The sequence below is a fragment of the Muscardinus avellanarius genome (genome assembly GCF_963383645.1).
Source record: "Muscardinus avellanarius genome assembly, chromosome: 1".
Taxonomy (NCBI): Eukaryota; Metazoa; Chordata; class Mammalia; order Rodentia; family Gliridae; genus Muscardinus; species Muscardinus avellanarius.
Window position 1 is genome coordinate 219858114 of NC_137786.1, and position 144179 is coordinate 220002292.

Genomic DNA, 144179 nt, shown 5'->3' on the forward strand with positions numbered 1-144179 from the left:
CTGTTCTCTTTCAAGGTTTTAAGCCCGGAGAAGGGAAACGAGGGGATGCCTGTGAAGGGGACAGTGGGGGCCCCTTTGTCATGAAGGTGAGCTTTTCCAAAGGCCAGGGGCTGCTGGGTAGGTCTTCTGGGGGGAAGAGGGTGGGCAAGGAGGGAAACCAGTGCTGAGAAACAGTTGCCTGGCAGGGTAATACTGCCACTACCTTGGACTTGACTCTATTGGCAATCCCAACTTTCTTTCTCAGAGCACCTTTAACGACCGTTGGTATCAAATGGGCATCGTCTCCTGGGGTGAAGGCTGTGACCGAGATGGAAAATATGGATTCTACACACACGTGTTCCGCCTGAAGAAGTGGATACAGAAGATTATCGAGCGGTTTGGATAGGGGCTACTCACATTCTGGGCCCCTTAATGCAATATTCCAGAAACCAGTCCAGTGAAAGAATTATTTTTGTGCATTATTTCTAAAACAAAAGCATTCCCAAATAAAAAATGTCAACGAGCTCTCTGCATGCTCCCAGTGCGGTTCCTGGGCAGTTCTCTGGTTCAGGAACAACGAGCACTATTGCTGGATAAACTGGACTTCAAAAAACCCACCGTATCTAGAGCAGGGCCAGCTGAGGGGAGAGGCAGGTTGACTTATTTAAAACACTCCACATCTAGGGCTTCAATGGGTTATCCTGATAATTCTCATGAAAGGTGGGTAGGTAGGTAGGTAGGTACTGCCCTCACATGAAGCAGCTGAGTAAACAGATATTGGAGAAGTATTTGTATTGTCCACCCAGGTACGTGCCCAGGTATGACAGTCAAAGGAGGCCTGGGCTTTTGGCTGCTGTACTGTAAACAGCTTGTCCTAGGACCAGAGGAGGTGGAAGTAGTTATGTCTTTCTCTTCACCTCAGATTTTAATAAGACCCTACATCCTACCTTGTGTCATTAAAGGTAGATGTAAGCCCCAAGAGACTCAGTATTTAAAAATGCCTTCATCTCAGAGTTCTATGGGGAGCAGTGGCAAGGAGCACAGGCCCCTCGCATGACTGGCCCCAATGTTAGAAGTAACCACGGTCAAGTCACTGGACTTCCCTGAGCCTTTCTTCGTATTTGAAAAGATGTGTTTAGAAGCTGGGCTTGGTGGCACGCCCTTGTAATCCCAGCACTTGGGAGGCTGAGACAGGAGGACCGCACAGGTTCGAAGCCAGCCTCAGCTACTTAGACTCTGTTTTCAAATAAAGTATAAAATAGGTCTGGGAGTATAGCCTGGAGGTAGAAAGCACCTGAGTTCCACTCCCAATACCATACACACACACACACACACACACACACACACACACACACACACACCAAAAAAAAAAAAAGATGTGTTAATAACACCAGACTAATGCCGGGTGTGGTGGCGCACACTTGTAATCCCCGCGCTTGGGAGGTGGAGACAGGAGGTTTGCGCAGGTTCGAAGCCAGCCTTGCTGGCTTAAAGGTAGACCCGTTTCCAAAAAAAAAAAAAAGTATAAAATAGGTCTGGGGAGGGGTTTCCAGGAACTCCAGTACCACCAAAAAACCCCCCAAAAAACCAAAACCCCCCACAAAAACCCCCCCAAAACAAAAAACAAACTAACAAAAAACCCCACAAAACTACGAAGATTCAAGTACACACAGTGTACTGGCCTGGTGCTGGTGGAGCTCTCCATAGCCACTGCTGCCTGCATCCCACTGCTGGTGGCAACTGGACTGGATAGACGTCTGGACTGGTGTGTTCAAAGTTCCTCTGCTGCTTACTTCCTCCCTCCTCTGGCCCCCACAAATAGCCCATCAGGGTTGTTGCTTCCTAGAATTCTCCTCACACGGGCTAACACATTATAGCAATTTGTTTTTCCAGGAAGTAAGGTCTAAGGGGTATTTAGGTGGATTTGCCAAGGGTTTGGTGAAATTTAAAAATCTTGAATCATAGGACTTGTATTTTATTGGTAGTGGGGATTGAACCACTCTACCTCCAGGCTGCATCTCCAGGCCTTGTTTTTTGTTTTGCAATAGGGACTTGCTAAATTGCTGAGACTGGTCTCAATCCCGCCATCTTCCTGTCCCAGCCTCTGAAGTACTGGGATCACAGGCATATTTATTTTTTCGGTACTGGGGGTGGAACCCAGGGGCATTCTCTCTGAGCTACCCCCCCCAGTCCTATTTTTTTTGAAACAGGGTCTTGCTGAATTACGAAGGGCCTCACTAAATAGCCGAGGCTGTCCGTGAACCAGCGATTCTCTGGTCTCCACCTCCCAAATGCTGGTATTACAAGCGTGCGCCACCACGCCCGGCTACCAGAGGGCTTTAAAGATGCCCTTTCAGAGCATATCCTTTGAGGACACTGTTGGCAGAGGTCCCTGTGTGGGATGAAGCATGGCTGACTTACTGTGGCCCTTCCCCGTACCTCCACCAAGTTCCGAGGAACACAGCGCTCTGGCACTATTCCTACTAGAGACTCAGGAAGCACCACAGCCAAGGACATATGTGCCAGCTCTTTGCATTGAGACTAGCTGGGGGACTGTGTTGAAAGGACTGAATGTCTGTCTGTCCTGGGTATAGGACAGGGGAGTAGAACACGGACGCCACATGGTTACCATTCTTGGCCTAGGATCTTCAACTAACATACATGATGAAAGCGGGAAGGAACCTAAGGTAGTCATCTTTAGCCTTCTCCCCTCATTCGTTTTCCTTCATATCTTAATACACAAGAGAACAGATTTAGGACAGTGTCCCTTGCCCTCATTATTTGGTTCTGGATGATTAGAAAGCAGGGTAAACTGGGTGTAGTGGTGCATGCCTGGAATTTTAGCTACTGCGGGCTGATGCAGGAGGATGAAGAGTTCAGGGTCATACCTGGGCATGATAATGAGAACTATCTCAAACGACAACAGCAACAAGAAAGCAGGGAAGCCAGGTGCAGTGGCTCATGCCTATAATCCCAGTACTTGGAAGGCTGAGACAGGAGGATTGTAGGTTCGAAGCCAGCCTTGGCAACTTAGCGAGGCTTCCACAACCCAGGGACCCCATTTCCAAATGAAAACAGTAAAATAGGGCTGAGGTATAGCTGGTTTAGTCCCCAGCACACGTGTGCACGCACGCTCACTCTCTCTCTCTCCCTCTCTCCCGCCCCCCCCTCTCAGAGGAAGTGAGCTTCCTATATTTTTTCTTTTTTTTTTTTTGTGGTACTGGGAATTGAACCCAGGGGCATACCTCCAAGCTACACCCCCAGCCTTTTTATTTTTTGTTTTGAAATAGGGTCTTGCTAGGTTGCTGATAGTATCACTATGTTGCTGAGGCTAACCTCAAACCTTGATCCTCCTGTCTCAGCCTCCCAAGTACTAGGATTACAGGCATGCACTACCATGCCCAGTGAACTTCATATATTTTTACCACCCAGAGCTTTAACCAGACCAAGGGGGAGGTGATTAAGAATTAACTGTAATACCCAGACTTCCTTGTAAATAAAGACACACACATCTCACAGACTGCTTCACTCCAATATTGCTGTTAGTGTTGTAAGCACTGGTAATTTCAAATTAGTTGTGCCAATTCTGAACTCAAGCAGACCCACTTTTCAAATATGTCTTTCTACCACAGCAAAGAACTCCAACTTCCCTGCTGTGAATACTTTCCCACTCCTGTGTTTCTCCTGTAAGGGAGAAAACCAAAATTAATTTCAGGCAGCCTAGGGGCCACCTGAAAATGATGACTGTAGCCAATGATTCATGTGATGGAAAGCCACAGGAGATTCATTTTCCAAAGGCCTCACGTTTTGAACATCAGGCGGGTAGGAGGTGGGCTAAAAGAGAAAGTTGCTTTGAGCTTTATGATGGCCTTAAGTTTCCCTTAAGTCCAGAATCTCTTAGTTCTGAAGTTTTTCTATGGAGGGAGGTCCTGTAGAATCTATTTCTCAGTTCATATTTTGGCCTTCACCCAGATCAAGCGTGAAACAACTGTTAGTTTGGACCAAGAGACTCAGATAACCAGCAGGAAATGACGAAGCGCTCCTCAATTCCAAATGAACCCAGATCCAGTGTGGGCTGCGAGCTACTGTAGCCCAGCCAAGGCCTGGGCACAATTTCACGCGCATTTGGGCAGCAAAGTGGTAGGATGCCTAAGAGCCCCTTGGAACCACTGAGATGACTGGAGGGACGCCAACAAAACGCTAAGCAGGGAAGGACGAGACCCCCTGCTCCCCTAGGAGCTGCACGTGAGAGCAGGTGTGGACAGTGGACAGCTCCCAGTACCTGAGCTCCACAGGCAGCACTGAGCCTTCCTCGAACTGGCTATAGACTCAGCTGGTCCCAACACCAGTTACAGGAAAGAACTGCCCTGCACTCCCAGATATGGAACATCTTGGGAAACAGGTATAGTTAATGCAAACTTTATTTATAAAAGACTCTTAAATTAGTTGTCTCATGCCATGCATTCATACAGAATACAGTGACCCTTCAGGGCTACAGGGAGAAGAGCTCACAAACTCAAAACTATTAAAGAGTTTCTAATAGTTAAAAGCTAGGAAAGATTAGGACAATTTTACAAATGAGCAATTAAAAATAAAGAAAAAGGATATGGAAACTAGTCTGAGCTGAGGCGGACAGCTGTTTACAAGTCTGTACACTAACCTAATCCACAGACAGTCTTCTAGTGGCGAGTGCTGATGGAGAGAAGCAGAGTATGTACAAGACTTGCGCTACAACTGCTCCTGTCCTCCGGTCCACGGTCTGATACATACAACCAGTTTGTGTACACTAGGCCTGCCGAGGCCACTTCACACTATGAGGACTTCTAGTTTAGTAAACTAAAGCTGCAAGGTGCTGGGGGACAGGCAGCTTCATTTGCGACTGCTTTTTATTCTCTCCAGTCTCTTTTTCAAGTCGTCGATGTTAGTTGAGGAGGAGGAGGAGGAGGTCAAGGTTCCTGCGGAGTGGGTCTGGTGAGAATCCAGGTCTGAATGCTGGTGCTGCTCCCGGGACTCCCGAAGCTGGGAGAGCTTGCTGTGGAGCATGTCTGTGGAAGAGGCCACCGGAGGGACTGCTGGCTTGGAGAGCAGGGAGGTCAGTGGAGGCCGGTCATCCTGCTGTTGAGAGAAGACGAGACAGTCTCAGGTCAGGGGGAGCAGGCCAAGATGCAGTTCTGAAACCGTGTGCCGCGAGGCTGAGCCCCGGCTCTTCCGCCAGCCTACACCTGACCTGCTTGTCACTGCCCTCCTTGACCTGTACAGAAGGGAAGGAGAAGTACCTTTGTGTTGTCCAGACCACATCGCTGTCTGAGGATTTTTAGCCTTTCCAAGTAGACAGATGGTCCCACCTCTTCTCCATTTGTGTTACCTATGGAGGACACTGTGCTTGTGGGGGTGGGCACACATGTGACCTCCATCTGAGGGGAGATGCCTAGAGAGGAAGTATAGAACGAATATTCAGATAAATGCATAACCTACTTCCAGACCACTCCCCCCCCCCCCCCGATACTGGGCATTCTACCTCTGAGCTACACCCCCAGCCTTATTTTTTATTCTTTATTTTTAAACAGGGTCTCACTGAGTTGCAAAGGGTCTCCCTAAGTAGCCAAGGCTGGCCATAACCCCAGATCCTCCTGTCTCAGGCTCCCAAATGCTGGGATTAAAGAGAATTAAAAATTTCTAGGGCTGGAGGTGCAGCTCAGTGTTACAGCAGGTGGTTAGTATGTAAAAGGCCCTGATTTTATCCTCAGCACCAAAAAATTTCTGGAAGTTTGAGTACTGCCCACTATACTTTAAAAGATTAAACTGGAGTTGGTGATAAAGTGTGTCTGAAATATACAAGATAAGCTTCACGAGAACTTTAAGAATTGATATGGCCAGGCAGGTGGCGCAAACCTGTAATCCCAAATACATGGGAGTCTGAGAAATGAAGATTTCAGGTTGGAGGCCAGTGCAAGGTAACTTAGTAAGACCTTGGTTCAGAGTAAAAAAATAAAATAGGGCTGGTGCTGTAGCTCAGAGGTAGAATACCTTTGGGTTCAATCCCCAGTGCCACAAAAAACAAAACAAAAAACAAAACCTAATTTAGCCCAGTGTGGCAGCACATGCCTGTGATTCCAGTGCTTGGGAGGCAACTTAGTGAGACCCTTTTTCAAAATAAAAGCAAAATACGGCTAGAGTATAGCTCAGACGTAGAATGCCTCTGATTTCAATCCTTGGTGCCACAAAATAAATGAACGAATAAATAAATAAATAAATAGTGCATATTTGCAGTCCCAGTACTTGGGATTATAGTACAGGAGGACCTCAGGTTTGAGGAGTTTCAGCAAGTTAGTGAGACTCTAAACCAAGTGAGACCCTGTTTCAAAAAAAAAAAAAAAAAAAAAAAAAAAAAAAAAAAAAAAAACAAATTGCTGGGAGGAGGACACCCCGGGTCCAATCTCCAATACCAAACAAACCTGACCTGGAGCTAAGGTGGCTCAGTGATGGGGCAATTACGTGTTTAGCATGCGCAGGACCTATGCTCAGTCCTGAGCACAGAAAACCGACAAACACAACTCTAACCTGATTTTAATAAAGATGTATTACTTTGGCAAAAGATAAAGTAGTAGGAGGAAAAACTGTCTTATGGTAAAGAGAAAAGTAAAACAGGTCACTCTGGGGAAGAAGGAATTTTTTTTTTTTTGGTGGCACTGAGGGTGGAACCCAGGGGCTTTTCTACCTCCGGGCTATACTCCCAGACTTATTTTATATTTTACTTTGGAAACAGGGTCTCACTAAGTTGCTGAGAGCCTCACTCAGTAGCTGAGGCTGGTTTTGAATCTGTGTGATCCTCCTGTCTCAGCCTCCCAAGTTCTGGGATTACAAGCATGTGCCACGTGCCTGGCTTAGAAGGAATCTTTAATGTAAAAATGAGGAGAAAAAAACTTGGTTTTTTAGTCCTGGGAATTGAACCCAGGAATGTTCTACCTCTGAGCTATATGCTCCCCACCCCCCGTCTCTTTTGCTACTTTTGCTGAGGCTGGTCTTAAACCTGCCATCCTCCTATCTCAATGTCCCAAGTACTGACATGATGGGTGGGCACCACTGTGCCCAGTTTACAAGAGGAATTTTGCACTTGGGTCTGTCCTTCCTGGGTTTAAGCCCGTGACAGGTATTTTCCATAGCTGAAATCTAAGCCTTCCTTTTGTCTCTACATCCTGTGAGCAGGTAATTCTGAGAGTGGCCTTTTCCTGTGGGAGCACTAACATTTTTTTTGTGGTACTGGGGATAGAACCCAGGGGCCTTCTACTTCTGGGCTACACTTCCAGACTATTTTATATTGTATTTGGAAACAGGGTCTCACTATGTAGCTAAGGCTGGCTTCGAACCTGTGCGATTCTCCTGTCTCAGCCTCCCGAGTACTGGAATTACGAGCATGCATCGCCATGTCCATCTCAACACTAATATTTTAGATTAAATTTATTTATTTATTTTTTGGTGGTACTGGGGTTCCTGGAAGCCCTTCTACCTCCGGGCTACACTCCCAGACCTAACCTATTTTTACATTTTTATTTGGAAACAGGATCTCCTAAACCAGCGCATGTGGCTGGCTTCGAACCTGTGCGATCCTCCTGTCTCTGCCTCCCAAGTGTGGGGATTACAAGCATGGGCCACCACGCCTGGCTTAGATTAAATTTAGAATATAAATTAATTTATACCATACAACAAGTATCAACTGAGTATCTACTATGTGCCAGGCAACAAAGCAGATATGCAGATATGAATCCTCCCTCTGTGTTTTAAAAATTCTAGCAGAAGCCGGGCGAGGTGGGGCATGCTTGTAATCCCCGCACTTGGGAGGCAGAGACAGGAGGATCGCGCAGGTTTGAAGCCAGGCGCATGCGCTGGCATAGGAGACCCTGTTTCCAAATAGAAAAATGTAAAAATAGGTCTGGGAGCCCGGAGATAGAAGGGCTTCCAGGAACCCCAGTACCACCAAAAAAAAAAAAAAAAAAAAAAAAAAAAAAAAAAAATCTAGCAGAAGCCAGGTGTGGTGGTGCATGCTTGTAATCTCAACATTTGGGAGGCTGAGATAGGAAGATCATGGTTCGTTGACAGCCTGAGCTACTAATGAGACCCTGTTTCCAAATAAAGACTAAAAAATAGGGCTGGTGGTATAGCTTGGAGGTAGACTGTCCCTGGGTTCTATCCCCAGTACAGGGGGGAAAAAAAATCTAACAGAGAGAGACGGACATTAAACAATCAACATAATAGATCATATGTTATGTTAGAGGTGGTAAGTGCTGTGGTGCTGGGTGGGATTGAACCCAGGAGCATTCTACCTTTGAGCTACATCCCAGGCCTATTCATTCATTCATTCTTTCTTTGCTCTACTGGGAATGAACCCAGGGGCATTCTACTTTCAAGCTACACCCCAGTCTGATTTTTTATTCTTTATTTTTTGGAACAGAGTCTCACTAAGTTGCAAAGGGCTGAGGCTGGCTGTGAACCTGCGATCCTCCTCCTCCCAAATATTGGGATTACAAGCATGCAACACCACACCTGGTTCATCCACATTTTTATCGTCTTGGGGGAATGAACCCAGAAGCATTCTACCTCTAACCTCCTTTAAGTTTTTTCTTCTTCTCCAAAACGGGTCTTGCTAACTGGCTGAGAGTCTCACTGAGCTGTTGAGGCTATCCTCGAACCTACAATCCCTCCTGTCTCAGACTCCCAAGTACTGGGATTACAGCCATGTGCCACCACATGGCTAGGTTGCAAGTATTAGATAAGGTTTCACTGAGACGGTAGAACCCAAACAAAGATCTGAAAGAGGAAGGAAGCTAGGTAACAAGGCTACCTTAGAAAGAGTACTATGTACAGAAGAAATAGTGCAATTGTGCCAGGCGTGGCGGCACACATTTGTAATCCCAGCATTCGGGAGGCAGAGATGGATCACGATTTGCAGACAGCTTTAGCTACTACTTAGTGAGGCCCTTCACAACTCAATGAGACCATTTTGAACATAAAAAATAAAAAAAAAAAAAGAAATAGTGTGGTTGGGCATGATAGCAAATGCCCATAATTCGAGATAGGATGATTGCAGATTTAAGGCCAGTGTCCAGTAATTTAATGAGATCCTGTTTAAAAAAATAAAATAGGGCTGGGAGTGTAGCTCAGAGGTAGAATGCCCCTGGTTCATCAGTACCAAACATACCAAAAAGAAATGGCCAATGCAAACCAGGGTTGGTAGCACATACCTGTAATTCCATCTACTTGAGAGGCTAAAGCAGGAGGATCTCAAACTCTAGATCAGCCTGGCAATTTAGATAGACCCTGTCTCAAAATACAAAATAAACCAGGCATGGTGGCACATGCTTTTAATTTCAGTACTTGGGAGACTGAGACAAGAATATTGCAAGTTTGCAGCCAGCGTCAGTAATTTAGGATTCCCACAACTAAGTGAGATCTTGTTTCCAAATAAAAAATAAAATAGGGATGGAGGTATAGCTCAGAGGTAGAATGCCCCTGGGTTTAATCCCCAGTGCCACCAAAAAATAAAGATGAAGAAAAAGAAAAAAGATGGTGCATGCCTGTAATCCTGGTACTTGGAAGACTGGGGACAGGAGGATCTCAGGTTGGAGGTCAGCCTCAGAAATATTCAGTAACTCAGATGCTGTTTCAAATTGAAAAGTAAGAAGCCAGGCATGGTAGTATTACTAATTAGTGAGATCCTTTGCAACTCAGTGAGACCTTGTTTCAAAATAAAGAATGAAAAATATGGCTAGGAGTATAGCTTGGAGGTAGAATGCCTGAGTTCCATCCCCAGTATAGCAAATAAATAAATAAATAAATGAATGAGGGAACTTGAGACAGGAGGTTTGCAAACCCCATTTCAAAATACAAAATAAAAAAATAAGAAAGGAAGGAAGGAAGGAAGAAAGAACGAACAGCCAGTATATTGGCTGGAGTGGTAGATTGTGTGCTCACAAGGGTTCAATCTCCAGTACGGGGGTGGAGTAAGGGGGAGGAGAGCCAGTGCAAAGGTCCTGGGTAGATGCCATCTGTGTTGCTGGAGAGCTGTAGATTAGGTCCCAGAGGTTTTAGGGGGTCTGACAATGCAAGATCTCTGGGCTTTCACTGAGTGCAGACTTCTAGAGAATGTTCGAGAGGACTCATTCTAATGACATGTATGGACACAAATACTGGGAAGCAAGAGTGGAGGCAGGGATACCAGGCAGAAGGGCAGTTGCTGCTAGAGTCCAGGTGACAGAGAATGTTTTTCCTCCCAAGGTGACAGAGTAAAGGTGAGGAGCAATGTGGGTGGATCCTGCGCATGATTTACAGGTGTAGCCAAAAGGATTTCTTGACAGATAGGAAGAGAACACCAAAAACTTTGGTTCTAGCCAACTAGAAGCACAAAGTTGTCAGCAACCAAATTGAGGTGAGTACCAGTGAAGTAGGTTTGGTGGGAATATGAGGAGCTTAGTTTTTGACATGTTGAGTTTACTCCTGAAGTTCTGTATGAAAACCATACCTGTAGAAGTGGGAATACGGCCTTTGCCTTCCCTCTCCATCTCAATCACCCGAAGGCCTCTTTCAACATAGCTCTGGAAGAATTGTGAGGAATTTTTCAGAAATGGTTCAATGTCAGCATCTGAATATTTCTTCTTATATTCATATAACTCTGCTAGGCCCTGGCAAACAAGAAAAGGGAAGAGGCAGGGATGGATGTTAGTGCCCCTTTCCACAAAGCAGATCCAATATGCTTCAATTCTTTCATTCTTACCTCTTTAGTGTTCTCTTTAGATCCTATCTTCTTGAAAATCTCAGCTAAGAAATCATTCACTTTAGCCTTTGATGCTTTTTCATCCTGAAAAATTGAAAGACAAAAAAGGCCTAGTTAAACTCAACTTATTAATTAGAAACCAATGGTTGGAATATGAGCGGAAAATATTTCAAAATCTGGGCCTTATTGGTATGCTCCTGCAGGTAATGAAGTGCCAGCACTGCAAAAGCTGTAGCAGAAACAATGTTCTGGCTTATGTAGCCTCTCATCTCCAGTGTCCACCTCAATGCGGACTGTCCCATTCCTCCCCAGTTAAACAGAGTGCACAGTGCATTTATGTAGTGAGCACTATCTTGGGCAGAGGCATAGAAACCTCTCTTAGAGACAAAAAAGCACATAGTTATTAGTTTATATTTAAAAATTTCAAGGTAGAAATGGTTATAGCATTCCAGCAGGAGACTAATTAAACCAATCCCTGAGTTGTCACCTTGGGCCATCAATCTCCAGGTGGGTGAGTGGTGCACGCCTATAATCCCAGTAACTGGGAAGCTGAAACAGAAGGACTGCAGGTTTGAGGCTCGCCTCAGCAACTTAGCAAGACTGCTTCAAAATAAAAAATTATAAAAAACAAAGCCAGGCATGGTGGCAAACATTTGTTATTCAGTACTTAGAAGGTTAAGACAGGAGGACTGTAAGTTTGAAGCCAGCCTCAGCAACTCAGTGAGGCTGTGTCAACTTAGCAAGACCCTGTCTCCAAATAAAAAATAAAATAGGGCTGGGGGTATAGCTCAGGTAGAACACCTTTGGATTCAATACCCAGCAACCCCCCACCCCCCTACACACACACACAAATAGGGATAGAGGTATAACTCAAAGGTAGAATGCCTCTGGGTTCAAATTCCAGTAACAACAATAACAACAACAAATCTCTAGGTGACCTACATATTAGAGCATGGCTCCTCCAGTGAAACCTCATCTATCCCCCTTGGCTGGTCTGTCTGTCTGTCTGTCTATCTATTTATTTATTTATGGGTCTGGGGATGGAACCCAGGGGAATTCGACCTCCCAGCTACACCCCCTGGCCAATTTTTTATTCTTTTTATTTTGATATCTATCCCCTTGGTTTGTTTATTTATTTATGGGTCTGGGGATGGAACCCAGGGGCATTCGACCTCCCAGCTACACCCCCTGGCCAATTTTTTATTCTTTTTATTTTGAAACAGAGCCTCACTAAGTTGCAGAGGGCCTCACTAAGTAACTGAGGCTGTTAGCAAACCGCAATCCTCCTGTCTCAGCCTCCCACACGCTGGGATTACAAGTGTGCACCACCATGCCCGGCTCATCCCCTTGATCTTTTAAAGTTGGGCTACTCACAATTCGAGATGCTCCTTTTTCTGTTTCCTTATCAGACTTGCTCCCAGTCTGGTCCATACTGTGCTTCATCATCCGGCAGAGGTGTGCCTCCAGCTCAGACTCGTTCTTGTTATCAATCATCGTGAGGTGGTCCAGGATCTTGGAGAAACAACACATTCACATGTTAGCCATGTTCTTTCCGTGATGTGCTCTCAAAGCTCCTTCAGAGACCAGCAGCTGTTCTCACTCACCTTGGGTCCTTTTAATTTGCATAAGGTGTGCAGCAGGGTCTTTAGGGTCCTTATAGGAAATTCACTTTTGCATTGCTTCAGTTTTTCTTTGGGGAAGACCTTCATGAAAATGTGGATGTCCAGAAGAATTCTGTCAAGGTTAATGCTATTGATGGTGTCGGGCAATAGTCGAACCATTCTCCAGAGACACTATTGGAAAAAAAAAAGTTAGGAGTGACCGAAGAATGGAGGTAATTTGTCACCATTCATCTTTCCCAAGCTCAGGGTTCACTTCTAAAAGATGGTCAGAGTTATAAATATGGATCATATCCTTCATATACAGCTTCTAAAACATAAATTTATAATCACTCTGACCAGGTAACCAACAAAAGTGTGACAAGTCATATATCTACTTGTTTTACCTCAACTCTTCCCTCCCACTCCTGAGATAGGGACTATCATTTGATATTGTGAAAATGTTGAATTCTGTCTAGGATTTCCTGACACCTGAAAAAAGAGTGATTTGGATTGCTTAACTAACTCTAACCCAAGGAGACAAATATATCACACCATTCAGTGCAATAATAGAATTACAATGCTATCGATGTGCTCATCTAGAGTCTTCCACGCAAGAGACTCAACTATTATAGGGCCGTATGTATGTATCTTTTTCCAAAAAAGAAAATTTTTAGCCAGGCATAGTGGTGCATGCCTATGATCCCAAGACTTGGGAGGCTAAGATTGGAAGATAACAGGTTTGAGGTCAGCTTCCAAAACTTAGGACTCTCAGCAACTTAGAAGAGACCTTGTTTGAAAATAAAAAAATAAAAAGGCCGGGAGCATAGAATGGAGGTAGAGTGGCCTTGGGTTCAATTCCCAGTACCACTTACACACATATATACACACACACACAAAATAAATAAATAAATAAATAAAGAAAGAAAGAAAGAAAGAAAGAAAGAAAGAAAATTGGAAGAAGGAAAAAACTGAAGATCAATTATGTTTTCTCAGATGTATCTTGACTTATTTGAGCTAAATTTCTCTTTTCCTACACTTTAACAAAGTGACTATATTAGAAAAAAAAAGAGATTAAGCTGTGCATTGTAGCACATGACTGTAATCCCAATACTTGGGAGGTGGAGACAGGAGGATCGAATGTTTGTGGGTACCCTTGGCTACCTATTAAGGCCCTCCAAAACTTAGTGAGATCCTGTTTCAAAATAAATAATAAAAAATAGGGGTGTGGGGTATAGCTCAGAGCAGAATGCCTCTGGGTTCAATCTGTAGTACCACAACAAACAAACAAACAAAATAAAAAATAAAAAGGGCTGCGAGTATAGGTTGAGGCAGAATGCCTCTAGGTTCAATCCTAGAACAAAAACAGAAAGAAAAAGAGGGAGGGAGGGAGGTCAGATTATTTCAACTTTACCTTCATAACAAGTTCTGAGAATTTGGGAGAACTGGCTGTTGCTAGCAGGCTGTCTTGGAGTAAAACAAGTAGTGCACTAGAAAAACAAACCAACACAATAGCATTAATAAATTTCAACTGAAGTCACTAATTAATAGTCAACTGGGACTATGTCCATCTAATAAATTGAGAGCTCAAGATCAGGAACTGTTTTCAATTACCTGTCAGTTATTAAACATAGTACTGGGGATGGAGTCCAGGGGGGTTTTTACCTCTGAGCTACACCCCCAGCCCTCTAATTATTATTATTATTTTTGTACTGGGGATGGAACCCTTCTACCTCCGGGCTACACTCCCAGACCTATTTTTTTATACTTTATTTGGAAACAAGGTCTCTTAAGCCAGTGAGGCTGGCTTCAAACCCGCGTGATCTTCCTGTCTCTGCCTCCCAAGCATGGGGATTACAAGCGTGTGCCACCATGCCTGGCTCCAGCCCTATTTTTTATTCTTTTTTTTGAAATAGGGTCTCACTGTGTTGCAGAGGGCCTCATTAAGTACCTGAGGCTGTGATCCTCCTGTCTCAGCCTCCCAAATTCTGGGATTACAAGCGCGCCACCACGCCCAGTGAAACAAACATCATTTAAGCTTTCACCACTTGATAAATGGTAAAGTTTGTCACTATTTTTCTTGTCATTGATATGTACATGTTAGAAGATATGACTTACACAAAGTCCTGTTCTAGAAAACTCAGTTTTGGCTTATTGGGTTGTTGCTAGAATACCTTTTGGTCCATGTGGAAGAGTAATAAATCAACTTCTCAGAAAAGTGATGTAGTAGCCGAACGTGGTGGCGCATGCTTGTAATCCCAGCGCTTGGGAGGCTGAGACAGGAGAATTGCACAGGTTCGAAGCCAACCTCAGCTACTTAGTGAGGCTCTCAGCAACTTAGTGAGACCCTGTTTCCAAATAAAATATAAAATAGGTCTGGGAGTATAGCCCGGAGGTAGAAAGCCTCTGGGTTCTACCTCTAGTACCACACACACACACACACACACACACACACACACACACACAAAAAAAAAAAAAAAAAAAAGAAAAGTGATGTAGTGACTTTCTGATATCTATGTATATACAAAAGAGAAGGTGTTCTAGGATCTACCACAAATATACCTCAGGATGTTGGTCTGGTCTGACTTCTCCAGAACCTTCACCACCAAGAGGTTCACAGAGCGGATCACCTGTTGTCCTTCCTCCAGATCTTCAATCCGAGAGTCCAGCATTAAGGTGATGAGGCCATGCATCAGGTCTTTCAGCACTCCAGTGGAGGCCTCCCGGGCCAGGCTCTCTATCTGAAACAGCTGCCCAGTCCCGACTGTGTCAGGTAGGTTAAAACTCAATATATGGAACAATATATGGAGTGCTGGAGATGGAACCCAGGGCATTCTACCTCCAAGCTACACTCTCAGCCCTATTTTATTCTTTATTTGGACACAGGGTCTAAGTCACACAGGGCCTCACTAAGTAGCTGAGGCTGGCCGAACATCTGTGATTCTCCTGTCTCAGCCTCCCAAGTACTGGGATTACAAGCGTGGAGCACCACATCTGGTGAAAATGAATTTTAAAATGCAAAAGATAGTTGAGCGTAGTGGTGCACGCTTGTAATCCCAGCATTTGGGAGGCGGAGACAGGAGGATACAGGTTTGCAGCCAACCTCAGCTACTTAGTGAGGCCCTCTGTAACTCAGTGAGACCCAGTTTTAAAATAAAGAATAAAAAATAGGCTGGGGGTATAGCTTGGAGGTAGAATGCCCCAGTACCAGGAAAAAAAAAAAAAAAAAAAAAAGCAAAGGAGGTTAGTAAACCGCCAAGTGCATCAACAACTAAAAGGACTCTCTCTCTCTCTCTCTCTTTTTTTTTTTTTACGATTAAGTCACTGATTAAATCAACTTTAACACATTTCAAAATAAAAAAAAACCTTAACATGGAAACACTGGAATCTTTAGTAATAGCCCAATGAAGCCTAAGGCGTCATCAATGTGTGCTTCCTTTCTATTTAATAATTTTTTTTTTATGGTAATGGGGATGGAACCCAGGGGGATCCTACATTCAAGCTACACCTTGTCCTATTTTTTATTCTTTATTTGAAACAGGGTCTCACTGAGTTGCAAAAGGCCTCACTAAGCTGAGGCTGGCTGTGAACCTCGATCCTCCTGTCTCAGCCTCCCAAATGCTAGAATTACAAGCATAAGCCACTACGCCCAGCTCATTTTAATACTATTTTTTTTTTTTTTTTTTTTTTTTGCGGGTCTGGGGATGGAACCCAGGGGCACTCGACCCCCGAGCTACACCCCCTGCCCTATTTTTTATTCTTTATAATTGAAACAGGGTCTCACTAGGTTGCAGAGGGCCTCACTAAGTAGTAGCTGAGGCTGTCCGTGAACCGCGATCCTCTGGTCTCAGCCTCCCGAATGCTGGATTACAAGTGTGTGCCACCACGCCCGGCTTTAATACTATTTTTAATATGAGCACATATATCTCTGAAAAGCCAAACAGGGCCTCCCATGCCTGATGAAGAAACTAGCAGGAAGCAGAATTCTAGGTAGCAGGTAAGCATGCCACATTAACTCTAACAAGGTAAGCTGGAGCTGTACTACAGCATCCAGCGGAAGCAGTCAGCAGTTTGCCAGATGATGTATGGAAAGTTCCAAGTGCTCTAGAACTCATCAAAACACCTGTACTGATTCTGGCCTGACTTCAAAGGGAAGCACCAGATCTGTAGAGGTGCCTTACCGAAATCATGTTGCCAATGATACAGCTATACAACTTGATAATCTCGTCCTTCTCCAACTTCTCATCAGCCATGTGGGTGTTATAGATGAGTCTTAGCTGCATGAAGGTGGCTATCAGGAACTGATCAATGTGGCCAGACATAGCTTCAGCTTTGTCTTCCTGTCTCAGGACCTCATCGATCTGAAAATAAAAATTCCAAGATGTATTTTCCAAGCTTAATTACTGAGTAGTAGAAAGACATTGTATGGGACTTCCAAGAGTAAGTATGTACGTATGTATTGCAGTACTGGGGATGGAACCCACGGACATTCTACCCCTATTTTTTAGTCATTTTAGTTTCTGAAACAGGGTTTCATTGAGTTGTGAAGGGCCTCGCTAAGTAGCTGAGGCTTGTCCACGAACCGTGATCCTCTGGTCTCTGCCTCCCAAATGCTGGGATTTTAAGTATGTGCCACCACACCCAGTCTCCAAGAATATTTATTAGCAAAGTGTTTCCAAAAATCTTATCTTGAAAAAACCCAGTAACTTTACACATAAATTAAATCATCTTTAGTGATTAAATTATTTGACATTAAGTAGCTGGGGCTGCACGCGAACTGTGATCCTTCAGTCTCAGCCTCCTAAATGTGTGTGCCACCATGCCTAGCTCAACCTCAGCAATTTAGCTAGACTCTCAGCAATTTAGTGAGACCCTGTTTCAAAATAAGTATGTTGAGGCATGGCAGGACACGCCTATAATCCCAGTTCTTGGAAGGCTGAGACAGAAAGATTGCAGGTTTGAAGTCAGCCTCAGCCCCTTAGTGAGGATCTCAGCAACTTAGAGCCTGTTTCCAATTAAAAAACAAATTAGGGCTGGGGACCATAGTCTGGAGGTAGAATACTCTTGGGTTCAATCTCTAGTCACACACACACACACACACACACACACACACACACACACACACACACACACGGCTCAATTTATTAAAAAGAGTGTTTTTTAGGTTCTTTAGATAGGGCTGATATTGATATCTCCATTTAAAAAATGAAGAAAGAGCCGGGCATGGTGGTGGATACTTGTAATTTCAGAAGTTAGGAGGCTGAGACGGGAGGATCACGGTTCGAGGACAGCCTCAGCTAATATTTAGTGAGGCCCTTTGCAACTCAGTGAAACCCTGTTTCAAAATTAAGAATAGAAATAGGGCTGGGGGTGTAGTTTGGAGGTAAAATGCTCCTGGGTTCCATCTCCAGTAACCCCCCCACCAAACACACACCAAAAAAAAAAAAAAAGAGGAAAAGAAAGAAAGAAGAGGGTTGTAATCCCAGCATTTGGAGGGCTAAAACAGAAGAATCATGGTTCATGGACAGCCTCAGCTACTTAGTGAGGTCCTTTGCAACTCAATGAAATCCTGTTTAAAAAGAAAAGGGCCGGGGATGTCGGAGGTAAAATGCCCCTGGCTTCCATCCCCAGTACTGGGGGGGTGGGGTGGGGGTGGTGGTGCAAGGTCTTGGGTTCAATTCCCAGTACTTGGGGAAAAAACTACCAGATGAGAAAAGTGAGACTTAAAAATTTCAGGGAACTCAGTCCAAACTAAAAACTTAAGTCTTTCCACATTCTGTTCTAGTGTATTTTTTCTGAGGGGTACTAGGGATTGAACTCAGGGTCTCATGCATGTTAAGCACAGAAAAATATCTTTATTATTACATATGTAAACTCCAAGCCAATGACTGATCTTCAGTAACCTTCCTTTTGAACAGGGCTATCACACTACATAACTGTGAGATTATCATTTATACACATTACAATATCAATGGTACCCAACACTAGTGTTGGGGAATCTAGGGTCCTACTTTCATTGATCTATTACTAAGTTGCTGAGGTTAGCCTCAAACCTGCCATTTTCCTATCTCAGCCTCCCAATGACAGGGATTATAGGCGTGTGTTACCATTCCCAGATGAAGAATTATATATATATAATTTTTTCCCCCCGGTACTGGGGATGGAACCCAGGGGTTCTACCTTCTAGCTACAACCACAGCCCTATTTTTTATTTTATTCTTTATTTTGAAACAGGGTCTCACTGAGTTGCAGAGGGCCTCACTAAGTAGCTGAGGCTCTCTTCAAACCATGATTCCCCTGTGTCAGCTTCCCAAACTCTGGGATTACAAACTTGTGCCACCATGCCTGGGTTTGAATAATATTTTTAGAGCTAGCAACAACCCACATATGCAGGAACCAAAACTAATTCAATCATTCTTTACTGATGAACTTTCAGTGTTTCCTTTTTGGCTATTTGTATACTATTATGTTACACAAAAATCTTTGTATAAACATTTTCACATAATGGTATAGAATATACTTTTTTTTTTCCAGTATTGGGGATAGAACCCAGGGGCAGTGTACCTCTGAGCTACAACCCCAGCCAGCCCTATTTTTTAGTCTTTTTAAAAAATTTTTGGAACAGGGTCTCATTGAGTTGGGAAGGGCCTCACAAAAGTAGCTGAGTCTATCCGCGAAACATGATCCACCGGTCTCAGCTTCCTAAATGCTGGAATTACAAGTGTGCACCACCACACCTGGCCCTATAAATACCTTTTTTTTAAACATCAATTTTATTTACTTTTATGGTGCATTATAATTACACATCATAAGTTTCTGAAAAATAGAGGCATAAATGCATATAGCAATGGTGTGTTTCCCTTGATATGCCACCCTGTTATGCCCAATACATAATATTGAAATTAGTATTGATAACTTTACATACCATAAATACTTTTTGGGCTGGGCGTGGTGGTGTACGCTTATAATCCCAGTACTTGGGAGGCAAAGACAGGAGGATCGCATGTTCCCAGCCAGCTTTAGCTACTTAGTGAGGCTCTCAGCAACCTAGTAAGACTTTGTTTCAAAATAAAGAATAAAAAAAAAAAAATAGGGCTAGGGGTATAGCTGAGTGATAGAATGCCCCTGGGACTGGAAATACAGGTGTGTGCCACAATGCCTGGCTCAAAATGATTTCTCATTCACTAATAGAATACTTATTTATTTATTGAAGCTAGGAATTGAATCCATGGTCTCATGCTTGGTAGGAAAGTACTCTACCACTGAGCTACACCCCCAATCAATGATTTTCTTTTTTTGCGGGTCTGGGGATGGAACCCAGGGGCATTCGACCTCTGAGCTACACCCCCTGCCCTATATTTCAATTCTTTATTTTGAAACAGGGTCTCACTAAGTTGCAGAGGGCCTCAGTAAGTAGTAGCTGAGGCTGTTAGCAAACCGTGATCCTCCGGTCTCAGCCTCCCAAATGCTGGGATTACAAGCATGCGCCACCATGCCTGACTCCAATCAATGATTTCTTATCCACTAGTAGATTATTTATTTATTTAGCAGAGCTGGGAACTTAACCTAGCTAGATGTGGTGGCCCACACCTGTAATCCCAATACTTGGGAGGCTGAGAAAAGAAGGTTGCAAATTCAAGGACAGCCTCAGAAAGTAGTGAGACTCTCATCAATTTTGTGGGATCCTGTTTCCAAATAAAAAATAAAATGGGGCTGAGGGTTTAATTTGATAGAATGGCACTGGGTCCATCCCCAGTACCATATACACCCCCCCCAAAAAAAAAACCCCAACAACAACAACGACAACAACAACAACAACAAAAAATACCCCAAGGCCTCATACATGCTAGACAGGTACTGTACTACTGAGTTACACTTTCAATCTGTATTTATTTTGCTTAAAGGATTATCCTAAGCAGCCAATACTTACTTAAAATTTTATTGGGTTATCAACAAAGTTTGGCCACTATATCACTTATATTTTCCATTTTAAGGTTTTAGTTAATTAGTTAATTATTTGTGGTAGCAGGGATTGAACTCAAGAGTCATTCTACCTCTGAGCTATACCCTTAGCCCTTTTTTGACTTTTTGTTTTGAAATAAAGTCCTTGAACCTGCAATTCTCCTGTCTCAGCTTCCCAGGTACTAGGATTATAGGTGTGTGCCACCATGCCTGGTATATGACTTAATTAAAAAAATGTTCAATGGAGATATGAAAAATTATCTTTGCAGCGAATGTAAAAGTCCATGTGTGAATAGGTATTAACTAAACCTAGTTTGTTTTTTTAGGTGGGCCAGGTGGTTCATACCTATCTGTAACACTAGTACTTGGAAGGCTGAGAGACAGGAGGATCACAGGTTCAAAACCAGCCTCAGCAACTTAAGAGAGGCCTTCAAGGATGTGATGAGCCAGGCATGGTGGTACATGCTTGTAATCCCAGCTTTCAGGAGGCTGAGACTGGAGGATCATGGTTGGCAGACAGCCTCAGCTACTTAGTGAGACCCTGTTTCAAAATAAAGAATAAAAAATAGGGCAGGGGGTGTAGCTCGGTGGTTGAATGTCCCTGGGTTCCAACCCCAGACACCCCCCCAAAAAATTACATAATGAGACCCTGTTTCAAAATAAAAACAAGTAAAATAAAATAGGGCTGGGGTGTAGCTCAGAGGTAGAATGTCTCTGGTTTCAATCCCTAGTACCTTCACCCAAGTATACACATCTATGTGTTTGTCAAATAAATGAAAGAGCCAGGAGTGGTGGCACACGCTTGTAATCCCAGTACTTGGGAGGCTGAGACAGGAGGATCGCAGTTCATGGACAGCCTCAACTACTTAGTGAGGTACTCTGCAACTCAGTGAGATCCTGTTTCAAAATAAAAAACAACCAGGCATGGGGGCGCATGCTTGTAATCCCTGCATTTGGGAGGCTGAGACATGAGGATCACACAGGTTCGAAGCCAGCCTTGGCTACTGAGTGAAGCTCTCAGCAACTTAGTGAGACTCTGTTTCCAAATAAAATATAAAATAGGTCTGGGAGTATAGCCTGGAGGTAGAAGGCCCCTGGGTTCCATCCCCAGTCTGTGTGTGTGTGTGTGTGTGTGTGTGTGTGTGTGTGTGTGTGTGTCTGTCTGTCTGTCTGTCACACACACACACACACACACACACACACACACACACACACACTAGGTAGGGCTGGGGGTGTAGCTCGGAGATAGAATGCCCTTGGGTTCCATCGCCAGTACCACGGGGGGGGGGGGAAGAGAATAAATGAAAGGATATCTATAGCACCAGATGACATTTTTCTAACAGGGGTTACTACATTTTTTTCTACTAATTATTACCATTATTCTTACCTCTGAACTGATAAAATTTATTTTGTGGTACTGAGGGTCTCACTAGATTAGTACTGGGATTACAGGTATATACCACTGTGATGAGCTGATAAAGTTATTTAATTTCCTTTATTTTCATCTGCTAAAATGTAATTTGTACTTTCACTTTACTTTTGTTTTGAGGTACTAGGGATGGAACCCAGGGGCATTGTACCTCTGAGCTACATCTCCAGCCCTATTTTTTAGTCCTTTTATTTTTATTTATTTATTTTTTTGGTGGTACTGGTGTTCCTGGAAGCCCTTCTACCCCTGGGCTACACTCCCAGACCTATTTTTAAATTTTCATTTGGAAACAGGGTCTCCTAAGCCAGCACGCGCGGCTGGCTTCGAACCTGCGCGATCTTCCTGTTTCTGCCTCCCAAGTGCGGGGATTACAAGTGTGCGCCTCCACGCCCAGCTTAGTCCTTTTATTTTTGAAACAGGGTCTCACTGAGTTGCAAAGGACCTCGCTTAGTAGCTGAGGCTGCTCCCGAATGGTGATCCTCCAGTCTCTGCCTCTAGAATGCTGAGGTTACAAGTGTGCGCCATTACTTTACTTTGATGCAGTTTTTTTTTTTTTTTTGTGATACTGGGATGGAACCTAGGGGCTTTCTACTTCCGGGCTATACACCCAGACCTATTTTATATTTTATTTGGAAACAGCTGCTAAGTTGCTGAAAGCCTCACTGAGTAGCTGAGGCTGGCTTCGAACCTGCACAACCTCCTGTCTCAGCCTCCTAAGTTTTGGGATTACAAGCATGTGCCACCATGCCCAGCCTTGATGCAGCTTTCAAAAGCTTTAATGTAGTAAGAATGTGTGTGTGTGTGTGTGTGTGTGTGTGTGTGTGTGTGTGTGTGTTTGTATGTATGTGGTACTGGGATTAAATCCAGCATTTTAACTCTGAACTACACTCCTAACCCTTTGTCTTATATTTTGTTTTGAAACAGGGTCTTATTTGGTTGCTGAGTCTCGCTAAGTTGCTGAGGCTGGTCTTGAACCTGTGATCCTCATGTCTCAGTCTCCCAAGTACTGGTATTAAAGGTGTGTACCACCACGTCCAATTGCAAAATTTTCTTTCTTTTTTTGTGGTACTGGGAATTGGACGCAGGGGAGTTCTACCTCTGAGCCATACCCCCAGCCCTATTTTATTTTTCAGTTTGAAAAAGTCTCACTAGGTTGTCTCGCTACACTGTTGAAGCTGTCCTCAGACCTATCCTCCTCTCTCAGCTTCCAAGTACTGGGATTACAAAGTGTGTGCCACCACACTTGGCTCAAAAATTTCCATTATGTTTTTTTGGTCTAATTTAAACTGATAAGAACAGATACTACACTTGATCTTAGCCAAAAGGCCTAGAAGCAATTTTTGTCTACTTAAAAAAAACCTTTGCCTACTGTGAATTTAAAGATGTTGTATAAATTTTGCTTCTCACGTTGAAGTCTTTAGTCCATCTGAAATATATTTTGCTGTAGGAAACAGCAAACTAATTATAGTGTTGTTCACATAGAAAATAATTAGTCCCAGCACCATCTACTGATTAATCATTTACCAAGCAACTTTTGTTGTTTCAGCGAATTAACAGGGGCTTTGTAATCACTTGATATAAATCTTCTCTCGTGTCAGTTTTTTAAAAGACTACTTCTTAGGCCCTTTAGTCTCCCATATACATTTAGAATCAGATAGTCAAATTGCAGAAAAAAAGTATTGAGATTTTGTTGAAAATGCACTGAATTTATAGAGAACTATCATCTTTTAAACCTGAATCTTGAATACAATATATTTGTATGTATCTAGAAATTCTCTAATGTCATTTAATAAAGCTTTGCAATTTTGTGTTCTTTAAGATATACCACTTGATTTATTCCTAAGTATCTAATTGTTGCTGATAATTTAATATTTTTTATGGGGATGGAATTTCTTTATTTAAAGAATGATACAAATGAAAAGAACTAAAGTGGATGTTTTGGTACAACTTAAAGGAAAGGTAAAGGAAACCACAACATGCATGCATTGCCTTGGTGACCTGGAAACCAATCCATGGCTATGGAGAAGTCAGCCTAAGGCTTAGCTTCTATCATCACTGTCTGTCCCAGAGTGTGCCTGTCAAAGAGATATTCAGCCATGATAGATCTGGGGTTTCCTATCTCGTGCAAGTTGGTTGCACGGTCACTCAGTTCCTTGGTGGTTTTCACCTACTCATTCTGGTAACACATCTTAATTAAGTAACACAAATGGGGGTGGTTTTGTCAGCAGCTTGTTTGTGCAATTTCAGTAGTAACTGATTCATTCTTTGTAAAAAGTGAAGCTGGGCATGGTGATGCATGCCTGTAATTCTAGTACTTGGGAGGCTGAGACAAGAGGGCTGCAGGTTCAAGGCCAGCCTCAGCAACTCAGTGAGACCATTTTGGTAGAGGGAGGTGGGTAGGGAGGTGGGAAGGTACTTAAGGAGAATACTCTAGAAGTTTCATTTTGCCAGGAGATTCCATTCTGTTATTTTCTTTTGTTCTTCCTCATGGTTAATGGGTCCCTTACGTGTATTGTTTCCTACTACTTAGGATTCGCTCAGGCCTGGCTTAGGACACCTTGAATAGTAGAACTCTGAGGATGGTGGGGAGATGAAGCAGAGTTTGTTCCTTAAAGATCTGTGGCATACGGGTTGGGATGTTGTCAGTCCTATGGCAAAGCACCAAAAGCAAGCATTTTGGCTTTGCCATCTCTCTCTGAAGGTCCAAAACACTTTTACACATAACAGTTTCAGACAGTGTACATACACAGGTTTTTGTTCAGGTCCCTGAAGTTCCTTGGGAGACATCAGGTCCTCCTAAGTGGCACTCATGGAAGCCACCACTGTCCTTCTTTGAGGGGATCTACAGACTAACTGAAGTTTGTCTCCAGGATTTCTGGCCTTCTGATCCTCTATCCTGCACACTGCACTACTAAACGTCAAGTTGTCCTGAGGCCCAAATGGGAAAAATGTCTTGTACAAGATAGAGATTTGTTCACACATTTCAGATATGATCTACCTAACTCAACAGCTCCTTTACTCAGAAAAAGCAGGTCACTGGATCAAAGTTGACAGAGAAAGGTAACAGGATGTATGCATTCAAGCCACTATCCCCTCAATTTTTTTCTTCCAGAAGCTAAAATTTGTTTTGGTTGTGTTCAGGATATTGAAACTAGGTAGAGCCATATGCATGCTAAGCATAAGCTCTACCACTGAGCTATTCAGTGGTATAGCGCTGGAAAACAAAACATTTTTTGTTAGTACTAGGGATTGAACCCAGGGGCATTCTACCTCTGTATTATATATCACCAGCCCTATTTTATTATTTGGAAACAAGGTCCTGCTAAGTTGTTTAGTCTTGATAAGTTGCTGAGGCTGGCTCTGAACCTGTGATCTTCCTGTCTCCAGCCCTCCAAGTATGGCTAAAAACAAAACTTGTAATAAGAGACTATCAAGCAATAGAAAAAATCTTAAGATTCCTGATTCTGCCTTTTCATTCTTAGCCATTTGTCTTCATGTGGATGTCTAAAGGCCTGCAAAAAGGTAACACAGTTGGTGGCGCATGCTTGTAATCCCAGCATTCAGGAGGGAGGCAGAGGCCGGAGGATCATGGTTTGCAGACAGCCTCAGCTACTTAGTGACGCTCTTTACAACTCAGTGAGACCTTGTTTCAAAAAATCAAAAGACCAACAACAACATCAACAACAACAAAAATAGGACAGCTACCACACACACACACACAAAGGTAACACAGGAAAAACTTATTTCTTGATGACTAATCTCTTAAGGTTGTTCTTTCCATCTTGATATATAATATAATCATCTCCCAAGGTGGTGAAGCCAGAACTGAAGGAGTTATTTGGATTCCTTTTCCCCTTACTTTTCATATCCACTTTATGATCAAATTCTGCAGACTATATGCCTCCCAAAGACACTCTGAAGCCATGTACCTTTTTCCCTCTCTACTGCTATCATCCTAGTGGCATATGACAGTACCTTTAATATGAATTTTGACCACAGCTTTCTAATAGGTCTCCTGGTATCTACCCTTGCCTTGCCTATAATCTGGTCTCTATTACAGAGTGGTGCCATAGTTTGGATTTGAAGTGTGCCCCCATATGTCCTTGTGGTAAAAGCTTGGTGTCTAGTGTGGCACCATTGGGAGGTGGTGGAACCTTACAGGAGTGGAGCCAGGTGAGTGTGGTGGCACATGCTTATAATTCTAGTACCTGGGAGGCTGAGACAGGAGGATTGCAGTTCAAGGACAGCTTCAGCAAGTAGTAAGACTCTCAACCTAGCAAGACCCTGCTTCAAAATAAAAAGTGAAAAATAGGGGTAGGGGTGTAGCTTGGTGGAAGAAAATGTCTCTTTGTTCAAACCCTAATAAAGCGCCCGCGCGCACGTGCACGCGCGCGCGCACACACACACACACACACACACACACAGTGGGGGGGGCAGTCAGCCACAGTGGTGGCATACCCCTGTAATCCAGGTACCTGGGAGGACTGCAGGTTCAAGGCCAGCCTCAGCAACTTAGTGAGAGCTTGTTTCAAAATAAAAAATAAAAAGGGCTGAGGATGTAGCTCAGGGGTAGAATGCCCCGGGTTTAATCCTTAGTATAAAAAAAGAAACAAAGGTGAGACATAAAGGGAGCTTTATTTATTTATTTATTTGGTAATGGTGAATCCAGGGGCATTTTACCCTTAAGCTATAAGACTTGCTCGCTTAATTTTTTATTTTTATTTTATTTATTAATTTTGGTATGGCAGATGGAACCCAGGGGCATTCTACCTCCAAGTGACATCCCCAGCCCTATTTTTTATTTTGAAACAGGGTCTCACTGAGTCGCAAAGGGCCTAAGTAGCTGAGGCTGTCCACAAAGATCCTCCTGTCTCAGCTTCCTAAATGCTGGGATTACAAGTGTGCACCACCATGCCCGGCTCATTTTATTGTTTATTTTGAGATAGAGTTTTACTAAATTGCTGAGGCTGGTTTCAAGTCTGCAATCCTGCTGTCTCAGCTGAGATTATAGGTGTGCATCCTGCCCAGCTGAAGAAGGTCTTAAGGTCACGGTAGGTATCCCCTGAAGAGGACAATAGGATTTCAGCCTTTAAGTTTTCTTGCTTGTGGCCATGAGATGAGCAGTTACATGCTCTTGCTAAGATGTGTTGCCCAGGCTCAAAGCAAAAAGGCCAAGTGATCAAAGAGTGAAATCTCGAGTCAAAATAACCATTTTTCTTTTTATAATTTGATTAGCTCAGGAATTTGTTATAGTGACAGGAAGCTGACTTGCACAAGTGGCTAGAATAACTTTCTCCCAAATTATAAAATGCAAACATTACAGAAAAGTTGTACATATAATAAAGAATCCTAAGTCATTTGAGAGTTAAGTTGTCATTCTGATACTTCATGATTCTCCAACTTTTTTTTTTTCTTCTTTTTTGGTGGTACCGGGGAATTGAACCCAGAGGTAGTCTACCTTCAAGCTACACCCCCAGCCTGATTTTACTTCTTACTTGGAGATAGGGTCAACTTGGTTGACTGGAGTCTCACTACTTGCTGAGGCTGTCCTTGAACCTGTGATCCTCCTGTCTCAGCCTCACAAGTACTGGGATTGCAGGTGTGCGCTACCACGCCTAGCTCATTCTCCAACATTTTACTGTGTATTTTCTTTTCTTTTTGTTGTATGTAGGGCATCACTCATGTTAGACGAGTGCTCTCTCCTCACCCCTACTATGTCTTCCTTCTTCCCTCCCTAATCTTCTCTTTCTCTCTTTCTTTTTCTTTTTGTTCTGGGGATTGAATCCAGGGGTATCTACCTCCGAGCTAGGCCCTCAGCCCTATTTTATTTATATTTTGAAACAGGGCCTAAGTTGCAGAGGCTGGCCTTGAACTGGCGATCCTCTCTTCTGTCTCAGTTTCCATCCTCTAAGTACTGGGATTACAGGCATGTGTCACCACGTTTGGCTTCTTTCTTTTGTGTAATACTGGGTATTAAACCTAGGGACATACTACCTCTGAACTGCATCCTCAAATTATTTATTTATTTATTTATTTATTTATTTATTTATTTATTTATTTATTTATTTATCGTGGTGCCAGGGATTGAACTCAGGGGCATTCTACCTCTGAGCCAAATCCCCAGCCCATTATTCTTTACTTTGAAACAGGATCTCACTAAGTTGTGGAGGGTCTAAGTAGCTGAGGCTGGCTGCAAACCTGGATCCTCCTGTCTCAGCTTCCCAATTATTGGGATTACAAACATGGGCCACCACACCCGGCTAAGCCTTTTTATTTTGAAACAGATTCTTTTATTTTTTTAGGTGCTGGGGATTGAACCCAGGGACATTTTAACTCTGAGCTACACCTCCAGCCCTATTTTATTTTTCATTTGGAAACGGGGTCTCACAAAGTTGCACAGGGCCTCACTAAGTAGCTGAGGTTGGCTGCAAACCTGTGATTCTCCTGTCTTAAACTCCTAAGTACTGGAATTATAGGTGTACACCACTATGCCTGGCTGAAACAGGGTCTTGCTAAGTTGTTACAGTTGGCCTCAAACCTTTGATTCTCCTGTCTCAGCCTCCCAAGTACTTAGTTTACAGGTTTGGGTGTACATGCCTACCTACTGTGTGTGTGTGTATATATATATTTAAATTTTCATTTTGAAACAGGGTCTCACTAGGGTAATGAGAGCCTTATGGTTTGCTGAAGCTGTTCTCAAACCTGAGATTCTCTGTCCCAGCTTCCCAAGTGCTGGGATTATAGGCGTGTGCTACCATGCCCAACTGGGAATATATTTTTTACACAAGTATATTTAATTCTAAATAGATTTAATTAGCAGCATGTTAACACTGCTAATTAACCAGCTTATGGTATATTCATCTATTTTTGTGTGTGTGGTGCTAAGGGTGGAACCCAGGGACTTTTCTACTTCCAGGCTATATTCCCAGACCTATTTTATACTTTATTTGGAAACAGGGTCTCACTAAGTTGCTGAGAGTCTCACTAAATAGCTGAGGTTGGCTTCGAACCTGTGGGATCCTCCTGTTTCAGCTTCCCAAGCACGGGATTACAAACGTGCACCACCACGCCTGGCTATTTCTTCTTTTTTTGAGGGTCTGGAGGTGGAACCCAGGGGCATTTGACCTCTGAGCTATACCCCTTGCCCCATTTTTTATTCTTTATTTTGAAACAGGGTCTCACTTAAGTTGCAGAAGGCTGCACTGAGTAGCTGAGGCTATCCACAAACCGCCATCCTCTGGTCTCAGTCTCCTAAATGTTGGGATTACGAATGTGTGCCACCATGCCCAGCTCTGTGTATTTTTTTTTTAAATTATTTTATTTGGTGGTACTGGGGTTCCTGGAAACCCTTTTATCTCTGGGATACACTCCCAGACCTTTTATTTTATTTTATTTTTATTTTTTTTTGGTGGTACTGGGGTTCGTGGAAGCCCTTCTACCTCTGGGCTACACTCCCAGACCTATTTTTTTTACATTTTTATTTTGGAAACAGGGTCTCCTAAGCCAGCGCGCGCGGCTGGCTTCGAACCTGCGCAATCCTCCTGTCTCTGCCTCCCAAGCGCGGGGATTACAAGAGTGCGCAACCACGCCCGGCCCAGACCTATTTTATTTTTATGTTTTTTGGTGGTACTGGGGGTGGAACCCAGAGGCTTTTTACTTCCAGGCTATACTCCCAGACCATTTTATATTTTATTTGGAAACAGGGTCTCACTAAGTTACTGAGCGCCTCACTAAGTAGCTGAGGCTGGCTTCGAACCTGCGCAATCCTCCTGTCTCTGCCTCCCAAGCGCGGGGATTACAAGCGTGCGCCAACACGCCCGGCATTGACCTATTTTATATTTTTATTTGGAAATAGGGTCTCTTAAGCCAGTGAGGCTGGCTTCAAACCTGTGCGATCCTCCTGTCTCTGCCTCCTAAGTGTGGGGATTACAAGCATGCGCCACCACGCCTGGCTCAGCTCTGTGTGTTTTTAAAATGAGAACAAGAATATTCTCTTTCATAATTATGATACAACCATCAAAACCAAGAAACTAGCTGGGCATGGTGGTGCATGCTTCTAATTCCAGTACTTGAGAGGCTGAGACAGGAGGATTGCAGGTTTGCGGCTAGCCTTAGCTACTTAGCGAGGCCCTCTGCAAATTAGTGAGACCCTGTTTCAAAATAGAGAATAAAAAATAGGGCTTGGGGTATAGTTCAGAGGTAGAATGCCCCTGGGTTCAACTCCCAAAACCACAAACACATACAAAAGTAGGGTTGGGGGTATAGCTGGGAGGTAAAATGACCCTGGGTCCATTTTCAGTAACACACACACACACACACACACACACACACACACACACACACACACACACACACAGTGTGGTGGCACATGCTTGTAATCACTGCACTTGGGAAGCGGAGACAGGAGGATCTCACAGGTTTGAAACCAGTCTCAGCTACTTAGTGAGGTTCTCAGCAACTTTTGGGAACTCCCTGTTTCCAAATAAAATATAAAAAATAGGTCTGGGAGTATAGCCTGGAGGTAGAAAAGCCTCTGGGTTCCACCCCCAGTACCACCAAAACCAAAAAACAAAAACAAAAACCAAAAACCAAAACACAAAAACAAAACAAGAAAACTTCTGGAAGGCTGAGACAGGAGGATTGCAGGTTCAAGGAAAGCTTCAGTAAGTAGTGAGCCTCTCATCAACCTAGTTAGACTGGGCATAGTGGTACATGTATGTAATTCCAGTATCTGGGAGGCTCATACAGGAGGATTATAAGGTTCGAGGACAGCCTCTGCAATTAGAGACTCAGCAACCTAGCAAAACCCTATTTCAAAACAAAAAGTAAAGAGTTGGCAGTGCAGCTTGAAGGAAGAATGCTCCTGAGTTCAATCTCAATACTACCAATACAAAAAATAGCTTTACATGCTGTGGTTGCTGCCTGCCTTTCAAATCAATTCTGAACTGTCTTCCTCCCTATACATTATACCTAGATAGAAACTTTCTATTGTTTCCTTGAAGATGCCAAGCTCATTCCTACATTAGGAACTTTGTGTACTAAATGTTCCCTCTGGAAATGTTCTTACCCCTTATCTGCATATCCCTATAATTGCAGTATTTGAAAGGTGAGATGGGAGGGCTGCAGGTTCGAGGACAGCCTCAGCAACTTAGTAAGACCCTCCACAACTTAGTGAGATCCTGTTTCAAAATAAAAAAAAATAGCTGGGCGTGGTGGCACACGCTTGTAATCCCCGCGCTTGGGAGGCAGAGACAGGAGGATCGCGCAGGTTCGAAGCCAGCCGCACGCGCTAGCTTAGGAGACCCTGTTTCCAAGTAAAAATGTAAAAATAGGTCTGGGAGTGTAGCCCGGAGGTAGAAGGGCTTCCAGGAACCCCAGTACCACCAAAAAAAAAAAAAAAAAAAAAAATAAAAAAAAATAAATAAAATAGAGCTAGAGGTGTAGCTCGGAGTCAGAATGCCTGTAGGTTCAATCCCTAGTAACACCCCCAATTTTTTTTTCCTGATCACTCAATCTAAGAAACTATCCAGTCAGTCCCTTATTATATCATCCCACCTCAGTAATTATGTTTATATGATAGTTATTATTATGTTTATATTATAGTTATTATTTTTTGTCACTATCCACTAGTTATTTCTCTTTTATCATGGTACTACGGCTTGAACCATGGGGTGTTCTGTCTGAGCTATATTCTTAGCCCTTTTTTATTTTGAAACAGCATCTTATTAGGTTGCTGAGAATCTTGCTAACTTGCTGAGACTGTTCATAAACCTGTGATCTTCCTGCCTCAGCCTCCTACATATTGGGATTACAGATGTGCACCACCAAGACTTGTTCACTAAAACCTTGAGTATATTCAATGAGAGCTTGTCTCTACTTGTTTACTGCTTTATCTCCAGTTTCTGGTGAATATATGAAATTATAAAAAATAAGGCTTTATTATTGCTGCATTTTCTGAAACAAGTGATAACTGAATGACCGCTATGCACTTCTTCATTATAGCCATGACTGCCAGGGTATATGTAATCCATTATTCTTATAGCTTCTACCTTCATCAATGGGATTACTATCAATGGGGCACCTCCATTACCTGTGTCAGAGCTTGGATGCTTGTATTGATGTCACCACTGGCTACTTGGGAGATAATGAAATTGATTGTGGATGCTGTATTACTGTGCATGTCATCGAAGTGTGGAGAAACAGCCCGGATCCTGGATAGTAAAGCGAAGAGAAAAATTCAATCTCTATTACAAGACATGCTACTAAGTGGAAATTATATAATTTCCCTCTAGATCCAGGTCTTAGTAAAAAACTGCTACCAGTCAGATAATAATAGGTTCTAAAAAGTTTTCACTACATACCTGCTCAGAGAGCTCTTTTTAGATATATATGCTGATGATCAAGAACTGATTGTACTTAAATGAACAAGTTGAACTTACTTGGGTTCAGGAATAAGGACTGGTTCAAAAATGTCATCCAATTTGTGCTGGACAAGTTCTGGCATTTCACACCGGACAGTACCATTGTCATTCTCAATCTCATCTAGATCCAGTTGGAATTCTCGGCGAACCATCTGGGCAGCTTCAGGATGCCCGCTCATGCTTCGGGCTTGGCTAAGGAAAGCAAAAAGAGGCTCCTGAACTATGAGAAACTTCTTGACCAAAGGGCAAGAGTAGAACTGCCAGCTGCCCCAAAGCTCCAAGACAGATGTTCAACTTCTGGTTTCAGCCCCCCTAAATGCTTTAAGTTCTTGAGTCTAAGAAAGTGCGTTATGCAATACCTCAAGCCCTATTTTATTTTGAAACAAGGTTTTGCTAAATTGCTGAGGCTGGTTGGTCTCAAATCTGTGGAGCTTCCTGTCTCAGCCTCTGGAGTACTAGAATTATAGGCTTGTGTCACCATATCCGGATATAAGTATTATCCTTAACTCATTAAAGCCAACAAACTTCTATTCCAGATGGGACAGAAAAGAAAGTATATTTATATCAACTCAAAACTCACTACCTATGGGCAAAAATATAAATATCTAGGTTAGTTGTTTTTTTCCACCAAATTAACCAGTTTAAGTTTTCCTAATAATAAGCATCATTGCATGCAGTGTTGAGTACATTTTGTACTTTGCAGGACAAGCACTCTTTAAGCATAGTCACTCTTGACAGGTCAGGGTCAGCATTTTATTTCAGAAATAGGTATGCCAAGTTTCCAAATTAAAGTTGGTTAAAATTATACTCATGACACAACCCAAAATAGAGCTGTCTTGCTTGGGCCAATTCTGGGTTGCATGCTTTTTACTTAGCCTTATCTCAAGAATAGGAACCTGAATACAGCTAAATATAACATGAGAAGAGGTGAATCAATATTTTAGTCACATGACATTAAGCTGTCATTCCTGCTAGCTACTGAATTTTAACGGAAGGCTTGATATTTATGAATACCCTCTACCCTGGTTATAAACTCTGAGCCAGTCACCCACCAGAGGGGATGAATCCATGTCAGAAGTTAGAAAGATATAAGAGCCCTGCTAATGAGAAATTAGCAGGCAGTACTTACATCCTATAAGTGCGATACATAATTCTGTCCACGGAAAAGCAGTGAAAGAAGGCACAAGACCATTTAGAAGTGGTTTTGAGACAAAGACAAAGACAATGAAGGCTGAAAGATTAAACATTTGGTTACAAGACATTTACCCAGACACTCTGTCATGCATGACAATGACTACATGAACTCAAGATTATGTTACAGGACAAGCTCTAAGCACACAAAGCTAAATCTACAAAGATGCTTTCAGACAACTCTCTCCATCCACATACTTGAGTTTGGAAGACATGTCCTCAGCTGGTCCCTTTCGAAGCATGTTGGCATTGGAGTTTATGTTCTGTGTGCGCTGAGGTTTCTCTTCCACCTGTTTCATTGGTACAGCCGAGGGCCTCTTTGCTGACCGTTTAATCCTTTCTTCAAGCATGCTCATGTCCTTTTCAGAAAGCTGTAAAAAAGGGCCCAAATGTAACTTATAAACATACTCATCTACTGAAATATGAGGAGAATCAAAAACCTAACTGGAGTCGGGAGTCATGGCACATGCCTAGTACTTGGGAGTCTGAATCAGGAGAATTGAAGGTTCAAGGCCAGCCTTAGCAATTTATTGAGCCCCTTAGCAACTTAGTGAAACCCTGTTTCAAATTAAAAAATAAAATAGGGCTGGGGGTATAGCTCAGAGGTAGACCGTCCCGGGTTAATTTCTAGTACCAAAAATTAAACAAACCCTAATTGGAAGCTAGGTGTGGTGGCATGTGCCTCTAATCCCAGTACTTGGAAGGAAGAGACAGGAGGATCACAGATCTGAGGCCAGTGTGTAGTAACTTAGTGAGAGGCTGTTTCAAAATAAAATAGGTAGCTGGGTATGGTGGCACACGCTTGTAATTCCAGCATTTGGGAGGCTGAGATGGGAGGATCATGGTTTGTGGGCAGCCTCAGCTACTATTTAGTAAGGCCCTTTGCAACTCACTGAGATCCTGTTTCAAAATAAAGAATAAAAAATAGGGCTGGGGATATAGCTTGGAGGTTGGAGGTAGAATGCCCTTGGGTTCCATCTCCAATACTGCAGGGTGAAAAAATAAAATAGGCCCAAGCATGATAGAGCATGCTTGTAATCCCAGTACTTGGAAGGCTGAGACAAGAAGATTACACAGGTTCGAAGCTAACCTCATCTTAGTGAAGCTCTCAGCAACTTGGTGAAAACCTGCTTCCAAATAAAATATAAAATAGGTCTGAGACTATAGCCTGGAGGTAGAAAGCCTCTGGGTTCCATCCCTAATAACTAACACAGACACAACACACACACACACACACACACACACACACACACACACACACACACACACACACACGGGATTGTGGGTGTAGCTCAGTGGTATAGTTCCCCTGGGTTGAATCCCCAGTATTATACACACACGTGCAAAAAAACCCAAACCAAATAATTAAGTGAAAACTGTTTTCTTTTTTGGCAGTACTGGGGATGAAACCCAGGGGCATTCTACCTTCGAGTGACATCCCCAGCCTTATTTTGTGTGCGTGCGTGCATGCGTGCGTGTGTGTGTGTATGTGTGTTTTACTGGGATTAAATCCAGGGGCACTCTACCTTGGAGTTATACCCCTAGCCTAACTTTTTATTTTATTTTAAATTTGAAAACAGGGTCTCTTAAGCCAGCGAGGCTGGCTTCGAACCTGCATGATCCTCTTGTCTCTGCCTCCCAAGTGTGGGGATTAGAAGTGTGTACCACCATGCCTGGCTTAATTTTGAAACTGAGAGTTACTGATTTACTGAGGCTGCCCTTGAACCTGTGATCCTTCTGTTTCACAGCCTCCCAAGTACTTAGATTACAAGTATAAGCCTCTATACAAGGCTAGATTGATTATTTATTTATACCTATGAGCTACATCTCCAACTCTAGTTTTTACTCTTTATTTTAAAACAGGGTCTTACTAAGTTGAGGAAGGTTTCACTAAGTACCTATAATTGTTATAGTTTAAAAGGTTGAAAATCAGCCGGGCGTGGTGGTGCACGCTTGTAATCCTCGCGCTTGGGAGGCGGAGACAGGAGGATTGTGCAGGTTCAAAGCCAGCCGCATTGGCTCAAGAGACCCGGTTTCCAAATAAAAAAGTATAAAAAAAATAGGTCTGGGAGTGTAACCTGGAGGTAGAAGGGTTGCCAGGAACCCCAGTACCACCAAAAATAAATAAATAAATAAAAATCAAGTTGGGCATGGTGACACAAACTTGTAATACCAGCATTTGGGAAGCTGAGACAGGAGGATCGCCATTTGTGTACAGTTTTAGCTACTTAGTGAGGCCCTTTGCAAATCAGTGAGACCCTGTTTCAAAATAAAGAATAATAATAAATAAAGTTAGTTGGTTACTATATGTTAGCTGCATGACAATGGGCAAGAATCTTCACTATAGGTCATCTTTAAAATTTCTACATGCTGGGCGTGGTGGCGCATGCTTGTAATCCCCGCACTTGGGAGGCGGAGATAGGAGGATCGCGTAGGTTCAAAGCCAGCCTTGCTGGCTTAACAGACCCTGTTTCCAAATAAAATATAAAATAGGTCTGGGAGTGTAGCCCGGAGGTAGAAAGGTTCCATCCCCAGTACAATAAATAAATAAATAAATAAATAAATAAATAAATAAATAAATAAATAAATAAAAATAAATTCTATCTGCTTGAGCCAGGTGTGGTGGCACACATTTGTAATCCCAGTATTTGGGAGACTGAGACAGGAGGATTGCAGGTTTGAAGCCAGTCTTAACAATTTAGAGAGGCCCTCCATAACTTAATGAGACCCTGTTTCCAAATAAAAAATAAAATGGGGCTGGGGGTTTAACTCAGAGGTAAAATGCCTCTGGGTTCAATCCCCCGTGCCATAAAAAAGAAATTTCTACCTGCTCTATCTACTTCAATTGTGGGGTAATAGGGTTTGATCAGATAAAAGGAGTAAAATATTTAAGTGCAGTATACATAAGTGGTGGTACTACAATATAAGTGGAGGGAAGAACTGAGGTTCGGCCACAGTATCGACTGGCTCAAAGGAATCAAAGGGTCAGTGATAGAAGCTAAAGTGCATAAGTAGCTTGTAGCTATAGCTCAAGATGACTTTTTTTTTTTTAAAGATGGAGTCTTGCTAAGTTGTCCAGGCTGCCCTCAAACTTGCAATCCTCCTGCCTTAACCTCATGAGCAGCTGGGATTACAGGCATGCACCTTGTGTTTGGGTATGAGATGCTTTTAATCTGACATAACCACACTCTTCCAGGGGGTGGGGCATGGGGGAAACTAACTGAAAACTGAACATATTAAAAATTACAGTGCATCCCAGTACTTGGGAGGCTGAGACAGGAGGATGGTAGGTTTGTGGCCAGCCTCAAACACTTAGCAAAGCCCTGTTTCAAAATAAATAAGAGCCAGGCGTAGTGGTGCACATATATAATCCCAGCATTTGGGTGGCTAAGACAAGAGAAATGTACAGGTTCAAAGCCAGCCTCAGTTACTTAGTGAAGCTCTCAGTGGCTTATGAGACCCTGTTTCCAAATATAAAAAATAGCCAGGCATGGTGGCACATGCTTGTAATCCCAGTATTTGAGAGGCTGAGACAGGAATATTGTGGTTTACAGACAGCCTCAGTTACTTAGTGAGGCCCTTTGCAATTCAGTGAGACCCTTTTTCAAAATAAAGAATAAAAAGTAGGGCTGGGGGTATAGCTCAGAGGTAGAATGCTGCTGGATTCCAGCCCCATTACCGAAAAAAAATTAAAAAAGAATAAAAAATAGGACTGGGGTGTACCTCGGAGGTTGAATGCCCCTGAGTTTAATCCCCAGTACTGCAAAGAAAAAAAAAATTACAGCACAGATTGCCATGTGGAATTTAAATGCTAGACTAGCTCGAATTTCTTGATTTTAAAATAGTTCTCACATGTAAAGCAAATTGCTATGAATAGAATGTTCAGAAAAGAATATCTGATTTCCAGAAAAATACAACCTAAACGTCCTTTACTCAGAGATGCCTCAAGCATCTATCTAGATTCTAAAATATACTGATGGGTTGAGTTTACTAATAAGCAGTATAGTTGAGACTGCAGGAAATCCAGCACATAAAATATCTTGGAATTCTTTTCACAACATGCTGATGATGCCCAGAGAAAAGTCACTCACATTTCCAATAAGTTTGAACACTTGATCACCATGTACATTGTACACTGTTACGATGGTATTGAGGGCAGCATTGCGTACAGCGTTGTCACGGTCTCCTATGTGAATAGCTATTTCCTTTAAGGCTTTTCCTGGGGTTGGCTGGCAAACATTCATGCCATAGGACTCAACTAGACACCCCAACTCTTCCAGGCACTCTGTTGGGGAGAAAAAGCTAGATTAATTACACTCAATACGTGTTTGGCATACAGGCCTCTCTTTATTAGATACATTTCCTTTGGTATTCATGAAGCATTAAAAGTGTGTGTGTGTGTGTGTGTGTGTGTGTGTGTGTGTGTGTGTGTGTGTGTGACTGGAGACTGAAACCAGGTGCATTCTACCTCTGAACTATACCCTCAGCCCTTTTTATTTTGAAAAAGGGTCTTGCTAAGACACTGTACTAGCCTTAAACATGTGATCCTCCTGTTTCAGTCTCCCAAATCCTGGGTACCTTATCATGCCAGGCATGAAGGATTTAAGTCTTATTGTAGCTCTATCTAGAGTTTTTTTCTTGTATACTGCCTCTTACTAATAAAATAGTAGTATTATAGCAACTACTCCTGGAAGAAATAGATGCCTGTGAGTCAGATGGCCCCTGTGCACTTGATTTTGTCACCAGGGTGGTACTGAGTAGTGCCTGTATCACCCGATACCATGGCGCCACCAGTGTGCAACTCATCACTCTCACAGACAAAAGGATGGAATCAACCACATAGACACTAAAGAAAATTCCTTGCTCATCTATAAACTACTTTAAGGAGCCAATGTTGAAGTAATTCACATCTAAACTTAAACTTTTGGGGGATGGAGGTATTCCTCAGTAGCAGAGCACTTGCATAGCTAGCATGTTTAACTCTCAGCACTACAAAGAGAAAAAGAGTTTGCTTCACCTGCTCTCTGCTTTGAGTTTTTGGATTTCGTTCCTTCCATGATGAAGGGGAACATCTTGCTGGCTGGGTAGACAAGGCACATCCGGTTCAGGATGGCACGAACATCTTTACGAATGACATCCTTTGGTTCTCCAACCTAGTCAACAAGGAAAATAATGATTAAGTGGCATTTTCTGGGTAACAATGGTTACCTTATGCATTACTGTATCTTAAAAGAATAGGGCATGAGAGCGATGGTGGAAGGTATTATATAAGGAAAGAAAAAGGGAGAGAGTATACATGTATAGAGACTGAGTTTATCTGGAAACTCGAGCAGTCTTCTAGGGTGAGAATAATATACTACCTTCTGCTGGGTGTGGTGGCACACACTTGTAATCCCAGCATTCAAGAGGCTGAGACTGGAGGATCGTGGTTCACAGACAGCCTCAGCTACTTAGTGAGGGCCTCAGCAGCTTAGTGAGACCCTGTTTCAAAATAAAGAATAATAAATAGGGCTAGGGTGTAGATCGGAGGTAGAATGCCCCTAGGTTCTATTCTCAGTATCGTTAAAAAACAAACAAACCAATAAACAAACCACACTACCTTAAGGATAAGATAGGGGATGAAGGAAGATGCTTCATTCTCAGTAAGATGATATTCTTCCTCACTCAGTAGGGTGAAGAGCAATTTTAAATATTCCAGTGCTTTCATCAGGACACTTGTATTGGTGTCAAAAAAACGTAGAGTAAGCCATTTTAAGATAAGATCCAGGCAACCAATAACACCTTCTTTTTCACTCTCCAGGTGCTTAAAATAAAACAAAACTCTCATAAATAAGACAGTATGAAAGCCTAAGTTCTATCAGACAAGTATTTTTAAATTTTACAAAAGACCAAAAAGACCTAGAAATATATAGTCATTTATTCTATAATAACAGCTCTACAAATGAGAGAATATGGTGTATACCGCTTCCTTGTCAAGGTATGCAAATTCCTGATTATTTCACAGGGCTCAGTATTTCCATGATATATGCATATTTATCTATTACAAACTTACATCCACCATGACTGCCAAGGCTTTATTATGATGCTGAAAATCAGAGTGAAACATCTCATCTTGTAACCATTTAGCCACACAGCTAGACATTTGAGTCTTCAGTTGTTCAATGTATTCATCCCGTGGAGTAGTAAAATTCCACTTCAGTACCTGGGAAAGAAAAAGTGTTCAAGTCCAATAGCATATTTGATGCAGCTACAGACTCAATTTAATAGGATATTTTAAAATTAGATTTGTAATTAAACATAAAAAAAACTGTCTCAAACTCTGAAAATGTTATAACAAAAAAATTTTGAGCAATTCTTACGAGAAAAGTCAATAATATAGTTGTATACCATGGTGTAGACCATGGTGGACACTGTTAGCATAACTAATTTTTTTTGTGTGTGGTTCTGGGGATTGAACCCAGGGCATTCTACCTCTAAGCTACACCTCCAGCTCTATTTTTTATTCTTTATTTGGAAACAGGGTCTCACTAAGTTGTGGAGGGTCTCACTAAATAGCTGAGGCTGGCTGCGAACTTGCGATCCTCCGTTCTCAGCCTCCTGAATGCTAGGATTACAAGTGTGCACGACAAGCGTGGTGGCGCATGCTTGTAATACCAGCATTCGGGAGGCTAGAACCAGAGGATCGTGGTTAGCGGACAGCCTCTGCTACTTAGTGAGGCCCTCTGCAACTCAGTGAGACCCCGTTTCAAAATAAAGAAAAAAAAAAAAAAAGGGCAGGGGGTGTATATCGGAGGTCAAATGTCCCTTGGGTTCCATCCCCAAACTTGCAAAACAAAAAGAAAAACAAAGTGTGTGCCACTATGCCTGGCTTAGTCACCAAATCTTCATTTTACTTTATTTTATAATGAAAGATTTAAAGAAGCGCCAGACTGGCGTGGTGACGCACACTTGTAATCTCAGCATTTGGGAGGCTGAGACCGGAGAATCGTGGTTTGCAGACAGCCTCAGCTACTTAGGCTCGCCGGAACTTAGTGAGACCCTGTTTCAAAATAAAGAATAAAAAAGAGGGCAGTGTGTGCAGCTTGGAGGTCAAATGCCCCTGAGTTCCATCCCCAGACCCGCAAAAAAATAAAAATTAAAAAAAAGCAGCAGCAGCAGATATTACCTATGTCCCGTTGTTAAAAAAGTCACTGTTTGATTTTAAAATACTAATAAAAGCCGGGCGTGGTGGCACACGCTTGTAATCCCCACTCTTGGGAGGCTGAGAGAGGAGGATCATGCAGGTTCAAAGCCAGACTCAGTTACTTAGTGAGGCTCTCAACAACTTAATGAGACCCTGTTTCCAAATAAAATATAAAATAGGGTTGGGAGTATAGCCCGGAGGTAGAAAGCCTCTGGGTTCCACCCCCAGTACCACACACACACACACAAAGAAATAAATAAATAAAATAAAATACTAATAAAAAACCCCAAAACACTACTAACAAATTTCTCTATTTAGAGGAAAAACATACAATAAGTCTATGCTATAGTTCCTTTTGTAGAAATTATTATTCCTATAAAGTAATTTTGAATATAAATAAAAGATCCCATTAATTACCAAATATTTCACAATATAAATCTCAGACAGCAAAACTATTACTGATTAACAGAGAGAAAAAAAAAAAAAAAACGCAACCAAAACAACTCCTAGGTGGGTGTGGTGGCGCACGCTTGTATTCCCAGCATTTGGGAGGCTGAGACTGGAGGATCACGGTTCGCGGATAGCCTCATCTACTTCGTGAGGCCCTCTGCAATTCAGTGAGACCCTGTTTCAAAATAAAAAATAGCCGGGCGTGGTGGTGCACGCTTGTAATCCCCGCGCTTGGGAGGTAGAGACAGGAGGATCGCGCAGGTTCGAAGCCAGCCGCGCGCGCTGGCTTAGGAGACCCTGTTTCCAAATATAAAATGTAAAAAGAGGTCTGGGAGTGTAGCCTGGAGGTAGAAGGGCTTCCAGGAACCCCAGTACCACCAAAAAATAAATAAATAAATAAATAAATAAATAAATAAATAAATAAATAATAAAAAATAGTGCAGGGGGTGTAGCTCAGAGGTCAAATGCCCCTGGATTCCATCCCCAGACCTGCAAAACAAAAACAAAATAAACAACAACTCCTAAAGAATCCCATTCCTTCCTTACCTTCAATCCCTTTTCATCTTTCATTCTTTGCTCCTTTCCATTTGGAACAACAATAAAAATAGGTCCAGATTTGTCTTCATCTTCTTTTAAGTTGGTTTTGCTTGGCACTTTCTTTCCTTGGGCACTCTGCAACCAAAGTTTAGGAAATACTGATTAACTAGGTCACTTTATGAGAAGTATGATGCTGTGCCCAATAAAAGGGTGATTTTACAGAGACCAGAGACAATTCTCTACATTATATTACAAGATGAAAGAAACCAATGATTCATAGAATCTTACATATAGTATGATTTTGTACAGGTTTCTCTAGAATTTTTTTTTTTTTTTGGGGGGGTGGGTCTGGGGATGGAACCCAGGGGCATTCGACCTCCAAGCTACACCCCCTGCCCTATTTTTTATTCTTCATTTTGAAACAGGGTCTCACTAAGTTGCAAAGCGCCTCACTCAACAGCTGAGGCTATATGTGAACTGTGATCCTCCAGTCTCAGCTTCCTGAATGCTAGGATTACTAGCGTGTGCCACCACGCCTGGCACCTTTCAGAAACAACTCTTACCGGTATTTTTAAGTAACTGTCAGTTTATGGGCTGGAAAGAAATATAGTTGGAAAAGCTGTAATTACCTTTCATAGGTAATAGTAATTGGGTCACTACTATTTTTGTTTACTAGAGAGTTCTTTCTTGAATCTTCAGTAATAGATGCGTGTGTATATATGTGTGTGTGTATGTATTTTTATAGTAGGGAATGAACCCAGGGATACTCTATTTCTGAAGTACACCTCATGTCTCCCCCAACCCCTTTCAGTTTTTGGTGGTATTAGGGATTGAACCCAGCGTGCTCTATCTTTGAGCTACATTCCCTCCCTCCCTCCTTCCTATCTATTTATCTACATTATCTATTTAATTTATTGTGTAGTACTAGGAATTGAACTCAGGGGTGTTCTACTTCTGAGCTATACTCACAGTCCTATTTTATTTTTTAGGTTAAAACAGGATCCTAGCCGGGTGTGGTGGCGCACACTTGTAATCCCATACTTGGGAGGTTGAGAAAGGATTGTGCAGATTTGAAGCCAGCACCAGCTACTTAGTGAGGCTCTCAGCAACTTATTTATGAATTGCAGTACTGTGGATGGAACAGGGGCATTCTACCTTATGAGCTACACCTCCAGCCCTATTTTTTATTCTTTATTTTGAAACAGGGTCTCACTGAATTGCAAAGGACCTCACTAAGTAGCTGAGGCTGGCCACAAACACAATCCGCCTGTCTCAGCCTCCCAAATGCTGGGATTAAAAGAGTACGCCACCATGCCTGGCTTATTCTTTTATTTTGAAACAGGGTCTCACTAAGTTGCTAAGGCTGGCCTTGAACCTGAGATCCTGCTGCTTCAGCCTCCCATTTATTGGATTACAAGTGTGCACCACCACATCTGGCTCTCTGTATTTAATGTATCTCTTATCACAGTGGCATAACTAGAATCCCTTTTAACCTGCTTTTAGATAAAGTTGCTAGAAATACTTTAAATACATATACCACTAAAGTGGTTTTTAGCTGGGCGTGGCAGTGCACGCTTGTAATCCCAATGCTTGGGAGGCTGAGACAGGAGGATTGCATAGGTTCAAAGCTAGCTTCAGTTACTTAGTTGAGACCCTGTTCCTAAATAAATATAAAATAAGTCTGGGAGTACATCCCAGATGTAGAAAAGCCCCTGGGTTTCACCCCCAGTACCACACACAAACACACAAAAGTGGTTTTTAAAAATAATTGAAGATTTAGAATCTTTTTACCAAGGTGGGGGGGAGAAAAACAGCAAGTATGTTTAAAGTTAAAATTCCAATTTCATTACTGGAATCATTATTATTATAAATGTAGCAAGATTTACTACTTTTAGTTGGCCAGAATTTCTTTCTATTCTAAACACTGAAGTCATTCAATCAAAACAAATCTGAGCTGGGCTTCGTGGCATACACTTGTAATCCCAGTACTTGGGAGGCTGAGACAGGAGGATCATGCAGGTTCGAAACCAGCCTCAGTTACTTAGTGAGGCTCTCAGCAACTTATATAGACACTGTCTCCAAACAAATATAAAATAAGGCTGGGAGTATAGCCTGGAGGTAGAAAGCCCCTGGGTTCCATTCTCAGTACTAAGAAACAAAACAAAACAAATAAGAGATCATTTATATGAAATTGCTTTGTAAACTGCAAAAGAGTGGAAAAAAATCATGGGATTAAGAATAGAGTAAAAAATACTTCAAAATACTAAAAGAAGCAATTGTTAAATCCGGGATGAGGAAAGGAAAAGGACAAAAAAAATCTTTATTGGATAGTTTAAAAGATAATTACTCGGAGCTGAGCCTGGTGGCACATGCTTGTAATCCCAGTACTTGGGAGGCTGAGACAGGAGGACTGCGCAAGTTTGAAGCCAACATTAGCTACTTAGTGAGGCTCACAGCATCTTACTGAGACCCTGTTTCCAAATAAAATATAAAATTGATCTGGGAGTGTAGCCCAGAGGTAGAAAGCCCCTGGTTTCCATGCCCAGTGCTATCAAAAAAAAAAAAAAAAAAAAAAAGATAATTAACCACTTAAATTAATTCAGAGTTAAAGGACCCAAGGATTCGGAAGAAAACTGGATAATTATAATTTATAGAAGAATGTCTAGAAAGTGTCCATTCTGTGACAGGAGTGTACTGAGTAATAAAAGTTCCTATTCTTATATCTTTTCATCAATTGCATATAGCTAGTAAAATAGTTTTTTCTACCTAGACTTAAGTTTCCTGCTTATTATTAGATTAATTATACTGTTCTGTAATAATAATAATAATTATTATTATTTATTTTTTTTTTTTGGCAATACTGGAACCCAGGGGCATTCTGCCTCTGAGCTATATCCCCAGTGTGGGCACTGAGAGGTCTGGCTGTGAGGCCTGGCCAGACGAGGTGGAAAACAAAGAACTCCATCAGCGGTGTAAAAAGTGACCCTAACCAACTCCCGCCCCAGCCCATAAACCTATCTGTCCTGCCCCCTGTCAAGACCACCAATGGGAAAAACCCACAACTCTGTAACTATCCCTCCCTCCTAACGCCCCATAAAAAGCCCCTAGTCTGTAAGACAGGGAGGGGCCCCTGTCTCTCATGGACTCTCTCCCGGTCAGTTGCCTCCTCCCAGATCTATCTCCAAATAAATCTCTTCCTGCTGTTGAGCGGTGCACCCCTGGTCCCGATATTTACCAACATATGATATTTACCAACCCCCAAAACCCTATTTTTTATTCTTTATTTTGAAACAGGGCCTTACTGAGTTGCAAAGGGCCTTACCAAGTAGCTGAGGCTGTCCTCAAACTGCAATCCACCTGTTTCAGCCTCCCAAATGCTTAGATTACAAGTGTGCGCCACTGTGCCTGGCTTAATTTTTCTTTTTTAAGTATTAAATAAACAATAGTCTGATACACTGACGAGCTCTGAACTGTGATTCAGAAACTATGACCATGTGTGTGATGTTAAAAATGTCATTAAAGCCAGGTGTGGTGGTGCATATCTTTAATCCCAGTACTTGGGAGGCTGAGACAAGAGGATTGCAGGCAGGTTTGAGAGGAGCCTCAGCAACTTGGTGAGACTATTTCAAAGTAAAAAATTAATTAGAAGGCCAGGTGTGGTGGTGTACACTTGTAATCCCAGTACTTGGGAGGCTGAGACAGGGGAATTGTAGGTTTGCAGCCATCCTTTGGTACGTAGTGCGATCCTGTTTCAAAATAAAGATTAAAAGCCGGGCGTGGTGGACCATGCTTATAATTTCAGCATTTGGAAGGCTGAGATAGGAGGATCGCAGGTTCACAGCCAGCCTCAGCTACTTAGTGAGGCCCTTTGCAACTCAGTGAGACCCTGTTTCAAAATAAAGACTAAAAAATAGGGCTTGGAGTGTAGCTCAGAATTCCCAGCAATACAATAAATAAATAAAAAATAAACAAAAAACTAAGGCTGGGGGTGTAGCTTAGAGGAAGAATGCTCATAGATTCAATTACCAGTACTGCAAAAAGAAAAAGAAAAAGAAAAAACAAGGCTGAGGGAGGTAGAGTTCCAGTACTGCAAAAAACCCAATAAATAACAATTTGGTATTGTCAAGAAGAGTATAGCCGGGTGTGATGACACATGCTTGTATTCCCAGCTATTTAGGAGGCTGAGATAATAGGATCCCAAGTTCGAGTTCCACCTGGCCAACTTCAACCCCCAGTACTTAACACACACACACACACACACACACACACACACACACACACACACACACACACACACACAAAAATTTAATATGATCTTTCCTAGTAGAACGACATAGGTAAAAGCAAATCAACATTTAAGTACATAGAATTAACACACCTTTGCTTTAGAGGAAGCTCCCGGAGCTTTGGCCTTTTTCAGATCAGCCTTGGCTTCTACAGTGTTGGAAACAGAATCTTCAACAGGTGCTGTGAAGGGGGAAAAAGCATGTTATATGGGTGTAAATTTAGTTAATAACCATTTCTTCTGTGCAGGTTAAGTATATAATCATAAGAAAGTCAGCAGTCTTAAATGTATCCAAAGGAAATGTATGCAAGAGAAAGGATCTAGAATGGTCCATTTCTTTTTTCTTTTTGTGGTACTGGTGATGGAACCCAGGGCATTCTACCTCTGAGTGACACCCCCAGCCCTACTTTTTATTCTTTATTTAGAAACAGGGTCTCACTGAGTTGCAAAGGGCCTCACTAAGTAGCTGAGGCTGGCTGTGAACCTGCGATCCTCCTGTCTCAGCCTCCCGAATGCTGGGATTACAAATGTGCGCCACCACGCCCAGCTGGAATGGTCCATTTCTGAAAATGTAAAACAGCCATCTTTTCTAAATTTTGCAACAGAGTATTATTAAACTGCTGAAAACTGGCTGAGTGTGGTGGCACACGCCTGTAATCCCTGTACTTGGGACACTAAAACAGGGGGCTCACAGGTTCAAAACTATCCTCATTAACATAGTGAGACCTGGTTTCCAAATAAAATATAAACTAGGTCTGGGTTATAGTTCCAAGGTAGAATTAATGCCCCTGGGGTTAAATTAATCCTCAGTACCAAAAAAAAAAAAAAAAATATATATATATATATATATACATATATAAACATATAAATTGCTGAAGTTGGCCTCCAACCTGTGATCCTCTTGTCTTACTTAAGTACTTGGATTATATGCCTATAATTAAGCCACCATGCCTGGCTTAAACATATCAATTCATAAAATGTTTTCAGTTAGTTTTTTTTTTTTTTTGTGGTAGTAATGGGGATTGAACCAGGGGCAATCTACTTCTGACCCTCATCCTCAGCCCAATTATTTTTTTATTTTTTACCAAAAACCCCTCAAAACCTTAAAAATTTAATGATAAAAAGCACAAGTAAGTTCAATAAAAATTTAGGCAATTGATCTGAATAGATACTTCTCAAAAGAAAAAATACAAAAAATATTAAAACACCATTAGCAATCAGGTAAATGCAACTGAAATTGATATTGGGGATTTTATGGCATTCCAGTTAGAATGGCAATCACCAAGAACAGGCTACACATATCTCTTCCCATCATGAAGGTTAAATCAATTTTCTCATCCTAGGGATTTGTATATAAAAGTAATTTGCCATTATCTACTATTAAATGTAACTACTTTACATACAGTCTACACTGTTGACTGGTCTATATAGAATGTTAAATACATGAACAAAAAAAGCAGCTACTTCATAGTGTCATGTGAAAACTCTCCTGGAAAAAGATTGGAAAGCCGGGCGTGGTGGCGCACACTTGTAATCCCAACATCGGGAGGCTGAGACGGAAGATTCGCGGTTTGTGGACAGCTTCAGCTACTTACTGAGGCCCTCCTTTTTATTCAAAATAACGAATTAAAAACAGGGCAGGGGGTGTAGCTCAGAGGTTGAATGCCCCGGGGTTCCATCCCCAGATCCACAAAAATAAAAAAAAATTTTTTTAATGATTGGAAATATGCTATTCTGACAAAGAACAAACTTATCTTTAGGACAATGATACTGAGTTCAGACAACTTGCTTACAAAGGATGGTAAACAGTGGTAGAGCAAGTTTTCAAAAATAAGGTTCTTTGATTCAAGATTTTCTCACATTGGAAACAAGGAAAACAATGGCCTGCTCTTTCCTTGAATGTGTCAAGGGCCTTCTCTTTGTTGTTTTCAGCAATCAAGACCCTGTTTTGAAACACATAACGAATTATAGTAATATGCTTAAATATGAAACATGTGGCAATCCTACAAGCTCATATAAGTATCCCATCCAGGACATTCTTATTTCAATCATGGGGATGTGACAGCCTCAGCAATTTAGAAAAACTAAGCAAGACTCTGTTTAAAAAAAAAAAAAATTAAGGCTGTAGTTTGAGGAAGAATGCCCCTGGGTTAAATCCCCAGTATCTCCCTGTCCCTGTCTGTCTGTCTGTCTGTCTGTCTGTCTGTCTGTCTGTCTCTCTCTCTCACACACACACACACACACACACACACACACACACACACACACACACGTGCGCGCGCGCGCGCGCGCCAGCAAAAGATCTGGACATGTAGATCAATAGAGTAATTCAGACTAAACCCTTGTATTGGGTTCAATCTCCAGTACAAGGAAAGAAAAAAACTTTTTTTTTTTTTTTTTTGCGGTACTGGGGTTCCTGGAAACCCTTCTACCTCCGGGCTACACTCCCAGACACCTATTTTTTATATTTTTATTTGGAAACAGGGTCTCCTAAGCAAGCAAAGCTGGCTTCGAACCTGTGCAATCCTCTTGTCTCCATCTCCCAAGCATGAGGATTATAAGCATGCGCCACCATGCCCAGCTGAAAATTTTTTTTAATTCAGAAAATCTGTATCTCCTTTAATAATTTTTTTTTGTGAACTTACCTCCCGGCCCTATATTTTAATTCTTTATTTTGAAACAGAGTCTCACAAAGTTGCACACGGCCTCACTAAGTTGCTGAGGCTGGCTGTGAACCTGCAATTCTCCTGTCTTAGCCTCCAAGTACTGAGATTACATGAATGCACCACCATGCTTGGCTTTTGAACGTTTCAGTTTCAAAATTATGCTCTAAATAACAGCCAGGGGGAAAAAAAATCTTTCTCAAGACTGATACCTACATTTAAGTTTCAGTTTTTATGTATTTATTTTTTTGCGGGTCCAGGGGCATTTTGACCTCTGAGCTACACCCTCTGCCCTATTTATTTTATTATTTTGAAACAGGGTCTCACTAAGTTGTGGAGGGCCTAAGTAGCTGAGGCTGTCCACAAACCATGATCCTCTGGTTTCAGCCTCCCGAATGCTGGGATTACAAGCCTGAGCCATCATGCCCGGCTTTAAGTTTCAGTTTTTAATATTATGTTCTAAATATCAGCCAGAAAAAAAAAATCTTTCTCCAGATTGATACCTTCTTCTTTTTTTTGTGGTACTGAGGGTGGAATCCAGGGGCTTTTCTATCTCTGGGCTATACTCCCAGACCTATTTTATACTTTATTTGGAAAAAGGGTCTCACTAGGTTGCTGAGAGCCTCACTAAGTAGATGAGGCTGGCTTCAAATCTGTGCAATCCTCCTGTCTCAGCCTCCCAAATGCTGGGATTACAAGCATGCACCACCACGCCCAGTGATTGATACCTTCTTAATAGCAAGGAACAGCCATCTCTGAAATTTATTATTTTCTACCTAGCAAGATTCCAACATTTGTTAAAAATAAATATTTACTTTGATACTAAGTTTTAAATATGCAAAATTTTCTAATTTCATTAGCATCAACAATTTCTAATGAACTGAACAGAAGAATATTGTTTATTCATTGTTGTTGTACTAGGGATGGGACCCAGGGGACATAATACTTCTGAGCTACACCCCTAGACCTATATTTAATTCTTTATTTTGAAACAGGGTCTCACTAAGTTTCAAAGGGCCTTACTAAGTAGCTGAGGCTGATTTCAAATCTGCACGATCCTCCTTTCTCAGCCTCCCAAGTATTGGGATTACAAGCGTGCGCCATCACACCCCACAAAAAAGTTCTTTTATATTTTCTTTTTTTTTTTTTGGTGGTACTGGGAGTGGAACCCAGAGGATTTCTACCTCCTGACTATACTCCCAGACCTATTTTATATTTTATTTGGAAACAGGGTCTCACTAAGTTGCTGAAAGCCTCACTAAGTAGCTGAGGCTGGCTTTGAACCTGTGCGATCCTCCTGTCTCAGCCTCCCAAACATGGGGATTACAAGTATGCGCCACCAGGCCCAGCTTAAAGTTCTTTTACATTTTGAAACAGGTCTTCACTATGTTGTGAGGCTGGACTAGAACCTGAGAGAGGATGGCTATCTTCTTAAAGTTTACTCACATTATTTCCCTCCCTTTCACCTTCTCAAAATAGGATTACCTGATGCAGCCTGAAATTTGGCTGGAGCTGCCCCTCCCATTGGTTTGGATGTTGCTTTAGCAGGTGCGGCAGGCTTGGCTGGCATGTTAGCTTTGGCTTTCTCTAGCATGGCCAGTACTTGATCTTTAGAAGTTGGCTAAAGAGACAATGTAATATAAGTGAGAGACAACAAATAATGCACTCATATCAAGCTTACAAACATGTGCTGTCAAATGACTGAGCGCCAAGTTTTAAAACACCAGTGAAGGGAGGCAGCACAGAGTGCAAGAGAAGTAACACAAATTATGAAGTCATACTCCAGTCACTATCATTCTAGAATGTCACAGTTCTCAACCTGAGGAGTCAGCAGACTCATGTAAGCTCTATACTGCTAAATATTTTATTTATTTATTTATTTATTATTTGCGGTACACAGGGCTCCACTCCCAGCTTGATTTTTTAATCTTTATTTTGAAACAAGGTCTCACTAACTTGCAGAGGATCTCACTAAGTAGCTGGGGCTGGCTGTGAACCTGTGATCCTCCTGTCTCAGTCTCCCAAGTATTGGGATTACAAAAGTGTTCTACCATGCTCAGCTTAAATATTTTATTTTTGGTCTCATTAAGGTTTCTTTCTTTTTTTTTTTTGCGGGTCTGGGGATGGAACCCAGGGGCATTTGACCTCCGAGCTACACCCCCTGCCCTATTTTTTATTATTTTGAAACCGGGTCTCACTGAGTTGCAGAGGGCCTCACTAAGTAGCTGAGGCTGTCCGCGAACCGCGATCCTCTAGTCTCAGCCTCCCGAATGCTGGGATTACAAGCGTGCGCCACCACGCCCAGCTCATAAGGTTTCAAATTGAGTCTCATAGTAGGTAGTATCTTTTGCTTACATAAATTCATCTTCAATATTTTACTAATGGCATTTAAAAGCAGGAACAGCAACAAGCAACAGTACCTTTAGTTTCCCAGTAGCCTTGGCCATTTTTTCAAATCCTAAATGCATCATAAAGAATGGTAAAGCATCTTGGGCCTTCTTCCGCACATCTCCATTTCGATCTTCTAGGCATGAGTAAAGATGAGGAACACAAAGAATAAGGTCTGTGGGGGTGGAACGCAGAGTAGGTAGCTTCTCAGCCAGCCAACCCAGAAGCTGCCGAAAGAAACAAAGATTAGTAATGCACTTCAAGTAGAAAATTGTTATTATTTGTGATCTCAGGCTTAATGACTTCATTGGTTAAAAACATCAAATTAGTTCTTCTAGTGCAACTTTCCAACACAAAATTAATACTTTTCATTGCTTAAGAACTGTTATATTTAAGCCGGGCGTGGTGGCGCACGCTTGTAATCCCTGCGCTTGGGAGGCAGAGACAGGAGGATCGCGCAGGTTCGAAGCCAGCCGCGCTGGCATAAGAGACCCAGTTTCAAAAATATAAAATAGGTCTGGGAGTGTAGCCCGGAGGTAGAAGGGCTTCCAGGAACCCCAGTACCACCAAAAAAAAAAAAACAAAAAAACAAAAACAACAACAACAAAAAAACTGTTATATATAAAAAATATATGCAACGATGACAATCATCTTTATAATAAGGATACAATTCTTCAGAATGTTTGGGTATTAAAATTATAAAAATACCCAAATAAATTTAAAAATTCTTTTTTTTTTTCCCCTTTGGGCAGTACTGGGGATAGAACCCAGGGGCATTCTACTGCTGAGCTACACTCTCTGCCCTATTTTTTAGTCTTTACTTTGAAACAGGGTCTCACTAAGTTGCAGAGAGCTTCACTAAGTAGCTGAGGTTGTCCATAAACCATGATCCTCCGGTCTCAGCTTCCCAAATGCTAGGATTACAAGCTTATGCCACCATGCTCTGGTGGCATAAGCTCCTTTAAGTTCTAAGTAGTATTTTAGCCAGGTGTGGTAGTGCATGCATCTAATCCTAATACTTGAGAGGTTGATACAAGAGGATCACAGGTTCAAGGCCAGCCTCAGCAATTTAGTGAGACTCTCAGCAACTTAGCAATATTTTGTTTCAAAATAAAACATAAAGCCGGGCGTGGTGGCGCATGCTTGTAATCCCCGCGCTTGGGAGGCTGAGACAGGAGGATCACACAGGTTCGAAGCCAGCCTCAGCTACTCAGTGAGGCTTTCAGCAACTTAGTGAGACCGTTTCCAAATAAAATATATATAAAAAAAAAAGGTCTGGGAGTATAGCCCGGAGGTAGAAAGCCTCTGGGTTCCACCCCCAGTACCACCAAAAATAAATAAATAAATAAAATTAAAAAAAAAATAAAACATAAAATAAGGCTGGGGGTGTGGCTCATAGTCAAAACACCCCTGGGTTCAATTTCCTGCACCCCCAATTTATGTAAAAAATACTTAACTATGAGCTGGGTGTTAGTGATGCACACTTGTAATCCCAGTACTTGGGAGGCGAAAACAGGAAGATCACAGGTTCATGGTCAACCTCAGCTACTTAGTAAGGGCATCTGCAACTTAGTGAAACCCTGTTCTAAAATAAAAACAAATAAATAAAAAAATAGGGCTGGGGGTGTAGCTTGAAGGTAGAATGCCCCTGGGTTCAATCCCCAGTATCACATACACAGAAAAATTAACTAAAGACACAAAATTTGATCAGATAATAAATTCTACTGAGGCTTCTATTTTATGCCTTATATCGAGTTTCTGCTCTATGCCTCTAAAATAACTTGCAATTATAAGAGTATAGAAAGATCCATGCTCCCCTTACCCAATTTCCTTCATAAGTAACATTTTACAAGCCTATACTACAGTATCACAACCAGGCTACTGATACTGATACAGTGGTCTTACTGATATTTCTCTAGTATTTTTTTCCCCCCAGTACTGGGGATAGAACCCAGGGGGGCATTTGTGCCTCTGAGCTACACTCTCAGCCCTATTTTTTAGTCTTTAATTTTTGAAACAGGGTCTCACTGAGTTGCAAAGGGCCTTGCTAAGTAGCTGAGGCTGTCCATGAACCACAATCTTCCAGCCTCTGCCCCCTGAATGCTGGGATCACAAGTACACGCCACCACAGCCAACCTATTTCTGCAGTTTTATTTGTACTCATTTCTGCGTATTTTTATGTGAGATTATTGTGTATGTGTTGATATACCCACCACCACAGTCAAGATTCTTTTTTTTTTTTTTTTTGGTGGTACTGGGGATGGAACCCTTGTCTCCGGGCTACGCTCCCAGACCTATTTTTATATTTAATTTGGAAACAGGGTCTCTTAAACCAGAGAGGCTGGCTTCGAACCTGCGTGATCCTCCTGTCTCCGCCCCCCAAGTGCGGGGATTACAAGCGTGGGCCACCACGGCCGGCATCCACAGTCAAGATTCTTAAGAGTTTCCATTACAGCCAGGCATGGTGGCGCACGCTTGTAATCCCAGCACTTGGGAGGCTGAGACAGGAGAATTGCACAGGTTCGAAGCCAACCTCAGCTACTTAGTGAGGCTCTCAGCAACTTAGTGAGACCCCATTTCCAAATAAAATATAAAATAGGTCTGGGAGTATAGCCTGGAGGTAGAAAGCCTCTAGGTTCCACCCCCAGTACCATCAAAAAAAAAAAAAAAAAAAAGAGTTTCCATTACAAGGATTGCTTAGGTTGCTCTTTTTATTTTGTGGTACTGGGGATTGAATCTAGAGGCATTTCACCTCTGAGCTATACTGTCAGCCCTATTTTATTTTTTTAGTTTGAAACAGGGTCTCACTAAGTTGCAGAAGACCCAAGTTGCAGAGGCAGGCCATGATTCTGCACTCCTCCTCTCAGCCTCCCAAGTACTGGAATTATGGTTGTATACCACTAGCCTGGCTTATTGCTCTTTTATAACCATATCCCCATTCCCTGACAACCTCTCATTTGTTTTTCGCTTCTAAAATTCTGTCATTTTAAGTATGTTATATAAATGGAATCAAACATGTGATTGTTTTTCTGTCCTGTATCATAATTCCCTGGAGATTTATTGAAACTATTGCTTGGCCGGGCGTGGTGGCGCACGCTTGTAATCCCCGTGCTCGGGAGGCTGAGACAGGAGGATCGCGCAGGTTCGAAGCCAGCGGTGCTGGCTTAAGAAACCCTGTTTCAAAATATAAAATAGGTCTGGGAGTGTAGCCCGGAGGTAGAAGGGCTTCCAGGAACCCCAGTACCACCAAAAAAACAAAACAAAACAAAACAACAACAAAAAAAAAACACAAAAAAAACCCAAAAACACAAGAACTACTGCTTGTATCAATAGTTTGTATCTTTTGCTAAATAGTATTGCATATATGAATATTCAATAGTTTAATTATTGATTTACCTGCTGAAGAATATCTGTTTCTAGGTTTGGCCAGTTTACAGTCAAATGTTCTACCTCTAGTTATATCCCGTGTTTAGCTATTGTTAGGGAAGCTATTATAAACGTTTGTCTTTACATGAATATAAACTCACATTTTTCTGAAATAAATGCCCAAGAGTTCAACTTCTGGGTCACATGGCTAAATCCATAGCTTTATTATTATTATTTTTTTGAAACAAGGTCTTGCTAGGTTGCTGAGACTATCAGTAAGTTCCTGAGGCAGGACTGAACCCAGGGGAGTAATGGGATCACAGACATGTTCCACCAGCCCAGCCCTCTACCATATATTTAGGTCTTCACATTTTTCATCAGCATTCCATAATTTTCTGTATTTGTTAACTTATACCTATAAATTCTGTTTTCACTGGATTGACTATAAATGGTTGTGTTGATTTTGACACTTTCCCCCCCCTGGGCTGCTGGGGATCAAACTGTATCTTGCAACATGATGAACCCACTGATTAATTCTAGGAGTTTACTTAAAGATTATTTTTGAATTTTCTATTGTAGAAAGTCATGTTATCTGCAAGTAAGGATGGTTTTCTTTCTTCTTTCTTTTCCCAATCTTTATGACTTCATTTTTTTTTCTTGCTTCATTGCAGTGACTAGAACTTCTAGTACTAAGTTTAATAATAGTAGTTAGAACTGATATCTTTGCCTTGTTCCAGATTGTAGGGGCAAAGTATTCAGTCTACTACCACTGATTACATGTTGTAAGTAGAGGTTTTAGCTGGGTATGGTGGCCCACACCTGTAAGCTGAGATAAGGATGGCAGGTTCAAAGCCAGCTTCAGGAACTTAGTAAAAAGTCTGTTTCCAAATAAAACATAAAATAGGTTTGGGGGTATAGCCCAGAGATAGAAGGCTCCTTGGTTTTCATCCCTAGTAGCCCCCCCCCCCACGTTGTATTAAGTAGTGAGTGGAGAAAAAAAGTCACATAAATATAAAGACCCTAAAAATTTGGTCTCATTCATATTTACTTTTATAATACAATTTATTTTAATCATAATATATATTTATAAGGCAGGCTCTGACCCCTAAAGTAGATAAAAACCTAAGTAAAACATATGATTAATTTGTAGTACTAACCTCTTGCCTCAAGAAAGGATTTTCCTTTTTGAGTTCTTCAGAAAGATCTTCTCCCTCTATCCATTCCTTCATGCCTGTCTGTTCTGCCCAAGCATTCACAGTTGCTAAGGCAGCAGCTCGAACATTGTTCTGATGAGAGAAGAGAATTAGCAAAAATGATATTAACTATAGTCTGGAGGTAGAAGGGAAAAAAGTTTGTTCCTTTATGAATGTGAACAGTGGAGACTTTTCTAAGGTCTATATGAACATAGCTGGAATCATTTTCTCTAAAAAAGAACTAGTTCTATTACTGTATTAAAAAGTCCAAGGGACCTGGGCATGGTGGCGGCACATGCTTGTAATTCCAGCATTTGAGAGGCTGAGACAGAAGGATCCAGGTTTGCGGACAGCTTCAGCTACTTAGTGAGGCCTTCTGCAATTTAGTAAGACCCTGTCTCAAAAATAAAGAATAAGGGCGGGTGTGGTGGAGCATACTTGTAATCTTGGCACTTTGGAGGCTGAGACAGGAGGATCGCACAGATTCAAAGCCAGCCTCAGCTACTTAGTGAGGTCTCAGCAACTTAGTGACACCCTGTTTCCAAATAAAATATAAAATAGGCCTGGGAATGTAGTGTAGCCTGGAGGTAGAAAGCCCTTGGATTCCATCCCCAGTACCACCACCAAAAAAAAAAAAGGGGGGGCTGGGGGTATAGCTTGGGGGTAAGAATGCCCCTGGCTTCCATCTCCAGTACTGTAAAAAAACCCCCAAAAAACCCAAAAAAAACCCCAAATAACAACAACAACAACAAAACACCCCCCAAAAACAAAAAACCCCAAACCCAAGAAACCTCAAGGAAAGCAGAAATATAAATCTTTAAGTTGAAACAATTCTATACTCAATTAGGTAAAACACTGATCTGGGGATAAACTATCATTTAAGAGGAAGAAACACTTAGGTTTTGTTTTCTGAACCTTTGGGAGTTCTTATGACCAAGACCATGTGCTAAAGAATGGAATTTCATGTTAGAGATCTTGCTATTTGAACACTCAAGTTATGGTTTTATACTACTTTGTATTCACAGAGTAAAAAATACTCAAACTAAATGAATTACTCAAATTAAATTACACAAAAGTAAAAAGGCATTCAAATATCCAGGATATATAAAAGGCTAGCAATGGAGCCAGGCGTGGTGGCGCACGCTTGTAATCCCAGCATTTGGGAGGCTGAGACTGGAGGATCGCGGTTCACGGACAGCCTCAGCTACTTAGTGAGGCCCTTTGCAACCCAGTGAGATCCTGTTTCAAAATAAAGAATAAAAACTGGGCAGGGGTTGTAGCTCAGAGGTCAAATGGCTCTAGGTTCATTCCCAGACCCGCAAAAAAAAAAAAAAAAAAAAAAGAAAAGAAAAGAAAAGAAAAGGCTAGCAACCCTCAATGACATTTCGGTGACTTCTAGGCCTGTGTAAATCTTACTGAATTACTAGAAGATCCTGCTGCAGTAATTCAAAAAGAAAAAGAGTAGAAAATAACTTTAAGACCCCAAAATTCACATACTTATTCATTACACCAAAACTTTATACAATGACATCATAATCAGTAACTGGCAACTATTTGAATGGATACAATAAAGAGAAACAATATAATGTTTCTTACATATATTACTTAATTTGGAAAGATACTCAAAAGTAGAATGCCCCTGGGTTCAATCCATAGTGCCATAAAAACAAAACAAAACAAAAAAGCTATTAAGTGATATATCTAGTCCTTTTAAATACTACATGGAGGGTAAAAATGTTTACTATTTTTCTTCTAATAGGCTCATCTTTATAAACTTTGAGGGTTTAGAGAATTATCCTTAGCCCAAGAATGTGTGTGGCTTATTCCTGAGTGTAGCTGCAGTGGAAAGAGGTTTACCTTGCTGTCTCCAAGGACTGTGATGATTGGAATGCCCAAGTTCTTTACATGTTGCTTGATGTTTGGGCCCATGGCTACTGCCAATTGCTGGAGGATGTTCAATGTCTGCTGTACCTGAGTTGGAAGAATCCGACACTATGTTCAAACCACAGATAAGTTATACTTACAAGATTGCTGTGATAGTCAAACAGGGTCTCACTGAGTTGCAGAGGGCCTCACTAAGTAGCTGAGGCTGTCCGCAAACCGTGATCCTTGGGTCTCAGCCTCCTGAATGCTGGGATTACAAGCGTGAGCCACCATGCCTGGCTTAGGTCTTGCATTTAATCATCAGTTTATAAAACTGTATTATTAGTAGCTGGGCATGGTGGCACACACTTGTAATCCCAGTACTTGGGATGCTGAGACATGAGGATCATAGGTTCGCAGCCAGCCTCAGCTACTTAGGGAGGCTCTCTGCAACTGCAGATCAGAGGTAGAATGCCCCAGGGGTCAATCCCCAGTACCACACACAAAAAAAAAAAAATTGTAGTATTAGAATTTCAGAGAAGTTGGCCGGGTATGGGGGCGCACACTTGTAATCCTGTGCTTGGGAGGCGGAGACAGAAGGATCGCGCAGGTTCGAAGCCAGCCGCACTGGCTAAGAGACCCTGTTTCCAAATAAAAAATATAAAATAGGTCTGGGAGTGTAGCCCGGAGGTAGAAGGGCTTCCAGGAACCCCAGTACCCCCCCCTCCACACACACTTTTTTTCAGAGAAGTTATATAATCTTAAAGTAATATAAAGCTTTAGTTTAATAAAGCCTGACATAAAACCCAAATTTATTTATTTATTTTTTTGGTGGTACTGGGGTTCCTGGAAACCCTTCTACCTCCGGGCTACACTCCCAGACCTATTTTTTATACTTTATATTTGGAAACAGGGTCTGTTAAGCCTGTGTGAATCCTCCTGTCTCTGCCTCCCAAGCGCGGGGATTACAAGCGTGCGCCACCACGCTCGGCAAAAAAACAAATTAAAAAAAAAATTAGGAATTGAAGAGCCAGGTGTGGTGGCGCATGCTTGTAATCCCAGAATTTGGGAGGCTGAGATAGGAGGATCCGGGCTTGTGGACAGCCTAAGCTACTTAGTGAGGCCCTTTGCAACTCAGTGAGACCCTGTTTCCAAAATAAAGAATAAAAAATAGGACTGGGAGTGTTGCTCGGAGGTAGAATGCCCCTGGGTTCCGTTCCATCCCCAGTACTACAAAAAAAAAAAAAAAAAAAAAAAGGAATTGAGCATATATATGCATATTATAGATAATTTCATACAAAAATATTTAATAATAAGTTATAAAAAGCAATTTCTTGCCATGGTGGCACACGCCTGTAATTCTAGTACTTGGGAGGCTGACACAGAAGGATCACAGGTTTGAGGACAGCCTCAGCAAATAGTAAGACTTTCATCAACCTAGCAAGATCCTGTTTCCAAAAGAGAAATAAAATTGGGCTAGGGTGTAGCTAGAAGGTAGAATGGCTCTGGGTTCTATCCCTAATACCACAGACGCACAAAAATGCAAATTCTTAAATTCACGAATATTTGATGAATAAACCTGTGTATCTTGAGATACTTAAGAAACCAAAGGAAGCTAGTTCTAGGCAAAAGCAAACAGTTATCACTCTTTTTTTCTAGTGAAGGCTACACTAAAAGGAAACTTCCTATAGCAGGGGGAAGTGAGAAAAAGGAAAGGCAACATGTTCTACGTACCAAGATTTTATTTGAATCATTGAGTCGACCCTTCAAGGCAGTTGGAAGTTCACCTATATTTGGTTGGATAAATTTTGCCTCATTGATAATACCTGCCACTTCATCTAAGCCTTCTTTCCTGATCTTCCAGTTCTTGTCACCAATCTTAGATACCAACTCCGAAGTAATCTTATCACTGAAAAACATGGAAAATAATATTTAATTCTAGACTACTAAAAAAAAAAAAAAAGCAATGTTAGAGAAGTTCCCTTTACTAAATTTAAAAAGAAGCCAGGCATGGTGGTGCACGTTTATAATCCCAGCATTTGGGAGGCTGAGACAGGAGGATCTCAGGTTCACGGCTAGACTCCCCTACTTAGTGAGGCCCTCTGCAACTTACTGAGACCCTGTTTCAAAATAAAGAATAGAAAATAGGGCTGGGGTGTCGCTTGGAGGTAGAATGCCCTGGGTTCCATCCCCAGTACCACAAATAAATAAATAAATAAATAAATAAATAAATAAATAAATAAATAAATAGCACATTTAAGAATTTAGTAAGCTGGGTGTGGTAGTGCGCACTTGTAGTCCCAGTACATGGAAAGCTGAGACAGAAGAGTTACAGGTTTGAGGCTAGCCTCAGCAACTTAGCGAGATACTGTTTAAAAATAAAATATAAAAAGGGCTAATGACTTAGAGGTAAAACGCCCCTAGGTTCAATCCTTAGTACCAAAAAAAAAAAAAAAAAAAAAAAAAAAAAAAAGATTTTAGTATAAGGTGCAGCTTAAAGGTCAGCCTTAGCAATTTAGGGAAAATTTGCCTTTTTTTTCTTTTTTTTTAAAGTGGCACTGAGGAGTAAATACAGGGGCACTCTACCTCCAAACTATACTTCCAAACCTATTTTATTTTTATTTGGAAACAGGGTCTTGCTAAATTGATGACTCTCAAACCTGTGATTCTCTTGTCTCAAGATGTCTGGGTTCAATCCCTAGTATAAAATACACACATACAACATACTTATTTTAGTGTAATGAATCGAATCATTTCTCTCTCTGAGTCTGGGGATGGAAACCAGGGACATTCGACCTTCAAGCTACACATCCTGCCCTATTTTTTTTTTTTTTAATTCTTTATTTTGAAACAGGGCCTCATAAGTTGCGGAGAGCCTCACTAAGTAGCTGAGGCTGTCTGTGAACCACGATCCTCTTGTCTCAGCCTTCCAAATGCTGGGATTACAAGTGTGTACCACCATGCCTTTTTGTGGTACTGGATATTGAACCCAGGGACATTCTACCTCTAAGATACAACCCCCAGCCCTATTTTTAATCTTTATTTTGAAACAGGGTCTCACTAAGTTGCTGAGGGCCTCACTAAGTAGCTGAGGCTGGCCATAAACCTGGGATTCTCCTGTCTCAGGTTCTCAAGTACTGGGATTACAAGTATGTGCCACCATGTCTGGCTCAAATTATATCACTTCTCAAAAATAAACCTACCGAGCCGGGCGTGGTGGCGCATGCTTGTAATCCCAGCATTCGGGAGGCTGAGACCAGAGGATCGCGATTCATGGACAGCCTCAGCTACTTAGTGAGGCTCTCTGCAATTTAGTGAGATCCTGTTTCAAAATAAAGAATAAAAAAAATAAGCCGGGCATGGTGGCGCATGCTTGTAATCCTCACACTTGAGAGGCAGAGACAGGAGGATCGAGCAGGTTCGAAGCCAGCCTTGTGTGCTGGCTTAAGAGACCCTGTTTCCAAATAAAAAAAGTATAAAAATAGGTCTGGGAGTGTAGCCCGGAGGTAGAAGGGTTTCCAGAAACCCCAGTACCACCAAATAAAAAAAAGGGCAGGGGGTGTAGCTCGGTGGTTGAATGCCCCTGGGTTCCATCTCCAGACCCATTAACCTACCTGATCTCTGTCCTTGGCAAAAGATCAACAACATCATTGCCCCCATCTTCTGGTTCATCTACATCTTCTCCTTCATCTGTACCACTCGTGCTGTGTTTGGAAATCCCTCTGGTTGGAGCAGGAGGGCTTTGACCTTGCATCTAAAACACAAATGAATGAAGCCAATGAACTTGATGAAGAATGAGAGTAAACAGATTAATGAAGATGCCTGTCTGACTTTATCATTCCTTCACAATACTCATTTACACACTAAATATTTTCATTCTACCTAAAGTTATTTTTATACAAACTTGATAGCATATGACTTCTCAATTATGAGAGTTATTTATTTGCCCAGTACTGGGAATTGAATTCAAGGGTTCATGCATGTTAGACAAATACTTTACCATTAAAATACATTCCTAGCCCTTTTGAAAAGTTTGAGACAGGGTCTCACTAAATTGACCAGGCTGGCTTTGAACTTGAGATCCTCCTGCTTTAGCTGCCCAGTAGCTGGGATCATAGGTAGCTGCTACCATATCTGGCGAATTTGTATTTTAACTTTTATGCCCAAGATAACAAAGAGAAGTATACTAACACTGAGAAATTTCCGTTAGAATGTTATTCAAGGAATGTCAGTACTTTTTAAAGTTTTATTTTTAAAAATTCTTCTGGTGCCAGGCATGGTGTTGCATGCTTCTAATACTAGCATTTGGGAGGCTGAGACTGGAGGATCATGGTTTGCAGACAGTCTCAGCTACCTACCGAGGCCCTTTGCAATCAGTGACAACCTGTCTCAAAATAAAAAATTGAGCTGATTGAAGTCAGGGGTGCTCTACCACTGAGCTATATTATCCCCAGCCTTTTTAAAATTTTATTTTATGGGTTTTTTTTTGGGGGGGGAGAGGGGACCTTCGAGTCTCATCCCCAGCCTGATTTTATTATTTGGAACCAGGGTCTCACTAGGTTGATGAAAGTCTCAACACTCACTGAGTCTGTCTTTGAGCCTGCAATCCTTCTGTCTCAGCCTCCCAAGTACCAGGATTACGGGTGTCACCACGCCTGGCTCTTAATTTTTGCTTTTGAGGTAGGGTCTCAGCTAAATTGCCAAGGGTGTCCTTGAACTTGTGATCATTCTGCCTTATCCACACAAGTACCTGAGATTATAGGTATGCACCACTGCATCTGGTTTTTAATTAAAAAAAAAAAAAAGTTGTATTTAGCTGGGCATGGTGGTACACACTTGTAATCTCTGGGCTTGGCAGGCGGAGACAGGAGGATTGTGCAGGTTTGAAGCCAGCCTCGCTGGTTTAAGAGACCCTGTCTCCAAATAAAAATCTAAAATAGCTCTGGGAGTATAGCCCGGAGGTAGCATCCCCAGTACCACACACGTACACAAAAAGTTGTATTTAATATACTTCTTCTTCTTAATTTTTTTTTTTTTGCAGGTCTGGGGATGGAACCCAGGGGCATTCGACCTCTGAGCTACATCCCCTGCCCTATTATTTTATTCTTTATTTTTGAAACCAGGTTTTACTGAGTTGTGGAGGGCCTAAGTAGCTGATGCTGTCCGCGAACTGCGATCCTCCAGTCTCAGCCTCCTGAATGCTGGGATTACAGGCATGCGCCACCACGCCTGGCTTGCCCTGTTTTTTATTCTTTATTTTGAAACCGGGTCTGAGTTGCAGAGGGCCTCACTAAGTAGCTGAGGCTGTCCGCAAACCACAATCCTCCAGTCTCAGCCTCCAGAATGTTGGGATTACAAGTGTACACCACCACCCCTGGCTTGTACTTATTATTTGAATAGGCAATATATTCACAATATTTTAAATTTCAATGGTTTAAAAGGATATAAAGAGGAAAATCTCTCATCCCACACCAGAGTTATCCAATTTTTTCCTCACAAAAATCATCAATTTCTTATGAACTCTCCCAAGGATACTTTATGCACATAAAAGCAAATATATATTATTTATTCTAAAGGTTTAAAAGTTTAGTATGTCGGGTGTGGCGGCACACACTTGTAATCCCAGCACTTGGGAAGCTGAGACAGGAGGATTGTGCAGGTTTGAAGCCAGCATCAGCTAGTGAGGCTCTCAGCAACTTAGTGAAACCCTGTTTCCAAATAAAGTATAAAATAGGTCTGGGAGTATAGCCCGGAGGTAGAAAGCCCCTGGGTTCCATCCTCAGTATCACAAAAAATAAAGTTTACTTTTTTTTTTTTGGTGGTACTGGGGTTCCTGGAAGCCCTTCTACCTCCGGGCTATGCTCACAGACCTATTTTTACACTTTTTTATTTGGAAACAGGGTCTTTTAAGCCAGCACGGCTGGCTTCGAACCTGCGTGATCTTCTTGTCTCTGCCTCCCAAGTGTGGGGATTACAAGCGTGCGCCACCACACCTGGCTAAAGTTTACTTTTAACTAGTAAGATTCTTGAGTTTTCCGTGAATTGTAACATTTGTGGAGCTTTTACCTTCTCAAATTCTGCATCTATCTGGGATAGAAGGGCAGGCTTCTCATCCTCAAAGAACATTCGCAAAGAGGGACCAACATATAGATACATCACACCAAGCAGAGTGATGGCAGAAGTCCTCACAGCCTGCCAGAGAGAACAAAAAGGAATTTTCCAAATTAGAACAAAACCACAAAGATGGCTGTAAAGTTCCTACATGTGCTAGAATGTACTCACTGGGTTTGTTGCTGCAAGAGCAGTCTTCACATTGCTAATGAAAGCCTTGACATTCAACCTACAAGAGACAATGTATAGAAAATAACTTGAGATAAAGCCTTAAAAATATTCAATAGAGTTTATAAAATTATACTGTAATTGGCTCCCTTTGGAAGAGTTTTCACCTATTTCTATACCCACTTTAAATATCTATACACTAATCAATTTTATTACATTAAGATTCCTAAATAGAGTACTGAGCTTGCTCCTGAACTCCAGATTCATATACCCATCTGCATTTGTGGTATTTCCATTACTATGTCTAGCAGGTATCTCACATCTATACTTCAAAATCAAACTTCTAAATGTTTATATCCCAACCTCAAAACCTGTTCCTCCCATTGTCAATACTAAGAGCCATATTATTCTTTGTGTTGTTTGGCCCATCCTTCTTCTTCTTTTTTTTTATGATGGTACTACTAGGGATTGAAACCAGGGAAGTTCTACGTCCAAGCTATATACTCCAGCTCTGTTTTGTTGTTGTTTTTGTGGTAGTGGGCATTGAACCCAGGGGCATTCTACCTCCGAGCTACACCCCCAACCCTATTTTTTATTCTTTATTTTGAAACAGGGTCTCAGTAAATTGCAGAGGCCTCACTAAGTAGCTGAGGCTGGCTGTGAACCTGCAACCCTCCAGTCTCAGAACCCCAAGTACTGGGATTACAAGCATGAGCCACTATGCCCAGCTTGTTATTTTAAAACAGAGTCTTGCTTGGTTGCTAAATTTTGATTTGCTGAGGCTGTCCTTAAACCTTCTGTCCTATTTCAGCCTCCCAAGAACTAGGATTACAAGCATGCATCACCACATCTGGCTAGCCCTGTTTATTTTTAAAAAGGGTCTTCCTAAATTGTTGAGGCTGTCTGACATTAATCTTTCAATCCTCCTGTCTCAGTTTCTCAAGTACTGAGACTACAGTTGTGTGCTGCCATGACTGTTTAGTTCAACTTTCTTCTTCTTCTTTTTTTTTTTTTTTTCTTTCAGGTCTGGGGATGGAACCTAGGGGCATTTGACCTGCGAGCTACAGCCCCTGTCCTATTTTTTATTCTTTGTTTTGAAACCAGATCTCACTGAGTTGCAGAGGGCCTCACTAAGTAGCTTAGGCTGTCCGTGAACCGCGATCCTCAGGTCTCAGCCTCCTGAATGCTGGGATTACAAGCGTGCGCCACCACGCCCGGCTTCAACTTTCAAAATATACCCAGAGCCGGGCGTGGTGGTGCACGCTCGTAATCCCCAGGCTTGGGAGGCGGAGACAGGAGGATCGTGCAGGTTCGAAGCCAGCCGTGCTGGCTTACAAGACCCTGTTTCAAAATTATAAAAAAGCCGGGCGTGGTGGCGCACGCTTGTGATCCCCGCGCTTGGGAGGCGGAGACAGGAGGATCGCGCAGGTTCGAAGCCAGCCGCGCTGGCGTAAGAGACCCTGTTTCAAAAATATAAAATAGGTCTGGGAGTGTAGCCCGGAGGTAGAAGGGCTTCCAGGAACCCCAGTACCACCCAAAAAAAAAAAAAAAAAAAATATATATATATATATATATATATATAAAACAGGTCTGGGAGTGTAGCCCGGAGGTAGAAGGGCTTCCAGGAACCCCAGCACCACCACCACCACCACCACCACCACCAACAACAACAACAAATATACCCAGAGCCAGGTCTGGTGGCACACGCTTGTAATCTCAGTGCTTGGGAAGCTGAGACAGAAGGAGTGCAGGTTTGAGCAGCCTCAACTGCTTAGTGAGACCCTGTTTCAAAATAAAGGATAAAAATTAGGGCTGGGGTGGAGCTCAGAGGTAGAATGCCCCTGGGTTCAATCCCTAGTACCCCCCCCCCAAAAAAAAAGTAATACTCAAAGTCCTAACACTTGTACCTCTGTCATATGTCTAAATAATTATAATTTATTGACAGGACTATTCAAATAGACTATTAGCTAGTCTTTATTTGTGGTACTGGGGATTAAATAAGGGTGATCCACCACTAAGTTACATTCCCAGCCCTTTTTTAGTTTTTATCCTGAGACAAAATCTTTTGCAAAGTTGCCAAGGCTGGCCTTGAACTTGTGCTCTTCCTGCTTCGGCCACCTGAGTAGCTGAGATTACAGGCCTGTTCCACCAAGCACTGAAACACAGGGCTTTAACACTTGCTCTTTTGATCTAGAATGCTCTTCTCTTCCAGATTATCATAGTTTACTCCCTAATGTCCTAGTCTCTGCTAACTTGTCATTTTTTTCAGGAAGGATTCTTGAACTAGCCTATAAAAAAACACCATCCCAACTATACCAAGTTGGTAACATCTAACCTCTTACACTGCATCATCATCATCAACATCATCGTCATTATTATTTTTGGGGGGTACTAGGGCATTTATACCTCCAAGTTACACCCCCAGACCTATTTTTTTTTTTATTCTTTATTTTGAAATGGTCTCACTGAGTTGCAGAGGACTCACTAAGTAGTTGAGGCTGTCCACAAACCAAAAAACCTCCTGTCTCAGCTTCCCAAATGCTGGGATTACAAGCGTGTGACACCACACCCGGCAATTACATTATTTTTATTTCACTGTTTTTATTCTTTCTTTCTTTCTTTCTTTCTTTTTTTCTTTCTTTCTTTTTTTTTTTTAAGGAAACCATGTCTGTTTATTTTTGTGGTACTGGCGATGAAACCCAGGACCTTCTATCTCTGGGCTACACTCCCAGGCCTATTTTATATTTTATTGGGAAACAGCGTCTCACTAAGTTGCTGAAAGCCTAAGTAGCTGAGGCTGGCTTCAAACCTGTGCAATCCTCCTGTCTCACCTTCCCAAGTACTGGGATTACAAGTGTGCACCACCACACCCGGCTAATGATGTCTATTTCTGTATTTTTACAGTTTATTTTTCTGTCTCCCCTTACTCAAATATAAGACTTATGAAAGCAGGATTTTAATTTTGTCTGTGTTAATCCAAGTATCTGGAACAAGTGAATAGCGTGGTCAATAGGTATCTGAATAAAAGAAAGATTATGAATAAATTTTCATTTGTCAATATTCATTTGACATTTATTTATTTATTTATGGTACTGGGGATTTAACCTAGACCTTTTTTATTCTTTATTTTGAAACAGGTGTCACTAACTTGCAGAGGGCCTCACTAAATTGATGGGGCTGGCCATGAACCTGCGGTCCTCCTGTTTTAGCCTCCCAAGTACTGGGATTACAAGCATACACTAACGATGCATAACTTCATTTGACATTTTATGTGACATTCCAGCAGACTGTATCAAAGTCTATACAGTTGGGCTTGAGATATAGCTCAGTGGTGGAGTGCTTATCTAGCCTCCACAAGGTTCTTGGTTCAATCCCCAGCCATCACCAAAAACAAATTAAAGAGAGAGACAAACAAGCAAAATAAAGGAAGGAAGGGAGAGAGGGAGGAAAGGAGAAAGACAATAGTAAGAAATTAAACAATACCACAATTTTGAAAGAACTCTAGAAATACTGTATTTTTTATTTTTTAATGAACAATTGTTTGTTTAAATGAAAATTAAGTGATAACTTCTAGACTAGTGTTTCTTCAATCAGTAGAATTAAAACTCTCTTTTTAGGCTGGGTGTTGTGGCACACGCCTATAAACCCAGTACTTGGGAGGCTGAGACAGGAGAATCACAGGTTCGAGGACAGTCTCAACAAGTAGTAAGTCTCTCATCAACCTAGTAAGATGCTGTTTCCAAATAAGAAATAAAATAAGGCTAGTGGTGTAGCTTGAAGATATAATGAATGCATCTGGGTTCAATCCTCAACACACACACACACACACACACACACACACACACACACACACACACACACACACACACACAGAGTTTTGTAAGACATTATGAGGAATGTTATAAGTAACAAGTCATAGAAAAAGCAACATAGTATAGTAGTCAGCATTCTCTGAAACCACAATGCCTGAACGGAGACACTGGCTTTTCCACTCTCCTAGATATAACATGGGTAGACAACTTGAGCTTTCTGTGTTTTAGTTTCCTCATCTAAAAACCGACTACAAAATACTGTAGTCGGTTTTTATGAGGATTAAATCAAACTACTATTTGAAATGTGATTTAAAAAGTATGTGAGGTAAACTAGATGCAGTGATACATGCCTTTAGTTTCACTATTTTTTGTTGTTTTGTTTTGGTGGTTTTGGTGGTAGAACCCAGGGGCTTTTCTACCTCCGGGCTATACTCCCAGAACTACTTTATATTTTATTTGTAAAGAATGTCTCACTAAGTTGCCGAGAGCCTGGGTCTGGCTTCGAACCTGTGCGATTCTCCTGTCTTAGCCTCCCAAGTGCTGGATTCAATCCCCAGTAATAACTAATATACACACATACACACAAAATAAAATAAGGCTAGAGTTGCAGCTTGGAGGTGGGACACCTATGGATTCAATTCCCAGTTTCAAAACCAGTGTTCTATATAAAATGAGTTTGGGAAACAGTGAGATAAGCAAAGTTAAACAAGTTCTTCTATTATGGGATTTCTAGGAGCATTTAATTCCCAAGGTACCCTGTATGTCTCTAAACAAATGTGATTACATGTAGTAAATTTCCAAGTGTATTTGACCAGAAATTCTTAGAACCAGCTTTTCTGTGGGATGGCTATTAGTAATGCTTAAGGAAAAATAATTTATTTGTTTTGTTTTGTTTTTTTGCGGGTCTGAGGATGGAACCCAGGGGCATTCGACTTCCGAGCTATACCTCCTGCCCTATTTTTTATTCTTTATTTTTGAGACCGGGTCTCACTGAGTTGCAGAGGTCCTCACTAAGTAGCTGAGGCTGTCTGCGAACCGCGATCCTTTGGTCTCAGCCTCCCAAATGCTGGGATTACAAGCGTGCGCCACCACGCCCGGCAAGGAAAAATAATTTAGAGGACTCAGAGAACTCTTTTAGTAGATGTCAAAATACAGAACATAATCCAATACAGAGTTTTGAGAACAAAGGTGGTTTTCTTTTACATAGATTGGACAACCCACCTTCAGTTCTTAAGAAATAAGCAGAGTTATGATGAATATAATCACCAATTAGAGACTGGCAAACATTTATATTCCACATGATTTCTTTCTGACTTACCCAGAAAAACCAAACTCTTTTATTGCATTTGATAGCCAATTCAGAGTTTCTGACTGATTCTTGGGATTCTTCTGGGAGAAAGCCATTGACATAACCTGGAGCATGGGAAAAAGGACATCATTTATCTTTTCTCTCATATTTCTTATAAATGGACAACATGACTTTAAGGCAAATGTGGGTTAGGTATTTTTCTTTTTTGTAATTTAAAGCATTGTTTTTGATGCCAAAACAACCATCAGAAGGGCTTAGGAACAAAAGATTTAACTTACATAAGAAAATGAGGTAAGTGATAGTATTTAAAGCATTCTGTACTGTTTTAAACTTTTTATTAGTGTTCATTTTGAATTACAACATCTTAAGAGAAAAATATATCTATAGAATACTCTCAACTACATTTTCATTATAAGGTACCAGTGTATTATTAAAGGTAAAAATAAATATACAGTAAACTGGGTGTGGTGGCACACTCTTGTAATCCCTGCGTTTGGGAGGCTGAGACAGGAGGATTGCACAGGTTTGAAGCCAGCCTCAGCTACTTAGTGAAACTCTCAGCAACTTAGTGAGACCCTGTTTCCAAATAAAATAGAAAACAGGCCTGGGAGTATAGCCTGGAGGTAGAAAGCCTCTGGGTTCCATCCCCAGCACCACACACACAAAAAACAAAAACAAAATAAATATGCAGTATAAAAATAATTTTACTTAAGATAAAAATTAAATTGGTAAGCTAAAATTAAAACTTGGTAAACACTAGAACTTGGTGAGAGCTCTGTTACTCACCTGTTCTGCTGTCCATGGTAACATACAAGCCTCAGCTATTGCTGTCATAGCTTCCTTTGCATTGTTCCCACACTTCACATCTCCAATCTTGTCTACAAGGCCATCTAATACAATCTGAGCTGAAGTTTTGGAAAAATTTCCCTTCTGGGCAATCAAAGCAACTATGTGAAGCTTCATCTGCATCACCTGAATAAGGATAAATCTCAAAGTTACAAGTAATCCAAACACATTTGTTTATTTACTTATATAGCCTCCCAAAGATATAACATGGTTAAAGACAGCTGAGACTACAACTAAAGTAAATTCAAAATCTTAAGCAAAGAAGCATATAATTTTATCATTTATCCATGGTGGCAAATGCCTGTAATCTGAGTACTTGGGAGGCTAAGGCAGGAGGATCACAGGTTTGAAGCCAACCTAAGCAACTTAGTGAGACCCCATTTCCAAACTAAAAAAGCAAAATAGGGCGGGGGCTAACTGAATGCACCAGGGTTCAATACACAGACCCACATGAAAAGAAACATACAATTATATATACTTAGGCATTTATTTAAACTCCAAGTTACATAAATTTCTCCATAGGATGGTGAAACAGAAATTACTTCAATTAAATCTATAAAATACCTGAAAATTAGTTTCTTTCCATCCAGGTTTCTTGGCTAGCATCCTCACTAGTGCCTGGCATGGCATTTCAGTTCGATCCATTAGTTCAATAGCCTTGAAATAAAAATGAGAGTTAAAGATTAGTTCCAAAGAATGAACAAATACCAAAATCAAGTTAACAAGTTTTTTTGAAACTTTTATATGCCATATTTTAGGAATTTACAAATAACCTGCTACAAGCAAAGTAACAGTGAGTTTTCATTTGCCTAGTGTGTAGAAGAAACTGCTCATATATCTTTTATATGACTTGATTTTTCTAAAAACATAGTGAAGCAGGGTAGAAGTGGTTAAGTACTGAATTTAAAAGACATACAAATTTAGGTCTAAACTACAGGACTGGCAGATGTAGTATTAGAAGGTGCCTGCCTCAAAGTCATACTGCTCATTTAGTTTCTCCACATCTCTCTTCTCATTAGAATCATGTAAATAAATTTTGCCAAAACGAGCCGGGCAAACTGGGGAAGCTGGGCGTGGTGCTGCATGCTTGTAATCCCAGTACAATCCCTGCCCTATTTTTTATTCTTTATTTTGAAACCGGGTCTCACTGAGTTGACTGAGTTGCAGAGGGACTCACTATTTAGCTGAGGCTGTCTGCGAACCAGGATCCTCAGGTCTCAGCCTCCCAAATGCTGGGATTATAAGCGTGCACCACCACGCCCGGTGTCTTTTTATTTTTGAAACAGGGTCTCACTGAGTTGGGAAGGGCCTCGCTAAGTAGCTGAGGCTGTCTGTGAACTGTGATCCTCTGGTCTCAGCTTCCCGAATGATGGGATTACAAGTGCGCGTCACCATGCCTGGCCTCAGCACAGGTTTTTGATAGCTTTTCATACCAGTCAATATGTTTGTTTCACCCAGAAGTCATAACAAAGGGAGAAATATATAAATGGAAGAGGAATGGTTTAAGAATCTGTTTGCTTAGTAACTTTATAAAAAAGTATCACAATTTAACAATTCATCTAAGCCTTATAATTCAGAATAAGAACCTAGTATTTTTTAAGTACTTAAGTTACAAGCTTATAGAAGCCACAGGATACAGATGTTGAAATATAAATGCTAAAGAGTCACAAAACACAAATAAAAACATCCTCTCATTAGTTAATACTGTGAAACATGTCCACTGGTTCTAAAACACAGCAATTAGGACATATCCATCATTTGTTAATTTCATTGCTTCCCCGTAATCTAGATTTCGTTCACATTCCACTTATCCCTATGTACCTACCTTTTGGAATTCTTCCATACAAGCTAGCCTTTCCTTCCAGTTACTGCTGTCTAGTAGCTGTATACATGTAGAGGGAAGGACAGCTGAAGCTTTTTCTTCACATACTTCTATCTGTAAAATACAAAAACATGTTAAAATTAAGGAAACAGATGGCAGGAATGTAAAAATACCCCAGCCCAAACCAAAGAAACTGAGTCTTCTACCATAATAAAGGGGAGCATTTCAATAAGCTTAAAACCTATCAATTACTGTATGTGGTAGAACATAGTAAAGAAAGAACTCAAATCTTCTCAGAGGTCTCAATTTTGAGGCAGTGTGTATAATACTGACCGAGAGTTCAGGCTCCACGATTTCTTTGGTCTCCAATCCTTTCTTGTTCTTGGTTCCAGTGCTTCCTGAACCTCCTGCTGCAGCTGGTTTCCCCTTCTTTGGTGGCCCACCAGCCTAAATGCAATTAAAAAAAAAAATTAAACTACTTAAGGATTTAGAACAGTGGTTCTTAGCATTTTTGCTCATAGAACTTGAAAATTTGATTAAAATGGGAAATCAACCAAAAAGAAATATTTGTATTTGTTTGTGTGCCCACAGAATTTAGCATAGTTTCAAGGGCAGATAAAAACCCTGAAGAACATCTATGGGGTGGATGTGTAATCTGCACACTTAGCCTAATTCAGAAAGAGCTAATGAAGTAAATGAAACAAAGTAACTGGGCATGGTGGCACACACTTGTAATCCCAGCATCTGGGAGGACAGGAAGACTGTGGTTTGTGGCCAGCCTCAGCTACTTAGCGAGGCCCTCCATAACTAAGACCCTGTTTCAAAATAAAGAATAAAAAATAAGGCTGAAGGTGTAGCTCAGGAGTAGAATGCCCCTGGCTTCCATCCCAAGGACCGCCAAAATAAATACAAATAAATAAATAAAAATAAGAAAAAGAAACAAAGTGATAGACTAGAATTATACTCTACAGATTAATTTGAGAATAACATCCTGATATCTTTAAATGACTTTACATCTTTCCTATGCACATACAGAGTAATTAATTTTCCCAGGTTGCTCCAGAGCGTTTACTGGGCAGACCTGGGGTATGCCTGGAAGGTGTTGAGCCTCTCAGTGGTGAAGCGTGGCAAAAATATGGAACACTTCACAAATTTGCATGTGGCAAGAATGTAAAATTACTACAGCTGAAATCCTTATGCAGAGGCCATGATAGTCTTCTCTGTATCATTCCAATTTTAGTATGTGTGCTGCTGAAGTGAGCACAATACAGAGCAATTTCTGAGTTATTGAGTATTCACTCAATACTTAATCCAAGATGCCTTAAGACCAGGAGATTATACTATTTCTCATGGTATAACTTAAATCAGTTGCAAAGGAAAAGTGGGGTTGACATGGGAAACTTTAATTATTGATCTACTTATGTTGAAGATGGCCATCTCACAGAATCTTCATATTATTTTAGTAGTTTTTCAGGATAACTTGAATTTTAAATATATGCTCACAAAACCTAGAAACATGATAGTTTTGCCTCTTCCTTATATTAATACCTTATTTTATCTTGTCTAACTGCAAATCACTATTAAATGATAATAGTACTAGCATTTTTTTATTTCTTACTTTAACAAGATACTTTTAGTATTTCACCATTATTTAACATAATGCTGGAGTACTTTTGCCACTTTGACTACTACCTGTAGATCTCTTGTATATATTTAATCATGTCAAAGTATCTATCCATTTCTATATGATTAAAAATTTTCATCAAGAAAATGTTAAAATTATTACATTCCTTTTCAATGTCTGACATTAGATTTCTTATGTACATATTTAGTAAATTTTTTTTTTGTGGTACTGGGGTCAGATCTATTTTACATAATTTTTATATGGAAACAGGGTCTCTTAAGCCAGCATGGCTGGCTTCAAACGTGAACAATCCTCCTGTCTCCACTTCCCAAGCACGGAGATTACAAGCGTGTGTGCCACCCATGCCCAGCATATTTAGTAAATTTTTTAATATTAATATAAAACCATCTTTACAATACTGGAATGATTTTTTGCGGGTCTGGGGATGGAATCCAGAGGTATTCGACCTCTAAGCGATAAGCCCTGCCCAATTTTTTATTCTTTATTTTTGAAACAGGGTCTCACTAAGTTGTGGAGGGCCTCACTAAGTAGTTGAGGCTGTCTGCGAACCGCGATCTTCCAGTCTCAGCCTCCCAAATGCTGGGATTACAAGCGTGCACCACCATGCCTGGCCTCTGTATATATTTAATCATGTCAAAGTATCCATCTATCCATCCACTGATCCATCCATCCATCCATCCCTGTTCATGTTGTTCCTTCTACTGCTTTATTTCTTAAATGCCTCAAACTTAAAAAAGATAAAACAGATGACCAACTTCATCTTCAGCATCTAGATTCGTTCTCAAACCAATGTTAGCTTAAACATATTCCAAGATTTCCAAGATCTTAAGATATACTCAGCAATACTAAGATACTAGGTTTTTTTTTTTTTTAACTAAATAGAAACCTCTAATACTTGTCAATTCTTATCAGCAGTATGCTTTAGATGGTTTATAATAACAACCCTATCACGAAATTCCATTGTTTTCTAACCCTAAAAATGGAGCATGAGCATGGTGGTCATGTGTCTGTAGTCCCAGTTACTCTGGAGGCTAGGGCAAGAGGATCTCTTGAGCCAGCCTAGGAAACATAGCAAGACTGTCTCAAAGAAAAAAAAAAATCTTTTTAGGGGGTGCTGAGGATTGAAACCAGTGGGAGTCTACTCTGAGCTATACCCCAGCCCTATTTTGTTTTTATATTTTAAAACAGGGTCTCAATAAGTTGTGAAGATCCTTTATATGTTGCTGACATTGGCTTCAAACCTGCAATCCTTTCTCAGCCTCCCAAATATTACAAGCATGTATCAACACACCTGGCTTCAAGAAAAATTCTTTATTCATTAACTAAAACACTTTCTCTAGGTTCTTTTCTGTATCACTCTCTACATAGAGAGGCAACTCAATGAACAAATTGCCTATTTTTTTCTTTTCTTCTTCTTTTTTTTTTTTTTTTTGGTGGTACTGGGGTTCCTGGAAACCCTTCTACCTCTGGGCTACACTCCCAGACCTATTTTATACTTTTTTATTTGAAAACAGGGTCTCTTCAAACCAGCGCGATCCTCATGTCTCTGTCTCCCAAGCGCGGGGATTACAAGCGTGCGCCACCGCGCTTGGCTTGCCTATTTTTTTTTTAACAGACATGTTTATTTATAAATTGATTTATCATCTTACATGTTAGTTGGCTCAGGAGATTAGATACTTATACTGTCCTCATCTTTTCAAAATAAGAACAAGCCAAATGTGATGGCTCATGTTTGTAATACCAGTACTTGGGAAGCAGGGCCAGGAGGACTGCAAATTCATGGACAGCCTCAGCTACTTAGTCATGCCCTCTGCAACTTAGTGACACCCTGTTTCAAATTAAGAATACAAAAAACTACAGCAACCTGGAGAGACCCTGTTTCAAAACAAAACATAAAAAAGGCTGAGGGTATAGCTTGGAAGTAGAATGACCCTGGATTTAATCCCTAGTACCACAAACCAAAAAACCAGGAATGGTGGCACATGCCTGTAATCCCAGTTCTTGAGAGGCTGAAACAGGATTGCAGGTTTGAAGCCAGCCTCAGAAACTTAGCAAGGCCCTGTTTCCAAATCAAAAAGATAAAATCAGCCCGGCATGGTGGCGCACACTTATAATCCCCGCATTTGGGAGGCTGAGACAGGAGGATCATGCAGGTTCAAAGCCAGCCTTAGCTGGCTTAAGAGACCCTGTTTCCAAATAAAATATAAAATAGGTCTGGGAGTGTAGCCTGGAGGTAGAAGGCCCCTGGGTTCCATCTCCAGTACCACCACCAAAAAAAAAAAAAAAAAAAAAAAGATAAAATTAGAGGTGTGGTTCAGAGGTAGCATACCCCTGGCCTCAATACCCAGAATCACACATAAACAGAAAATCCTGGGCTGGGAGAGGAGGAGTTCAGTAGTTCAGTGGAAGATCACTTGTGTAGCCTGAGCTGAGTTCAATCCTCAGCACCAGAAAGAAGGAAGGAATTGATGGAGGGAGTAAGGAAGAGAGGGAGTAGGAGAAGGAGGGAGAAAATATTATACTCAATATAATAGTTGAAATCATAGAAACAGAAAAAAGGGCTCGGAATATGATTCAGTGGTAGAGAACTTGCCTAGCAAGCTTAAGCTCTAACCCCAGCACTGCAAAAACAAGCAAGCAAACAAGAAAATAAACAAAAAGAGAGAACAGTGGTGCTTATTAGGAGCTGCTGGAAGAGAGGTTTAGAAAGTTATTGTTTAAGCCAGGTGTGGCGGCACATGCTTGTAATCCCAGCATTTGGGAGGCTGAGATAGAAGGATGTGGATCAAGGACAGCCTCAGCTACATAGTGAGTCCCTCTGCAACTCAGTGAGACCCTGTTTCAAAATAAAGAATTAAAAATAAAAAAGAAAGCAAGTAAATTGTTACCTCAGCAAACCTAGAATGGGAGAGTAGGAGTAGGAGAGGAAGAAGGCTGAGGTTGATTAATGGAGGAGCTACATTCGAATATGTGTAAAAGTATGAATGTAGCATGGTCAAACTGGACACTCATTGTTGGGCGAAGGTCACCAAGCACAGTCTGAATGTATGTCATTTTCAATATGACCAAATAAAAATTAAAAAATTTAAAAATAAAACAAGAGAATTGTAGGTTCAAATAAATAAATAAATAGAAATGGTGTTAGAAGTAAAAAAAAATAATAAAGTTATTGTTTAATGGGTATAGTTCTAGAGATAGATGGTGATACTGACTGCCCAACATTATGAATGTATATAATACCATAGAAATGTATTTAATGATTCAGAAAGCTGGCATGGTAGTGCATGCCCATATTCCCAGTGACTCAGAAGGCTGAAGTAGCCAGTTTAAGACCAGCCTGGGCAACTTAGTGAGACCCTACCACAACATAAAATGCAAAGTGCTGGGGATACAGCTCAGCAATTGGCTAGTTATGTGTGAGGCCCTGGGTTTAATTCCCAGTAGAGCCAAACAAGAAAAAAGAAAAGGAAAAAAAAAAAGGGGGGGGGGTTATGATAGTAAAAATTGTTATGTTTATTTTACCACAACAAAAATACTCCTGTACATTTTTATATCTATTAAAGGTTTTAAATAGCCAAATGTACTATTATGTTTATTAATAAATGTTCTAAATGCTTTAGTTTTAATGTGGTCAATGAATCCATTTCTGAAATAGACCAATCCAGGATGAATAACCATGAAGTTGAGAATCAGATTCTAATTTGCTAAATTTAAGCTTTTTTTCTTTTGTGGCACCAGTAATTGAATCCAGAGGCATTTTACTTCTGAACTATACCCCAGGACCGATTTTATTTTTTATTTGGAAACAGGGTCTCACTAGGTTGCTGAGAACCTCACTAAACTGCTGAGGCTCTCCTTGAACCTGTGATCCTCCTGTCTCAGCCTCCCAAGTACTAGGATTACAAGTGTGTGCCACCATGCCTGGCTAAATTCCTCCTTCCTTCCTTCCTTCCTTCCTCCCTCCCTCCCTCCCTCCCTTCCTTCCTTCCTTCCTTCCTTCCTTTCTTTCATTTATGTGTGGTATTGGGGATGGAGCCCAGGGGCCTTCTACCTCCAGGCTACACTCCCAAACCTATTTTTTATATTTTATTTGGAAAGAGGGTCTCACTAAGTTGCTCAGAGCCTCACTAAGTAGCTGAGGCTGGCTATGAACCTGTGAGATATCCTCCTGTCTCAGCTTCATAGGTACTGAAATTACAAGTGTGCGCCATCACACCTGGCTTAATTGTAATTTTTAAACCATCTATTGACCTTGTTAGCAGGTGCCTTTTTCAAGGGTCCTGGTTTGGGTGCTGAAATGTCCTTTGTGTCTTTATCTCCTGCAGCTCCTGATGCAGCAGTCCTTCCAGGCACAGGTTTGAATTCCTTCTTATCAGTTGCTAGTCCAGCTTTCTTACCATGTACCAATTCTACTTTTTCTGAACATTCTTTGATCTGAAAAATGAAAATAAGATTTACATCAGTAAGCCCACAATGAAACGCAACTACATTGTTAATCATTTCTAAGCCACAACTATACGAGAATTCAGAGAAAAGTTTCTTTTATAAAAAAGATAAATCATTCAAATTTTCTTGGCAGTAGGTATATTTTAACATTTCACTTTTTTTTTCTCCAGTACTGGGGATGGAACCCAGGGGCATTCTACCTCCAAGCTACACCCCCAGCCCTATTTTTTATCTTTATTTTGAAACAGGGCTCACGGAGTTGCAAAGGGACTCACTAAGTAGGTGAGGCTGTTGCAAACTCGGATCCTCCTGCCTCAGCCTCCCAAATACTGGGATTACAAGCATGCACCACCAAACCCAGCTCTAACATTTCACTTCTTCACAAATTACAAGTGTGTGTGTGTGTGTGTGTGTGTGTGTGTGTGTGTGTGTGTGTGTGTGTGTTCCTGGGGATTAAACCCAGAAGCATTCTACCATTGAGCTATGCACCTAATTCCATTTTACTTTATTTTTTGTGGTACTAGGGATAGAACCCAAGGGCATCCTACCTCTGAGCTACACCCCCAGCCCTATTTTTTATTTATTTTGAAACAGGGTCTCACTAAGTTGCGGCAGACCTCACTAAGTAGCTGAGGTTGTCCGCGAACCGCAATCCTCAGTTATTAGCCTCCCAGATGCTGGGATTACAAGTGTGTGCCACCATGCCCAGCCTAACTCTATTTTATTTTGAAAGAGGGACTCACTACGTTGTGGAGGGCCTCATGAAGTTGATGAGGCTGGCTGTGAATCTGTGATTCTCTTGTTTCAGTCTCCCAAGTACTGGGATTACAAGTTAGCACCACAGTCCCTAGCCACAAAATAGGATTCTAAATCATTTGCAAGGCATGGTAGTGAATGCTTGTAATCCTAGTACTTGGGAGGCAGGGACAGGAGGATTGCAGGTTGGAAGCCAGCTTCAGCAATTTAATGAGCCTCTCAGCAAATCAGACCTTGTTTTCAAATAAAAAATACAACAGTCTAGGGGTGTGGCCTGGAGGTAGAAGGCCCCTGAGTTCCATCCCCAGTAACACACACACATACACCAAAAAAAAAAAAAAAAAAAAAAAACCCAAAAAACCAAACAAGAAAGCAAAAATAGAAAAAACAAACATATATAATACACTTACGATAGCCACATTTTGATGGAAGATATTCACATTTAGAAAGGTAATTTTTCAGATTATTGGAAACCAATTTATCTCACAATGTTGTTTTCACCTTCTCTACAGATTGGTCAATCAGCCAGTTTTGGTGGTACTGGGGATTGAACTGAAGGGCATTCTATCTCCAAGCTACACCCCCAGACCTATTTTATTTTTATTTTTAGACAGGGTCTCACTAAGTTGCAGAGGGCCTCACTTGTTGCTGAGGCTGGCCTCGAGCCTGAGATCCTCCTGTCTTAGCCTCTCAAGTACTGAGATTACAAGAATGTGTCATCACGCCTGGAAGTCATGCAGCTGTTTGGTTATAATTTAAAAGAAATTTCTATTAATATCACCACTGTAGCCTATGATACAATTTAAATCTTCAGAAGTTATGTTTTCAAACTCTAGTATGAATTACCAGTGAAGAATGAAATAAGTTTCATGACTTAATAATCAATACTTTTTTCTTTTTTGCTCTGGTACCGGGGATTGAACCCATGGTTGTTCTACCTCTGGGCTATACCCCCAAATCTATTTTCTTATTTTGAAACAGGATCTCAACTAAATTGCAGAGGGCCTAGGATTACAGACATGTACCATACAATGCCTGGCTCAACATGTTCTTCTTAGTAAATATAACAGACAAAATTGAAAACAAAAAATACTAGAAAGCATTCTCTAAAACTTATTTTAATTGTGCACATGTGTGTTCAATGTAGAACTTCCTTCTTATTGTGAGTGGCAGTAAAAATAGAGAAATCCTGATCAAAAGGATACTAATTAATAAGAGACAAAGTCATGATAAAAGAGACAGGATTCAACTTCATTATAATTCAATAATAATTTACCTTATCAAGCTTGAGTTTGTCTACATCAGCTAAGAATGGGTTTACTGCTTTCTCACCAACCACCTTCAAAGCAGTACCCAATGCTTCAAATGCAGCATCTCTGACTTCAGGAGCAGAATCGTTGATATGCTATACTCAGGAAGCAAGCAAAATAATCTTCAATACAAAGTACTTTAGGCATTATTAATTTCAATTCAGATTGATAGCTTTGCTTTGTCAGTTAACAATTACTCTTTCAGAAATCCCTCTGGGTTAAGGCAACCTTTGGTTATCTGTTCAGCAAGTCCTTAATTTTTCCTTTACCCTCTAAAATACCTTACTCTCAAAGATCTTCAAATACTCCAGATTTGATCCCTATTCTTGGCAAGATCCAGCTAACACCAGCACACAGCTGAATGTTGAAACAAAATGTGCTAGTGAAATAATATATGGTATCCTTAAAAAATCGGAAAAGTCACAAGAATTTGAATTCAGTTGCCAGAATTAGAGGTCTGTTTCTTAAAAGATCATCATCTACAGTATGAAAATCAAGTAGTCACTGTACATAATTAGTAGAAAAAAAATCTTGCCTGGGTATAAAATATTTCCCCAATGACAAAGACAGTCCATACCTTAAGTAGAGCAGCACAAAAAGGCTTCAGCAAGCTCTTTGGCAGGGTAGAGGCAGTGCAGTGACGGAAGCTTCTTGCAATAAAGAGAGATGTCTGCTGCTTAATGGTTGGATTTTTATTATCCATTACTGCTAAAACATCCTCACTGATGTTCTGTAGTGTAGTCTAGAAAGAATAGAGGTCAACGAGATCCCTCAATTATAAAGAATGGACATCATGTCGACAAAATTTGCTTTAGATAAAACCACAAATTCATGCTGTCAACTCACAGTAAGGAAGATGGCATCAATTGCTTCTTGTAGGGCTTGTACTACTTGAGGCTTCTTTTCTTTGAATTTCTCCAATATGGTTGGCACAACCTGTAAAAGTGAACAGCGATAATACTATTTGGCAACAAAAAGAAATGAAGTAATAATACCTGCTATTGCTTGGCTGAACCAAAAATTTCAAAATTATGCTAAATGAAAGCAGCCAGTAACAAATGACCACATATTACATGATTTGAATTTACATGAAATGTTAAATTTATAGAGGCAGAGAGTAGATTAGTGGTAGCCAGGGTCTAGAAGGAGAAAAGAACAAGGAGTAACTGCTAATAGGAATGGGTTTTATTTTTAGTGTGCTATAAAAGTTCTGGAATGGTTAGATGGTATGGTGATTGTTATACAACTTTGTGATTATACTAAACCCATTGAATTATATATTTTCTTTTCTTTTCCTTTTATTTTGCAGTATTGGGGATGGAACCCAGGGGCATTCTACCTCCGAGCTACACCTCCAGCCCTATTTTTTAATTCTTTATTTTGAAACAGGATCTCACTGAGTTGCAAAGGGCCTAAGTAGCCAAGGCTATCTGTGAACCGGGATCCTCCTGTCTCAACCTCTCAAATGCTGGGATTACAAGTGTGCGCCACTACACCCAGCTTTTTTTTTTTTTTTTTTTTTTTTTTGGCAGTACTGGGAATGGAACCCAGGGGCACTGTATCTCTGAGCTAAACCCCAGACCTATTTTTTTAGGGTTTTCATTTATTTATTTATTTATTTATCTGATACTGGGGTTCCTGGAAGCCCTTCTACCTCCAGGCTACACTCCCAGACCTATTTTTTATATTTTTATTTGGAAACAGGGTCTCTTAAGCCAGCGACAGCTGGCTTCGAACCTGCTCCGATACTTCTGTCTCCGCCTCCAAAGCGCGGGAATTACAAGCGTGCGCCACCACGCCTGGCTGGGTTTTTAATTTTTAAAACAAGGTCTCACTGAGTTGCAAAGGGCCTCGCTAAGTAGCTGAGGCTGGCTGTGAACCTGAGATCCTTTAGTCTCAGCCTCCTGAATGCTGTGATTACAAGTATGTGCCACTACACCTGGCTTATTGGGGGTGGAACCCAGGCTCCAGGCTATACTCTCAGACCTTTTTTCAAAAGTTTTTTTTATTTGGAAACAGGGTTTCACTAAGTTGCCGAGAGTTTCACTAAGTTGCTGAGAGCTTCACTAAGTAGTCGAGGCTAGCTTCGAACCTGTGCGATCCTCCTGTCTCAGCTTCCTAAGTGCGAGGATTCCAAGCGTGCGCCACCATGCCCGGCTAGAGCTCATTTTAATTTTGTTGTTGGTGGTGGTGGTATTGGGGTTCCTGGAAACTCTTCTACCTCTGGGCTACACTCCCAGACCTATTTTTACACTTTTTTATTTGGAAACGGGGTCTCTTAAGCCAGCGCGGCTGGCTTTGAGCCTATGAGCTCCTCCTGTATCTGCCTCCCAAGCTTGGGGATTACAAGCGTGTGCCACCATGCCCAGCTGGAGCTCATTTTAAAAAAGGATCTCAGCTAGGAGAATTCAGGGTAGGGAAATAGGTATAGTACATATTCCTCTTATTATTTGCAGTACTGAGGACTGAACTCAGGGGATGCCCTGCCACTGAGCCATATCCATAGCCTATTTTTTGGGGATGGAGATTGAACTCAGGGACATTCTACCTCTGAGTTATGCTGCCAGACCTTTTTATTTTTTTATTTTGGAATAGGCTCTTGCTAAATTGTTGACGCTGGCCTCAAATCTGCAATCCTCCTGTCTTGGCGTCCCAACTACAGAGCATTAAGTTGTGCTCAAAAAATTTTTTTAAAAGCATCAAAAGGTTTAGCGTGGAGTGTTGCATGACTGTAATCTCAGTACCTGGGAGGCTGAGACAGGAGAAATGCAGGGTGAGACCTGGGTGCTGTAATTTAGCAAGAAAATGTTTCAAAATTAAAAACAGCCAGGTGTGGGGTGCACGCTTGTAATTCCAGTACTTGGGAGGCTGAGACAAGAGGATCCGGGTTTGCGACCAGCCTCAGATACTTAGCAAGGCCCTCGGCAGCTTAGTGTGACCTTGTTTCAAAATAAAGAATAAAATCAGGCTGGGGAGGTACTCAGAGGTGATAAGCCCCGGGGTTCAATCTTCAGTTCCGAAAAAAAAAAAAAATAAAATAAATAATAAAAGCCTGGGGATGCAGCTCAGAGGCACAACATCCCTTGCTTCAATTGCCAGTCCCACCAAAAAACAAACAAAAAACCAAGTTGCATGTAGTAGTGCCTGTAATCCTAGTACTTGGGAAGCTAAGACAGGAGGATTACAGATTGGTAGCCAGCCTCAACAATTTAGTGAGGCCCTCTGCAACTTAGTGAGAACCTGTATTAAAATAAAAAATAAAATGGGGCTGGAGGCTGGGCGTGGAGGTGCACGCTTGTAATCCCAGCATTCAGGAGGCTGAGACAGGAGGATCATGGTTCGCAGACAGCCTCAGCTACTTAGTGAGGACCTTTGCAACTCAGTGTGACCCTGTTTCAAAATAAAGAATAAAAAAATAGTAGCTTGGAGGTAGAAGGCCTCTGGATTCCATTCCAAGTACCTCAAAAACAAAACAAAACAATAGGGCTGGTGGTGTAGTTCAGAGGTAGAATGTCCTTGGGTTCAATCCCTACTACCACACCTCACCCCCAGATACTCTTTTCTACCTTAAGAAGCTATTCTTAAGACAAAAGTATAAAATATTCTAGTAAAAAATAAGAAACTAAATAGGCGTGGTAAAGTAGGCTTGTAATCCCTGCATTTGGGAGGCTAAGACAAGAGAATCCCAGTTGGAGGACAGCCTCAGATACTTAGTGAGGCCCTTTGCAACTCAGTGAGAACCTGTTTCAAAAAAAGAATAAAAAAATAGGACTGAGGGTGTAACTCGGAGGTAGAATGCCTCTGGGTTCCATCCCTAATACCACAAAGAAAACAAAACAAAACAAAAAAAAGAAACTGAGCAGATGCTAGTTAATATATTGATATCTTTATATAAATACTTGCTGCTATAAAAGCAAATTGTAATTTATTTAAATTATCATTTACATGTCTAAGTGCTTTATGGATGTGTGTGTATATGTATTAGTTACTGGGAACTGAACCAAGGTGTTCCACCTCTGAGCTATACCCCAATGCTTAACCTATTTTTTTTAGTTTGACACAGGATTTCACTAAATTATGAAGGGTATTGCTAAACTTTGTTTTCTGAGTCTCACTAGGTTGAGTCTCACTACTTGCTGAGGCTATCCTTGAAACTGCAATCCTCTTAGCCTCCTAAGTACTGAGATTACAAGTGTGCACCACCACACCCAGCTAAAAATTTATTTTTATTTTTTTATTTTTATTGCTCTGATAAGTCAGTCATGATTCATTTTATTTGGTAGTGTTTTCTTTTGTTAAGTTTCTGAAATTATTTTTATTATTTATTTTTCTGCGAGTCTGGGGATGGAACTCAGAGGCATTTGACCTCCAAGCTACACCCCCTGCCCAATTTTTTATTCTTTATTTTGAAAAAGGGTATCATTGACTTGCAGAGGGCCTCACTAAGTAGCTAAGGATTTCCGCAAACCGTGATCCTCCGGTCTCAGCCTCCAAAATGCTGGGATTACAAGCATGCGCCACTACGCCCAGCTATTGAAATTATTATTATTATTATTTTTTACCATAACTCAAGTGAGACTAGATAATAACTCTATAATATAAAAACTCAGATATGCCAGGCATAGTGGTGCACACTTGTAATCCCAGCATTTGGAAGCTGAGACCAGAGGACTGCGGTTTGCGGACAGCCTCAGCTATGCCTTCCAGGGACTCAGAATGGAGCTCAAAACCAGAAAAGAAATATGCCAGCCTCACGGCCAAGGGCATGGCAGCAGCACCATATTGCCAGCAGCGGCTTCGAGTTCACCAGGCCGCGACAGCTCCAGATTATGGCCCCCTACAGGAGAAATCCCAGCACTGCATGCCCAGGTATTTTCGCAGCTTTGATAATCTCCCTGGGTCTGAAATTTTACAGACCAACTCAGTGAAGGAGTAGCTGTGGTAGAGATACCATACCCTAGTTGCAGCTCCCTGTGGGAAAATGCCCAGCCCGGCACCCCCACGGTCTTGTGCGAGCTCAATTAATTCCCTGGATCTGAGACTTTACGATATAACCCAATAAAGGAGTACTGGCGGCTGAGATTACCACAAACTCCAGACTCACAGCACCCTACGTAAAGTCGTGGTGACCCGGGAAAGAACCCCGAGAAGGCACAAACTTCTGAAATCATGGGAAAGAGGAACAACAAAAGAGCAATGAATGCCCACAACCCCATAATATCAGAACCTGTTAACACAGAAATTCAGAGATCTTCAGAAGATCAAATCAGAAATATACCTGTAGAAATAATACAGGACTTTTGAAAAGAATTTAGAGAGAGTATAAAAGAAATAAAGGATGCAATCATTGAAGTAAAGACATCAATTAAAACCATAAACAATTGGTGCCAGGCGTGGTGGCGCATGCTTGTAATCCCCTTGCTTGGGAGGCGGAGACAGGAGGATTGAGCAGGTTCAAAACTAGCCCCGCTGGCTTAAGAGACCATTTCCAAATAAAAATATTTAAAAAACAGGTTTGGGAGTGTAGCCCGGTGGTAGAAGGGCTTCCAGAAACCCAAGTGCCACCAAAAACAAAATAAAACAAAAAAACTATAAACAATCGATTAGACCACATGGAGAATAGAATCTCGCTCCTAGAAGATGATCACTCCAAAAACAAATGCATAATTTATAATTTAGAAAAAAAAATCAGACAGCAGGAATCTGACATTGAAGAAATATGGGCCCATTTTAAGAGAGCTAACCTAAGAATAATCAGAATAGAGGAGGGAAAAGAAGGTGAAACCAAAGGAATTAATAATCTCTTAAAAGAAATAATAGCAGAAAACTTTCCAAACATAGAGCAAGAGGTCGATACACGGGTCCAGGAAACTTAAAGAATTCCCTTTAAACAGGATCAGAGAAAAGGTTCCCCATGCCACATAATTGTCAAAATGACCAATGTGGAAGCCAAGCAGAGAATCTTAAATGCAACAAAAACAAAGGGCTAAGTGACATTCAGAGGCAAACCAATTAGAATCACCCCAGACTTCCCAAACCATGTCATGAGAGCCAGAAGGGCTTGGAGTAACATATTCCAAACTCTGAAAGAAAACAACTTCCAGCCAAAAATTTCCTACCCAGCAAAACTACCTATCAAATTAGATGGGGAAATAAGAAGCTTCCACAACAAACAGAAACTAAAGGAATTTATGTCTTCAAAACCAGCACTAGAGAAAATACTCAAGGAGATTAACTACAAAGAAGAAATAGGTACTACACACCAGAACCAGAGAAATAAGATTTTCCATCCAGCAGACAATTTAGCAAAGAAGAATAAACAGTATATCAAACAGAAATAAAATCTTAACATGTTAGAAATTAAAAGTTCTCTCAATAATAACACTGAATGTAAGTGGCCTCAATTCCCCAATAGAAAGACATAAAGTGGCAAGATGGATTAAAAAACAGAATCAATCCATCTGCTGCTTACAAGAAGCACACTTTATAAGTAAAGTTAGTAACAAATTCAAGGTAAAGACCTGGAGCAAGGTAATTCATGTTAAGTAGCCATCCTAATAATTGTGAAGTAGTATTTGAGTATAGTTTTTATTTGTATTTCCTTAATGATTAGTTATATTATGATAATGATGAGTGATATTCATGTGTTTATTAGTCATATAAAAATCTTTGGAGATTCATTACCTAGTCTTTTACCTATTTCTAAATTGTATTGTTTGCTTTTATTGTTGCTAATTTTTAGGATTTCTTTTTGGAATATTAATATACCTTCAGATATAGCATTTGGAAATATTTTATCCCATTCTTTTAATTCTGTTTGCATTGTCTTTGGTTGTACATTTTTTAAAATTTTTATGAAGTTTGTTTTTATTCTTTTGTTGCCTGTGCCTTTGGAATCATACCTAAGAAATCACTGCCAATTTCAATGTTGTGAAGTTTTATGACCCAGGTTTCCTTCTAAAAGTTTATAGTCTTAAGATTTACATTTAGGTTTTTTATCTATTTTGAATTAATATTTGTATATGGTGTTAGGTAAGGGTCCAATTTTATGCATTTTCATGTAATTGTTATTTTTCAACAATTGTCGGGAATCCAACCCAACAGCTGACGGGGCTTGGGAGATGATGAGTACCGACGACTCGAACACAAACCCACGAGCCGGGAGTCAAGTCAAGCAAGATCTCACCTATTTCTCTCCAAGCACTCATATTATATAGCACCAAACCACGAGGGGAATTCCCATGAGAAATAGCCTAGCCTATACCGGATAAAGATCACTAGCACATAGTTTACAGCCAATCCCAGGCCAGTACATGAGCCATTCATGTGTGTGGAAAGCTCCTTTAAAGGTAGAAAGGGAAAAACCGCTCAGTCTCCCCACCCATAATGAATGGGGAAACCACGCCTTCCTAGCTTCCTCCACACGCCATCTTTGCCCCTTTTTTGCTGAATCACTTTACTTAAAGTTTTGCCTTAGGCCGTAGGCCGCTCAGGCCAAATCTCCTTAGGCGCTATATAGACACACCCCATCAAACAATATTTAGAGAAAAGATTATTATTTCCTTCATCAAATGTTCTTGGAAACCTTGTCAAAAATAACTTGACCATATATGGAAGAATTTATTTCTAGGCTTTTTATTTTACTCCACTGGTTTATATATCTGCCTTTATAGCAGTACTACACTGTTCTGATTATTCTTGCTTTATAAGGTTTGAAATTAGAAATTGTACATCTTCTAGCTGTGTTCTTTTCGAGATTGTTTTGGGTGTTTAAGAGTTCATATTTCATGTTAGGATAGATTTTTTCTGAAAATAAATAAGTAAATGTATGCAGACACCAGCTCTCTCGGCATCTGCATGAAAACCACTCATGCAGCCAATAGGCAAGATCTCAACGCGAGAAATAAGCCCTGAGAGAAGGTGTGGTCTCTGGCCAAAGTACTTCCCATTTTTAGATATTCTTTCCTAACTATTATTCTTTTGGTAATGATTCTTTTAACTCTCTACACGAATTGCTCCGGTGGTGTAAGATCAGGACTGTGAGAGAAACTGAGTCCATTAAAAACAAACTTTCTGGTAATTTGTCTAAGCCTCTAAACGTCCTCGGCTTTGTTCAAATGGTAATAAAATCTAGTTAAAATTTAGATGCAGTGGCAGCATTCCAGTCAGTAATTACAAACGCAGATCTCCCCTCTATCTCTGACCTTCAACCTAATCACTAACTTACAACAAAAGGCCCTAGAAGGGGGAGGCGACCCGATGCCTCTATTTACCCCTCTTTTTGTGATCCTGCCCAGATACGGGAAGACAAATGTTGGGTGTGACATCAAAGCAACCTAGTTTATGAGCAACTAATACTGCCCAATACAATGGAGCTGAAGGCTAGGAAGATTCTTGACCTTTACACCCAGCATGAGCCTGCCCGAGACAGGGAGGCACCATGTGGCTAAGAAATGAATATGTCTGAACAAAGGAAAGAATAATAAATGTGTAAAAGAAAGGAAATATGGTGAGAATAAGAAAGGATTCTTGTATGAAGAAGAGCTTATCATAAGATTGTCCCAAATGGGAAAGAAAAGAATTAGAAAGATTAAAAGCAGGTTGCAGAAGGACTGTGGTGTGGAAATCGATTATTAAAAAAGGAATAGGTTTCTAATAAGCCTATCGTTTGAGGAAAAGTGTTCTGCAGCTAAGGAAGTATCTGACAACTAAATCTAAAAACTTCATGGTATTTTTTGGTGTTTATCTGCCAAACTGTGTTGTGAGTTTAAGCTTTCAGATTTTAGAAGGCAAGGTGGGCAACACCTGGATCACCACATCCCCCCATGCCTGCCATATGGACTGACCCCTAAAGATGGAAAGTTCCAAAAAAGTTAAAGAAGATTCCCTGAGAGGCCTCCAAGCCCTGGGTGTGCCCGTTTCTTCTGGAAGTTGCCCTTTGGAACTGCCTGTCTGCAAGAGCAGGAGAAGATCCGAGCTAATCTCTTGAATGCCGGATTCGTTTTTTTTTTACCTTTGTTTACATGTTATTCACTACTGTTTTACAATGATTGCACTCCCCTCTTTTCTCTTATTATTAACCTCACTGGTGAAGGGTATATATTTTTCTGGGTTCTTGTAATAAAGTGTCATTAGCTCAAGAAGCTCTTGTCCATGTCAGATTCTTTCCAGAAGCGCCGTAAATAGGAACTTAAAGAAATTTATTTCCTAGAAGGGAAAGAATCGCTGCAGATAAGTGGCTGCAGTACGGCACCCTATCCTCCCCCATCTTTTCTGAGATTTTCGATCGTGAGTGGGATCACCCCAATCTCGACTGAGCCGGTTTGCGGCAAATGTATAAAAAATAAAATAAAGCAAAATAAAGAATGAAAAATAGGGCTAGGTGTATAGCTCAGAAGTATAATGCCCCTGAGTTCCATCCCCGGTACCAAAAAAACCCTCAAATAAAATTAATTAAAAAAAAAAATAAAAAGGAATGTTACTTACATGTCCAGCATATTGTCCAAATTTCTTCCTTAGCCCAACAGCCAGGCCAGTAAGACATTTTGCTGCCAAAGCTACCAACATGACATTGGTGTCCTTTCCAACAACCTACAAAGGGGGGAACAAAAAGAAAAAGAAAACTGTCACAGTCCAGTAGAAAAGTATTAAAATGTATTTTCAAAATAACTCTGAAAGCTATTATACTAAGGGATGATCAATTTTATTTCCTACAAAAGTGAAAAATCTTTATTTCTCATTGATAATAGTGAATTTAGCAGCCTTTTTAAGTTCTACCAATAAAACACACAAAACCACAACTTCAAATTGTCAGCTCTTTAAGTAGTGGCATCTTGACTGTCAGCATTGCACAACTAGCAGGAGGTGATAATGGCAGAGAAGCTGGAGGTCTACTGACTTTACTTTGGGATGGGGGAAAAATAGTATATGTCTTAAAGACATTACAGGGCAGCAGGTCTCTGTTATACCCAAACAGCACTAATAAAAATTGCTGCAGGAAGTCAATGAGGACTGTAAATTGCAAATGTCACTGTAACCATTCCTTTGGGAGAACTCCTGGCCTAGCAGCTGCCATTCTGGTCATATAATGATCATCAAACATGTATTTCGAGTGACTTAGCAGATTCTCACGCAGCATTGTTTATACTATACTATCACCCTCCTATGCCCCAAAGCCTAGCACTTACCTAAATTCATGGCTGCAATCTGTGTCAATTAAACAAGACAGTAGTAGCTATATAACTGGTTATTTCCTGGTAAGATTTTACTGTGGTATAATGTCCAAGTCAGTTGGTGTTAAGCCACTCCACTTATAAATGCTCCTAAACGCTTCTATTCTACTTGTATTACACAACCCCTAATATGTAGCACGTAAGAAGTTCTAGTCCAGCCGGGCGTGGTGGCGCACACTTGTAATCCCCACACTTGGGAGGCTGAGACAGGAGAATCGCACAGGTTCGAAGCCAGCCTCAGCTACTTAATGAGGCTCTCAGCAACTTAGCGAGACCCTGTTTCTAAATAAAGTATAAAATAGGTCTGGGAGTGTAGCCCAGAGGTAGAAAGCCTCTGGGTTCCACCCCCAGTACCACCAAAAAGAAAGAAAAAAAGAAAAAAAAAGAATTCTAAAGAAGTTCTAGTTGTCACTTATATGTACTACTTACATACTGTAAAGTAAGAATTAAGGGACAAATATTAAAAAACAAATGAGAAAGACAAGCATGATGGTGCCTGCTTATAACCCTGGTACTTGGGAAGGTGAGACAGGAAGGTCCCAAGTCTGAGAGACCAGTCTCAGTCTCAGCAAGACCTTATTCCAAATAAAAAGTAAAATAGGGCTGGAGGCGTAGCTCAGAGGTAGAGTACCCCTAGGTTCAATACCTAGCAAAATAAAATAAAATAAAAGGGAGAGAGAGAGAAATTAGAAAGGCAGGTAGGGTGGTGCACACCAGTAATTCCCGTACTTGAGTGGCTAAGACAAGAGGATTGCAGGTTTGAGGTCAGCCTCAGCAATTTAGGGAGACTCTATTTCAAAATAAAAAAGGACTGAGGAGCCAGGTGTGGTGGCGCACACTTGTAATCCCAGTACTTGGGAGGCTGAGACAAGAGGATCGGAGGTTTGCAGCCAGCCTCAGCTACTTAGTGAGACCTTGTTTCAAAAAGGACTGGAGGTATGTAGCTCAAAGGTAAAAAGTCCCTGGGTTCAAACTCTAGTACAAAAACAAAAAACAAATTAGGCACCATTTTCTTGATGCTTTTAAATTTAATTCTCACCCAAACCACATGATTAGGTACTATTATTATCTGAAGTTTAAAAATCAAAGATATTAACTTGCTCAACGTCACATTACTAGCAAATGGTAGTGCTGATTTCTATGTCTATTTGACTTGAAAGCCTTTGCTCTCGTTATTAAAGCATGTTCTTTCTATACACACACGTTATGGCATGACCATTTTCCTCATAAAAAGATTAAATTCGGGTCTTAACATTTTGTTAAATTTCTAATTACAAGTTTATGTAGAAAAAAACCTTCCCTTTTAGGTCTGTATTGAACTTGCCACTGACATTTGTAAATATTCTCAGTATTTTTTCTTACCAAAACAACTCAAGACGGGCGTGGTAGCTCACGCTTATAATCCCAGCATTTGGGAGGCTGAGACCGGAGGATTGCGGTTCGTGGACAGCCTCAGCTACTTAGTGAGGCCCTCCGCAACTCAGTGAGACCCGGTTTCAAAATAAAGAATAAAAAATAGGGCAGGGGGTGTAGCTCGGAGGTTAAATGCCCCTGGGTTCCATCTCCAAACCCGCAAAACAAACAAACAAACAAAAAAACCTCAAGATATGACTAGTTGCTGGACTTTGTATTTATCATGTAAATGTACAGTCTAGGCTAGGTGTGGTGGTGCATACCTGTAATACCAGTACTTGGGAGGCTGACACAAGAAAATTGCAGATTCAAGGACAGCCTCAGTAACTTACTGAGAGTCTTATCTCAGCAATCTAGTAAGACCCTGTTACAAAATAAAAAGGGCTAGGGATGTAGCTCAGAGTTAAATGCCCTGGGTTCAACCCTCAGTAGCCCCAAATAAATCAATGTATATTCCAGGAATAGTCATCAAAAAACATGTCAGACCTTACCTAAGAAAAACTAGTTCATAGCTGGGCATAGTGGCGCACACGTCTAATCCCCCTGCTTGGTGAACTAGTATTTCTTTCTTTTTTGTGGGGGGGTACGGGGGTGGAACCCAGAGGCTTTCTACCTCCAGGATATACTCCCAGACCTATTTTAAATTCTATTTGGAAAAAGGGTCTCACTGAGTTGCTGAGAGCCTAAGTAGGTAAGGCTGGCTTCAAACCTGTGCAATCCTCCTATCTCAGCCTCCAAGCGAAACAAAACAAAAAGTGCTAGCCAGGCATGGGGGCCCAGCTACTTAGGAGGCTGAGGCAGTAAGATCACTTGAGCTCATAAATTCAAGACCACCTTCAGAACATAACAAGATGCTGCTTTCAAAATAAGAAAGAAATGAGAGAAAACTTCTATAATTTTTTTCTGCTATAACTTTTCTCATAACCTGGGCCTATAGAGTTAAAATGAAACATTATTTTAGGTAATTATCAATTAGTATTATCTTTAACCAGTAATATAAGCCAGTAGTTAACAGGAGTCAAAACAAAAACGTGCCCTTTTTTTTGTGTGTGTGGTAATGGGGATGGAACCCAGGGGCATTCTACCTTCAAGCTACACCCCCAGCCCTATTTTTAATTCTTTTCTTTATTTTGAAACAGGGTTCCACTGAGTTGCAAAGGGCCTTACTAAGTAGCTGAGGCTGGACATGAACCTTTGATCCTGCAGTCTCAGTCTCCCAAGTACTAGGATTACAAGCCTGTGTGATCATGCCTGGCTAAATCTATGGTTCTTTAAGATGGAAAACTGATGACTGAACAAAAATTTGACAAGACAGATCCTGGTCTCCAAGAACCACTTGAAGGAAAGCAGAGATAGGCCAACTATTAGGAAATACAGTTGACTCTACTTATAGATCCATACTGGTAAACTCACCAACTTGCTAAAATTTATTTATAATCCCCAAATCAATACTTATGGCACTTTTCTGGTCAGTCAGATAAGTGCAAAGCTATGAAGATTTGAGCTGTCTAATATTTACAATGCAGAAGAAGGCAATGTTCTGCCTTGTTTCGTATCTCACACTATAAATGTTTGTTTGTTGGAGGCTGAACCCCCATTCTACTCCTGAGCTACACCTTCAGTCCTTTTCAATTATTTTTTGCACTGGGGCTTTAGTCCAAAGGCATTCTACCTCTGAGCTATGCCCCCCAGTCCCTGTTTTATTTTAATTTTGAAACCGAGTCTCGCTAGGTTGCTGAGTAATGGGGACTAAGCCTGTATCGATTGCTAATAAGAATGGTATTATTTGCTAATAAGAACAAGCTTTCATATTTAGAAAAATAAAATAATTTTCTCTGTCTCAACCTGTAAGCCAAGAGCAGCAGCCAAGGCTGATTTTGGTTAGCTAAAAGTTGCTAATTAGCCCAGCTAAAAACTGAATGTTAAAAAACACAAACACCTGCACTTAGAAAAATAATCATATAGACTCTCAGAACAGTTTAGACTAAGGTTAAAAAATAAAAAGCAACCCGGGCATGGTGGCGCACGCTTGTAATCCCTGTGCTTGGGAGGCAGAGACAGGAGGATGGCACAGGTTAGAAGCCAGCCTCGCTGGCTTAAGATACCCTGTTTCCATATAAAATATAAAATAGGTCTAGGAGTGTAACCCGGAGTCTATGTAGAAGGGTTCCATCCCCAGTACTACCATAAATAAATAAATAAATAAATAAATAAATAAATAAATAAATAAATAAATAAAATAAAAATAGCAAGCTATAGCCTAATAATTGCTAATGACACAAAGTAGTTATAGCCCCTAAGACCTCCATACTTTTAAAAACTATATTCTGGTGTCTTTTGTTTCTTTTTTCTTTCTTTCTTTCTTATTTTTGGGTGGTACTGGGGTTCCTGGAAGCCCTTCTACCTCCGGGCTACACTCCCAGACCTATTTTTTTTTACATTTTTATTTGGAAACAGGGTCTCCTAAGCCAGCGCACGCGGCTGGCTTCGAACCTGCACGATCCTCCTGTCTCTGCCTCCCAAGCGCGGGGATTACAAGCGTGTGCCACCACACCCGGCTTTCGTTTCTTTACTATAAAAGAAGTTTTCAACATAGTAAGTAACTTTTAGCAGATAGAGATAAGGAAAAGCTGAGAACTCCCCAAGGACAGAGGTGGACAATACATGCTTTAAAAATAAAAATAAAACAGGCTTCTACCATGCAGCCCCCTGACCTTGGTAACCAAGGTCATTTGATCAGTGATGTAAGACCTGTCTTTGTGAGGCTGAACAAAAAAGACTAATAGTTTTGTTGTTTGTTTGTTTGTTTTTGTGTGTGTGTGTGGTACTGGGGGAGGAACCTAAGGGCTTTTCTACCTCCGGGCTATACTCCCAGACCAAATTTTTATATTTTATTTGGAAACAGGGTCTCACTAAGTAGCTGAGGCTGGCTTTGAACCTGTGTGATCCTCCTGTCTCAGCCTCATAAGCACTGGGATTATAAGCATGCGACACCATGCCCGGCTAAAAAAGACTAATAGAAAAAGCTAATACAGCAGAGATAACTGGCAGGCCTGCATCTATTTTGGGTGGGATAAAGGGACTACTGGCTAAGCAGGATGGGAGAAATTAATGGGAGATAATAAATTCCTATAAAAATATTTTATGTGATCTAAGACCTCAGTGTCTTTCTTTTTTTAAAAAAATGTTTTGGTGCATTGTAGTCACGCATCTTAATGGGATACAAGATGGTGGAGACATACATGTATACATCACCTAACTTGGCAAGGGCTGAGTGTCTTACTTTCAAGGCACTCTACTGTCTTATCGGATGTAGTGCTTTAATCTACTCCCCCACCTTGTAATAATAAAACTTTGCTTAAGCTTGTAGCAGTGCAGTTCTGGCTAATTTTTCTAAACTAACTAAAAACAAGAACCCAGCTGGGTGTGGTGGCGCATGCTTGTAATCCCTGCATTTGGGAGGCTGAGATAGTAAGATCACGGTTCAAAGACAGTCTCAGCTACTTAGTGAGGCCCTCTGCAACTCAGTGAGACTGTTTCCAAATAAAGAATAAAAACTAGGGCTGGAGGTATTGCTCAGAGGTAGAATGCCCCTTGGTTATACTAAGGACCTCACTATTGCTGAAACTGGCACCTGTGATTCTCTTGTTTTAGCTTCCCAAGTACTAGGATTACTGGAGTATGCCACCACACCTGGCCATTTTATTTTTATTATGAGACAGGGTCTAGATAAATTGTTGAAGATGGCCTTGTACCTGAGATCCATCTCTCAGTCTCCCAATGGGGATTACACGTATGTACTACATCCAACTACAAGTGTCTGTTTAATGGTCTGTTTTAAATAGGTGCCTTGTTGCCGGGCGTGGTGGCACACGCTTGTAATCCCCGCGCTTGGGAGGTGGAAACAGGAGGATTGTGCTGGTTCGGAGCCAGCCTCGCTGGCTTAAGAGACCCTGTTTCCAAATAAAAAGTATAAAATAGGTCTGGGAGTGTAGCCTGGAGGTAGAAGGGCTTCTAGGAACCCCAGTACCACCAAAAATAAAAATAAATAAATAAATGCCTTGTTTTTGGCATTCCTGTGCTTTCTGTTGATGCCTCTGTATAAAATGGCCCAAGGTAGTATTCTATAATATATGTAAGACTGAAAACTAATCTCTCCAAACAAACTTAGGATGATAATTTTTATTTTTTATTTTTTTTAGGATGATAATTTTTAAAATCTTAAAATAATATATGATTGCTTAAGTGACAATATGTGTGTAATTTTTAAAAAAATCACTGAATCATGGGTGAAGGAAAATTCAATGGCCTGGGCTGTTATTAGGATATTAAAACTGAAATTCCCATTTACCTTCTTTAATGCTTTTACTAAATCCGCATAGTCACCAGCTTCCAGTTTGGGATTTTTTACTAATACCTCTACAGCTTCCAGGGCTTCTTTTCTCTCTTGCCATTTTTTTGCCTCCTGTAAGACACAATATGAGTCACTTGTGGAATAAAAAAATGAAAGAGTAGAACAAGTCTATTTCTTGCACTCAACCAATTTAAAAACATATAAAATGTACTTTCATAAGATTTCATAACCCTAAAGTAATATAAGTAAACAGAATGCCTCATTTTTCTATCTCATTTTCTAGGCAAATATTAGTAAACAGGTACCAAACAGAAATCATGAAAAAACTTCATTTCTAGTCCATCTCACAGTGGTATCATTACAGGAAAGAAATTTTTATACTGACAATATAAAAAAGACCAGAAAATAACAATCATATAAACAGTAACCAAAACTGTTCTAATCTTGAAGATCAATTTTATGACTGTGAGTATAATGCTAATCCTTTGTTTTATAAATATAACGTAGAATATGTTTCATTAGAGATCAAATAATCATTCAACAAATTAAACATCCATTATGTGAAAGAACAAGGAATACAAAAATAAAATAACTCTCCACCCTGGAGGAGATAATAGTTTAATTCAATTATCAAATATTTCCTTGACAGAAGTTAATTACTTAAGGAGTTGACAGCAGCACTAGGAAGATCTTCCATAAATAACTAACAGGTCTTAATCACTATGAAGTACAAGTGGTTTTGGTATACAGTCAGAGGACTAAACCTAATTTAGGCAGTCAGGACCTCCTCTAAAAAAGTGATGCTTAAAGTGAGACCTAGAAGATGAAAAGGCATTACTAGGTGAACATTGGGAGAAGAATATTTTACGTTCAAAGAATTGCATATGTTAAGGCAGAGAGAGAGAGAGAGAGAGGAGAAGAGAAGAGAAGAGAAGAGAAGAGAAGAGAAGAGGAGAGGAGAGGAGAAGGAGGAAGGGAGGAGAGAGGGACAGAAAGAGAGGCGAGGAGAGGGAGGGAGGGACACACAGTTGCTACTGAGACAAGTCCAATACAGCGGAAGCAAGAAAGAATAATTTGGAGATCAACTAGAAGGTAAATGGGGCCTCAAAGGTACCATAGATGGTTTCCATGGCCACAGGATGATTTTTAAGACACCATCCTAAGACCCAAGGAAGCCACTAGAGTTTTGATCATGTTTTAATACAGTAAAGTTTGGCCAGGCATGGTGGCGCACACTTGTAATCCCAGCATTTGGGAGGCTGAGACTAGAGGATCGCGGTTCGCGGACAGCTTCAGCTACTTAGTGAGGCCCTCTGCAACTCAGTGAAAGCCGGTTTCAAGATAAAGGATAAAAAATATGGCAGGGCGTATAGCTCTGAGGTTGAATGCCCCTGGGTTCTATCCCCAGACCCACAAAATAAAAAAACAAAACAAAAAACAAACAAACAAACAAAAAACAGCAGTAAAGTCTGCATTTTCAAAAATGTTATCTCTAGCCGGGCGTGGTGGCGCATGCTTGTAATCCCCACGCTTGGGAGGCAGAGACAGGAGGATTGCGCAGGTTCGAAGCCAGCCGCGCGCGCTGGTTTAGGAGACCGCGTTTCCAAATAGAAATGTAAAAACAGGTCTGGGAGTGTAGCCCGGAGGTAGAAGGGCTTCCAGGAACCCCAGTACCATCAAAAAAAAAAAAAATGTTATCTCTAACTATACTGTGGAATATGTGAAGAAGATTAGAGTGGACGGTGGTGACTGAGATAAGACTCTTGTTTCTCAACTTGGGATGGCTTTTGTCTCCCTGGGGACACTTAGCAATGTCTGGAGACATTTTTGTCAAGATTTGAGGGGATAGTATTACTGATATCTAGTGGGTAAAGGCCATAAATACTGCTAAGCATACTACAATGTGCAGGACAGCTCCACCAAAACGGGGGTATCTGAAAAAAATATCAACAATGCCATGGTCAAGAAACCCTGGGGTAAAGTAGTGGCAGTGAGGATGGAAAAAAAAAAAGGGATGAATTTTAGAGATATTGCGAGGTAAAACCAGAGAGCAAATACAGAAAAAGAAACAAGGAAAAATAAGTCAAAAATAATTTTCTGCTTTTTGACAAAACACATAACAAAAAGTGCCATTAATGGTGGTACATACAGAGTAGTATAGGAGCAGAGGAGACAGCAACTAACTCCTAGGAAAAATACGATGCAGGGGGAGAGACCAAGAAAAGGCTTAGCAGAACATTCTCTAATTCTATCCAAATAATTTTGTTTTTTGCTTTTGTGGATCTGGGGATGAAACCCAGGAGCATTCGACCTCCAAGATACACCCCCAGCCCTAGTGTTTATTCTTTATTTCGAAACAGGGTCTCACTAAATTACAGAGGGCCTCACTAAGTAGCTGAGGCTGTCCACAAACCACGATCCTCCATCTCAGCCTCCCGAATGCTGGGATTACAAGTGTGTGCCACCAGGCCTGGCTTCTATCCAAATAATTTTTAAAATGAAATAAATAAAAGCAAGTTAGTCATTACTTACAATTTTGTCATAAAAGTCTTTGGGAAGTTTGGAAAGAATCTCTACTGCTTCCAAAAGCTCATAAGCATCTATCTGTGGGACCTCATCACCATCATCACCACCTTAAAAAAAAAAAATCTTAAAATGGATAGAATGATTTTACTTATCAAATATCGGTCCTTTAACATCTCTAATGAAATCTTAATATAGAAGAGATCAGAATTATTATTATATCCAACATAAATTTTATTAAAGACAGTCCTTCAAAATATGCTTAGTAAGCCAGATGAACAGGAACAGGCCTGTAATCCAAGCAACTCAAGAGCATGAGGGAGGATGAACCCAAGTTTGAGGCTAGCTTGTGTAACTAAACAAGACCCTGTCTCAAAATAAAAAATAAAAAGGGCTGGGGATGTAGCTCATTGGTAAACAAAGAGACCCTGGGTTCAATTGCCAGTAACACACACACACACACACACACACACACACACACACTCTCTCTCTCTCTCTCTCTCTCTCTCTCTCTCTCTCTCTCTCTTTCTCTCTCCAGATGTAGTATACACCTATAATCCTAGTACTTGGGAGGATAAGACAGGAGGATCCTATATTCAAGGACAACCTCAGAAAGCAAGTTAAGATCTTTGTTTCAAAACAAAAAAATAAAAATAGGGCTGCGGGTATCTCAGAGGTAGAATGCCTCTGGGTTAAAACACACACACACACACACACACACACACACACACACACACACACACACACACACACACCCGGCTGTGGTGGCACACACTTGTAATCCCAGCATTCGGGAGGCTGAGACCGGAGAACTGCGGTTTGCTCAGCTATTTAGCGTGGTCTTTACAACTCAGTGAGACCCTGTTTTAAAATAAAGAATAAAATGCAGAGTTGGGTGTGTAGTTTGGAGGTAGAATGCCCCTAGGTTCCATTCCCAGTGATACACACAAAACCTAACACCTAGTGAACATAAGATTCCTGTGGCTGTGCTTATTCTAATTTTTACTGAAAGTAGAGTATAAAATTGGCTTACCCCCCTCAGCATCTCCACCAGCAGATTGTTGCTGTTCCAGTTTAGCTTCTAATTCTTGCTGGGAACGTAGAAACCGACTTGGTTTAGGAGCACCTGTTGGTAGTTTGACCCATTCTTCTTCTAGTTCTTTTAACTGCAAATATCAAAATATTTTAAAAACTTATCTACACTCTGCCACTGTAGAGCATACTTCACATTTATTTTTATTTATTTATTTATTTATTTTTTGGTGGTACTGGGGTTCCTGGAAGCCCTTCTACCTCCGGGCTACACTCCCAGACCTATTTTTACATTTTTTATATTTGGAAACAGGGTCTCCTAAGCCAGCGCGCGCGGCTGGCTTTGAACCTCCTGTCTCTGCCTCCCAAGCGCGGGAATTACAAGCGTGCGCCACCACGCCCGGCCATACTTCACATTTATATCCACTAATGTACTGGGACTCAACTTCTTATGTATGTGGCTTTAATATGTCAAACAACAAAAAGAGAAATTTAAATTGTATACATTATATAGCATAAGTCAAATCTACTTACATTACTACAGTCAAGATTTATGTCAAAGCAATAGCAAAGAATGGTGGTACATGCTTATAATACTAGCATTTGGAGGCTGAGACCTGAGGAGTGGGTGGGGTTTGTGGACAGCCTCAGCTACTTAGTGAGACCCTGTTTCAAAATAAGAAATAAAAATAGGGCAGGGGGTGTGGCTCGGAGGTCGGATGCCCCTGGGTTCCATCTCCAGACTCACAAAAGAAAAAGAAAAAAAGGAAAAAGTCTCCACAACTAATTTTAATAAAAAGCCATGGGCTGGGGGTATAGCTCAGAGGTAAAACACATGCCTAGCAAACCCGGGGATCAATTCCTGGAACTGTAAAATAAGAAAAGAAAGAAATAGAGCTGGGTGTGGTGGTGCACGCTTGTAATCCCAGCATTTGGGAGGTTGAGACCGGAGGATCACAGTTTGCGGACCGCCTCAGCTACTTAGTGAGGCCCTCTGCAACTTAGTGAGACCCCGTTTCAAATTAAAGAATAAAAAATAGGGCAGGGGGTGTAGCTCCGAGGTTAAATGCCCCTAGATTCCATCCTCAGACTCGCATTAAAAAAAAAAAAAAGAAAGAAAGAAATATTCAGAATGTGAGGGTAACATCTGTCACCCCACTAATCACCAGGATTGATTAGATTGATCTAGCTGGTTAGACATGTGTCCCCTTCCTCCCCCCTTTTCCATGTGCATCCCTCACAACTTGTATGCCCAGTCAAAGAGGATGACCATCTCTAATAGAGGACCATTCTTTGATCAAGCGTGTATGAGTAGCTCCAAAGAAGTTCTTGGACCAGGAGAGAGGGGGGACAGAGAGAGAAACAGAAAACCAAATAGCATATACTTTATCCAAATAGATGAGTCCTGCCACCCAACAGAATTATGAAGAGATATTTTAACTGTTATGGATTTAACTTTAGCATATAGGAATCACTGACGGAATAGTATTTAACTTGAGAGGACAAAGTAACAATGGAAGAAAGCCATGTGCAGAAAAGCCAACTGATTTCAAAATTAAGAACAGTGTGAGGATGTAGATCAGTGGTAGAGTGATTGCCTAGTGTGTGCAATCCCTGAATTGGATACCTTGCACACACGCACCACGTCCAAAAAAGAAAGAAAAAAAAAAGAATTTTATGTAAAAACAGAATATCAACAATGGCAGAAAAAAGAATCTTCATATTAACCTTCTTCAAAGACAACCATGAGCCGGGCGTGGTGGTCTACGCTTGTAATCCCCGTGCTTGGGAGGCAGAGACAGGAGGATCGTGCAGGTTTGAAGCCAGCCTCAACTGGCTTAAGAGACCCTGTTTCCAAATAAAATATAAAATAGGTCTGGGAGTGTATCCCAGAGGTAGAAGGCCCCTGGGTTCCATCTCCAGTACCATCAAAAAAAAAAAAAAAAAGACAACCATGGAACTTTGTGCCTCACCTGGACAGAGTTTATGTTTTGTAATGGGGGTCTCAAAGCATCTCGAATCCATCTATAAATCTCCACCGCAATTAGTTTGGCTTCATCTCGAACAGCTTTCTCTCGAGACTCAAAGAGTTTTGGCAACACTTTGATAATTGGCTTAAGCAAGATGATTTTGGAACCGAATTCACTAGAAGTAAAATATAACACACAATGTTCTTGGGTTAGGTACGCATAGTTTCATATCATATTAATAGTGTTATATAGGTTCAATTTTTAAGTTGGCAAAAAAAAGGAACTCATAACCATGTATGTATTTGTGTCATTCTTCCAAGAATATTACTTATTGTCTAGGTCCCCAAATAATAATATTACCATTCTAAAACTAACTTTCTTGCTGGGCATAGTGATATACATCTATAATCCCAGTACTTGAGAGGTGGAGACAGGAGAATTGCAGGTTCAAAGCCTGCCTTGGCAACTTAGCAAGATCCTATTTTAAAACAAAAAAGTAGCCGGGCGTGGTGGCACATGCTTGTAATCCCTGTGCTCGGGAGGCAGAGATAGGAGGATCACGCAGGTTTGAAGCCAGCTGCGCTGGCTTAAGAGACCCTGTTTCCAAATAAAAATATAAAATAGGTCTGGGAGTGTAGCCCGGAGGCAGAAGGGTTTCATCCCCAGTACCACCAAAAATGGAAAGAAAAAAAAGAAAAAAAAAATGCCGGGCGTGGTGGTGCATGCTTGTAATCTCCACGCTTGGGAGGCGGAGACAGGAGGATCTCGCTGGTTTGAAGCCAGCCCTGCTGGCTTAAGAAACCCTGTTTCCAAAAATAAAAGAAGTATAAAATAGGTCTGTGAGTGTAGCCCGGAGGTAGAAGGGCTTCCAGGAACCCAGTACCACCAAAAAAAGAAAAAAGAAAAGAAAAAAAGAAATCAGGAAAACAAAACAAAACAAAAAATAACAACAAAACAAGCACGCATGAACGTATACGTGCAAAAACAAAACACCAAATGGAATTCTCCAAGATCTAGGTCACACATATAATTACGAGAGAGCTGCGTGGGAATGATCTTTACTCTGTTAGGATTTCACTAGAGCTGCTTTCTACGGTATCTAATATGGATAGTATTGAGAATAGGATATCAGATTAGGAAGACTGCCAAATCAGAACTACTGACTTCTTTAAGTCAGTGTTCCACAGCAAATTATAGCCAAGTGTTCCTGAAAGAGATCCCATTCATGAAAAACTTCAATGCCAAACAAATTCCAGAGTTGAAAATAACCTATTACATAAAGTTATTTTGTACTGACTATTACTGTGCTTCTATTTAAAAGTATTTAGCCAACTTTTTTTTTTTTTACTTTACCTAAAAAGAACCTAAATGAAAGTTTGCTTTAGCCAACAAACTGTACTTACAGCCAACATTACAAAGTACAGAGTCTATACTAAAAGGAAAGTTTTGAGAACAGATTAGAAATATCCTGTGCAATTTTTATTTGTTTAAACCAGGAACCTGAACTCAATTGAAATAACCTAGTTAACAAAACTAAAGAAAAAAAAAAGTCTCACCTTAAGGCTTTTCTCAGTGTCTCTATACAGGCCACTATGATCTTGGGATTCTTATTGTCCAAGCCTTTTAGGAGCTCTTCTTGCACAGCCTCTCCTTTTTCAATCTCTATGTACATGAGACAAATCTCTATACCCAGCTCCTTGGCTTTGGCTTTAGGTTGGTTGAACACTTTACTTACAACACCTGACACAACTTCTCCTGTGGTTCTGTAATAGAAACAACCATTAATACACAAAAAAAGACACACTTTAGTAAAAAGAGTTTAAAAAGATTATGGAAAGGGAATATACCAGTATTTTTACAAATGCTTCAAAGTAAATGAGCTTCTATATGTTTCTGTGAGTTTTCATATTAAATTTATGTTCAAGAACATTCATGAAAATGTTATGGAAGTCCAGGCATGGTGGCACATGCTTGTAATCCCAGCATTTGGGAGGCTGAGACAGGAGGATAGTGGTTAGCAACCAGCTTCAGCTACTACTTACTGAGGCCCTTTGCAACTCAGTGAGACCCTGTTTCAAAATAAAGAAATAAAAATAGGGCTGGGGATGGGGTAGCTCGGAGGTAGAATGCCCCTGGGTTTCATCCCTAGTACTACACACACAATAAATACATACATACATACATACATACATACATACATACATACCTTATGGAGGCCAGGTGTGGTGGCGCATGCTTATAATCCCAATACTTGGGAGGCTGAGACAGGAGGAACATAGGTTTGCAGTCAGCCTCAGCTACTTAGTGAGGCCCTCTGCAACTTAATGAGACCTTGTTTTAAAACAAACAAACAAACAAACAAAAAATGGGGCTGGGGGTGAAGCTTGGAGGTAGAATGCCCCTGGGTTCAATTCCCAATCCCTGGTACCACACACACAAAAAAAATTATGAAATTCACAAAAGATTAAGACATGTCATACTAGGCATAGCTCAAGTTTATAAAAGTAGAAAATTCAAAGAAAACAAAAATTCCTTGAAATTCTACTACCCAAAGAAAACTTCCAGTCTTTATTTCCATTCTTCCAGACCTTTCCCTAAAGCATATATCTCTTGTTCACATACACATGGTTATACAAATATATTTTACAAAAATAAGATTACAGAATGCTTGCTTTTTGAAAAATTTTAAATCACTTTAAACAACTCTTAGGCCAAGTGAATTTCTCAATACAAGAAGATAAATGGTTATGTATCTTTAATAAGAAAAATACTGCTCTCAACTCCTTAGCAAATTTTACAGTAATTTTATATTTTTGACGAGTCTTCCCCCTCTTCCTCCTCCTCCTCCTCCTCCCCCTCCCCCTCCTCCTCTTCCTCTTCCTCCTTTGGGCTACATCCCCAGCCCTATTTTTTATTTTTATTTTGAAATAGGGTCTCACTCAGTTGTGGAGGGCCTAAGTAGCTGAGGCTGGCTGCAAACTTCTGATCTGCATGTCTCAGCCTGCCAAGTACTGGGATTACAGGTCTATACCACTATGCCCGGCTGAGTCTCTTCTAAATTAATTAAAACCCATATTCCTGTAAACTAGAGATAGTGAGTAGGTTGAGATTACATGGAGAATTTGTCAAAATAGTAGTTTCTGATATCAGAAGAAAATGAAACAAAAAATATATATAATAGCTTGCTGGTTAACCAAACCATCAATTGTCTTTGTTGATACAATCTTTGAATTAAGCATATCTGTCTTGTCCAATTAACTCAAGGCTTCCAAATTCTTATTTATTTATTTTTTTTCAGTATGAAAGTTCTTCGTAGTAAAGACTAGAGTTAAAAAAAAAAAAACCATCAGGCATAGCTGGGCATGGTGGCACATGCTTGTAATCCCAGCATTTTGGGAAGTTGAGACAGGAGAATCAAAGTTCACAGACAGCCTCAATTACTTAGTGAGGCCCTCTTGCAACCCACTGAGACCTTGTTTTAGAGTAAAGAATAAAAAACAGGGCTAGGGGTATAGCTTGGAGATAGAATGACCATGGGTTCTATTCCCAGAACCGCAAAAAAAAAAAAAAAAAAAAAAAAAAAAAAATCAGTTATAAAAGATAAGGGAAGTGGGCCACTAGACACTTCTATCAACAATTGCTCAAATCAAACAAGCTGGTAGTCACAGAGGTAGTTTAGTAACATTCTCTTGCCCAAAAGAAAAAAATCTAAAAAACACACTGAGAAAGATGTGATTCTAATATCACCTGCCTAGAAACCCTTATTTGAAAACAAACAAACAAACAAACAAACATCTCTTGTAATGCCCAACTGTCTTCTGTGAGATTTTGGTAATTCCTTTGTTGACAACCTCTTGGTTTCTTCCCTTTTAATTTAGAATAATTCCTACACAAAAAACTCAAAACCAGGTGCTTATTAAGGTAAAAGCTGACTTATAATTTAATCCTTTTTAGAACATGTAACATTTAGACTTTTGAGAGTAAAAGAACATAAAAAATACTGAGAAGCTATAAAAGTAAGAAAATTAGTACACTCTAAAACTGTTAACTAAGGATCCACAAATATACATAGTCTATGTAGGACCATATAAAAATTTTTAAAGAATATCTTGAAATTACTTACTTTCCTGCTACATGGGCATTTTCAACATAAACAAGTGCAGCTTCTAGTCCTTTCAACTGGACCACTGCATTGGAATCAGTTACAAATTTTTTGATCAATCCCAAAAATTTGGACCATTCTGGGCTCTTTTCATCCTTTATTTTCTGGAAGATCTTCAGAGCCTCTTCATATCCACTTAACCTTGCTTTCCACAGCTAAAATAAATGTTTTGAAACAAAATTTAATGATATTACCAACTGTTAATCTGCAAGAAAAGAGATAAAAATGAATACCCTAAACCAGGCAATTTGGACAGAGAATACCATAGTTGGAAACAAAAAAGTTGCTGAAGAAATTCAGACTGTTTTCAAAAAAGATAAGTAACTTCTGAATGTTTTGCCAAGGCTACCAAAAATTTATAAGAGGATGTTTTAAATATCACTTTGTTTCCCAGTATTAGTTATAACTTATTTAATACAGCATTAAAGATGTGACAACTCAAACATAAAAAAAAATCATCCTGAGCCGGGCGTGGCGGCGCACGCTTGTAATCCCTGCACTTGGGAGGTGGAGACAGGAGGATCGCGCAGGTTTGAAGCCAGCCTCGCTGGCTTAAGAGACCCTGTTTCCAAATAAAAGTATAAAATAGGTCTGGGAGTGTAGCCCGGAGGTAAAAGGGTTTCCAGGAACCCCAGTACCACCACCACCAAAAAAAAAGTTTTAAGTGCTGCAAAGGGAAAGGGAATGGTACTATTAAAATACATAGTTTGGAAGTAGAACGCTCCTGGATTCAATCTCCAGCACCACACACATATACAAAAAAAGAATTGTCAAACACAAAATAAATGGCCGGACATAGTAGTGCACACCTGCAATCTCTGTACTTGGGAGGCTGAGACAAGAAGATAGAAGGATCCAGGACAGCATCAGCAATTTAGCAAGACTCTCAGCAACCTAGCAAGCCTCTGTTTAAAAAAATAGTGGTGGCACATGCTTGTAATTCCAGTGCTTGGGAGGTTAAGGCAGGAGGATCTGAGTTTGCAGCCAGCCTCAACTACTCAATAAGGCAACTTAGTGAGACCCTGTTTCAAAAATAAAAAGAATGAAGCCGGGTGTGGTGGCACATGCTTGTAATCCCAGCATTTGGGAGGCTGAGACAGGATATCGTGCAGGTTTGAAGCCAGCCTCAGCTACTTAGTGAGGCCCTTTACAACTAACTCAGTGAGACTCTGTTTCAAAATAAAGAATAAAAAAGTAGGGCTGGGGATATAGCTCAAAGGTAGAATGCCCCTGGGTTCCATCCCCAGTACCGAAGAAATATATATATAAACAAATAAACAAATAAATATTCTAAAAATAAAATTAAAATTAAAAGAATGAAAAATCAGGCTGGGGATATAGTTTGGAAGTAGAGTGAGTTCAATCCCCAGCACCACAAAAAATAAAAATAATAAGTGTTTCAAAAATAAAAAAGGATGAGGAGATAGCTCTGAGATAGAATGCCCCTGAATTCAATCCCTAGCTCCCCCCCAAAAAAAAAGAAAGAAAAAAAAAGAATAATGTACAAATAAGAGATGAAAAAAAATTTTTTTTGGAGGTACTGGGGATGAAACCCAGGGGCATTCTACCTCTGAGCCACACCCCCAGCCTATTTTTTATTCTTTATTTTGAAACAGGGTCTCACTGAATTGCAAAGGGCCTAGGTAGCTAAGGCTTTCCTTGAACTGAATCCTCCTGTCTCAGCCTCCCAAATGTTGGGATTACAAGTGTGTGCCACCATGCCTGGCTGAGAGATAAAATTCTAAAATCTACTAATTATATCTGTTATTTTAAAAGCAATTAGCATGTAATCCCAGCATTCGGGAGGCTAAGACAAGAGGATCGCAGTTGGTGGACTGCCTTGGCTACTTAGCGAGGCCCTTTGCAACTCAGTGAGACGCTGTTTCAAAATAAAGAATTAAAAATAGGGCTGGGGGTCTGTAGCTCAATACCCAGTACTCAAAAAAAAAAAAAAAAAAAAAAAAAAAAAAAAAAAAGCGTGAGCATGATGGCACATGCCTGTAATCCCAGTAATTGGGAGGCTGAGACAGGAGGATTGCAGGTTCATTATCAGTCTCACAAGAAGCGAAACTCAGCAACCTAGTGAGACCAGTCCCTATTTAAGCCTCGGCATGGTAGCACATGGCTATAACCCCAGTACTTGGGAGGCTGAGATGGGAGGATCTCAGGGTTATGGCCTGCCTCAGCAACTTAGTGAGAAGTAGAATGCCCCTGGCTTCAATTCCCTGTACCACGACAAACAACTCAGCTTCAGAAGGTAGTTATCAGAAGACAGAACAGATGATATAGACTAGAGAACCTAAAAAATACTGAACTTCTATTTTTCTTTTTTTTGTGTGTGATACTGGGTGGAACCCAGGGGCTTTTCTACCTCTGGGCTATATTCCCAGACCTATTTTATACTTTATTTGGGAAAGGGGTCTCACTAAGTTGCTGAGAGCATCACTAAGTAGTTGAGGCTGGTTTCAAACTTGTGCAATCCTCCTGTCTCAGCCTCCCAAGTGCTGGGATTACAAACATGCGCCACCACGCTCAGCATAAATATACTGAACTTTTCTAAGGTCGAATTCAGAACACATCTCCAAAGAACAATTTATATACAATGAAATATTACTATGTACTTAGTGAGTATACCATACTGATTATAAAACTACCCAGCTAATAACTTTTTTTGGTGGTAGTGCTGAGGATGAAACCCAGGGGCACTCTTCTTCAAGGTCACTTTCAACCCTATTTTATATTTGAAAATGGGATCTTGCTAAGATATTGAGGCTGGCTTCAAATTGGAGATTCTCCTATCTTAGCCTCCCAAGTATAGGAAGCTAAGATAAGCTCCTAGTGTACCACCATGCCCAGCTAAATAAATTTAAAAAAATTGAGCTGGAGATAATTCTTTTCTTTTCCTTTTCTTTCTTTTTTTTTTTTTTTGCGGGTCTGGGGATGGAACCCAGGAGCAAGCAATCTCTGAGCTACACCCCCTGCCCTATTATTTTTATTCTTTATTTTGAAACCAGGTCTCACTGAGTTGCAGAGGGCCTCACTAAGTAGCTGAGGCTGTTCTAGAACCGAGATCCTCTGGTTTCAGCCTCCCAAATGCTGGGATTACAGGGATTACACAAGCATGCGCCACCACGCCTGGCTTGGAGATAATTATTTTCAATGACATAATGTATCCAACATGGCATCCGTGTATTTCAAACTACCAATGTTTTCATATGCTTCTAAGTAAGACAAGAGTACAACTGCTAATAAAACAAGCCACTGACACAAATTTATATTTCAGGAAAGCCTTACCTTGTGCTCACATTTTTGATCAACTGGCAATTTCAACCATTCACTGTCATCTCCCATTATGCTTCCAGTTTTTTCTTGGAATTAAAAGTAGTAGTTCCTAGTTAAAAAAAAAAAAAAAAAAAAAGGTAACTATCACCTTTAGCAATCAATTTGTCTCTTAAAATGACTTTTCTCAGATTCTCAGATTATTATTTTAACATGCATGCACACCAAAAAAAAAAAAAAAAAAAAAAGCCCATTCTTTGGTCATGGAATTAAAGTGGTCAAATGCCAATTAACTATAGAACATCTTTTAAAAAGGAAAAATAAAAGGCCGGTATAGTAGCACAAACTTGTAATCCCAGTACTTGGGAGTCTGAGACAGGAGACCCTGGGTTCATGGCCAGCCTCATCTACTTAGTGAGGACCTCTGCAACTTAGTAAGACCCTGTTTCAAAATGAATAATATAAAATTGGGCTGGGGGTGGCTCAGAGGTAGAATGCCCCTGAGTTTAATACTCAGAACCACACACAAAAAAACAGAAAGAAAGAAAGAAAGAAAGAAAGAAAGAAAGAAAGAAAGAAAGAAAGAAAATAGAAGAGGAAAAAGTCAATCTAAATCAAAAGACAGGCATGCATCTTAAAAAATGATTATATATTTTCCCAAATGAGAACTTCATAGATACATGATAATGCTGAAAAGCTGAGCTAGTTGGCCTTTATAGGGTGTGGTAGACTAAAATATGCCACTCCCAAATCTATTTCTTTGGCTCCCTTCCATCTGGTTATTCAGAGAAAGTTCAGATACAAGAATATTTCTCAAAAGCTATCCTTTTGTAAAAGAAATCCACTTTAAAGAGGTAATCTAAGCTAGTAAATAGTAAGCAGATGATTTTTTCCATGAGGTCCCATTAGCTATCGCTATCTAAAGACAGGATCTTGGAACAATCATATCACAGGATAAGAGACTAGAGGTGCAAAGAGAGACTGCCACAGATGTCACCTATTCTTCTGAAGGTAGTTTACCTGAGAACTTTATCTGCATAAAAAGAGAAGCTTTAACTTTTTTTTATTTTTTGCAGTACTGGGGATGGAACCAGGGGCATCCTACCTCTGAGCTATACTCCCCCCAGCTGAGGAGGAAACCCAGGGGCACTCTTCTTCAAGGTCACTTTCAACCCTATTTTATATTTGAAAATGGGATCTTGCTAAGATATTGAGGCTGGCTTCAAATTGGAGATTCTCCTATCTTAGCCTCCCAAGTATAGGAAGCTAAGATAAGCTCCCAGTGTACCACCATGCCCAGCTAAATAAATTTAAAAAAATTGAGCTGGAAATAATTATTTTCTTGTTTTTCTTTCTTTTTTTTTTTTGCGGGTCTGGGGATGGAACCCAGGAGCAAGCAATCTCTGAGCTACACCCCCTGCCCTATTATTTTTATTCTTTATTTTGAAACTAGGTCTCACTGAGTTGCGGAGGGCCTCACTAAGTAGCTGAGGCTGTTCTAGAACCGCGATCCTCTGGTTTCAGCCTCCCAAATGCTGGGATTACACAAGCGTGCGCCACCACGCCCGGCCTTTTTTATTTTTTTTATATTTTATTTTGAAACAGGGTCTCACTAAGTTGCTGAAAGCCTCACTAAGTAGCTGAGGCTGGCTTCGAACCCGTGCGATCCTCCTGTCTCAGCCTCCCAAGTGCGGGAATTACAAGCATGCGCCAGCATGCCCGGCTATTTTTTATTTTGAAACAGGGTCTCACTGAGTTGCAAAGGGCCTAAGTAGTTGAGGCTGTCCTCAAAGTATGATCCTCTTGTTTCAGCCTCCCAAATGCTGGGATGACAAGAGTGCACAACCACACTGGTATGGCAAGTTTTTATTTGCTGTGCGTTCCTCCTCAGTCCCAAGCCTTTTCCTTTTTATAGCCCAGAGAGCAACTCCTATGTGTATACACATAGATAAATGTATTTTTCTTCCTGTTTGTCTATTATTCGTTTATTACATAGATTCTGTTATCAAACCTTCAGAGTGAAGAAAGAAATGTTTCTCTCCTCCACAAGGGAACAAGAAAAATATTCTGGAAGAAATCTTACTTTCAAATGTTTATCTAAAATTCCTTTTAGGAAATAAATTAATATGAAAAAAACTTCCCTGCTACACAACCCTCTACCTAAATCTGGTAAATATAACTCTAATAACTTTATGTGAACTAGCAAAAAAATCAAATTATTAAATAAACTATTGCTTTATAAATATTCTTTATAAACTTTTAGTGAGGTTTAGAGTCAATACTGCTTTAAAATTATACTATCTATTTAGATAACACCACTTTCTGATTATAAAAGCAATGTATGTTAACTGTAAAAAGTTTAGAACTATAGAAAATACATAAATAAGGAAAATATTAGCTGGACATAATCCAGTACTTCAGAGGCTGAGACAGGAGGATCGCTGGTTTGACAACATCAACGATGTAGTGAGACTCTCATCAACCTAGTAAGATGTTTCCAAAAAATACAAAGAGCTGGGCATGGTGGCACATGCTTGTAATCCCAGTACTTGTGAGGCAGAGACAGGAGGATCACGATCACAGCTTTGCAGCCAGCCTTAGGTACTTAGTAAGGTCCTCTGCAACTCAGTGAAACTGTTTCAAAATAAAAAACAGAGCTGGGGTGTAGCTTGGAGGTAGAATGCTCCTGGGTTCCATACCTAGTACTGCAAAAAAAAAAAAAAAAAAAGGAAAATAAAATAACATAAATAAAATAAATAAATAAATGGGGGGTGGGGGTATAACTCAGGCATAAAAAAGTTCCTGGGTTCAATCTCTAGTACAAAAAAAAAAAATAATAGAATTTCACCATCAACTAGTAACTGCAATGAACATAGTATATAAGTTATATGAAAAAGACAGGGATAGTCATCTTTTTCCTATCATAGACTTTCCCCATATTTGAGAATGTGACATAATATCCACATAGCAATCCATTTTAGGAACATACCATAATTATCAATTCTATTGTTGAATATTAAACTATAAACTGGGCCTGGTGGTGAACGCCTGTAATCCCAGTATTTGGGAAGCTGACAGAAGGATTGCAGGATCAAGGACAGCTTCAGTAACATCAGCAACATAGTGAGACTCTCAGCAACCTAGCAAGACCCTGTTTCAAAAGAAGAAATTTTTTAAAAAGGCTAATGGTGTAGCTCTGAGATAGAATGCCTTTTGGTCCAATCCTCAGTACCACAAATAATATAGAAAGGTCCTACTGAACTCTCAACTCCCAATACTGGCCTCACATAAAACATATTTTCAATAAATACTTGTCTAATGAATGTATACCTTGATGACTGGGAATCATGCTCTATTATGAATAGTGCACTACACAAAATTTGTCTGTGTGTGTTACTAAGGAATGAACCTAGGTCCTCACTCAAGCTAGGTAACTGCTCTCCACTGAACTATATCCCTAGCTGCCAAAGTTTTTTTGTTTGTTTGTTGTGTGTGTGTGTGTGTGTGTGTGTGTGTGTGTGTCTAAGTTACTCACAGTCTCACTAAGTTTTTTTAAGGTGGGCCCCAAACCTGCAATCTTGTCTCAGCCTTTTAAATATTGAGATTATAGGCATGAACCACCACACTTGGCTCTCACAAAATCTTTTTTAAGCATATTAATGCATTCTATGCAAATATTAACTACCTGAAAAAAAGAACCCCACCCTTACAAACTAAATTCATGAAGATTAAGTAACTTGCCAAAATAACAAAACTGGCCGGGCGTGGCGGTGCACGCTTGTAATCCCCGCGCTTGGGAGGCAGAGACAGGAGGATCGAGCAGGTTCGAAGCCAGCCGTGCACGCTGGCTTAGGAGACCTTGTTTCCAAATAAAAATGTAAAAATAGGTCTGGGAGTGTAGCCCGGAGGTAGAAGGGCTTCCAGGAACCCCAGTACCACCCAAAAGAAAAAGAAAAAAAAAAACCGGGTAGGCAGTGATATTATACTCAAAGTCTATGCTTCATCCTTTCCACTATTTCCTCCTATCGAATGGGAGGAGACATTCCAGGATAAGTTAGGCTTATATAAAAAGAAAGACTGAGAGCCAGGTGTGGTGGCACACACTTGTAATCCCAGAATTTGGGAGGTTGAGACAAGATTGCGGTTTGCAGGCAACCCCAGTTACTTAGGCCCTTTGCAACTCAGTGAGACCCTGTTTCAAAATTAAAAATAAAAAGCCGGGCGTGGTGGCGCACGCTTGTAATCCCCGCGCTTGGGAGGCAGAAACAGGAGGATCGCGCAGGTTCGAAGTCAGCCCCACGTGCTGGCTTAGGAGACCTTGTTTCCAAATAAAAATGTAAAAATAGGTCTGGGAGTGTAGCCCGGAGGTAGAAGGGCTTCCAGGAACCCCAGTACCACCAAATAAATAATAAATAAATAAATAAATAAATAAATAAATAAATATAAAAATAAAAAATAAAAATAAAAAATAGAGCTGGGGGTGTAGCTCAGAGGTAGAATGCCCCTGGATTCCATCCCCAGTACTGCAAAAAGAGACTGAATTGTAAAAGTTTGTTAGAATAAGTGGAACTTTAATTAGGCTTCTCTCCAAAATCCCCAGGCTCCTCAGGAAACAACAACAATGTGTTTTGGAGTGGGAGTAAAACCTAATACAAACCTGGCATGATGGCACACACTTGTAATCCCAGTACTTGGGAGGCTGAGATAGGAGGATTGCAAGTTTGCAACCAGCCTAAACTACTTAGTGAGAACCTCTGCAACTTAGTGAGACCCTGTTTCAAAATAAAGAATAAAGAATAAAATAGGGCTGGAGGTGTAGCTCAGAGGTAGAATGACACTGGCTTCAATCCCCAGTACCACCCCCCCCAGCACACAAAAGAACCCTAATATAAGGATCCACAGATGCTCAAATGCAGCAATGATGGGACATAAGAATAATATCTGACCAGGTGTGGTGGCACATTTTTGTAATTCCAGCATTTTGGGAGGCTGAGACAGGAGGATCGCAGTTTACCTACAGCCTCAGCTACTTAGTGAGGCCCTTTGCAACCAGTGAGACCCTATTTCAAAATAAATAAAAAATAGGGCTGGGGGTGTAGCTCAGAGGTAGAATGCCCCTGGGTTCTATCTCCAGTACCACAAACACACAAAAAAAGAATAATATTTTGGATAGTAGTATGAAATTAAGTTGAAGATGTATATATCCTTATCACTTAGCAATTTTATTCCTAGGTATATACCCTATAAATTGATGTCAATTGCACGAGAAGACCTGCACAAGGATGTTCATAGAAATGTTGTTTCTAATACTCAAAAGTTGAACATGTTCATGAAAAGGACAATGAATAAATAGTGATATATTCACAAAGCACAATATTAAACAGCAACGAAAACAAGTGAACTATGTGGTGGTACTGGGGGTGGAACCCTTCTACCTCCGGGCTACACTCCCAGACCTTTTTTCTTTTTTTTCTTTTCAAATTTTATTTGGAAACAGGGTCTCTTAAGCCAGCAAGGCTGGCTTCGAACCTGTGCACTCCTCCTATCTCCACCTCCCAAGCACGGGATTTCAAGTGTGCGCCACTACACCCGGCTTATGTGGTACTTTTCAAACTCTACAGTGAAGAACTAGTCTCCCCACACACAACTGCACAGTGGCAAGTTTAGAAAATACAATAACACTATCTGTGTATTTTTTATTTTTTAATTTATTTTGGTACTGGGGATTGAACCCAGGGGCATTCTACCTCTGAGCTACATCCCTAGCCCTATTTTTTATTTTGAAACAGGGTCTCACTAAGTAGCTGAGGCTGACCATGAACCTGCAATCCTCCTGTCTCAGCCTCTCTTCCAAGTACTGGGATTCCAAGTGTGTGCCACCACACCTGGCTCTGTATATTTTTAAAGTTTCCCAGGTAAATGCAAAAGGGTCCAGCTGCAATGGAAAACAACTGGTGCTTCCCCAAAGAGTTAAACATAGAATTATCATTTGCTCTTACAATTCTACTAGGTATATATCCAAAAGAACTAAAAATACTCAAATAAGTATTTGCATGTGCATGTTCATAATAGCACTATTCACAAGAGCCAAAAAGAAAAACCAGCCCAATGTCCGTCAATGGATATATAAATGGTGATATGTACATATAATACAATGTCACTCTGCAATAAAAGGGAACAAAATACTGATACATGCTACCTCATGGATGAACCTCAAAAACATTATGCTATATGAAAGAAGCCAAACACAAAAGGTACGCAACACACACCACCTCCATTTATATAAGCTATAATATAAAATAGAGCTCGGAGTGCAGCTCACAGGCAGCACGCCCTTAAGTTAAATCATCTGTTCTACAAACAAACAAAAACTGTTGTTTATGGTTTTTCTTCTTTTTACACAAAGGAAAGCAGTGCTTCATCTTAAAATTTATTGCGGCCACTCAAATAATGGATGCAGTGTTTGTGTATGCAAGTGACACTAAGAAATCTTGGTCTGTTTTGTGTGTGTGTGTGTGTGTGTGTGTGTGTGTGTGTGTGTTGGTCTTATTTCAGGAATGACATATTAAGAAAAAGAAACTTCATTATTCTTTCCCTGCAATTATTATTATTATTATTATTATTAATTTTTTTTTTTTTTTTTGCAGGTCTGGGGATGGAAACCAGGGGCATTCGACCTCTGAGCTACACCTCCTGCCCTATTTTTTTTATTCTTTATTTTGAAACCGGGTCTCACTGAGTTGCAAAGGACCTCACCAAGTAGCTGAGGCTGTCCGTGAAACGCAATCCTCATTTGTGAGGTCTCAGCCTCCCAAATGCTGAGGTCTCAAATTTGGGAGGTCTCAGCCTCCCAAATGCTGGGATTACAAGCATGCGCCACCACACCCAGCTTCCCTGCAATTATTTTAAAATTGGTATTTAGAAATTTTGTGGCCGGGCGCTGAGACAGGAGGATCGCGCAGGTTCGAAGCCAGCTGCGCTTAAGAGACTGGCTTAAGAGCTGGCTTAAGAGACACTGTTTCCAAAACTAAAAAGTATAAAATAGGTCTGGGAGTGTAGCCCGGAGGTAGAAGGGCTTCCAGGAACCCCAGTACCACAAAAAAAAAAAAAGAAAAGAAATTTTGACACACACATAACTCATATAATATACATAAATTATATAAAGCATTACCATAAAACTGACACACTAACCTACCACCCAAGATAGAAACTTGAAGATTATCATTACTGTACCAGTGCATTTATTTTCCAACCCATTGTTCTTCCCACAGAAGTGCTTTCCTGAAATGTTTAGTTTTATACATGTCCCTAAATAACAAAATTAACTCTGCTCATTTATGAGCCCTAGAAAAAATTAAATTATACAGTTTGTAGTCTTTTGTTATTGATTTTGTTGTTGTTTGTTTTTTGTAGTACTTGGGGTGGAACCCAGGGGCATTCTACATCTGAGCTACACTCCCAGCCCTATTTATTATTCTTTATTTTGAAACAGGGTCTCACTAATTGCGAAGGGCCTCACTAAGTAGCTGAGGCTATCTGCAAACCACTATCCTCCTGTCTCAGCTTCCCAAATGCTGGGATTACAAGCTTGCAAGCATGTGCCACCACGCCCAGCTTATTATTTTATTTTATTTTTTGTAATTTATTTTTTTTATTGGTGCACTGTATTCATACATCATAATGGGATTAAAAAAAAAAACACCTTTTGTAGACATACATGCAAACATGGCCCAATTAGCCCCTACCCGATCCCCAACCCGTTCCCTCCCCATCCCTCCTTCCCATGCTTGGCTTAGTGGTTGACATCTAGTATTATAGCAATTTATCCAAAATTAAAAATGATAATCTCACAGAACAGTTTCATTTGTCTGATACCAAGCTTTTGAGGACTTAAAGATAGCATTTCAATATTTCTTTTTGCTTTCTTTCTTACCAGAGAATAATTTTTTTCTTTTTTTTTTTTTTTTGGTGAAACTATCATACATTTATTTATTTATTTTTCAGAAAAAATCTATCCTAATGTGGAATATGGACTAGATACCCAAAACGATCTTGAAAAAGAACAAAGCTAGAAAATGTATATTTTCTGATTTCAAACCATATAAAGCTACAATAATTGAAACAGTGTAGTACTGTTATAAAGGCAGATATATAAACCATTGGAGTTAAATAAAAGCCTAGACATAAATTCTTCCATATATTGTCAAGTTATTTTTGACAAGGTTTCCACAAACATTTGGTGGAGGAAATAATAATCTTTTAACTAAATATTGTTGAAAAATAATAATTACATGAAAAAGAATAAAGTTGGACCCTTACCTAACACCATATACAAATATTAACTCAAAATAGATAAAAGACCTAAATATAAATCTTAAGACTATAAACTTTTAGAAGAAAATCTGGGTCATTAAACCTCACAACATTGAAACTGACAGTGATTTCTTGGATATGATTTCAATGACACAGACAACAGAAGAGTAAACAAACTCCCTAAAAATTAAAAAAAATTGTATATCCAAAGACAATGTAAACAGAGTTAAAAGTTACTGATAGAATGGGATAAAATATTTCCAAATGCTATATCTGAAGGTATATTAATATCCCAAATAGAAATCCTAAAAATTAGCAACAATAAAAGCAAATAATACAATTTAGAGATAGGTAAAAGACTAACATAAATAATGAATCTCTACAGATAACCAATCTTAGTAGTCTGTTGGGTGGAAAATCTTGTTCTGGTGTGTTACCTAATTCTTCTTTGTAGTTAATCTCTTTGAGTATTTTCTCTAGCGCTGGTTTTGAAGACATAAATTCCTTCAGTTTCTGTTTGTCCTGGAAGCTTCTTATTTCCCCATCGAATTTGATAGAAAGTTTTGCCGGGTAGAACATTTTTGGCTGGAAGTTGTTTTCTTTCAGAGTTTGGAATATGTTACTCCAAGCCCTTCTGGCTCTCATGACTTGGTTTGGGAAGTCTGGAGTGATTCTAATTGGTTTGCCTCTGAATGTAACTTGGCCCTTTGCTTTTGTTGCCTTTAAGATTCTCTGCTTGGCTTCCACATTGGTCATTTTGACAATTATGTGGCGTGGTGATCCTCTTCTCCGATCCTGTCTAAAGGGGGTTCTATAAGTTTCCTGGACCTGTGTATCAACCTCTTGCTCTATGTTTGGAAATTTTTCTATTACTTCCTTGAAGAGATTGTTGATCCTTTCGGTTTCACCTTCTTTTCCCTCCTCTATTCCAATTATTCTTAGGTTAGCTCTCTTAAAATGGGCCCATATTTCTTCAATGTCAGATTCCTGCTGTCGGATTTTTTTTTCTAGTTTAGAAACTATGCGTTCATTTTTGGAGTGATCATCTTCTAAGAGCGAGATTCTATTCTCCATGTGGTCTAATCGTTTGTTTGTGCTTTGAATTGAGGACTTTACTTCATTAATTGCATCCTTTATCTCTTTTTGGCTCTCTCTGAATTCTTTTCAAAACACCTCTATTATTTCTACAGTTATTTTCCTGATTTGATCTTCTAGAAATCTCTGAATTTCTGTTTTATCGGGTTCAGATGTTGTGGGGTTGTGGGCATTCATTGCTCCATTGTTATTCCTCTTTCCCATGATTTCGGAAGTTTGAGCCTTCTCTGGGTTTTTCCCTTGGGTCACTAAGACTTCACTTAAGGTGCTCTGGATCTCGAGTCTGTGGTATCTCAGTCCCTACTACTCCTTTACTAGGTTGTATGGCAGAGTCTCAGACCCAGGGAGTCAATCGAGGCTTCTTTAGACCATGGGGGGTGCCAGGTTGGGCGTTCTCCTATGGTGTGATATCTCTGCCACCGCCACTCCCCCACTGGGTCAAGTCCCTGGGGGTGCTGTACTGGGATTTCTTCTCTAGGGGCTGCAATTTGACTCACTGTTGTTGAGTGCGGCGATGGAGCTGTAGTGGACTCAGTGAATTCGCTGCTGCTGCCGCCAGTAGCAATATGGCGCCACTGCCACGCCCTCGGCCATGAGGCTGGCGTATTTCTTCTCTGGTTTTGTGCTCCGTTCTGAGTCCCTGCAGGGTGTGCTGAGCCCAGCCACTGGGAGCATTAGATGCTCCCTGTGCCAGAAAATCTGCCGAATCCCGCCTGGCTGTTCCACAGCGGCTCACCTTGGCTCGCTGTCCGCCGCTCCTCTCTGGAGCCTGAGTGTGTTGGTCTGGTGCTGTCTGGTGAACTCACCACAGCTGCAAGCAGTAAGGCGCTGCTGCCGCGTCCTCGGGTGTGAGGCCGGCGTGTCTCCTCTGTGGCTCTGAGCTCTGTTCTGAGTTCCCCGCCTCTCTGGGATCTGGTGCAGCAAGGGAAAATGGCGCCCGCCGCTCCGCGCCACAGCTCCAGCTGCAGCACTGCGATCTGGTTTCTTTCTGTGTCTCGCTTTTCCAGCCCTCTTTTTCTCTGTCCCTTGTAATTACATTTTTTCTCTGCTGATGGTGTTTTCTGACTTTGAAAGGCACTGATTTTGTAGTAATAGAGATTGGTTGTTAGGGGGGCTCGTAAGCCCCACTTTTCTCCGTCGCCATCTTCCTGGAAGTCTTATTCTTTATTTTAAAACAGAGTCTCGAGCAGGGCGTGGTGGCACATGTTTGTAATCCCCCCCTTGGGAAGCTAAAACAAGAGGATTACACAGGTTCGAAGCCAGTCTCAGCTACTTAGTGAAGCTCTCAGCAACTTAGTGAGACTCTTTTTCCAAATAAAATAGAAAATAGGTCTGGGAGTATAGCCCAGAGGTAGAAAGCCCCTGGGTTCCACCCTCAGTACAACCAAAAAAAAAAAAAAAAAGGGGGGGGTCTCACTTAGTTGCAAATGGCCTTACTAAGTAGCGAGGCTGCCTGCGAAATGTGATCCTCCCGTCTCAGCCTCCCAAATGCTGGGATTACAAGTGTGCGCCACCATGCCATGCTTATTATTTGTAGTCTTTTGTAACATGTTATTTCACTCACTATTTTGCTTATAAAATTCATCTATATAGTGTACTATAGCTCAGTGATATTTAAACTGTGGTCCAAGGCCTGGGCATGTAGTTCAGTGAACAACTGCCTATCCTGCTAGAGCTGTGGGTTCATTCCCAGCACTACAAACACACAAAACAACAAACCAAACATACCAAAGTGTGGTTCATAGTTTCATGCTTGATCACAACTGTTACCATTCCCAGATGAGTAAGGAAATAGAAATAAGTATTTAGAAACTTTCACAGCGAGTGTATTCATTTTGAGTCACCCCCCCATGCCATTTTGACATGGGGCTGTATTTCTATTTTCTGAATTTCTATCTTTCTAATAAACTTCTTTAAATCTTCAAAAAAACAAAAAAGAAACTTTCACAGCATCAGTGGTACAGTGGTACATACCTGTAATCTCAGTTACTCAGAAGGCTGAGGAAGGAGGATCTCAAGTTTGAGGCAAGCCTGGGATGGGGCAACTTAGCAAGACCCTGTCTCAAAATAAAAAGTAAAACTGGATATGGTGATGCATGCCTATAATCTCAGTACTTGAGAGGCTGAGACAGGAGGATCCCAGGTTTGAGGACAGCCTCAGGAAGCAGTGAGACTCTCATCAACCTAGCAAGACCCTGTTTCACAGTGGAACACCAAAGACAGAATTCAGATGAAACTAGCATTTATAGAATAGGTGGAAGATGAGCCCTTCAGTTCTTATACATAATACCTGGCACATATAAAGTGATCAATAAATGTCTGTTAGGGAGGGAAAATATACAGTAAAGCACAAAGCAATAAGTCTTACCAAACTAGTTTTTGTTCTTGTGAAAACAATTTTTTTTTTGGTGGTGCTTGGGATGGAACCCAGGGGCATTTTACCTCCAACCTACACCCCCAGCCCAGTTTGAAACAGGATATCACTAAGGTGCAGAAGGCCTAAGTAGCTGAGGCTGGCTGTGAACCCAGATCCTCCTGTCTCAACCCTTCACTATGAATATTTTTTATTACATTCAATATCTGTGTGGACGAACCTGTGAACCTTTATATATATATATATATATATATATATATATATATATAATCTTATTAATATATCTTATTATATATACATACATACATACATACATACAATCTTTTATCTTCAAAAGCAAGGTGTGGTGGTACATGCCTATAACCCAAACCTTGGGAGGCTGAGGAAGAACTGCAGGTTCAAGGACAGGCTCAGCAAGGTAATGAGACTCTCAGCAACTTTAGCAAGACCCTGTTTCAAAACAATAAATAAACTGGGAATGGTGGCACATGCCCGCAATTCCAGTACTTGTGAGGCTGAGACAGAAGGATCACAGGTTTGAAGATAGCCTCAGCAAGAAGTGAAACTCTCATCAAACTAGCAAGACCCTGTTTCAAAATAAAAATAAAATAGGGATAGAGGTATAGCTCAGAGGTAGAAGGCCCCTGGGTTCAATTCTTAGTACCACACACACACAAAAATAATAATAATAAATAAGCCAGGTGTGGTGGCACACGCTTGTAATCCCAGCATTCAGGAGATTGAGACCGGAGGATCGCGGTTCGAGGGCAGCTTCAGCTACTTAGTGAGGCCCTCTGCAACTTAGTGAGACCCTGTTTCAAAATAAAGAAAAATAGGGCAGAGGGTGTAGCTCAGATGTCAAATGCCCCTGGGTTTTATCCCCAAACACACACACACACACACACACACAAAATAAAACAAAAATAAATAAATAAATAAATAAATAAATAAATAAGAAAGGCTGTGGGTATAGTTCAGAGGTAGAATATTCCTGGGTCTAGACCCCAATACTACACACACACACACACACACAAAAAAAAAAAAAAAATTTAAATAATAAAATAAGCCAGGCATGGTGACACACGCTTGTAATCCCAATACTTTAAAGGCTGAGAGAAGAGGATCACAGGTTCCAGGACAATCTCAGCAAGTAGTGAGACTCTCATCAACCCAGTGAGAACCTGTTTCAAAATAAAAATAAAATAGGGTGAGGGTATAATGCCAAGGCAGAATGCCCCAGGATTCAATCTCTAGTACTACTACTACTACTACTACTACACACACACACACACACACACACAAACACACACAATAATAATAATAATAATAATAATAATAATAATAATAATAAAGCCTGGTATGGTCGCACGCTTGTAATCCCAGCATTCAGGAGGCTGAGACTGGAGGATCGTGGTTCGCGGACAGCCTCAGCTACTTAGTGAGGCCCTCTGCAACTCAGTGAGACCCGGTTTCAAAATAAAGAATAAAAAATAGGGCAGGGGGTGTAGCTCAGAGGTCAAATGCCCCTGAGTTCCACCCACAAACCCGCAAAAAAAAAAAAAAATGATGATGATAATAATAATAATTATAAAGAGCAAATGAGAATGTATGTGAAAAATAGTTTATTTGTCCCAAAAGAACTTGGGCAATTTATAAAAATTTAAAATACAGTTAGTTGGGAAAGGAGAATTATCTCTAGTTGGCAGCTGCATAATAACCGACCCTAAAAACCAAGTGGGCCTTAAAACACCAATTATGATTTATTGGTAGCTATACAGTTTAACTCATCCTCCTGGTAACCCTTGATTCCAAAAGAGTTTACTCCATCAATTGAAAAGGAAAAACCCTTTTCTTGAGATTAACAAAACTAAAAAGATGATAGGCTGTAATTTGTCTTGATTCATATTCTATGCAAATTATTAAAGATAGACTGAAGGGCGCTATATTAAAGTGGAAGAATCAATTAAGCCTTTGCATCTAAGATTGCAAGAATAGGAAGGAAATCTAACTGGGAGCAGAAGACTTCAATCTAGTCAGAGAAAATAATGGTGTAAATGAAAGAAAACCATGTAAGAAGGAAGTTTTGAACTATTTGTCTTTGGGGAGTGGAGGACAGGCTAAAAATACCATGAGTTTGGTATTTTAATGTATTTTATTTTGGTATAATAAATGTGGCACTAGGCATAAAAAGAGACATGTGGATTTCATAAACATAGAAAGCCAAAGATTTTATTAAATTGGAGGATTTGATAACTTGAGAGCAACTAAAATTGCAAAGAAAGGGAAGAAATAAAATTTGAAGGATACAACACACACACACACACACACACACACACACACACACACACACACCAGTTTATTTGATCTGGTCCCTACTAAAATATTCAGAAATTCAAAATTTTTCAGAGTTCTCATGAGTTTTTATCCCAGTCTAAAACAAACAAAGGAAAGGTGACCAGCTAAAACAAATCTTCTAGAGAAACAGTATCACTTTATACCACTGATATAGCTAATAAGGTCTCTCCAGGAGCTCTAACACTATATAGTCTACACTGCTCCTGAAAAATGACTAGACATAATTCCTTATATTTAGACCAGAGGCTGAGAACTGTTTTCAAGGTTATACATAAAGGTAGTACTTAGAATAAATTCCAAACCATCCAACTTTTCAGGTTAGTGTTCAAATAACAGTATTAAATAGGTTCTGTGTCCTACTGTAAAACATAAACCCAGTACTCTAGTATTTTCTCAATCTTCATCCAACTAAAAGTAAGGCAAAGATAAACCCTATCATGAATAATATTAGACCTGGGCATAGAACATTTTTCTTACTTCATAGTACATCCACTCTTTCCTAACCACCCAAGAGTGCAAGCGTGATATCCTGTATTTTAAATTCCTGTATTTTGACAGTGTGAAAGAATAATTATAGAGCTACTGAATAGGTTGTTTTGGCTTCTACTTGAAAAGAAGCATTGGCAGTGCAACTATTTCATGGCAAATTCCCAAGCTCTTGACCTACAAAAGCTCTTCACTATCACAAATGCAAAAAATCTGGACCTGATTACCATTCCTGGACTCTCATTTCTGGCTAAGGAGATGCTACTGCAAAAGCACAGTATGAGTCTGCAGGAAGTTTGAGGAAAATCTCTGCCCACTCAAAAAGAAACCCCTAATCCTGGCATACCTGTACCTACTTGGGAGGCAGAGGGCTCTCTTGAGTGCAGGTGTTTGGAGCCTGCCTGAGTAATATACCAATATTCATCTCAAAACAAAACAAACTCTCTGAACCCAGGCATGGTGGTACACGCTTGTAATCCTAATACTTGGGAGGCTGAGACAGGAGGATCCAGGTTTGCGGATATCCTCAGCTACTTAGTGAGGCCCTCTGCAACTTACTAAGACCCTGTTCATAATAAAAAATAAAAAATCGGGCTGGGGGTATAGTTCGGAGGTAGAATGCCTTTGGGTTCAATTACCAGCACTGAGGGGGGTAAAAAAAAAATCTACTAAGATGTGATCAGCCAGGTGTGGTGGCGCATGCCTGTAATCCCAGCATTTGGGAGGCTGAGACAGGAGGATCATGGTTTGAGGCCATTCTCAGCTACTTAGTGAGGCCCTTTGCAACTCAGTGAGACTCTGTTTCCAAATAAATAAATAAATAAATAAATAAATAAATAAATAAATGGCTATAGAAAGCCCCATAGTTCCATTCCCAGTACTGCAAAAAAAAGTGATCAAAGACTCATTAAAAAACAATGGTAATTATATTGTAAAATAAAGATAAACCAAAATGCATGAACATGCCCAGAAATCTTTACTCAAATTATGTTTACAAAGGACAACTAAAGAAGCATAGCAGTTATATAACAGTCAAGGAAAATTGAAGAGTTTTATTACATGGCAAAGCCAAACAAAATCTCATCTCTAAGTAGCAGATAAAAATATTGACAAACCTTTCCTTCTAAACTTAAAAAGTCTCACCACCTCCAAGTATTTGCCATTGGCAAGGACAAGTGTTAACCATCTTCTTTGAATATTCTGCATTACTAGGGGGCTAGAAAGTTGAACTGCTTCTCTAGCAGGTAATCTCCACAAACTTTGGTGTTTCTTTAACTTGTTCTTGATGGCCTCACATAAATTCCCTCAGAGACGAAAACCAATGAAGAGCTGTCTTTCTTATTATGCTATTCAATGAGCGGGAAAAAAGGTTAACTGGACTCTCACTAATAAATGATCACTGTAAATGTCTCCAAAGGGGGTACCGGATACCAACCCAGGCCTCTGGGGAGATAGAAAGCAAACTCCGGTTGTGAATTAGGTCAACTTTGAGAGTTACTGCTCAATTCTATCAAGACAGCTGAAAATCTAATGCTTACTCATCCCCGAGCTACCCAGGTCTCTAATTCCCAAGGAATGAAGGACCCAAGGCCCAGAGTACTTGAGTCAGCTCCATCCATCCAACTCAAAGGCATTATACCCCGGTAAAAGCAATCCTCTCCTCATTCCAAAAAGGAACCACACTGGGACTAAGCCAGGTCATGAGCACTGCTCACCCACTGCACATCCAAACAAGCACCCTAGGGCTGCTGTCACTACTCAGAAGCAGAGCAGATGCCCAGGCTTTCGCTCACTGCAGCCGGCATTGTTTACGCTCTTTCAGAGCGCTAGCCTGTGATAGGCCAGGAAAGTCCCCGGTCTTGTTCACAAGGACTTCCGGTAAGAGCACAGGATGCTTGCCCCAGGCCCGCAGTCTGACACTTACGCTCCCGAGCTGGGAGAGGTCGGGGGCTCTAAGGTCCAAGCAGGATCAGCAAGAATACCCCGCAGGCGGGCGGCGGCCGCATTGGTGCAGCAGGCCGCTGGGAAACGCCTCCTCCGGGGGCGGGGCCAGGAACTCCGAAGTCAGTGTGCCCGCCCCACCCTCCGTGCCCTATGCACTCACCCTGAAGGCTTAAAGGAGCCGCAGTACTGGGAATTGAACCCAGGGACATTCTACTTCTGAGCTACACTCCAGCCTGATTTTTTTTATCCTTTATTTTTTTATTATTATTATTATTTATTTTTTTTTTGGTGGTACTAGGGGTGGAACCCAGAGGCTTTCTACCTCTGGGCTATACTCCCAGACCTTTTTTTTTTTTAATTTTATTTGGAAACAGGGTCTCGCTAAGTTGCTGAAAGCCTCACTAAGTAGCTGTGGCTGGCTTCGAACCCCTACGATCCTCCTGTCTCAGCCTCCCAAGAGCGGGGATTACAAGCATGCGCCACCACGCCCGGATTTATCCTTTATTTTGAAACAGGGCCTCACTTAAGTAGCTGAGGCTGGCTACCTCCAGTCTCAGCCTCCCAAGTACTAGGATTACAAGCCTGAGCCACCACGCCTGGCTAGCTGCAGTGTATTGTTGCCCAGAGGTTTGCAGGCCTCAGGTTGCTGCTTCCTCAGGCCCATAAGCTTTCCAAGGGAAATGAAGGACCTGCTAGGAAGACTACTGCAGTTAAGTGGCTTTTTTAAAAAAAGTGGTAATACAGGTAATATTCCAGAGACAAAGGAGATGAACAGTGAAACAAATTACTGCAGGTGACAGCCAAACCACTAGAGTAAATATACAAAACCCATTTTGTAAGCTGCTTTTCCCATGAATCTTCCTTAGACTTGAACAATTCTTCAAATGACCACTCAAATGCTCAGACAGTAATTCTAGCAGCCTCCAATGCTCAACCTTTCCCAGACTTTGTTTTGTTTTCTACAACAGGAAGAATCCTAGGTAATACCAGACAAGTAGGAATGTAATAGGAAGCAAAAGAGAAAAAAGAGCCAAGCTGGGCGTGGTGGCGCAGGCTTGTAATCCCAGTGCTTGGGAGGCGGAGGAAAGGAGGATCGCGCAGGTTCAAAGTCGGCCGTGCTGGCTTAAGAGACCCTGTTTCCAAATTAAAAAAGTATTAAAAAATAGGTCTGGGAGTGTAGCCCGGAAGGGTTTCCAGGAACCCCCATACCACAAAAAAAAAAAAAAAAAAAAAAGGAGCCTTCTCCCTCCTTGTGAGTAAATAATGACCTTTCAAAAACTGACAAAGTGCAGTTCACGGACAGCCTCAGCTACTTAGTGAGGCTCTCTGCCAACTTAGTGAGATCATATAGAACGGGGGTAGCTTGGAAGTTGAATGCTCCTGGGTCCCATCCCCAGACCCAGAAAAAAAAATATTTTGACAAAGAACTCACCATAGTCTAAGTAAAGAAATATTGCATGCAAACACAATAGTGATTTGCAGTCATCTAATTTAATATAAAGGAATTCTGAGAAATGTATAGGAGAAAATATATTAATCTAAGCAAGTTAAGGCTTGGCTTTTGTAATATCCAAAGGTTATCAATGAGTTTCAATTTTATTTTCATAGGAGTTTCTGCATCACACCAAGAGGAAAGAGATTTATGTTCTTTTAAGCTTATATTCCTCCATCTAATTGAGATGAATAACACAATTTATTCCAGCATCAGGCAATCACCAAATCAGTATGGAATCAATTTAGTGAGCCTAAAGACCATTTATAAGTAACCTAACATCTTTAATCTGAACACAGGTTCAAGAAGAAATTTGAGTTCCAAAGGACAGACATGAAGACTAGGGAGCGAACTCCTTTTACCCTTGTTCTGAAGGTCTTAAAAGAATTCTAGGCTAAAGTCAGGAAGAAAAACAATCTGATTAGAATAGTCTGATTTTGAACTGCCAAGACAACCTCATTCTTTAATGTACTTAACTGTGAATAATACTTCTGAATTGAGTAATTAAGATTTATTTTTATATCCCCAACAAGCTTATCACTGTTCTGACAATAATGGTTAGCAGATTCACCTTCCTCATCAGATCAGTGCCTCAGGGGTAAGGGCTGGAAGGTATCTTAAACTACCAGTGTGTGATGCAAAATAGTAAGTGTGTACTTAATAGTTATCACAAAAGATATGACCAATACTTTGTTCTACAGCATTTTATGAGTCCAGATAACTTCAATACACATAGATGAACATATACAAATAGATAGAGCCAGCACTGTGCTTTTAAGTTAATTAAAAATTAGGAAAAGCTGGGCATGGTGGCGCACGCTTGTAATCCCGTGCTTGGGAGGCGGAAACAGGAGGATCACGCAGGTTCAAACCCAGCCTCTCTGGCTTAAGAGACCCTGTTTCCAAATAAAATATAAAACAGGTCTGGGATGGTAGCCTGGTAGAATGGTTCCATCACCAGTACCACCAAAAAAAAAAAAAAGGAAAAAAATTTTAATTGATTGTATAGCTCAGTCTCAGACATCAGAGCTCCAAATGATTATAGGGATTTCTATCATTGGCATACCTGTATATAAATGCTCTTGAATAATTCTTGGATTTCTCTTTTTCTTTTCTTCCTTTTTTTTTGGGGGGGGGGAGGTGGTACTACAGATTGAAGCCAGGAGTGTTTTATCTCTAAGCTAACTCCCAGAACTATCTTATTTTTTAGTTACAGGGTCTTGCTAAATTGCTGATATTGGCCTTGAACTAGACATCCTTCGGTCTCTACCTCCCAAGTACTGGGATTATAGGTGTTTGCAACCACACATGGCATCTTTTTTTATTTTTGCCTACCACCAACCTATATCCCCAGAGTTATTTTGGCTTTCTTCCTTTTCTTTACTATAATACAAAGAGACTAAACTAGATTATAAAACCTTCATAATTCAACAAATTATTGTACAGTAATAGTCTCTTTAACACACAGGTAATGATTTAGGAAATATGTGTGTGCATATATATGAATAAATACATATGAAAACATATATTCATATATGTGAATAAAAACTGAAAGAGAACAAGTATGGCATTTCTTGTGATTTTTTTTTAATTTTTTACTGTAGCCAGTTATAGGGGGGCATATCTGTAATCATCACAGTACTTGGGAGGCTGAGACAGGTGGACCACAGATCAGAGGCCAGCCTCTGCAATGTAGTGAGACTCTCAGCAACTTACCAGACCAAGATCCTGTTTCAAAAAAAAAAAAAAAGATGGGGCATGTATGTAGTTCAGAGGTAGAATGACTCTGGCTTAATTCCCAGTCACCCCTCCCCCAAATCTTCACTGTAATTTTTTTTCTGCCTATAATAAGTTAAAATAGAAGAAAAATACATAATGAATATTTAATCAGCAAGAGAAAAGGAAGTTTTAAGCACCAACTGGAATTCTTTATCATATCATATTCAATAAAGAAAAAGAAGCCAAGAATAGAGATTAAGGGCATGGATTCTGTAGCTAAAATGAGTTCAAACCCCGGTTTTGTCATTTGTTATTCGGCTTTGGACAAATTCTGACCTTTTTATGCTTCTGTTGTCTATCTGTAAAATGGGTAAAACAACATATAGTGTTAACAAGGACATAGAGGCTACTTTTGCTAAAAAGCACTGACCCTTCAGTTGGCCTGTAGATTTCCAATGGGTAACTAAAAGCACTGTAAAGGTTTGGCATCTCTGCCTTCATTTTACATCTGTCTCTTTTGCTAGCTTAAATTTCAGGTCAAGCCAGGCCTGGTGGTGCATGCCTGTAATATCAATACTTGGGAGGCTAAGACAGGAGAATCACAGGTTTGGGGGCCATTCTCAGCAATTTAGTGAGGCCCTCGGCAACTTAGTGGCACCTTGCTTCAAAAATAAAAAGTAAGCCGGGCGTAGTGGTGCACTGTAATCCCAGCATTTGGGAGGCTGAGACAGGAGGATCTGGGTTCCTGGACAGCCTCAGCTGTGAGGACCTTTACAACTCAGTGAGACCCTATTTCCAAACAGAGGAAAAAAAATAGGGCTGGGGTGTCACTCAAGGGTGGAATGCCTCTGGGTTCCATTTCCAGCACTGCAAAAAAATATTTTTAACTAATTAATTAAAAAATAAAATAGGGCTGGAGGTGTAGTTGAGAGGTAAAAACGCCCTTAGGTTCAATCCCCTGGGACGGACACACACACACACACACACACACACACACACACACACACACACGGTCAGATTCCTGCTTAACACTCAAGGAATATTCATCCAAAACTGGTAATCCTCCCCCTTCAAGGCTGAAGACACCAAAATTAGAATAACTAGGATGTTTTCAAGATTTGCAGGAACTACTAGCTTTTACAACATCCTGTTCCAGCCACAGGAGCAGCACCCAGAAGTCTTCAGTCATTGCCCTAAACCTGAAGGAGAACTCAGTTACTGTCCTAACTCCATCTTGCCTTTCTGACTTGTTTCTTCTCTGAGTCATTTTTTCCTGCAGTCACCTTGGATTCTAGAACCACAGGTCTAATAGCTAAACATCCTGCAGCAAGAGTTGAAACTAATCCCAAGGAGCAGCAATTTTCCTATTGCTAACAAGGTTCTACATGGCTGATTCTGACATGATGATCACCCAAATCACAGTCTGACCAAAAGTGCTGACCAAGCAAGCCCTCCTCCCCCATTTTGTTCCTTCCTATATAATCTTTCTTGTCAATACCCCAAGAACAGGGCTTAAGCCTCTGATCCCCATTTTTTTTTCTAGTGTGGCCACAATGAGAATACAATTTTGTTCTTACATTCCCCACCACTTGTCTCCTGTTAGGTCAATAGGAACAAATGGCTGAATCTAGTCTGTTGGAACTACCAGTTAGGGTTCCCTGGCAGGACTATGGTAACAATATTAGGATTTTTTTTAATGGTACTGGGGGTTTAACCTAGAGACCTTTTACCTCTCAGCTATACCCCAAGCCCTATTTTTAGTTTGAAACAGGGTCTCACTAGGTTGATGAGAGTCCATTTGCTGAGGCTGTCCTCTCACCTGCAATCCTCCTGTCTCAGTAGCCCATGTACTGGATTATAAAATGAGCAACCACGCCCAACCATATAACCACAATTTAACTAGTTATTTATTTAGAAGTACTGGAAACTGAACCCAGAAACACTCTGCCAGTGAACTACATCCCAGCCCTTTTTGTTTTTAATTTTTGGGGATACATACATATATGCTGTTTATTTATTTACTTTTATTGGTGCATTACAGTATCAAATCATAATGTAGCTGATAGTGATAGTAACATATATCACACAGCACATGGTGGGCTTTCCCTCCAGCTCTCTCACCATTCCCCCTTTCTCATAGAGGGTACTGAGATAGACATTGGTATTATCACATATGGACACAGTGTTAATGGAAGTGATTTCATTGTTATTCAAGACAGGGTTTGGCTAAGTTGCTCAGACTGGTTTAGAACTTGTGATCCAACTGCCTCCATCTCCAGTGTTGCTGGAATTACAGGTGTGGACTACCACACCCACCAATTTATTATATTTGTAAACTACTCAGAATAGTGCCTAAAATAAAGTGATACATATGTTAAATAAAATAAACTGTATTTAACAAATACTGTCTAGTTTATCTACTATATTCTTCTTGTATGTGTGTACGTGTTACTGGGGACTGAATCAGGGGCATTCTACCTCTGAGCCACACCCCCAGCCCATTTTGTTTTTTATTCTGAAACAGGGCATTACTGAATTGCAAAGGCTAGTTCTGAACCTGCAATCCTCCTGTTTCAGCCTCCCAAGTATTGGAATTACAGGTGTCCACCACCATGCTTGAGATGTGTGTGTGTGTGTGTGTGTGTGTGTGTGTGTGTGTGTGTGTGTGTAGTTTTTTTTTTTTTTTGCAGTACTGGGGATTGAACCCAGGGTCATTCTACCTCCAAGCTATACTCCCAGCCCTATTTTTTATTCTTTATTTTGAAGCAGGGTCTCACTAAATTGTGGAAGGCCTCACTAAGTAGCTGAGGTTGCCTGCAAACTTGTGATCCTCCTGTCTCAGCCTACCAAGTACTGGGATTACAAGTGTGCACCACCATGCCTGGCTACCATATTCCTTTTAAGGCTAAAAAGCAAATGTATTAGCCTCCTTGCACTGCTGCTCCTACCTCCCAGTATTCCCAGCTATCAGAGCAGCATTAATAAGGATTAGAGAGTGAAGAGAGATTGCTTGAGCTAAGAGCTTTAATTTTAAGTCAGCTTTAATTATAACTCATACACAGTAAAATTCACTCTCTTTTTATAGGGTCTGAGGTCTGACAAACACAGAGTCACATATTCATCACAATCAAGAATATCTCCATCAGCCCCAAATGTTCCCTGTGTCCTTCATAGTCAACTCCCCTCTTTACTCCTAGGCAATCCCTGATCAGTATTCTATACCTGTAGTTTTATACTTTCCATAGTGGTACATATAGAAACAGCATTATACAGTATAGTCTTTTGAGTCTGGAGTCTTTTGTCTGTTTTGGTACTAGGATTAAACCTGAGTGTTCAACCTCTGAGTAATACCCCTGCCCTATTCACTTTTTGTTTTGAAACAGGGTCTTGTTATATTGCTGAGGCTGGCCTTGAACCTATGACCCTCCTGTCTCAGCCTCCCAAGTACTTGGATTACAGGCATGTGCCACCATACCTGGTTTAGATTCTCTATCTAGTCTTTTTTTTTTTCTTTTGGGTGGTACTTGGATGGAACCCTTCTACCTCTGGTCTACACTCCCAGACCTATTTTATTTTATATTTTATTTGGAAACAGGGTCTCTTAAGCCAGTCAGGCTGGCTTCGAACCTGCGCGATTCTCCTGTCTCCGCCTCCCAAGCATGGGGATTGCAAGTGTGTACCACCATGCCCGGCTCTATCTAGTCTTAATCTGGATTCTTTCACTTAGTATAATACATCAGAGATCAAGGGCTGGGATTATGTACAGCTTAGTGATACTGTTTGTCTAGCATGAGGCCTTGGGTTTATTCCCCAGCACTGCAAAAAAAAAAAAAAAAAAAAAAAAAAAAAAAACACCTAAAAAGCAAACACCAAACCCCCCCATTTGAAACAAAGCAATGAGATCATCCATGTAGGTATATGTAACAACTGTTTCTTCCTTTTTATTGCTGAGTACTATTCCACTGTATGATATAAACACATTTTGTTCATTTACCAGTTGAAGATATGTAGGTAGTTTCTGCTATTTATTTATTTATTTATTTATTTATTTATTTGTGGTACTGGGGGTGGAACCCAGAGGCTTTCAACCTCTGGGCTATACTCCCAGACCCATTTTATATTTTACTTGGAAACAGGGTCTCATTAAGTTGCTGAGAGCCTCACTAAGTAGCTCAGGCTGGCTTCGAACCCGTGCGATCCTCCTGTCTCAGCCTCCCAAGCATGAGATTACAAGCGTGCGCCACCACCCCCGGCAGGTTCTGCTATTTAGCAATTATGAAAAAATGTTATCTATCAGGCTTCCCATATAGTTTTTTTTTTTTTATGTGTGTATATGTGTGTGTGTGGTACTGGGGATAGAACCCAGGGGCATTCTACCTCCAAGCTATGCCCCCAGCTCTATTTTTTTATCCTTTATTTTGAAACAGGGTCTCACTGAATTGCAAAGAGCCTAAGTAGCTGAGGCTGTCTGCAAACCATGACCCCCTTGTCTCAGCCTCCCAAATGCTAGGATTACAGGCATGAGCCATCATGCCTGGCTTCATATAGGTTTTTATGTAAGTTTTTATTTCTCTTGGACAAATATCCAGATGTGGAATGCTGGGTGGTATGGTGTTTACACAATTTCATAAGTAAATGCCCACCTGTTTCCCAAAATAGCTACATGAACTAGCTCTTTTCTTTTCTGTTCCCCCGGCACACCTGTGGTATTGGGGGTTGAACCCAAGGGCATTCTACCTCTGGGCTATACCCCCAGCCCTATTTTATTCTTTATTTTGAAAAAGGTTCTCATTTTGTAAGTTGCAAAGGGCCTTACAAAAATTGCTGAGGCTGACCATGAACTTGCAATCCTCCTGTCTCAGCCTCCCAAGTACTAGCATTATAAATGTATACCACCACATCTGGCTCATTTTTTGTTTTGAAACAGGGTGTCTCCAGGTTGCTGAGTCTTGGTACATGCTGAGGCTGTCCTCAAACCTGTAATCCTCCTGTCAGCTTTCCAAGTGCATTACAGGCGTGTGCTACCATACCCAACTACATACACCATTTTGCACCCCTATCTTTTCTAGTAATTATGAAACTAGTAATTATAGGGCTGGGGGGGGGTATCTCAGAGGTAGAATGCCCCTGAGTTCAATCTCTAGTTCCACACAAAAATAAATAAAGTATAATAATAATAATAATAATAATAATAATAATGTATTTAGAGATACATATATTTGTGGTAAATCAAAAGAAAAGCCAAGGGAGGATATTCTGAGATTTCAACATAGGAGAGGCAGAGATTAAAAAACAAAAGAAGAAGAGGCAGAGATTACAATCAGGTATGCAAGCAAGAAGGGTTACACGGGCTATTAGTAATAATCTAGTTCTTCAGCTGGGGGTGGGTGGGAGAAAGCTCTGCAATTAGCTAATAGGAGCTCATAATTTTATACACTTGCCAGTGTGGTGGCACATGTCTGTAATCTCAGTACTTGGGAGGCTGAGACAGGAGGATCACAGGTTCAAGGATAACCTCAGTAAGCAGAGTCTCTCAGCAACCCTAGTAAAACCCTGTTCCATAAACAGAAACTAAAAAAGGGCTGGAGTGTAGTTTGCAGGTAGAATGTCCCTGGATTCTTTCTCTAGTACCACAAATCAAATAAGCTTACACTTTACAGTATCCAGAAATGTAGAAAGAAAAAGAAAAACATTTTTAATCTAAGAAGTGAATTAGCCATGAAACTTGAGAGAAGTTACCTAATCTTTGGGGGTTTTAATATTCTTATGAATAAACAATGAGTTTCTACTGACAACTCTACAACCTCTAAACTGTTATGAAATAGTACTTTATTGCCAGGTGTGGTGTTGCACACTTGTAATCCCAGTATTTGGGAGGCTAAAACAGGAGGATCGTGGTTCGTACACAGCCTCAGCTACTTAGTGAGGTTATTTGCAACTCAGTGAGACCCTGTTTCGAAATAAAGAATAAAAAAATAGAGCTGGGAATGCAGCTCCGAGGTATAATGGCCCTGGTTCTATTCCCAGTACTATCAAAAAAAAAAAAAAAATAGTACTTTACTATTTATATTACTTATATACAATTAACAGCATGCCTATGATGTCAAATTTCTTAGTACTAAGTATAGCAGCAGTAAAAATCTCAACCCTACTTTCTTTGGCTCTTGGTTAAATTGCCACAAAGGATGGCAGCACATGCTTGTAATCGCAGTACTTGGGTGGCTAAGACAGGAGGATCCAGGTTCACAGCCAGCCTTAGCTACTTAGTGAGGTCCTCTGCAACTTAGTGAGACCCTGTTTCAAAATAAACAATTTAAAAAAAAATAGGGCTGGGGTGTCGATAGGAGGTAAAATGTCCCTGGGCTCCATCCTCAGTACTGTACTTCCAAAAAAGTGATACACTATAAGCCCAGGACCAGATTACTTCACTGAAAAATTCTATCAAGGACTTAAAGTGAAAGAATTAACACCAACAATCCTAAAATTAAACAGGGACACTTCCAAACTTATTCTACAAGACCAATATTATTCTGATATTAAAGCCAGACAAAAGGTATTATAAGAGCTGGGCATGGTGGCAAACACTTGTAATCCCAGTACTTGGGAGGCTGAGACAGGAGGATCATGAAGATTGGAAGCCAGCCTTAGCTACCTAACAGGCGCTCAGCAACTTAGTGAGACAGTTACTAAATAAAATACAAAATAGGTCTGGGAGTACAGCCCAGAGGAAGAAATCCCCTAGGTTCTATCCCCAATACTGAAAAAAAAAAAAAAGACAAATATCCCTGATGAATATTGATAGAAAAATTCTCAATAAATACTAGGCAAACTAAATTCAACAGCACATTAAAATGATTATATTGTGACCAAGTGGGATTTATTCCTAGGCTATAAGGAGAGCTCAATGTATAAAAAAATCAATCTACTATAACACATTAACAGAATGAAGGGCAAAAAGCATATGATAATCTCAATTGATGCAAAAAAAAAACACTTACCAAGATTTAACATCCTTTCAAGATAAAAATATTAAACTAGCCAGAAACAGTGACACATGCCTGTAATCCCAGTACTTGGAAAGCTGAGACAGGAGAACTGCAGGTTCGAGGCCAGCCTCAGCAGTTTAGAGAGGCCCTCAGCAACTCAGTGACACACTGTTTCAAGATTAAAAAAATAAAAAATAAAAAGGGCTGGGGGGTATAGCTTGGAGGTAGAATGCCCCTGGGTTCAATCCCAAATACAAAACAAAAACAAAAACATACCTCAGCAAACTAGGAATAGAAAGAAATTCCTCAACATAATAAATGCAATTTATAAAAAGCCTGAAGCTAACATCATACTCAATGGTAAAAGACTGAAAAGCTTTTCCTACTAGATCACAAACAACCCAAGTAAATGACCCACGCCACTTTTATTCAACATAGAATTGACAGTCTTAGAGCAATTAGACATGAATTAAAAGGCATCCAAACTGGAAAAGAAGTAAAAGTATGTATTCATAGATGACATGATCTTATATGTGAAAAACACTAAAGACTGCCCCCCCAAAAAACAAAGTAAATAAATTAAGCAAAATCAATACATAATGGTGCGGTGGTAGCGCACACTTGTAATCCCAGTATTTGGGAGGCTGAGACAGGAAGATTGCAGGCTTGCAGCCAGCTTCTGTATGGTCCTCTGCAATTTAGTAAAACCCTATTTCAAAATAAATTAAAAAAAAATAGGGCTGGGAGTGTAGCTTGGAGATAGAATGCCCCTGGGTTCAACCCCCAGTTCCACAAAAAGAAAAGAAAAAAAAAATCAATACACAAAATGGGTTACATTTCTATATACTAACAATTAACAATCCAAAAAGTAAATAAAGAAACAATTCCATTAACAAGAGAATCAAAGAGGAAGAAACAAAAAACCTGATACAAGATTGCAGGTTTGAGGTCTGCTTACTTTATTTTATTTATTTATTTATTTATTTTTTTTTGGTAGTACTGGGGATTGAACCCAGGGGCATTCAGGCATTCTACCTCTGAGCTATAACCCCAGCCCTATTTTTTATTCTTTATTTTGAAACAGGGTCTCACTAAATTGCAAAGGTCCTCAACTAAGTAGCTCATGCCAGCTGAAAACCTGTAATCCTCAGGTCTCAGCCCCTCCCAAATACTGGGATTTTAAGTGTGCACCACCACAACTGGCAGTTTACTGTAGTTTTGCAAGACTCTGTTTCAAATTAAAAAATAAAGCTAGCCAGGCATGGTGGCCCACACTTGTAATCCCCACACTTGGGAGGCTGAGACAGAAGGATCACACAGGTTCAAAGCCAGCCTCAGCTACTTAGTGAGGCACTCAGCAACTTAGTGAGACCCTGTTTCCAAATAAAAATATAAAATAGGCCTGGGAGTATAGCCCAGAGGTAGAAAGCCCCTGGGTTCCACCCCCAGTACCACCAGATAAATAAATAAATAAATAAATAAATAAATAAATAAATAGATAGATAAATAGATAAATAGATAAATAAATAAATAAAAAGAAAGAAAGAAAGCCAGCCAGCCATGGTGGTGCATGCCTATAATCCCAATACTTGGGAGGCTGAGACAGGAGGGTTCAAAGATAGCCTATTAAGAAGTGAGACTCTCATCAACCTAATGAGACCCTGTTTCAAAATAAAAATAAAAGGGTAAAGCTTGGAGGTAGAATGGCAGAATGGCCTTGGGTTCAATCCCCAGTACTGGAAGGAAGGAAGAAAGGAAGGAAGGAAGGAAGGAAGGAAGGAAGGAAGGAAGGAAGGAAGGAAGGAAGGAAGGAAGCAGGCGATGGGCCAGGATTGTAATCCTAGTATTTGGGAGGCTGAAACAGGATTGCAGGTTCATAGTCAGCCTCAGCAATTGAAGGAGGTCCTCCACAGTAAAAATAAATAAATAATTTTATTTTGTCCCCTTTACAAAATAAAAAAGGCTGGAAATGTAGCTCAGAGGCAGAATGCCCCGGGTTCAATCCGCCTGCATATAATGCAACACCTGCCCCCCACCCAAAGAAAGCAAGTTTCAATGTCTTTGTATGTATGTAGAGAGGGTACTGTGGACTGACCCAAGAGCCATTCTACCACTGAGCTATATCCCCAGTCCCTTTTATTTTGAAACAAGGTCTCCCTAAATTACTATATTCTAACCTCAAACCTGCAATCCTCCTGTTCTCAGGATTACAGATGTATACCACTATGTTTGGCAAAGCTCTTTTTTTTTTTCTTTTTTTGTGGTACTGGGAATTCAATCCAAAGGTATTCTACCTCAGAGCTACTCCCCAGACAGATTTTCTTATTTAGAAACAGCGTCTCACTAGGTTAGTGAGAGACCTACTTGCTGAGGATGTACTTGAACCTGTCATCTCCTCTCAGTCTCCCAAATACTAGGATCATAAGCATGTGCTACCACACCCTGCTCCTGCCAAGCTTTAATATCTTTATAACAGTGGTTTTTAATTTTTTAATTTTAAAATTCCAACTTGGAACCTTGAAGCTGGAGCTGCCCAAATTCACCCCATAAACTACAACTCACTTTTCCCTCTTGACATTTTTATGGACATCTTATCTTCTTTAAAAGAAAGAAATCTTGCTGGGCATGGTGGCGCACACTTGTAATCCCAGTACTTGGGAGGCTAAGATGGGAGGATCTGGGTTCACGAACAGCCTCAGCTACTTAGTGAGGTACTCCACAACTCAGTGAGACCCTGTTTCAATATAAAGAATAAAAAATCGGGCTGGGGGTGTAGCTCGGAGGTATAATGCCCCTGGGTCCATCCCCAGTACCACACACACACACACAAAAAAGTTAAGAAAATCTTTTTTTAATCCACCCCCTTTAAGAAGAAACTAAACTTTATTCATATCCTAGCATCTAGAATACTGCTTTGCCCTCTAGTAAAAATTCCTAAAAAGTCGCAATTCCATCAAGTTACAGAAGTATTAAACATACAAAAAGGTGTTCACTGAGTTGGTTTTTTTCTTTTTGGGGACTGTGGATGAAACCCAGGAGCATTCTACCTCTGAGGTACACCCCCAGACCAATTTTTAATTATTTTGAAACAGTCTCATTGAGTTGCAGAGGGCCTCACTAAATAGCTGAGGCTGTCCGAGAACCATGATCCTCCTGTCTCAGCCTCCCAAATGCTGGGATTATAAGCATGCACCACCACGCCCGGCTTCACTGAGTTATTTATAAAGAAAATTTTGTATGTTGAATGTGTTGTTCAAATGTGTTAGAAGCCGGGCGTGGTGGCGCACGCTTGTAATCCCTGCCCTTGAGAGGTGGAAACAGGAGGATCACGCAGGTTCAAAGCTAGCCTCTCTGGCTTAAAAGACCCTGTTTCCAAATAAAAATATAAAATAAGTCTGGGAGTGTAGACCGGAGGTAGAAGGGTTTCCAGGAACCCCAGTACCACCAAAAAAGAAAAAAAAAGTGTTGGAAAAGACACATTATATTTAATGCAATTATGAAGCAAATCTTTGTTGTTGTTAAAAAAAAACTATTCAGCAATATAATTTTGAGATTCTGGCCAAACCAACACAGTAGAACTGTTGCCTATAGTAAATCTCATTGTAGAGAACTTTAGTCAAGATGCAATTCATTCTAAACCTTAGACTCACAGTGGGCTCTGGAGTTAGATCTGAGTTGAAGTAGCTAATCCTGTTTCATCATTCATCATAACAGTACCATCTCTATATGGTCCCTTATTTAGCATATACTTCCTGAGCATCATGTGCCCTGCACTATTCTAAGCAATTCATATGTAGTCATTTAATTTTCATAACTCAAAAGCTGATATTATCATCCTCATTGAAGAGCTGAGGCAACTGGCACAGAGGGTAAAGAACTTGCATCAAAAATTCAATTAATTGTTGTTGTGAAGACTAATTAAGATCTCCCTTTGTACATGTTAAGAATTCCAACAAAGCCAGGTGTGGTAGCACACACTTATAATCCCAATACTTAGGAAGCTGGCGGGTTTGAGGCCAGCCTCAGCTACGTAGTAAGCCCCCCCTTGCAACTTAGTGAGACCTGTTTCAAAATAAAGAATAAAAAATAGGACTGGGGGCATAGCTCAGAGGCAGAATCGCCCCACCCTGTTGAATCCCCGTACTGAAAAAAAAAAAAAAAAAAAAAACTAACAAATATTCATGTTCTTCTCCTGACTCAAGTATACCTGAACTTGTCAGGTCATATGAGACTACTCTGTGTTAGACACTCCGCTAGGCACTAAGTATAGGCTGTGCCCAAAAGCATGGGGGCAAGTACTATAAAAGAGTGTAACAGAGATACCAGTCTAGATGGGGGGTCAGGAAAGGTCTCCCTGAGAAAATGATATTTTGGCTGAGAACTGTATGAAAGTAATAGCGATTGGCCAGGTAAAGCCATAATGAGTGAGTATAAGAGAATGTTTCAGGCATGTGTGAGAAAGTCTAAAACAGCTACAAAAAAGAAAGAACAGAAATGTGATCTATGTGGCCAAATAGAGGCTGAGAAAAGAGAATAGAAAGGGTCAGGTCATACAAGTGGTACTAACAGATTGCCTGCTTATTACCAAGCACTAAGTAAAAAGGCCATCACTGTCATGCTATTATTATGAGCAGCAAGCACGAGATAATGATATGAGTCATCTCAAGATTTTAGATTGACTTCAGACTTAACCAAACTCTTATTTCGTAAGTGCTTTGGTTCAAGAAAGGTCTAGAAGCCAGGTACAGTGGCACACGGTTCTAACCTCAGTAGGTGGGAGGCTGAAACAAGAGAATCACAGGTTCAAAGCCAGGCTCAGCAACTTTGTGAGGCCCTCCACCACTTAGTGAGACCCTGTATCAAAATAAAAATAAAGCTGGGCGTGGTGGTGCACGCTTGTAATCCGAGTACTTGGGAAGCTTAGGAGGGTCACAGGTTTGAGGACAGACTCAGCAAGTAGTGAGATTCTCATTACCTAGCAAGACCCTGTTTCAAAAATAAATATAAAATAGGGCTGTGGGTGTACCTTGCAGTAATGCCCCTGAGTTCAATCCCAGTACCACACAAAATAAAACAAAATAGGGCTCATTTTTGCAACTTTTAAATCTAAAATTATTCCAACTTGGGCATGACGGTACATACCTGTAATCCCAGTATTTGGGAGGGTGAGACAGGAGAATCACAGGTTCAAGGCCAGCCTCATCAATTTGGTGAGACCCTCAGAAACTTAATAAGACCCTGTTATAAATAATAAAATAGGACTGAGGGGTATAGCTTAGAGGTAGAAAAACCCTGGATTTAATCTCCAGTACCAAAAAAAAAGTTTTCTAGTAATAAATTATCATTCTCTTAGAAAAAAGGTTAATGGCATAAAAAAATGGGAGCACTACATCCTGCTAGAATGCTAATTTTTTTTTTAAGAAACTGAAAAAATGAGATAGTATAATCCCAGTACTTGGGAAGCTGAGAGGAGGATTTCAGGTTCAAGGACAAATTCAGTAACTTAGTGAAACCCTGTTTCCAAATAAAAAACAAAAGCCGGGCGTGGTGGTGCACAATTGTAGTCCCAGTAATTGGGAGGCTGACACAGGAGTATCACAGGTTCTCCATCAGCCTCAGCAATTTGTAAGGCGTTCTCTGTAACTTAGTGAGACCCTGTTTCAAAATAAAAAATAAAATAGGGTTGGGGGTATAGCTCAGAGGTAGACTACCCTGGATTTAATCCCCTGTGCCAAAAAAGTAAATTAATAAAAAATAAGAGACTCTCATCAACTTAATGAGTCAGTTTCAAAAATAAAAAAATTTAAAAACAGGGCTGGAGGAGGAGGTAAAATGCCTCTGGACTCAATCCCCAGCAACACACACCTGCCTATGAATGTTTAGAGAATCTTTGCATATAATTGTTAAAATCTAGAAGTGATCAAGATAGCATACAGAGGTAAATAGATAAACAAATTGGTAGATTCATAAAATGTACTAAATTATTTATCAACAAAAATAAATTAGCTTTCAAGCCATGATATATAGGATCTGGGCATAGTGGTACACACCTATAATCCCAGACTTGGGAGGCTGAGACAGGAAGTCCACAAATTCAAAGTCAGCCTCAGCAATACAGCAAGACCGTGTTTCAAAATAAAAAATAAAATAGGGAGCTGAGTGTGGTGGTACACACTTGTAATCCCAGCATTTGGGAAGCTAAGACAGGAGGATTGTGGTTGGTAGCCAGCCTTAGCTACTTAGTGAGGTCCTTTGTAACTTAGACCCTATTTCAAAATAAAGAATAAAAAATAAGGCTGGGGGTGTAGCTCAGAGGTAGAATGCGCCTGGGTTCCATCCCCAGTACTGCAAACAAACAAACAAACAAATAGGGCTGGGGGTGTAGTTCAGAGGTAGAATGGCTCTGGATCCCATTCACAGTAACACACACACACTCGTAGGAACCACAAATCAAATTGCAAAGTAAGAGGCCAACCTGAGCGGGGCATGGTGCTACTCTCCTATCATCCCAGTACTTGGGAGACTGAGACAGGAGGATTGTGGGTTTGAGGTCAGCCTCAGCAGCCTGGTAAGACTCTCAGCAACTTAGTAAGACCCTTTTTTTGAAACAAAAACAAATAAATAAAATAGGGATGAGGGTATAACCCGGAGGTAGAAGGCTCCTGATTTCCACCCACAGTACCAAAAAAAAAAAAAAAAAAAAAAGAGGCCAGCCTGAAAAGGGTACATACAGTATGACCCCAATTATATGACATTCTGGAAGAGGAAAAACCACAGAGCCATTAAAACAAATCAGTGGTCACCAAAGTTTGGAGGGAAGAATGACTAGAAAGGTGAATTACTGGGGATTTTTAGTATAGGAACTGAAGCTGAAGCTAAACAGCATTTGGAGCCTAGGCCTTGGTCTGAACTGTCCTTTACCAGCAGAGCTTCAGATTCTTAGCAATGTGGGCACAAGTACAGTTCCTGAGCTTGGGGTGGGCAATGTAGGCAGGCCAATTGAGCTTAAGGCTGACATCCTTTGGGATTTGGGGCTTAATCTTCTTGGGGTTTATAAGGAGAGCCTTTATAGTATTGGCATTTTAGTCAGGCATCATCTTCAAGCTCTTATATTTCTTGGCAAAATGCATGTTTGTTTGTTTGTTTATTTACTTATTCATTCATTTATTTTGGCGGGTCTGGGGATGGAACCCAGGGGCATTCAACCTCCAAGCTACATCCCTGCCCTATTCTTTATTCTTTAATTTGAAACAGGGTCTCACTAAGTAGCTCCAGTCTCAGCCTCCCAAATGCTGGGATTACAAGCAAGTGCCACCACGCCTGGCTGCATGTTCCTTAAAACTTTGGGGTTATATTCAATAGATTCATACCTTTGGTCTCCTATCTTTGTGATCAGGGTTTCTTGATGCTATTTCTGTGCCATTCTGGGGACTTGTTGTATGTGGTATGATTCTTAGACTTGACCATGTTTGCACCATAACCTGCAACTTTATGATATAATGTTTGGATAAATGCATCAGTCAAGACCTACAAAATTTCACAAGAGTAAACTTTAATGTGGGCAAATTTTAAAAAGATATTTAGGAAAATGAAGGATCTCAGAAAAGAATAAAAACTACAATACATTCTAACAATGTTATGAGTAAAACCACCTCACCAAAGGGGGTGGGGAAAGGTACCCACCTAAGTAATTTTGGAGATAAGTGGAGTTTGTAAAACTAAAGGCAAAAGCACTGTACACTAGTTTATAAAAGTTGTTTTCCACAAGAATCCAGGTTAATAATCCTAATACTCCCATACATGTATGACAGAACTGAACAATAAATGGTGAAAGTCAGCTGGGTGTGCTGGCATACGCTTGTAATCCCAGTACTTGGGAGGCTGAGACAGGAAGATTGCAGGTTTGCAGGTTCAAGGCCAGCCTCAGGTACTTAGTGAAGCCTCTGCAACTTAGACCCTGTTTCAAAATGAAGAAAAAAAATAGAGCCAGGGTTGTAGCTCAAAGGTAGAATGCCCCTGGGTTCAACCCCCAGTACCACCAAAAAAATAAAATAATGCCAGGTGTGGTGATGTACACTTGTAATCCCAGTACTTGAGAGGCTGAGACTGGAGGACCACAGGTTCGTGGCCAGCCTCAGCAACTTGTGATGCCCTCTACAACTTAGTGAGACCCTATTTCAAAATAAAGAATAAAAAATAGGTCTAGGAGTGTAGCTCGTAGGCAGAATACACCTGGGTTCAATCTCCACCTCCTTGATAAATAAATAAATAAATAGATAAATAAATAAATGATGAAAGTCAGGCTTTCACTATTAAGAGAGGAAATTCACAGGTTAGCAAAGGGAAGTTAGAATAAGTCTATGTGGTAGTGAATCATAGTTGGAGACATCAGTTAAGAACTCATGTTTACAAGCATTCGGGAGGCTGGGACCGGAGGATCGCCATTTGTGGACAGCCTCAGCTACTACTTAGTGAGGCCCTCTGCAACTTGGTGAGACCCTGTTTCAAAATAAAAAATAAAAAATAGGGCAGGGGGTACAGCTTGGAGGAAGAATGCCCTGGGGCCATCCCCAGACCCGCAAAAAATAAAATAAAATAAAAACCACCAACAACAACAACAAAAAAAAAATCCTCATGTTTAAACTAATATTTATACAGATTGCCACATATAGAAATATCTGTAGATATGTTAGTCATTTTTCTGTTATGATAATAGAGACCTCAGATAAATTAACTTATAAAGAAAAGGTTTATTTTGGCTTATAGTTTTGGAGGTTTCAGCCCATGACTGATTTGGCCTTGCTGCTTTTGGCTCTGTGGCAAGGCAGCACATCACCTCACAGTCAGGAAGCAAAAGAGAGGAAGGGACTAGGGTCCTAATGTCCCCTTCAAGGCCACAACCCACAGCAACTGTAGACTCTTAAAAGTTTCCACCAGCCGGGCGTGGTG

General features: G+C 40.6%; 2 protein-coding genes across 5 annotated transcripts in view; one reads left to right on the forward strand and one right to left on the reverse strand.

Annotated features, from left to right (window-relative positions):
• The window catches only part of F2 (coagulation factor II, thrombin), a gene marked incomplete at both ends in the record, with an annotated part of 17058 nt that extends 16673 nt beyond the window's left edge, over positions 1–385 (forward strand). Inside the window, 2 exons of one of the 2 annotated variants that reach the window (XM_080714246.1) lie at positions 24–86; positions 245–385. In XM_080714246.1, coding sequence (XP_080570372.1) covers positions 24–86; positions 245–385 — 204 coding nt within the window. Of the gene's footprint in view, positions 1–15; positions 87–244 lie in introns of both variants that reach the window. The other variant, XM_080714247.1, reaches the window with a different exon arrangement.
• Positions 386–4848: 4463 nt separating this feature from the next.
• CKAP5 (cytoskeleton associated protein 5) lies at positions 4849–108686 on the reverse strand (the record flags this gene model as incomplete). Of its 3 annotated transcripts, none has more annotated exons than XM_080696362.1 (43): positions 108482–108686; positions 105149–105342; positions 102582–102788; positions 101029–101200; positions 99057–99189; positions 98033–98133; positions 95498–95611; positions 88988–89092; positions 80348–80437; positions 80079–80243; positions 79468–79596; positions 77241–77423; positions 71674–71791; positions 71348–71454; positions 70087–70179; positions 69463–69648; positions 68686–68780; positions 63559–63616; positions 63343–63468; positions 60891–61030; positions 59011–59185; positions 57271–57384; positions 55378–55506; positions 50887–51081; positions 49952–50087; positions 45897–45985; positions 41528–41653; positions 39401–39550; positions 38948–39151; positions 38366–38501; positions 37440–37633; positions 33547–33719; positions 32176–32349; positions 31827–31947; positions 16527–16706; positions 14908–15095; positions 13760–13835; positions 12352–12540; positions 12122–12259; positions 10748–10831; positions 10496–10655; positions 5256–5344; positions 4849–5094 (listed from the first exon to the last, which is right to left on the reverse strand). In XM_080696362.1, the coding sequence occupies exons 1-43, from the start codon at positions 108536–108538 to the stop codon at positions 4849–4851; spliced, it is 6039 nt and encodes a 2012-aa protein (XP_080552488.1). In that variant the 5' UTR covers positions 108539–108686. The 3 variants fall into 3 exon arrangements, with proteins under 3 accessions (XP_080552488.1, XP_080552487.1, XP_080552489.1); XM_080696361.1 differs by having other exon boundaries at positions 5256–5407; XM_080696363.1 differs by lacking the exon at positions 16527–16706 and having other exon boundaries at positions 5256–5407.
• Between the last annotated feature and the right edge of the window lie 35493 nt (positions 108687–144179).